Source organism: Theropithecus gelada, chromosome 6 (genome assembly GCF_003255815.1).
Source record: "Theropithecus gelada isolate Dixy chromosome 6, Tgel_1.0, whole genome shotgun sequence".
Lineage (NCBI taxonomy): Eukaryota > Metazoa > Chordata > Mammalia > Primates > Cercopithecidae > Theropithecus > Theropithecus gelada.
The window spans coordinates 33,904,233-34,048,411 of NC_037673.1; the positions used below are offsets into that span (position 1 = coordinate 33,904,233).

At 40.6% G+C, this 144,179-nt stretch overlaps 2 protein-coding genes across 4 annotated transcripts; both read right to left on the bottom strand.

Moving 5' to 3' along the window:
- Window positions 1-593: 593 nt before the first annotated feature.
- On the bottom strand, window positions 594-24,359 carry AMACR (alpha-methylacyl-CoA racemase). 2 transcript variants are annotated; one of them, XM_025387809.1, is made up of 6 exons: window positions 23,970-24,359; window positions 22,094-22,237; window positions 20,626-20,786; window positions 14,817-15,003; window positions 5,272-5,663; window positions 594-1,983 (listed from the first exon to the last, which is right to left on the bottom strand). In XM_025387809.1, exons 1-6 carry the CDS (start codon window positions 24,214-24,216, stop codon window positions 1,879-1,881), a joined length of 1,236 nt encoding a protein of 411 aa, XP_025243594.1. In that variant the 5' UTR covers window positions 24,217-24,359; the 3' UTR covers window positions 594-1,878. The 2 variants fall into 2 exon arrangements, with proteins under 2 accessions (XP_025243594.1, XP_025243595.1); XM_025387810.1 differs by lacking the exons at window positions 594-1,983; window positions 20,626-20,786 and having other exon boundaries at window positions 5,033-5,663; window positions 23,970-24,334.
- Window positions 24,360-36,637: 12,278 nt separating this feature from the next.
- C1QTNF3 (C1q and TNF related 3) lies at window positions 36,638-60,945 on the bottom strand. Of its 2 annotated transcripts, none has more exons than XM_025387806.1 (6): window positions 59,942-60,945; window positions 52,726-52,837; window positions 50,353-50,507; window positions 45,700-45,829; window positions 41,105-41,204; window positions 36,638-37,932 (listed from the first exon to the last, which is right to left on the bottom strand). In XM_025387806.1, exons 1-6 carry the CDS (start codon window positions 60,575-60,577, stop codon window positions 37,773-37,775), a joined length of 1,293 nt encoding a protein of 430 aa, XP_025243591.1. In that variant the 5' UTR covers window positions 60,578-60,945; the 3' UTR covers window positions 36,638-37,772. The 2 variants fall into 2 exon arrangements, with proteins under 2 accessions (XP_025243591.1, XP_025243592.1); XM_025387807.1 differs by having other exon boundaries at window positions 36,886-37,932; window positions 60,161-60,360.
- Window positions 60,946-144,179: the final 83,234 nt, after the last annotated feature.

Below are 144,179 nucleotides of genomic sequence, written 5' to 3' on the forward strand. Positions count from 1 at the left end.
AGCAGAGAACAGGTCTGTTTTGTTCATTATGTCATCCTCAGGAAGTATCATGATACCTGGCACCTAGTAGATCCTCAATAAATATTTTCTAAAGGAATTACTGAGTGAATAAAACATACACACTACATTTTGTGCTGCCTGTCTGCTCAGATCTATTTCCTTTGGTGCTCTTTATCTTATGGGGCTACATTTCCAGGGTTCCCTTGTTTTCTGGCTTCTAGGTAGATTTGGCTAATAGGAGGCACTGGTAGGAAGACTAGGGGAGAGAGAGCAGGAAAGAAGCCAGGATATTTCCCTAGATTTCTTTCTTCTCCCTGAGGTATTACTGGCAGTGTCTGTCTCTCCAAGGTGGGTGCAGCAACTTTGGCTTCTGGGTCCAGGTAACACCAGCTTTCCCATCACCCCTGCATTCATAGGAGTGGTCCTGGCTTCCTAGTTTTGTTCATATCAGGGTTGCCTCGCTATCTCCTAGGCTTCTCTGCTCTTTAATCACCAGTGGAATTCTTTATATTAAATTTCCTCTGTTTTAAAGACTTCAAGTGGGTTATATTTTCCTTGCTGGACCCTGAGTTCAAATGAAAAGTCTGAGTTGTAGGGAAAGCCATCTTTTTATTATTTATTTATTTATTTATTTAGAGACAGGGTCTTGTTCTGTTGCCTGGGCTAGAGTGCAGTGGCACAATCCTAATTCACTGTGGCCTCAAACTCCTGGGCTCAAGTGATCCTCCTGCCCCACCCTTAAGTAGCTAGGACTACAGGCACACAGCTCCATACCTGGATTATTTTTTTATTTTTATTTTTTAGAAATGGAGGTCCAGTTATATTCCCCAGGCTGGTCTTGAACTCTTGGCCTCAAGTGATCCTCAATGCCTGGGCTGGAAAACATAACCTTATGGGAAAGTTCCTAAAAATGGTTGACGAACAAGATTGAAGGCCAGAATATGAAAGCTTAAACTCTGATTCTGCCTCTTCCTAGTTGCATATTCCTGAGCAAATAATTTCAACTGGTATTTCTAAAACTGTGCCAAGGCACCCAGGGCATTAGAGTGACCTCACAAGAGTATCTCAGAATATTTAAAAATTTGAACACATAAACACAATGAAACTCAACATCTGTCAGACATCACACGAACTATTAATGAGGTAGTTCATGCCTTCAACATAAGATTGCACTATAATCCTTCTGATAATTTCATATTTTTGTGAGACTGGGTTTCCCAGTCAGTCTGATAGAAAAGCAAGTACTATATGGACATTAACATGGAGCAGAAAGTGAGGGCAGCAGTGTCCAATCTCATTCGGGGTGAGAAGTTGCACACTGTCCAATAGGTGCATACATCTCCTTAGTAAGTAGTTGTGATTAACAATGAAACAGAAATGAAAAATATATTTTATTTTATGTGTATTATGTTTTTAAACAGCTAATAAGTTGGTAGGACATAAATATTTAATTTGTTGGGACCTAATTATTTATAAATTGAATGGTTAGATATTTAATTTGGCCTAAGCCACCGTGAAAAAATTACTGAGGCGCTAAGAGAAACATGAACTAAGAAACCCTTCTGAGTCTCTGGTTTTTCTCATCTGTAAAATGAAGAAACCTGCCCCACCTTCCCCCTACAATTGATTGCTGACGACAGTTGACATACTGTGCATAATGGACCTTATTGATGGCCTATGCAACATCCATTCTCTACTCCCTCTACTCTGATGGCACCTGGATTAGATGGTGGAATCTTCCCCTTCATCACATGCCTTTAGGAAGTTGAATCTAGGGAAGCTCCGGGAGCAGGCTGGTTTTATGTAAAGACATAAAACTAGGTGCTCATTGTTAGCTTATCTTCTTTTTCAAAGATTGGTATAAGAAAGGCTTGCAACTTAACTCAGTCCAAGGAGACACAAGACGACTCGCTGGGGGCTCCCGAGATCTTTATTTCTGGATATTGCTGTGTGTGGGTATAAGATCCAGAACTTGCTACCAGCCTGAGGAGAAATCAAACACATGGAGAATGGAAAGCTGACAGCCCAGAGAACCGCAGGGAAACAGGCCCGAGTGACTGGACACAGGCAACACTAAAACTGACCGTCGCTCTGGACTCTAGGTAGTGAGCCAACACATTTCCTCATTATTTTGGGTATTTTTTTTTGCAGTTGAAGGCATTCTGATTCAATATAGGTGAAACTATTTTGCAAATTACATAGTGTGATGCAATTGTTGCTAAAGTTCGAATGTGCTTAGAGGGAGATGATGAACACCAAGACTAAAGGCCTGGATGCAGCCTATCACCCTGTTTCATGGGACTTTTATTTATCACCATACAGTTTGTGGCATTTCACCATTTCCTACACTGTAGAATCAAGAATGTAAATAAATGTATATCAATGTCTTCAAGAATGTATCATTCTTCTTTCACTAGAATTTGCCACCTTCAATTGCCTACTTCTCTTCCACTCTCCTTAAAACTTCCTATTTTCTCCTTACCTGTCCCCTTTACTTATTTCTAAATCTACAGCTTGTCAAAAGTTAACTGAAAAATAGAGGTGTAACATTTTTTTGCACAGGGTCTTAGACTCTCCAGAAAAAGGAAAGTATGGGTCACTAACAAAAGCTACTAACCTTGCTTTTATATATTCACCCTTTAAAAGTTCACAACGTACAAAAACCAATTTTTCATTTGAACATTTTGTGTAAAGTCAACTCATTACAGAAATCAATGCTCTAAGCTAGCCTGTTTATTTACAGATTTTTTGCCAACTTGCTTTTATCCTTTCCCTCACTGGTCGATTGAACAGCTATTTTTTTGAGCACCTATTATAAACGTAACCGAGGTAAAAAGATTTGGTTCATATCCATTAGGATAGTGCTACTCAAAGTGCAGTCGTTGAACCAGAATCATAATCACCTGGAAGCTTGGTGGAAATGCACATTCACGGTGCTTACCCTAGACCCATTGCTGTAGAATCTCTGGAAAGGGGCTCAGGAATCTCTTTTAACAGTATCTCCAAGTCATTATTTTGCCTGCTAGAGCCATTACTCTGGGAACATACGGCCTAGTGAATAATTTTGTAAAATACAGTAAAGGCAATTCCTATCCTTGCAGATGTGTATGAAGTGAGATGGAAACATAGAAAGGGCCTTAACAATACAAGCTAACACTGAGCACCTAGGATGTTTAGGCACTTCACAGGCATTGTCTTAGACATCACAGTGATACAGGGAGATTTGAACCCAAGGCCCTTCTGACTCCGCAACTCATAATCACTGTACAAAACTACCCTAGGGCTGAGTAGCACAGGAAGTTTCACAAAGAAGGCTGTGTTCCAGCCCAGTCTGAGTTTGCTAGATCAACAGACGGGAGCAAAGGGGTCTTGATAGTCCTGGAAAATAATGGTGCAGTATATAGAAAGGAATGGAAACAAGAGAGACCAGAGCATAGTTAGGAATTTCAGGTAGTCCAATGTAAGTCCTGCGGAACAGGAGGACAGGGATGGGCCTGGACAGCTAGACAGAAGTCTTTTTTTTTTTTTTTTTTTGAGACGGAGTCTCACTCTGCCGCCCAGGCTGGAGTGCAATGGCCGGATCTCGGCTCACTGCAAGCTCCGCCTCCCGGGTTCACGCCATTCTCCTGCCTCAGCCTCCCGAGTAGCTGGGACTACAGGCGCCCGCCACCGCACCCGGCTAGTTTTTTGTATTTTTTAGTAGAGACGGGGTTTCACCGTGTCAGCCAGGATGGTTTCGATCTCCTGACCTCGTGATCCGCCCGTCTCGGCCTCCCAAAGTGCTGGGATTACAGGCTTGAGCCACCGCGCCCGGCCAGACAGAAGTCTTATTGTAAGTAAAGGTTTGATATGCTACGTAAATGAGTTTATATTCTACTCTGTAGGAAAAAAGACCACCACAAGATTTTTGCAGGACTGAAAATTCAGTGTGGTATCAAAAACATACCCAGTGGAGTAACATGATAATAATAATAAGGCAATGATACTAGAGGTCAAGGCTGATAGGGCAACTGAACTGGAGTCTTGGGAGGAGATAAGAGGGGCCTGAATGAAAAGTGCAATGGGGTATAGGCAGAGGGAATGGATTCAAGTGCTGTTAAAGTAGAATTGACAGCACTTCACTCTTGAGATGTATTCATTTAATACATATTTACTAAGTTTCTGCTATGCACTTGGCACTATTCTAGGAACTAGGGATTTTACAATGAACGAAACATACAAAATCCCTCATAAAGCTCCCATTCTAGTGTGTGTTGGTGGGCTGGCGGGGGTGGGAGGGGAGACTGGGGTTAATAAGCATATATGTCAGTAGTGATATATGGTACAAAGAAAAACAGCATAGGGAGAGGGGATAGCAAGTGATTAGGTGGCTGCTATTTTAGACAGAGGCTAGGAAAGGACTCTCTGCAGGGGGGCAATTGGGCAGTGGCCTCAATGAAGTAAGGATAAGCTGAGGACCTATGAGGGCAGAGATAGGCATGGTGGGAATGGAAGCAGGAGACTGGTGAGAGAGAAAGACTTGCCTGGCAGGACGCAGATGATGGCACAATCTGAGAAAAAGAGGCATGTCAGTGAGGCTAACAGGCAGCTGCACAGAGAAGGCCGGCTCTCAGCAGAGAGGGTTAGACAGAGGGGTGGGAGTTATCTGCCAGAAACCCGGAGATCATCTGCCAACATTCCCATTCAAAGACACTGACTGAATGATTTCCTGTCAAATTAAAATGGCCAGACTTCTCTATTTAAGGACATTCATTTTGGTAAACAATAGAGCCAAAAATATTTCAAAGATTCACAAAATGCTATTTAAATGGTATTTAAAGGGTTTTCTTAGAAGCGTTACAAAATCCTATTTAAATGGTATTTAAAGGGTTTTCTTAGCGTTGTACAAACTTAAAAGGACAAGTACACTTTAGGGAAAAAGAAAGCTTTATTTCATAAATTATGATATATTAACTCATTCAAAATATAAGTCAAGAATCTTAATATCAACAGATTATATCAAGCAAATTGGAAGGCAGAATAACTACCACAGTTTAGTATAAGTACCCAAAGTATTTATAAATCAAAAGCCCTAATGATAACCATTTTTAGAATTCAATCATCACTGTAGAATCAGAGTCTGTAATTCTTTTCTTGATTAGAGTGGTAGGACACTGCAATACTGTTCCTCCATGTTTCCATGCATACAATGTTATGTGTTACTCTACACTTTAAATGCAGTATTCAAATTCACTTGAGCTGTGGGCCTGGAAGTTAGAGGCTAGCTTTTACCTTATTACTTTCAATGATTTTATCTGACTTAAGCTGATCAATCTCTTCGCGGCTGAATCCAAATTCGTCAAGTATCTCCTCAGTGTGTTCTCCTACAAAAGGATCCCTTTTGAAAGAAGGGATGGCTGGGGTGTTTGACAGCAGAGGTGCAGGGCGGGGGCTCATGCTCTGCTCCTCATTGGTGATAAACGAGCCCCGTTCCTTGCTGTGATCATGATGAACAACCTCCTCTAAAGTCAGAACCGGAGTCACACAGGCATCTGTGCCATCAAAGATCTGACACCACTCTGCCTTTGTCTTCTTTGCAAATACAGCTGCAAACTTCTTCTTCATTTCTGGCCAATCATCCATGCTCATCTGATTGGGAAGTTCATCAGACTTTAGTCCAAGTCCTGAGGAAAAATACAATTTCTTAAATTATCATGCTTTGAACAGAGCTATTATAATCAATAAAAATGAAAGCTGAGCCCACTGTACTATGCAAAATAAAATGTTTTATAAGGGCTTCTCAAATGAGTCAAGAGAAAAAAATGTAAAGTCAGTTTAAGGTTGGAGTCAAAGGCTGGAGAGGGCAGAGGTAGTCAGACTTGTCACCACCAAGATTTTATTATTCATATTTCATCAAAAGTGGTCTGTTCTCAATGGTCTGGTTTCCAGAAATTGATTTCCTACCTCTGAGTAGATTTTGAAAAAAAATTTCCCCAGGATGTTATTAGCCAGTCATACTGAGTTAAAATAACTCCCTATTCTCTATAATGTATTCAAACCTTATAAAAAATATGAACAATTTTATACATGACCATCTCAGTTTCCAAGGAAGAAGCCTGAAGACAAATTATTTAATTCAGGATTGCAATTTTATAAATACATTCATTTATCTTTATTTTGTTAAAATAAAAGAGCTAGAATGGCCAGGAGTGATGGCATGAGTATAGTGAAAGCTACTCAAGAGGCTGAGGCTGGAGGATTGCTTGAGCCCAGGAGCTCAAGGCCTGGCCTGGGAAACACAGCGAGACCCCCATCATCCATCATCCATCCACCAATCCATCCATCCATCCATCCATCCATTCATACATATATACATATATACATACATTTTTAAAATAAAAGAGCCCCAAAGGGCTTTGTACTAGGATAAAGGACTTGTAAGGTAACCAAAGACTCATGCAAATTGTTCCTATAACAAACAAAACAGAAACTTATTAGCCAGCCAGTCAACAGTGGGGCATGCAGACTCCTCTCCAGCATGAAAGGAACTTGAAGGGCCCATCAAGACCACAGTGCAGAGATCATGACAGCAGCTACCTGGGGATTTAACAGGAAAAGTGGCCTCTCTAGCTCTTGACCCCATCTGTGTTTCCTTTACTGACTATGTGGGCCTACCCCTGCAGACATGCCCAAACTCCAGTGCTGATTAAATTATACCCAAAGAGCAGGGCCACTTTACAATAGTTGGTGCAAATGTCCCTTTTCTTCTATAAGCAGGTTTTTAAAAGTGCATGGCTAAGTGTCAAATGATAACGAAAGGCCCTTTCTTTATGCATAACACTGTGTATAAGTTTAGCCAAGTTAATTGAATAATCCTCACTTATAGAATACCTTCCTTCTCTAGCATGTTGACAATCAAGGCTAATTTTAAGTTGCTCTGAAGATGGTAAAGTCCCTATAGAGGTAAGAAGACATAAATACTGAAGCCTCTTCTTAAGGTTTTGAGGACTATGAGGAAATAAGAAGAACTAACACAGTTCCAGATTTTTGTAAGCAGTCTCCTGTGGAATATATAAGTACATTTTCTTCTGTAACCACCAGTCCCATTCAAATACCAGGATGGATAGGAGGCCATAGTTTCAGGTTATCACTATAATCTACAGGATATCTTTCACTTGATGTTCTTTCTTGACTGCCCTGAACTCTATGAGTGAAAGGCACATAAAATGAGCAACGAGCAAAAAGTAGTGATCTTCACATGCTTTTAAAACAGTTGCTTTTTATGAGACTGTGATCAGAATCATAACACTGAGTAAAGCTGCAGCCAATATGTTCTCTCTTTAACTTTATAGTTGAGACTACACAGGTCATAGTTTGTATGCTAGAAAAATACTAGAAATCAAAAGTCCCCAGATACTACCCTACCTCTAACACCCCAATTCTCCCATTGTCTACCATGGCTTCGCAGCCCACCATCTCCCATCCTGCCCATGACCCTGACCAAGGCCACAGGATTGAACACCAGTGGTTTAAGGTGAGCTGTTTGCTGTGCTCCTGACACTCCAATATGGAACTTGGAATCCAGTCCCAAGTCTCAGAATCCATAATTGTATAAATACAGTTATAGATTGTGGCTAGTTGTTATGGTAAAATCACTATGAAATTTCTGGTATTTTAAGTCAAATAGATTTTCAGGAACTAGCCTGGGGATTCAGATACCATTTAAAACTTGGGAAAGTATGTTTTGATTTCAAAAAATCTACCCCCCGCCGCCGACACACGACTACAAAAAATGCTTATTCTTTTAAGTACATGCCATAAACTTTACTGCTTTATAATATTAAGTATATAGTAAGCAGTCAAACTTCATGTTGTAAGTATTCAATGATATATGTCCAGGATGGCAATTGTAAACATTATTTTATTATTATTATAATTTTTGAGACGGAGTCTCACTCTGTCACCCAGGCTGGAGTGCAGTGGCGCGATCTCGGCTTACTCGAAGCTCTGCCTCCCGCGTTCACGTCATTCTCCCACCTCAGCCTCCCTATTATTTATTTATTTAAGACGGAGTCTCCCACTATTGCCCGGGCTGGAGTGCAATGGCACGATCTCGGCTCACTGCAATCTCTGCCTCGCGGGTTCAAGCGATTCTCCTGCCTCAGCCTCCCAAGTAGCTGGGATTACAGGTGCCTGTCACCATGCCTGGCTAATTTTTTTGTATTTTTTAGTAGAGATGGGGTTTCACTATGTTGGCCGGGCTGGTCTCAAACTCCTGACCTCGTGATCCGCCAGCCTCGGCCTCCCAGAGTGTTGGGATTACAGGCGTGAGCCACTGCATCCAGCCATAAACATTATTTTTATAACGCAAAATTGGAAAAAATGTAAATGAACTTGCATAGGGAATTGGTTATATAAATTTTAGTACAGGCAGATAAAAAATATGATATGGCTGCTATATAAAATGGGTGAGGGTAAAGATCTTTTGTACTGACATGAAAGAATGTCTTTGCTATATTGTTGTATAAAAAGCTATAAATTATAAATTTATATAATTATATATATAAGAATTATAAATTGTAAAACAGAAAATAATTGCTGGGTGTTGTGGCTCATGCCTGTAATCCCAGCACTTTGGAAGGCTGAGGCAGCAAGATCACTTGAGCCCAGGAGTTCAAGACTAACCTGGGCAACACAGTAAAGACCGTATCTCTACAAAAAAATCAAAAAGTTAGCCAGGCATGGTGGCACAGGCCTGTGGTCGTAGCTACACGGAAGGCTAAAGCAGGAGGATTGCTTAAGCCAAGGAGGTCAAGACTGCAGTGAGCCATGTTTGTGCCACTGCACTCAAGCCTAGGCAACGGTGTAAGAGCCTGTCTCAAAAAATAAAATAGAATAGAATAATTGTGCATTTGTATATGTACAATAAAAATTCTTGAAGGCCACATCCCAAATTTTCCCAAAGTGGAAGAACAAAGGAAAATTTTCCCTTCTTACTTTTTAAAATCTGTATTGCTTATTTTTTTCCTAGCAAACATATAATTTTAAATTTTTATTTCATTTTTGAAAATTGTGGTAAAATATACATAGAGTTTACCATTTCAGCCATTTTTTGGTGCACAGTACTAGGGCATTAAGTACACTCATACTGCTTTACAGCTATCACCACTGTCCATCTGTACCACACAACTCCTGAACTTTTTCATCTTTTCAAACAGAAACTTTGAACCTATTAAACATTAACTCCCGCTCCTACCTCCCCACAGCCCCTGGCAACCACCATTCATTCTACTTTCTGTCTCTATGAATTTGACCACTTTAGATAGTTCACATAGTGGAATCATACAGTATTTGCCCTTTGGTGACTGACTTATTTCACTCAGCATAATGCCTTCAAGATTCATCTCTGTTGTAACGTGTTGAAATTTTCTTGTTTTTTTTCAGGCTGAAACACATTCCATTTTATGTCTGTACCACATTTTATTCACCCATTCATCTGTTGATGGACACTTGAGTTGCTTCTACCTCTTGGCTATTGTGAATAATGTCACTATGAACACAGATATACAAATATCTGTTTGAGTCACTGCCTCCAATTCTTTTGGTTATATACTTAGAAGTGGAATTGCTAGATCATACAATTCTATGTATAATTTTCTGAGGAAATGCCATGCTGTTTTTGACAGTGGCTACACCACTTTACATTCTCATTGGTAGTACACAAGTGTTTCGTTTCCTCATACCCTTGCCAACAATTGTTATTTTGTATTTTTTAGAAATAATAATTTGAAGGCCAGGAGTGGTGGCTCACACCTCTAATCCCAGCCCTATGGGAAGCTAAGGGGGAGCAGATCACTTGAGGTCAGGAGTTCAAGACCAGCCTGGTCAACATGGTGAAACTCCATCTCTACTAAAAATACAAAAATTAGCCGGGCATGGTGATGGGCACCTGTAATTCCAGCTACTCAGGAGGCTGAGGCGGGAGAATCACTTGAACCCAGGAGGCAAAGGTTGCAGTGAGCCAAGATCATGCCACTGCACTCCAGCCTGGGTGACAGAGATCACCCAGCTTTTGAAAACTATCTCCTGATAAAACAGCTTTTGAAAATTATCTATTGCTTACCTGATTGTACTATAAGAACCTTGCTATCTCAAAATGTCATAAAATTCTCAGTGTTTTCAGATTTTTTTGTCCTAGAAAATAGCAGGGATGCAGCAGAGTATGTACTTTAAAAAGACTTTGCATACTTATGTTCAGAAACTGAAGATATAAATTAAAGTATGATCTCAAAGATCTAAAACACAAAGGGAAGTAAATTAGGTATGTAATTAGTACTACCTCAAAAATTATTATTATTATTGTTGTTGTTCTGACACATAGTCTCGCTCTGTCACCCAGGCTGGAGGGCAGTGATGCGACCTCAGTGCACTGCAACCTCCGCCTCCCAGGTTCAAGTGATTCTCGTGCCTCAGCCTCCCGAGCAGCTGGGATTACAGACATGTGCCACCATACCTGGCTAATTTTTGTATTTCTAGTAAAGACGGGGTTTCACCATGTTGCCCAGGCTGATCTTGAACTCCTGACCTCAAGTGATCCACCTGCCTCAGCCTCCAAAAGTGCTGGAATTACAGGCATAGCCATCGCACCCGGCCCTCAAAAAATTATTACAGATGTGGGGGTTTGTCCAGTAGGACTTGAGAGAGAAGAAATGCATATGTGATTAGTAAAAGTAGTATTTTTGTAAATAAATCTTATAAAAGAGAGATAATGCTGAGGCATTTTGGCATGGACTAGGTAGATAAAGTGCAAGGTGATTTAACATGCTATCTCCTAGAGCACAAGCCATCTGTCAGCTAAGGATCCTACGTAAACTTTGAAGGGAGATGAGGGTTAAGGATACCATAAAAGGCTATGGATGCAAAAAGAGGGGGCTGTAAAAATATCAGGGGAGTTACAAAGTTTAAACTCAGCAGAAGAACACCCAGGAGAAGGTGATCAGGAGTTAAGGCGTTGACACGATGACCTTGCTAGAAAAATGTTGTCTTGTTTCATTTTCAGTGTTTCCAGAAAGGCTTATTCATTGAGGTGAAGTGTGGATGTGAAAAACGAGTCTGCTCCACACATACAGCAGTCCTTCTTCATCTGAGGTTTGGCTTTCTGTGGTTTCAGTTACCCACAGTCAACTGTGGTCTGAAAATATTGAATGAAAAATTCCAGAAATAAACAATTCATAAATTTAAACTGCATGCTGTTCTGAGTAGCATGGTGCATGATGAAACCTCGCAGCATCCTGCTCTATCCTGCCCTGGACATGAATCACGTCCATCCTATCCACACTGTGGGGCTACCAATCCACTAGTCACTTAGTAGCCAACTAGGTTATCAGGTTGACTGCTGCAATATTGCAGTGCTTGTGTTCAAGTAACCCTTATTTCACTTCCTAAGGGCCGCAAAGGTTGTAGGTGAAGGTGATGCTGGCAATGTGGATATGCCAAAGAGAAGCCTAAAGTGCTTCCCTTAGGTGAAAAGGTGAAAGCTCTCAGCTTAGGGGAAGAATAAAACTTGTAAGCTGAGGTTGCTAAAATTGATGGTTAAGAATGAATCTTATATTCATGAGATTATGAAGAAGGGGAGAAGGAAAAATAAATTCATGCTAGTTTTGCTGTCACAACTCAAACTGAAAAGTTATAGCTATAGTACATGGTAAGTGCTTAATACAGATGGAAAATGCATTAATTTTGTGGGTGGAAGACATAAATAGAAACATCTTCCAATTGACAGCAATCAGGTTTAGTACTATCTGCAGTTTCAGGCATCCACTGGGGGTCTTGCAATGCATCCCCTAAAGATAAGAGAGGACTACCGTATATGTTTTAAAATAACAGGATACATCAAGGAAGGGAGTTAACTTCCAGAGTGGCAGAATGAGAGCCTTCAAAAACCTGTGTTAAAGCAATGAGAACACTAACAACAACTGTCAGAATTAACTTTTTCATAATTCTGGAAATTAAAAGCTTGTAGCAATCCAAAGAGCATTTATTCAAGAAAAACAGCTGAATCTCAGTAAGACCAGTGAGCTTTGTGGTGTTAGAACTTGTGCCAATTTCATCCCTCTCCCTGTGGTAGCCTTGAAAAGCAACTTCCCCTCAACTCTGGTCAGTTCTGAAAACCAGCAGGAGAAGAGACCCGAGAGGAGGAAAACAAGTTTGGAGCTTCCCCCAAAAACACCATCCCCAGAGAACTGTCATTATTTAGCCTGTCGGGCAGGTCCCTGAAAGGCTCCATTCTCAGGGCTTGTCTTTCTGTGATCTAACTCAGAGCTCACTTTGCTCTAGCCCTAAAATGCTGATTTAAAAAAAAAAAAAAAGGCATTATTTTATCACAGCTGTCTTAGGTGGTGTTACTTATTGCAGCTAATGAGATGCTGACCAAAAAACTTAAAAGAAAAAAACTGGGGAATGGTATATCCATAGGGGGCTTTGAAAAGCTCCAACATATTCCTGAGAATTTTTTTACACCTCCTGAGAAGGCCACACACACGCCCACGTGCAAGACACTGTGAATGCCCGGGAGAGATCTGAAAAGGCCCTCCTCTCTCACCTCTGGCTGACCTTGAGGCTCTTCACAAGCAAGAAGTTAAGGCACGTAGCGCTTCAGAAAAAGATGGGAGATTTATTGGTTCAAGGCATTTAAGGGCCACAGTGGCTCGTGCCTGAAATCCCAGTACTTTGGGAGGCTGAGGCAGGAGGATCGCTTGAGATCAGGAGTTCAAGATCAGCCTGAGCAAAATAGCAAGATTCTGTTTCTACAAAAAATAAAAAATTAGCCAGGTGTGGTCATGTGTGCCTGTAGTCCCAGCTACTTGGGAGACTGAAGCAGGAGGATCGCTTGCACCCCGGAGTTCAAGGCTGCAGTTGGCTATGATCACACCACTGCATTCCAGCCTGGGCAACAAAGCGAGATCCTGTCCCCCAGATTAAAACAAACAAGCAAACAAAAAAAAGGCATTTAAGGACATTTCTGTCCAATCATTAGCTGAAGCTAACACAGTTGACTTCGGTGGCTGCACACGCCAAAGAATACAGATTTAATTTAAGAAAATCATTAAACAAACAGCAACAATAACAAGTCCAGGACTGAGGTCCTGAGGAGTCCTGGGAGGTTGTCACATTGAATTATTTAAAATGTGCAGTACTGTTTTAAAATTTTACACGTTTATTTTCATTAAAACTTATTTAAGTCACTTTGGACTCAGCATGTCCTTAGGTTTTACCCATTCATCCAACTTCTCTGCTGTGAGACAGCCAAGTTCAACGGCAGTCTCCTTTATGGTCGATCCATTTTGGGGTGTTGTCTTAGCAATCTCTGCTGCTTTGTCATACTCTATATGAGGGTTGAGAGCTGTCACCAACATTAGCGACTTCTTCATTAGCTTCTTGATACTTTCTGTATTGGTCTGGATTCCCTCTATGCAGTTTTCTGTGAAGGAAACTGAAGCATCCCCCAGCAGCCTGAGTGTAACACTAAGTTTTTAATCATCATTGGCTTGAAAACATCCAACTCAATATGGCCACTGCTACCTCCAACAGTTACAGCCACACCGTACCCCATGACTTGGGCTGCAACGATGGTCATCGCTTCACACTGAGTAGGGTTTGCCTCGCCTGGCACGATACTGCTTCCTGTTGCATTTTCAGCAAGGTCAGTTCTCCCAGACCTGGCCAAGGACCAGAACTCAGAAAATGAATATCATTTGCTGTCTTCGTCAGACTGCAGTTGGTAGTGTTCATGGCTCCACAGAGCTCCGCCAGAGCATCATGAGCAGCCAGAGCTTCCAATTTATTTGGAGCAGTGACGAAAGGCAAGCTTTTAAATTTCTGGACAGAGAGGTACCCTTTTTGATCTAGATAAACCATTCTGTTCTTCTATAGTTTTTCCAACTATATTTGAATAGGTGAAGTTAGTATGTTTAATCATAAAATGCTTTCAGTTGCTTGCAAACACAATTATTCCATCAGATGAGAACACATCAAAATTTGAAAAATTAAAAAAAATCATTCCCACTATATACAAATAACTTTTAGTATACGCATCTGAAAAGCTACCAAACATAACAATGAAACCTGAAACTTGTAGTAGAAAGGTAAATGCACTGTGATCAGCTTTCACACCACTTCAGAGTATATTCTGAAACTTCTTAGATTCTACATTATTTATAGAGCGAATTTTAAGTTCAAACATTTCTCAGGAACAAAATGACTCCCATCCAATTACTTAATTAGAGAAGAAGAGATCCCAAATTTTCTTGCTAATTTATGGCAACTTGCCAAGAAGGCAAGAATCTGCAAGACAGGTAATCTGCAAAGGCATAGTGATAATAGTAACATATTCTAACAGAATCTCTTTTGCCAAAATCTTTCCATGCTCTGGTGACTTCTGACATTGAAGTGCCATAAGGGACATCTACCAAGGAATAACAGCTGGTAGAATATTGAATGGAAAGCGACCAATGTGGGCAGATCATTTCTAGGGAAGAGTAAGATCTGGGCACACAGGGGCAAGATTATCCAACACAAGGAGTGAAATGAAAGCACCGAACATCCTACAAAAGGGGTTATTATTTTTAAAACCCTCAGCCATTTTATAGACTAGTAAGACTGCTGGTCAATTTAAAAGCCATGGAAAATGCCCCACATTATACTGACGGCTATAATTAGATTAATTTGAAAGTGGCTATATAATAAAAGACATCATAGATTCCAAAAGTCTTTAAAATAGAACCAAAGAACATCTACAGCAAAAGGGGAGCTGAGGGAGACACATGAAGTTTACTTACCTTTGATCAGCAGCTCGTAGAACTGGGGTTCTACTGCTCCAACAGCCATGAATTCCCCATCTGCTGTCCTGTAAGTCGTATAGAAAGGTGCTCCACCATCCAATATGTTCTGTCCTCGAGGTGCTTCCCACAGACTTGATTTCTGAGTTTTCCACAGAAAAGAACTTAAATATGCTGTTCCTTCCACCTTTGAGAAAACAGAATACAAAACAAATCCAGATAACTCAAGTGTCAAAGCATGAACAATTTCTCCTATTCAAGTTAAAAAAAAATATTTGCATAAAAATTCTTATCTTAGAGCATACGAAGATTCTACTTAATTATACAACTTCTCTAGTATTTCCAGAAAGTGAGTTAGAGCAGTTTGTATTAGAATAGCAATTGGCTGCACTATTCAGTTCTGAAAATACTGTAAGACTTAGAAGGAATGACTTTTGTTCTCCATTTCTAATAAGATTGGCAAAATGCTGGTAATTTTTAGCTAGGTGAGGGTACATGGAAGATCACTGTACTATTCTCTCTACTTTTTACAATGTTAAAAACTGCCAAGATAAAAAGTTAAAAATTAAAAGAGCTTTTTAAAATGCATCTCCTGATCTCCATACCTATAAACACACACAGATGTAAGAACCATAGCACATTTTAAAGGTAAATCTCATAACAGTAAAATTTGGCTTGTTCTAGCTCGATTCCAATCCCAAGAAAACTGTATTTGAGTATTTAATATATGTTATATTTCATAATCACTAGAAAGTTATAAAATAAACTAACAATACGGATGGCAGGTATGTGCATTTTCTGAGTCCAGGTAAACCGGTTTGGGAATGCCACCTTCCCACTGAGTCCTGAAGCAATTACACGGTAAAGTACAATTACCACAGGGCTCAAACTCAAAGGCTGGAGGCACTGGTCTATTTGAAGAGGACCATGTTCTGATCTTTATGTCTTTTATAAGCCTAATGTCTCCAGCATCCAAGGGAGAAGGCCCTCAAAACATCCTTGTCTCCAAAGTTACCAACAGAGGAGAGCTCATTCCAGCTGCTATCAATTTCTCAGTTACTGGCTGTGAAACAACCACAAAATGTATCTTTGGATATATCCAATTTTCCCTTTTAACTTGAAACTTCATACACAACTGAATTTATGGCTATGACACTTATTATCACCAAATAGCTGAGTTCATGTAAGTGGCCTACGGCAGTGCCTTTCTTTGAGGCTGGATTACAGAGATATTAGAGTTCCACATTTATACACATACACACACATATATATACACATATGCATATATATGTGCACTATTTTAAATATATTTTACGTTTGTTATTTAAGCACATATTCAAATGTATCCTATACCAAATTCTGACTCATCAGAGCCTCAACTCATTAACATTTGTTGCTAGACTTTAAAATACAGCTTTTCCTTCCAATTTTGCATAAATGTTACCTTGTATTTGAAACACTATTAAGGAAAACTTTTGTTCTGCATGGTTCTCCTCCCCTCTTAATTTGTGCTTACTCATACAAAACCAACAAGTTAGCACCTTCAACAAGCAAGTGCCTGCTTTCCGCTCAAGCTTTGTTTCTCTCAGAGCCTAATGCCAAATCAATAGGGCAATAACAGATGAACTGGAAGTGAGCTAGCTTGTCATACAGTGCAAGAGAGAGTTTCAGCAAAGAGTTCTGAATACTGTTTATTTGACTTTCATGTTCAGGCCAAAGAATGTGAGAAGTTTTTAGACACTGTAGCGAGTTGACCTGGAAAGAAAACGTTTTTGTTTTGCTTCATCATAAATGAAACGCAATCTGAAATTTTAAGCAAGTTTTTTAAAATGTACGTTTTTTTTTTTTTCTTTTTTTAAACGGAGTGTCGCTCTTTTGCCCAGGTTGGAGTGCAGTGGCACAATCTCAGCTCACTGCAACCTCCGCCTCCAGGGTTCAAGCGATTCTCCTGCCTCAGACTCCCGGTCAAAACGAAATATAGTAATAAACTGAATACTGAAAGTGATGAGACAATCACCCATAAACTCTAACTTCCAGTGTTCGTGTTCAGAACAGCTTCACTGGTCTGACAAAATAATATATAAATATTGAGTACGTAAACATAAAATGTTTCATGCTAATAAAATACCCCTTTAATCTCTTTTATATGTTGAATGTCCTAACGAGATTGCTGAAAAATAGACGTGTTAACAGTTACAGGTCCAGTTGGGCCCACTCAGGACAAAAACAAGCTCTGGTCCAATACTTAGCATCAGCGTCGGGTACAGGCCAAGCAATACAGCAGGAACCCTCCTCGTCTCATCCTAAGGCCTGGCAGTGGCTACCCTGGCACACGGCTTCTCTTGCCCCATTACTCATACACCATGCAGGCCACAGTCGAGAGCCCCCTGACACAGGGAAACTGCAGCCTCAATTTGCCACCAACCTTTGATACTGTTAAAAGAAAAACTTTAGACAAATTAATTTAAGACTTTGAGCGAAGAATGACTCACGAATTGGGCAGTCTGTGGAACCAGACTAGGTTCAGAGTGACTAGTGTAGTCCTGTGGCCAGAGGGGACTTATGGACAGAAAATGGAAAGCAATGTAGAGAAAACAGAAGTGAGGTACAGAAACAGCCAGCCAGACTGGTTACAACTGGGCCTTTGCCTTGTTTGAACACGGTTTGAACAGCTGGCCGCCTGTGATGGGTTGAAGTACGGCAGCTGTGATTGGCTGAGACTTGCTGCTTATTACAAAAGTAGGTTACAGTCTGTTTACACATCCAGTTAGGTCACAGCTCACTATGTAAGAGAAACCTTTAGGTGGAACTTAAAATATGTAAGGGGGCAGCTTTATGCTACAGTTAATTTAACAACAGTGTGCTCATCATGTGGGCCCAGATTGACTGTAAATACAGCAAAACACACTCCATATTCCAGAGTTATCTTAACCACAGTTTCCAAGGAAGCAGCAGTACAATCAGGCAGACTCCAGCTCTTCACAGGCAGGCCCAGGTCTGGAATTGTGCTGCTAAACAATGTGAAAACTTTCGGCCTATTAGAAGGTATCTGCCTCCCCCAATCAGCTTCTACAATTGCCTGTGCCACAACGGTTCCTAGTGATGAAGTAATGACTATGATTTACTGATTCTTTTAGCCTTAAGTAATTAGCAAACACTTGCTATCCCCTAATGGAAATATGAGCCCAGAAGAAAGATGACAACATTTTCACATACCCTAAAACCTTACTAACTTCTTTATATTATTTATTTATTTTGAGACAGGGTCTTGCTCTGTTACCCAGGCTGGAGTGCAGTGATGTGATCTCGGCTCACTGCAACCTCTGCCTCCTGGGTTCAAGCAATTCTCATGCCTCAGCCTTCCAGGTAGTGGGACTACAGATGCGTACCACCAAGCCCAGCTGATTTTTTGTATTTTAATAGAGATGGGGTTTCACCATGTTGGCCAGGCTGGTCTCAAACTCCTGACCTCAGGTGATCCGCCCACCTCGGCCTCCCAAAGTGCTGGGATTACAGGTGTGAGCCACCATGCCCAGCCAACCTTACCATCTTCTAATCATTATATAATTCTGATTAGCTACATTCTGCTGAAAGCAGCAATCACCTTTCATTTATATTTGATGATTCTCAATTGCATCTCTTCAGTAAATTATTCAAATTATTACTAGAGAAGTATCTAGCCTGAAGTTCTCCTTAATACTCCCAAGGTTCCATTTTTGCTCTTAGTTCATTCCTTTTGGACCCCAGGGACCATGCCCATGGGGCAGCAAGGGAAGTTGTTGAAAGCAGTGGCTTTAGGGTCCAACTGCCTCGGGCAGCGCTTTGGACCCTTTCCCGTCATCTGCTTTAGAGGAAGGCAGTTAACCTCTCCAAGCCTTCAAGTTTTCAATGCCAATGACAGTAGCACGTCTCCCTCAGGAAGTTGTGTGGCTCACAGAAGCCCTGTGGAAGGTACCAGTCTTGAGATTGGTGGGTACTGGTATAAAGCCGGTGCTGCTATCTCATGCAGCGACTAGGCCATGACTACGCCAAGAGCTGGCCCACAAAAGATAAACCACACTCCCCTGCCGCTGGTACATACTTCAGAGAGGGCACATCGGAAAGTGTGAGATGTGCCCTGATGACAGTGTCCCAGAGGTACACATTCAGCACAGGGTGGGTCATGATTCACCATGAAGAGAAGGAAGCGCAGGCTGAAGCTTTGGACATGAGGGGTTTCTGGTAGAAAATGGATTTTGTGAAGATCATCAAGGACCCGATCCAGTTGACACTCTCAATCTCTAAACTCTTGAGGTATCCACCAACATTTGACCCTCTAACCATTCCTTTCTTTGGTTTCCATGACAACACTCCATTCTGCTTCTCTCCTTAGCTGTCCTCAGCCCTTGCTTCTCTTCTCTGCCTATGCATTCCTTAAATGCCAGGGTTCTGTCCCCTTTCCTAGTGGATCACATAGTCTCATATGGCTCCCAAATGACTCTGAAACCTGTTTCCAGTCCCTAACCTCAAGTATCCCACCTGGATATCTCAAAGGCACTTCAAAATTGAAATGACCAAAACTGAGTTCCTTTTCTTCTAGTAAAAATAATCACAATGACAAACTTTAACAGAGGGCCCACTGTACGCCAAGCACTGTTCCCACACTGAACAATGGATGAACTCATTGAATTCTCATAGCATCTAACAATGCTATGAGGAGGATGTCATTATTATCTCCATTTTACAAAGGAAACTACAGCGCAGAGAGGTTAAATAACTTGCCCAAGATCACAGAGCTAGTAAATGGCAGAGCTCGGATGGAGGTAGTCAGCTGCCACTCTATGCTCTGACCACTGTGTCCAGCAGTCCTCCTTCAGGACACTAGCAGGTCATCCAAGCCAGAAACCTGGGAGCCAGCCTTAACTTCTCCCTCTTCGCTCCCTGTCAGTCCACTACCAATTCCCAGCAATTTTACATCTCATATGTCCCTTCAATGCAAACCAACTCTACTATTAACTGCTTTAGTACTTGCCCTGATCTCTTCAGCAATAACCCAGTAACTGGTCTCTCTACCTCCAGTCTTGTCTCCTCAAATCTATTCTCCGTCCTACCTCCAAATGTCTGTGAAAATGCAAACACGCAGTGGCGGTGCTGGAGTGGGCTCTCTTACCCACTAGCTGTGAGATCTTGAGCAAATGGCTATGCTTCCGTTCCCTCCTCTTTAAAACAACAATGTATTACAAATGCAGTTTTGAGAATAAGAAGAAATCACACGGGGAATGTGCTCAGCAGAACATGAGGCAAGCACTCAGTGGATGACAGTGAACAAACAGAAGCGCTATGATATCAGAGCATCCCCTGCAAAACGCAGCAGGAACGTTTAGACGGGGAGGTCCATTTCACCTCAGCATCCCTAAGAATTTTCTCTACCTGCTGAGGGAGACTTCTTGAACTTTGTTTGAATGATGACTGCTTAAAAATGATATACTAAGCACAAGAGATACTTGGGGAAAATTGCTGAAATATTTAGGTTGGCAAATACTTGGCAAAACCTGCAAGTACTTTTGCACTAACCTAAAACAACATAGGAATCAGATGAGTCGCAGAAAGTTTACAGAACTGACTCCAAGAATAGATGATCAAAATATGACATTCTAACAGATACATAAAGGACATGAGGCTATTTTAAAAAGAAAAGGATATCTTGGTAACTTGGATTGAAACTTCAAATGTCATTTATCTCTTGTCTTCTTTAAAAAAAAAAGATTTTAAGCAGCCATATCTTAAACTTAGGGACAAGTGGCAGGCATCTACCCCAATTAATACTTACCATATTTGCATCAATGACCTGACCCTTGCCAGAGCGTGTGCGTTCAAAGAGAGCCATCATGATGCCCAACACGCACATAAGACCACCACCAGCAAAATCAGCCAGGAGATTCAGCGGGGCATACGGATTCTCACCATTTCTGCCAATTTTTGAGAGAACACCTACATCATTAAAAACAAATTGAATGTCTCTTTTAAATTTAATCTCTTCTTAAAATAAATATGTGAGCATCTTAGAGGAATAAGCAATCTCTCCAGTAGATAATCTAAGTGAAAGCTAGTATACATCACTTTTCCAAGAGCTTAGTCAGTAAACTTATAAACAGGCTTTCTCTCAAGACGGGATCCTTGCTTTGTTGTTTTCCTTTCTAAAACCTCTTCCAACCAAAATTTTCAAATATTGCTAAGTTTTCACTCACTCACTTTTGGAAAAGAAAATGCTTATTTATTTTGTGGTTTTAAACCAGTAAATGCACTTTCATTCTTATTAGAAAGAAATGCAAGAAAATACTTGTACACAAGAAAAGGAATTTAATTTTTAAATAGATGTGAAAAGCCAATTCTATTACCCATTTCTTTCCTCAACTTTTAAATGTGTACTCACAGAAAGTCTGAAACGTCCTGTAGTCAACAACACACAGTTCTTAGAATTCTGGAATCAGGCCTATCTCACATGTTGTCATAGGCAAAAACACTAATAAAGTGATACCAGGACCTGAAAACCATGGGCTGCTTCTAGCACTCATAGAAGTCTGAAACAATGACTCAGGCAATGATTCTCAAAATGGTGGGTAGAGATTTTGGGGTGGGGCCAAGTAGCTGTCAGAATCGCACTATGTCAACACTTTCAAACTACAGAGCAACCATCCCTAGTACCCAGTAAGCCTCTTAATTCCTAGCCGGGGCTTGTCTGAGAACTGACTCAACAAATGTAGTAAATAAATGATGGTAGCGGGCATGTATTCTCCTTCAAATGTGTTAAGGGGTGGAGTGAGGGAAGGTTGAGAATGATCGTTTCAAGACCCAAACCAATCCATTTTAAACACCCATGCTCTCCTGATTCTGATACATATTTAAATCTTCACCTAGCTGGAAACCATCATTCTTAGCAAACTATCACAAGAACAGAAAACCAAACACCGCATGTTCTCACTCATAGGTGGGAACTGAACAATGAGATTACTTGGACTCAGGAAGGGGAACATCACACACCGGGGCCTATCATGGGGAGGGGGGAGGGGGGAGGGATTGCATTGGGAGTTATACTTGATGTAAATGACGCGTTGATGGGTGCAGCACACCAACATGGCACAAGTATACATATGTAACAAACCTGCACGTTATGCACATGTACCCTACAACTTAAAGTATAATAATAATAAATTAATTAAAAAAAAAATTATTGTTAATCAACATACCTGTAGATCTTGATGGAATAAAAGTATAGACTAAATTTTTTTTCAACATACCTGACAAAGCCAAATAGTTGATATCATGGCCAGCTAACCGGGAGAAGCTTCCTGACTGGCCAAATCCAGTCAGCCTGGCATAAATAAGCCTTGGATTATCCCGCTGCAGAATCTCTGGGCCGAGTTGGAGTTTCTCCATCACACCTTAAGAGAAAAGTAGCAATCTTCTTAAGAGAGTATGAATTGAGGATGGAGATAATCCCTTCTCTGAGACAAACGAAATAGCACTATTGCAAGTAATATTAATAACATTTGCTGTGGGCTAATGGCATGTTTACAGCAGTTAAGGCCCCAAAGACTGAAGCCACCATTTCTGGAATGTGTGGCTTCTTTCCAGGATGTAATTTCTCCCGGTACATCCCTGTTTCCCTCTAGGTTTATCCAAGCCTATTTATTCAATCCCCAGAGCAGGGTCTCATGCCTTTAGTAAATCCCTTTTCTCTCTTTCTGTACCACATCAGTGTTTACCACATCCCACCTCAGCTGCACTTGCTTGTACATCCATACACTTATCTTCCCTATCAGCTCATGAGCTCCTCCTGCAGAATTCACACCTGATCTGTTTCCACAGGCGCTAAAGTTCCTAGCATTAGTACCTTCACGAAAAAGTTTAGCACCCATCTGTAGAAAGAGAGGTTAGTGACAATAAGACCTGAGAGTTTTTAAGCTATCAAGTATAATATTTATAGCACAAACCCCAGGTAACCTGCACCTGAAGTTTCCTGGAATTAAAAGTAATCAAAATTACATAATAAACTCACTGTCTTTACCTTCCTAAGGCTAAAATAAATCACAGAAAATCTCTGGTCATCTACCTAGATAAACACCAGTCACAATCCCTCACCCAGAGGCTATATCCATAGTCCCAGCCAACCTTCCTCCTAATAACAAGACCTTGGACAGGCCTCCTTCATCTTGAATGGAGCATTCTTAAATTATTACATAATCTTAATTATTAAATCATTATTGTTACAAGCCTCAAATATGGCTATGAGGGTTAAATGAGTTAACGCATTTAAACAAGCCTGGTGTCCCGTATGTCAAGGCAGTTGCAGCAGGGATGGAGAGAAATAGTCCGAGTGGGCTAAAGAGCAAAATGACTGTATCGATAGTCATTGAAATCGGATGTGGTGAAAGGAAAACTGGAGTCCATGATGAAGTACAAGTTTCGGATTCAGGCATTCACTGAAATAAATAATACAGAAGGTGGAGATGCTGTTTTAGAAGGAAGAAGGAAAGGCTCAGTTTGGGATTTGTAGAAGCTGCCTGGCGGACAGCCTTGACGGCGATGCCCAGGACCTGTGTATGCCAGTGTCTGCGGTTCTGAAAGGGGAAGTCTACAAAAAGGTGAAAATGATGGGAATGGGTAACGGGGCTCCAGGGAGCAGATGCTGCGACTTAGAACGCCAGCGTTTCAGGCAGGGAGCGTAAGCCTGGGTCCGTGGAAGGCTTGAGGGTACAGCACTCCAAAACTGTAGCCGAATAACCGCCTATATGCAGTTTTCCAGGAGGGGAATCCTATGGCTTTCATTAGATTCTTCCAGGGTTCAAGACCCTCAATTAATTAAGAAAGGCAAATACAGAGCGTTTCTTAGGAAAAAAAAAAAAAAAAAGAGGAACTTGGGAAGGAGTCAGAGAGGCCAAAGGAGAAACCCGGCAACAGCAGTATCTCAGAACTCAAGTTTTGGACAATCAAGTTTGGGATGAATGATCACTAACAATACCCTAGGAGGCAAAAACATCTAGAAGGCTGGGGCCGACAAGGGTTCTTGCGGCAACAGGGCAAAGGTGTGGCGGGCGCAGCCTGGATCGAATGGCCAGGCCCCCTCCCCTCCGCGGGAACTTCCACAGAGCAGCCCGCGGGGCCCGGGCTCACCGCTGCGGAAGGGCTCCAGCAGCACGTCCGACCGCGCGCACAGACGCCGCAGCACAGCGGCTCCCCGCGGCTGCTTCAGGTCCAGCGCCAGCGAGCGCTTGCCCCGGCCCAAGCGGCTCACGTCGTAATGGGAGCCCGGCCGCTCCACGCGCACCACCCGCGCCCCGAAGTCCGCCAGGACCATAGCACAGAACGGGCCCGGGGCCAGGCCGGCCAGTTCCACGACCAAGATGCCCTGCAGTGCCATGGCGCTCCTCAGTACGCCCTGAATGAGACCGAGCAGCCCCTTGCCCCCGCCCAGCAGCCTACAGAAAGCCCTCCCCAGGCCGGGCGCCCCGCCCCCAGCCCCGGCGCCGCGCCCCAAATGCGCCACCCCTGCCCCTCTTTTGTGCGCCTGTGCGAGCCCGCGGAGTCTGCGCACTGGCGCGCTTCCCGCCCGGTCTCCCGGTACTGCCAGTGGCAAATTCGCTAGGTTACTTTTCTTTTTCTGCAACCTAAATTGCTGAGTCCTAAATTGCAGGGACTGACCTTTGGAGTTCCTGCCTGTTACCGTCCTCTCTGGACGCTTTTATTGCCACCATGGCGATCCCCAGCCGTTGTACCATTTGAGCCCCAAGTCCTGCCGTGCTCTAGGGAAATAAAATAACGTAAACACATAAGAACAAGGCAAAAGCGTTTTCTTCCCTAGGCTGCAGATTGTCTTTTTCACCGCCCCTGCTTAGCTAGCTAGCTAGCTGGCAATTTAATCCAGAAACGGCTTGCGATCCCTCGTAGATGCACTCATTTTGAGTTACAAACTCTGGATTACGTGTCTTTTTAAAAAAGTTTAGACTACACTAGGAAAATTATTTTAGTATCAGAAGAACATCAGGGGTGTGGTGCTCATCAGAGCTAAATGAGAACGCTTTAAAAATGTTAGTTTGTCTTCTGCCATTTCTACAGAAAGCTACAATTGCAGGTTTTCAACCTAATACACGTGATATTTAAGAAAAAAAAAAAAAAAAGCAATTGCAAATAGCCCCACTGCTTTCACAAATCATTTTCTCTCTACTAGATACAGCCTGTCAGGTGGCCTAATGTAATTTTTGACATCTCTAGGAATTTGAATAGAACCAGAAATAGGTGCCAGAGACATGCCTGCACTAATCTTGAGTATGGGTTTATGTATTTCTCAAGCAAGTGATTAAATCAAAAGCAAAACTTGGCATGATTGTAATCAAGATCTTTTAGGCAAGAAAGTCATGATGAGTTTCAGAATTATTTTAGGACTCTGTGGCTTTCTCTTCATAGAAATAGAAAAAAAAAAATCCTGAAATTTGTATAAAACCACAAAAGATCCTCAATAGCCAAAGCAACACTGAACAAAAAGAACAGAGCAGGAAGCAACACACTACCAGAATTCAAATTATGCTACTAAGGTGTAGTAACCAAAACAGCGTACTATTGGCATAAAACAGATGCAAAGACCAATGGAACAGAATAAAGAACTCCAACGTGTATTTACAGCCAGCTGATTATCAGTAAAAACACCAAGAACATACATTAAGGAAAGGACATTCTATTCAATAAGTAGTGCTGGAAAAACTGGAAATCCATATGCAGAAGAATGAAACTAGACCCCTATCCCGCACCACATACAAAAATCAACTCAGAATGGATTAAAAGACTTAGATGTACAACCCAAAACTATAAAACTACTATAAGAAAACAGATAAAACACTTCAGGACATTGACCTAGGCACAGATTTCATGACTAAGATTTCAAAAGCATAGGCAACAAAAACAAAAAATAGACAAATGGGACTATGTTAAACCAAAAAGTTTCTGCACAACAGAGGAAACAACAGAATAAAGAAGCAACTTATTGAATAGGAGAAAATATTTTGCAAATTGTTTGTCAAACAAGTGACTAATATGCAGAATATACAAGAAACTCAACAGCAAAAAATCAAATAATCTCATTAAAAAGTGGGCAAAGGATCTGAACAGACATTTCTCAAAAGACATACAAATGGCCAACAAGTATATGAAAAAATACTCAACATCACTTATCATCAGGGAAATGAACATCAAAACCACAATGAGATATCATCTTACTTCAGTTAGACTGGCTATCATCGAAAAGACAAAAAATAACAAATGCTGGCAAAGATACAGAGAAGAGGAGCTTACATACACTGTTGGTGGGAATGTAAATTAGTTTAGCTATTACGGAAAACACTGTGGAGGTTTGTGAGAAAACTAAAAATAGAACTACTATATGATCCAGCAATCCCACTACTGGATATATGTCCAAAAGTATCAGGGGAACCTGCCCTCAATATTTCAACATAGGTTCTTTTTATTTTCCCTAAGTGTCGGCCAGTCTGAGAAATAAAGGGAAAGAGTACAAAGAGAGGAATTTTACAACTGGGCCACCGGAGGTGACATCACATATCGGTAGGTCCGTGATGTCCACCTGAGCCACAAAACCAGCAAGTTTTTATTAAGGATTTCAAAAGGGGTGGGGGGTGTAAGAACAGGGAGTAGGTCACAAAGATCACATGCTTCAAAGGGCAAAAAAGAAGAACAAAGATCACATGTTTCTGAGGCCAATAAAGATCACAAGGCAAAGGGCAAAGCAAAGATCACAAGGCAAAAGGCAAAATCAAAAACTCGTGATAAGGGTCTATGTTCGGCTGTGCATGTATTGTCTTGATAAACATCTTAACAGAAAACAGGATTCGAAAACAGAGAACCGGTCTGATAAAAATTTACCAGGCTGGAATTTCCTAATCCTAGTAAGCCTGAGGGTACTGCAGGAGACCAGGGCCTATCAGTCCTTATCTCAACTGCATAACACGAACACTCCCAGAACGGCCATTTATAGACCTCCCCCGAGGAATGCATTCCTTTCCCAGGGTCTTAATTATTAATATTCCTTGCTAGGAAAAGAATTCAGCGATATCTTCCCTACTTGCATGTCCGTTTATAGGCTGTCTGCAAGAAGAAAAATATGGCTCTCTTCTGCTTGACCCCACGGGCAGTCAGATCTTATGGTTGTCTTCCCTTGTTCCCTGAAAATCGCTGTTATTCTGTTCTTTTTCAAGGTGCACTGATTTCATATTGTTCAAACACACGTTTTACAATCAATTTGTACAATAGTGGTCCTCAGGTGCCATACATTCTCAGCTTACGAAGATAACAGGATTAAGAGGTTAAAGTAAAGACAGCATAAGAAATTATGAGTATTATTTGGGAACTGATAAATGTCCATGAAATCTTCACAATTTACATTCAGAGATTGCAGTAAAGACAGACGTAAGAAATTATAAAAGTATTAATTTTGGGAACAAATAAATGTCCACAAAATCTTCACAATTTATGTTCCTCTGCTGCGGCTCCAGCCAGTCCCTTCATTCAGGGTCCCTGACTTCCCGCAACACAAAAGAAATGAAATCAGTATGTCAAAGGAACACCTGTACCCACATGTTTATTGCAGCAGTATTCACAATAACCAAAATATGGAATCAACTTGAGTGTCCATTACTGGATGAAGGGACAAAGAAAATGTGTACATATACACAATAAAATACTGTTTGGTCATAAAAAAAGGATGAAATCCTGTCATCTGTAGCAACATGGATGGAACTCGAGGTCATTATGTCAAGTGAAATAAACTAGACACAGAAAGAAAAGTATCACATGTTCTCACTCAGATGTGGGAGCTAAAAATTTGGTCTCATAAAGAGTAGAATGATAGGGGGCAGAAATGAAGAGAGATTGGGTATGAACATGTAGTTAGATAGAAGGAATAAATAATAGCTAAATAATAGTATTTGATAGCACAATTGGGTGACTATAGTTAACAACAGTATATTGTGTATTTCAAAATAGTGGCCAGATGCAGTGACTCACACTTGTGATCCCAGCACTTTGTGGGGTTGATGCAGCAGGATCACTTGAGGCCAGAAGTTCGAAACCATCCTGGGCAACATAGTGAGACCCCATCTCTACAAAATACTTGAAAAAATTGGTGAAACCCAGTCTCTACTGAAAATACAAAAATTGGCCAAGTATGGTGGCATGCATCTGTAATCCCAGCTACCAGGGAGGCTGAGACAGGAGAATCACTTGAACCAGGAAGGCGGAGGTTGCAGTGAGCTGAGATCGCACCACTGCACTCCAGCCTGGGAGACAGAGCAAGACCCTGTCTTGGAAAAAAAAAAAAAAAAATTTGAAGAATTATCTGGATGTGGTGTACACCTATAAATCTACATACCCATGAGGTTGAGGTCTGAGGATCACTTGGGCCCATGAATTTGAGGCTTCAGTGAGCTATAATCACACCACTGCATTCTAGCTTGGGAGACAGAGTGAGATCCTATTCCAAAACAAAAAACAAAACAAAACCAAAACCAAAAACAAACAAAAAACTAGAAGAGAAGATTTGAAATGTTTCCAACACAAAACAATCATAAATATTCTGGGTGATGAATATCCTAAAAACCCTGATTTGATCATTACACATTGTATGCATGTATCAAAATATCACATGTACTCCATAAATATGTACAAATATTATATATTAATAATAAATCAATAAAAATTTATATGTTGAAGCCCTAACTGTCAGTACCTCAGAATGTGACTGTATTTGGAGATAGGGCCAAAATGAAATCATATGGGCAAGCCCTTATCCAATATGACTAATATTCAATCCTGGTATCCGTAGAAGAGGAGATTAGGACCAAAAAAACACAGATCTAGGGGAACTATGTGAGGACACAGTGAGATCAAGTGAGGACACTTGCTGTCTTCAAGCCAAGGAGAGAGGCTTCAGAAGAAACTAAATCTGCCAGCATCTTGATCTTGCACTTTTATCCTCCAGAACTGTGATAAATTAAACTATTGTTTAAGCCAACCAGTCAGCGATATTTCGTCATGGCAGCCTTAGTAAACAAATACACCCTCTGCCCCACAATTACAGATGAAGTCTCTAACCAGGGTCTCAGGTCACCCAATAGACTTCATTTTATAACTCAGATAATTGCTTTAGCTATGGAATCATGCTTCCTAGATTATGGGTTTATTTACCATAAATAATCCTTTGGCCAGGGATATCTTGTAAGTGCATTCAGTCTTTCAATTCTCTTCTCCTAGACAATATCATGCATCTATTTACACAAAATCCAGTTAATATGGAGATTCACTTGCCTTTTTCTTTCTCCTACAGGGCATCCCTGTAGTAAGGGGGTAAATGCATCATAATGCAAGCTGCTTTTAACTCCTTCCATAGCTAAAGTCTTTAACTTCCACCTGTAGCTAGATTTCTTTGCCTTCCCACCATGGCATTCAAGAGATAAACACGGCCAGGTGCGGTGGCTCGTGCCTGTAATCTCAGTAATGTGGATGGCCGAGGTGAGTGGATCACTTAAGGTCAGGAGTTTGAGACCAGCCTGGCCAACACGGTGGAACCCCATCTCTACTAAAAATACAAAAATTAGCTGGGCATGGTGGCCCCTGTAATCTACTCCAGAGGCTGAGGCAGGAGAATTGCTTGAAACCAGGAGGTGGAGGTTGCACTGAGCTGAGATCATGCCACTGTACTCCAGGCTGGGTGACAGAGTGAGACTCAGTTTTAAAAAAAAAAAAAAAAAAAAGATAGAGACAAACACTCCCATGATTTTGATGTCCTACAGTCCATTATATCTATCTGCAGACATAACTGTACTATTTATATACTATATTTTGTTTTTTGTTTGATAAAGTATATTATATTGCATTTATTTTTCTGAACTACCTTACCACTCAATTTTATGTTAACTGGCTTCCCATTTCTACTACTTCCTCTTAGATCCATCAGGATTCTTGGCATAAATACAAAAAAAAGTTCACTGGAAGGATACCAAGTAGCTCATATAATTGCTGGGAAAGCTAGAATTCAGGCAATTGGCAGGGCACAGAATAGTCTGGGCTGCTAGAGTCAAGGTTCAAGGTTGCAGCATGAATGTCTGGTTAGGATAGATAGTCTGCACAGAGACTCCACTCACCCCTGCCCTGCTGAACTCCTGCCTGCTGTGCAGGATCGACACCAGCCTAAATCTGACCCAAAAGGACAGAGGGACTAACTTGAAGGGCCTCCCCCTGACAATTAAGATGGAGCCGTTAAGGTGGAATAATGACTGTGGTGGATTAAAACACATCAAATATTATGAACATTCATGAGTTCACAATAATGGTTTTTAAAGCCTTCATTAATCCCTATTGGAGGTTGTTAGGGCACCAAATTTTTACTGTAAAAGTTGAATATTTGTCTTGCCCTCCGTATGAATGGTATTTCAGGATAACCAAATAGCTAATGAAAGACTATCTGTCTTTAAAACTTCCACTATTTTGCAACCCCAAATGAAATAGCAGATTTAAGCTATAATCCTAAGTGGCTGCTGAAAACATTAGGCAAAAAGCTAAAGGGGGAAATGTTTTAGTCTCTTCAGCTACTGTAACAAATCCCCATAGACTGGGTAACTTAAACAGACATTGATTTCTACCAGTCCTGGAGGCTGGAAAGTCCAAAATCTAAGTGCTGGCAGAGTCAGTTCTTGGTGAGGGCACTCTTTGTGGCTTCTCATTATGTTCTCACAGGGTGGAGAGTGGAGGGAGAGAAAGAGAGAGGCAAGCTCTCTCTCATGTCCCATGAGGACACTAATCCCCTCATGAGAACCCCACCCTCCTGACCTATCACCTCCTGTATTAGTCTATTCTCACAGTGCTATGAAGAAATATCTGAGACTGGGTAATTTATAAAGGAAAGAGGTTTGACTCACAGTTCAGCATGGCTGGGGAGGCCTCAAGAAACTATCATGGCCCAAGGTGAAAGGGAATCAAGGCATCTTCTTCACAAGGCAGCAGGAAGGATAAAAGCTAGCAGATCTTGTCAGAACTCTCTCACTATCATGAGAACAGCATGGGGAAAACTGCCCCTGTGACCCAATTACTTCCCACTGGGTCACTCTCACAACACATGCAGATTACAGGAACTACGATTCAAGATGAGATTTGGGTGGGGACACAGCCAAACCACATCACCTCCCAAAGGTCCCATCACCAAATACCATCACACTAGAGATTAGGATTTCAATATGTGAATTTTGGGGGAATACAAAGATTCAGTCCATATCAGGGAACTTTATAATGTATAAATTTGGCTTTGACATCCTGAATACACTGATCAACTTTACAGGAGGTACTATGTACCTCACTGTATGATGCAATGGACGGAACCACCTATGAAGTTTTTCTGCAAAAATCTGAAGCCTAAATTTAAACAAGCATCTTATTTATCTACTTATAGGAAATGTAGAGGATAGAGGATAAACCAAAGGATATAATTGGCAAAATCCACAATGTTAGAAAGTAAATGATAAAAAAGCAAGAAATTATTGCACATTTAAAAAGACTTAGATACATCAATCGAATGTAATATACAAATATTGTTTGAAATCCTGATTTAACCAAACATACAGTAGTAAGATATTTGTAAGACAGTTGGGATATTGTTAAATACCGACTGGATACTCGATAATATTAAGATTTTTTTTTTCCTTTTGAGATTATCATTTTTCTTTTTGTGGTTATCATATCTTTTCTCTTTTTTTTTTAAATAGAGTCAGCCAGTCTCAAATTCCTAGACTCAAGCGATCCACCTACCTTAGCCTCCCAAAGTGCTGGGATGACAGGCATGAGTCACCTCGCCCTGCCCATGTTTTCTTTTTATGGTTGTTTTTTTAAACTAATCTCTCTGAGATACATGCTGAAGTGTTATAGGCCTTGAAAGCTAATGAAGGAACTTATAATTTCTGACTAACTGGGTTTAAGAATTGCTATGAATCTTTGGTCTTTGTCACTCTCATTCCCTTCTTTTGTGAATAGAAACTTTTATACCTGTTATATGTATTTTCCTGTCCTACTATTTTATTAGATGTGGGGGGCCAATAACTTTTCTTTTTGGTTTCACAGGTTAGCAGATCAAAAGGAACTGTACTCAAGGAGCTGGACTGAAGAATTACTTCCAAAAAGCCTTGTCCATATCTGGACATGATGCAGAGGATGAAATTCTAGACTTTGAGATGATGCTATGATGATGATATGAGATCTCTGAGGACCTTGCAAGAAAATGACTGTATTTTGCATGTGGGAAGTATTTGGGTCGTTAGGGGCTGGAGGTCAATCTAAGGTTGACTCTAAGATGGCCCAGTTGATCCCCTCCTCCTGGAATTCATGCCCTTGTGAAACTCCCTCCCTTTGACTTTGGGCTGGCCTGGTGACTTGCTTCCAGCCAATAGAATACCACAAGGTGAAGGGGTGTCACTTCCATGATTAAGTTCTAAGCTGTTATGGCTTTTATCTTACTAGCAGACTTTCTGCATTGTATTCTCAGTTTCCAGCTTTGATGAAGTTAGCAGTTCATTGGACAAGCCCGTATCATAATGAGCTGAGAGTGGCTTCCAGACAACAGTTAGCAAAGAACTGAGGCCCTCAGCCCAACACCCTTAACAAATGGAGTTTTGCCAGCAACCTTAGCGAGCATGGAAGCAGAGCCTTCTCTAGTTGAGCTTTCAGATGACCCAGCTCTCGTCTATGACGGTAGCCCTGTGAGAGCTTCTGAAGCAAAGAGTCTGGCTGAGCCATGGCTGGACTCTTGACCCACACAAACCATAAAATAATGAATGTGTGCTATTTTAAGCTGTTAGTTTGTGGTCAGTGTGTATCCATAAATAATTAAAATATGCAGTAACTAATTCTCTTAACAATTCTTTGAGGTACATGCTAGTAGACAACCCAATTTTACAAATGGGAAAACTCAGGCACAGACATTGAGTAACTTGCCCAAAGTAACTCATTTACACCAAGAGGGGAGAGACTTCTTTCTTATTCCACAATATTGCTGTGAAACTAAAGAGTCAAGATGAGTGACAGTGGGTGTGTTTTGCGGGGTTGCTGCAGGAGAGATAAGGGTAGAGAGTAGTTTTAAGGCATTCTGCAAAGCATGGTGTTGCTATGTCCATTCCACCGGATTAACACTTACCGTCCAAACAGGGGTTGTGCCTCCTTACCTTGCACTGTCCAATAAACATTTGGAGAAGATATGGTGTGGGGGTGGTGGGGAGAGGGTGGGATGTATGGTCAGCATTAGCTAGCCGTGAAAGTTGCAGACACCACGACGAAATCACTTTCATCAGACTCAGACAAAATAGAGCTGGTAAAGCCCAAAAAAGAGGATGCTCACGCTTATATGTCTGGCATAAGAAGAACTGTTTCCAAGAACTTTCTAAAAACCCTTTGGTTTATGACTAGACATTCTCCTGGACTGCAATAATTGAGATAATATATTCTCAAGAACACTTGCCCACTAACAGCGTCTCCATCAATAAACTGCTAACAACTCTGGCTTTCAGCTTCTAGAACCAATGAACTCTATTTCTAAGCACCTTATGTAAACCTTTTTTTGCTAACAAAAGTTCCCCTTGCCCTTCCCTCACCAAAGGTACTCGTGGTTTGCCATTCCATGCATTCAGATTATAATACTTATTTCTATTACCAAGTAAACCCAACATATTTACTTTTTTTTCTAGTGTCTTTTTTTGTAAGGTTGACATAATCAATGCTTGTCTTTGAAAGAAAAAAAGAAAATGTGAGCACCTCAAAGCCTCCCATTTTCAGTAGATTGATTTTCCTAAAACTTTGACCTGGTTACCTCAAAACATTGATCACAGTTTAACAGTGATTCTTTAGCTGCTAATTTAAGTACAGATCACACCTTGGCATTGAAAGCCTATGGCATTTCTTCTGTCTCCCTTTCTAGCTGTACCTGCTTTAATGTATTGCTGATGTACGCTGCATCAGCAATTCATTCCAGGCTGACTGCACACTACGCTGCTGCATACAAAGAGCTTGCAGTTTCCTTTCCTCCTTTTTACCAAACTATTTTTCATTGCATAGAACACTTTGTCGCCCATCCTCATGAATCACAACCTTACCTATCTGCAGCATTTCTGGCATTCTCAAATATTGCTAGTAGGAGCGCAGATTTCTTGGAGGACAATTTGACAATATTTATTGGCAATGTTGAACCTTACCTGAGCCCTGTGTTCTTGGAAAGGCACTTTAAAAATCCTCCTTCCCTTTTGTTCTGGGAAATGGCTTGCTGCAAGGAATCATGCTTGCTCTTATGACTTAAAACTTTCTTGTTTACGTAGGACATGATCAGGCACAGACCCTCTAAATTCCCACTTTTTTTTGTCTTATAAATGTTAACTGAAGTGTTTGTTGAACTGTTCAATCTGGGCAAAATGCAAAGTAACTTAACTTGACCAATGTTTAGTAAAGCTTTTCCCCTTTGCCCAGGCACCTAAACTTTGGCCCACTTTGGGCAATGGAATATGGAACCATGTTAAAGTCAACAGCCCCTCCTCCAGGGAACTGGCTGAACTCAGGAAAAAGTGTTCCCTGGTCAATGTCCCATCATATCTGTCACTCATCCCATCTCCTGCACCCAGTTCTTATTTACTTCTCTCCATAAAGGAAAGCCTATTTGTGTCTGATCTCTGAGCTACAGATCTCATAGATCTCAAAGCCTTCTCCCTATTATCGTAGTCACCTTCCCCTTATGGCAATAATCCTACTGAATAAAGTCCCTCCTTACATAAGTTTAAGCTGTTTTTTTTTTAAATTTGACATTACTAACAGCTTTTAAAAATATCTAGGCTTTTTGATCAAATAATCCCACTTCTAGAAAATTAATTAAAGGAAATAATGATAAAGCACACATAGTTTACTTTTTTAAAAAAGTGAATGCTCATGACATATTATTTGTAATAGAAAAAAATACTAGAAAAGCAAAAATATTTTCCCAAACAGGAAAGTTAAATAAATTATGTAGCCATTAAAAATATGTTTTCAAATTGTCCCTGGTAGCATTTGAGAGTGTTCTTAATGTGTTAGTCCAAACCATTAGAGCAAGATACAAAAATATATAAAAAGCTAATTTCAAATTGTCTTATTACTATGTTGAAAAATAAAGGCCATAAATACATGTAGGAAAAGACTGAAATAAACACTTTAAAATATTAATATTATTTAATATTTGATGGGGTGATTGATTTTATACTAAATATTTTGGGGAATTTTACAAATTTTCTATAGTGAGTATTTTTTTGTAGTCAAAATATTATATATATATATTTAAATATAACACTTCAAACATACCAAAGCAAGGAATTGTCTCTGGCCATCAAATATTATCTTTTCTACAAGCTTTTCTTATCAAAATATTTTATATATATATATTTATATATATATATTATATATATATATTTTATATATATATATATATTTAAATATAACACTTCAAACATCCAAAGCAAGAAATTGTCTCTGGCCATCAAATATTATCTTTTCTACAAGCTTTTCTTATCAAAATATTATATATATGTATGTGTGTATATATATATATATAAAATATATAAATATATAAATATAACACTTCAAACATACCAAAGCAAGAAATTGTCTCTGGCCATCAAATATTATCTTTTCTACAAGCTTTTCTTATGCTCTCAGCTAGTTACTGTTTCTCTCTCTCCTGTGGATTCCTAGTCCTTTGCCTTCTATGGATGTAAAAGCATTCTAGTTTATGTTATGTTATCCATGTACTTATTCCCTTTAGCCTATTGTCCTCTACTAGGTTGAAAAATTAGGGAAGGTAAGAATTGTATTTTAAATGCCATAGGAGTGCCTGAAATAGCACAGTATCTTTCATAAAGTAAATGTTTATTAATTCTAGCCACATCGTTTAGAGTTTACATTTGCATATTCCATCCTCTGAATTATTTTTTTTACATTTTCACTTCAGCTTTTATTCATGATACATTCGATAAAATTCCTTCAGTATAATCTCTTTGTTGTCCGAGGGTCAAATATAGTGTTTTCTACCCTGGAAAATTATCAAAGCTGATCATTATGTGAAACAGTTCTACACCGTATTACATCCCTGAAGCAAGCAGAAACTCATGTGCTTTGTTTGCAGAGTTGCTTTAAGATTTAGAATTTGCCACCAGGCGCGGTGGCTCACACCTGTAATCCCAGCACTTTGGAAAACCGAGGCAGGCAGATCACCTGAGGTCAAGAGTTGCAGACCAGCCTGGTCAACATGGTGAAACCCTGTCTCTATTAAAAATACAAAAAATTAGCTAGTCCTGGTGGCGGGTGCCTGTAGTCCCAGCTACTCAGGAGGCTGAGGTAGGAGAGTCACTTGAACCCAGGAGATGGAGGCTGCAGTGAGCTGAAATCATGCCACTGCACTCCAGTCTGGGCAGCAGAGTAAAACTCTGTCTCAAAAAAAAAAAAAAAAAAAGATTTAGAATTTGCAGACACCTACCTACTGTTTCCTTTTTAGCATCTCAGTTTTGAGACACTTGTGAAATTAATCTTCCAAGTATAATTCTGGTCATAGGTAAATTGTGAAGGCATTGGAAATTGTCTGCACCTTTTCCCATCTCTGTTGTAAATCAGTTTCCCACACACCTGGGACTTGTTGCCTACAACCAAACCTTGTGTGTCACTAAGGTGAAAACTTAGAATTTAAGCATGAACATTACAAAGACTTCAGGTATGTGATAAAAAACCTCTTTCCTCAGAGAAATTCAGATTTTATTAGTGAGCCCTCTAAACATCAATGTCTTAAAGCGTTGAAATTATAACAATGGAATAACTGAAAAGTGAAGTTTTCTGGAGTCATGTGACCCTGCTGTGTGCCCAAGTCATCTATTCATATGGCTGTTCACGTCACCTGCATGAAAATATTTTCACTTTGTGTTAACCATAGTGATTTACAATTGTATGACTATTAAACTTTATTAAAAACAAGTTTAGAAAGTATCTTTAACAAAGGTGTGTTTATTTCCATATATTGCTCATTACATTTTTCTTGCCATAGTTTTATCTAAAGCCAAGTCAAAATTTTTCTCTAAGGTATTTATTAGTAGTGTGTGTTCTTCAGATATAAAATCCCTCTGGTCAACATGCAACATTTGAGTATCTATTGGTACTGTATCTCTATGAAATATTTATGACATTTGTTAATAGCAAACCTCAACCTCCTGACCCCACATCCGAAGTTGGGGGCGATGTGGGGGAACATAGACAAAATTACAAAAACATTACTGGTCAAGCACATTGCAGCTAAAATCTATTGACTTTAAAATAGTATTGTATGTGAATTCAGAGTTTTAACATATTTGTGGATCAAAAGGAAAGGATCAAAGGCTAAGCTGAACACAGAGGGCACTAAATTAGCTAATAAGGCAGCTAGTGTCCCTGTTCTTGCCCCAGCCCTGTCATATCACTGCATCTTATTCTCTCAAACGTTATAAAGAATGATGAACTTAAAACTTCACGGGTTCCTGAAAATTGGTATTAAATTAAAAGCAGAGCAGCCAAAATTCTTTGCAAATGACTTCTCTGATAGAAAAAAAAATATTTCCAACCTGCTTCAGAGGAGAATCCTCTTTTAGGTGCCAAGGAAAGAGTGATAAAGATGCTGAGTGTATTAGTCAAGGTCATCTGAGAAGACTACTTTGTGGTTGATTCTTCTGAGCCCCTGAGTTGTCCAACATTATTGGTGTACCTGTAGCATGAATAGCATTGCAACCAATAACTTTTTGAATACAGCATGTAAAACCCTAACTTGAATGTTCATCAGATCATAACAATATCAGCTCAGCTACAAGTCTTCCCCAAAGTGGAGCTATTCTAGTCATATATTTACTTAGTTTCAAAGAGCAGGAATCCTGCAAAGGTGGAGAAGCGTTGGTGGTCCCCATGGAGAGCGCCATTGCCCATTCGCAGCCAAACTTCATCCCCTTTGGCTAGCTTCAGCACAGCATGGTTGCTGGATGTATCTGATTTGCCCTTCATTTCATAGCTGGAAAGAAAAAGAGGATCAAACTACTTAGTCTTTGCCATGAACAGCCAGCTCTTCACCAAAGTCTGTGCTCCCCTTTTCCCCTTTCCACAGGTATAATCCTGTGGCTAAGTTCTCAAAACAGCCTGTGGGCAGAAATGACCTAAGGCTGGCGAGTAACACTCTCACAAAACCCCTCCCTGATCCTTCTTATGACTGTCTGGAATGTTCATGACAATGACCAGAATGATCTTAGAAGCCATATGTTAAGTACTGGGTTCTTGGAGACTGTGTGGAAAACAGCTCTCTCTCTTCCCTGCTCCAACCCAGAACAACCCTGGACTGTTTCATGAGAAGGAAAGAAAGTTATAATATGTTTGAGCTATTCCACTGGGTTTTTGTTACAGCAATTTAGCTTCCCCTAACTAGCTAGAATTTGGTACAAAAGGAGACTGTTCCATAATGCAAACAAAAATAGGCTTGCACTGGCTCATGGTCAGGCAAGGAGCAATGGGGAAACAAATATCATGGTCTGGGAAAGCAGAAGATCCATGTTACACTGTGCAAAAACATTTGGGAAAACATGTTAACTTGGAAGATCTAACGCCTGTAGGCTAAGAAAGGGAAGTGACTGGAAAAAGCCAAAATACTCTGCTGCTTTTAGAAAGATGTTGCTACAGAAGATGAGCTTAGGCAAAAACTAACTTGTTTGAAGAAGAAGAAGAAAATAGTGTCTATATGGTTGGGGCCTAACAAGGTTAAAAAAGCCAGGTGTTTTTATACCTGGAAGAGCAGTGATAAAGTTGATGTTTTCTCCTTAAGACTGCTCATTTAGCAGCCATGAAAAAGAATGAGTTCATGTCCTTTGTAGGGACATGCATGAAGCTGGAAGTCATCATTCTCAGCAAACTAACACACACAGGAACAGAAAACCAAACGCTGCATATTCTCACTCATAAGTGGGAGTTGAATAATGAGAACACATGGACACAGGGAGAGGAACATCACACACCAGGGCCTGTGGCGGGGTCGGGGGAAAGGGGAGGGAGAGCAAAGGGGAGAGAGAGCATTAGGAGAAATACCTAATGCATGCAGGGTTTAAAACCTAGATGATGAGTTCATAGGTGCAGCAAATCACCATGGCACATATATACCTATGTAACAAATCTGCACATTCTGCACACGTATCCCGGAACTTAAAGTAAAATTAAAAAGAAGAAAACTGAAAGACTACTCATTCAGTCAAATAGACACAGCTGTGGCACAATCTGATGGATTAAAAATATTGCCTTTCTACCCAAATCTATTGCTTTAGAAGGCCTCAGGGTAATTCCATTAAATTGAGAGAAAGCCATGAAGACAAGGAATAGCAGGCTGAAAACTGTCAAGACAAGTATATGGAGTGTGGTTTAGTAACACATGTAACTGACTTGACTTAATCTCTTTAACAAACGAAGTAAAAGCCAGCTAAGTAAATAGAGTAAATAGAGTAAAAAATAGAGTAAAAGCCTGCTAAGTAAGTTTCTGAGGAAATGGGTTTACCAGAGACCCAAAACTGGACTCAAGAGGCTTGGGATGTTTGACTCAGCCTTCAAAGTCGCACCAGCAGGAAGTGGGCTGTGAGAGAGCCCTGAGGAGGGCTTGCTCACCTTTCAGATGCGCTACAGAGAAAAGCAGACAGAGAAGACCCTCCTAGAGGACAGAAGCAGGAGCCAAAGAGAAAAATAGCCAACAAACCAATTTGATGAAAAGGACTGCTCATTGACTAGCTCAGGGCTTTGAGCTGGATGCGTTATTTGTGCTTTACAGGCTGTCTCCCATAGGGTCAGAGCGATGGGGAGACATGTATTCTAAGTGTAGGAAGAAGAGTTCAGTAGATATTTGGAAGCCAGAGGGCAGAGAAGGCTAGCTGTTCACCAGAATCCCCTTTCCTTTCTTCCATTGGCGCTACAATTCCATGTCACCCTTGCATTTGTTGGGTGGAAAACAATGTGACTAAGTTCTCTGAACAGAATTCCTGATCCATAAACATTTCCACAAGCTTGCAACAGGAACCTTTTTTCCTTCTGGCTCTGGCAATGACAATGACCAGAGAGAATTTCAAAGTCATTTTTTTTTGTTGTTTGTTGTTTTTTGTTGTTGTAATTGTTTTTGAGATGGAGTCTCGCTCTGTTGCCCAGGCTGGAGTGCAGTGGTGCCATCTCGGCTCACTGCAAGCTCCGCCTCCTGGGTTCACGCCATTCTCCTGCCTCAGCCTCCCGAGTAGCTGGGACTACAGGCGCCCGCCACCACGCCCGGTGAATTTTTTTTTTTTTTTTTTTTTTTTAAGTAGAGACAGGGTTTCACCGTGTTAGCCAGGATGGTCTCGATCTCCTGACCTTGTGATCTGCCTGCCTTGCCCCCCCAAAGTGCTGGGATTACAGTGTGAGCCACCGCACCCGGCTCAAAAGTCAGTTTTATAGATAGCAGAGCTGCTTTCATCAGCCTGGCTTCCTCAAAAAACAGGAAGAATAAACCCATTCCCAACCTGCACCCCTCCTACAACCCCTCATTCTTTCCCAACCTGAAAGTCTTCCCTGGACTGGTCAAGAAAAATCAACTTCTAGTGGGTTAGAGCTACTGGATCTCTTAGTTGTAACAATTTCACCTACCCTGACTCATCTTTCTGTCTTTTGGCATTTCAAATACATCTTCCCACTCAGATTAGGCTCCAGAAGTAAACACAGCAATTATCACACATCATCAAAAATAACAGAGAAATGCTAACAGCCACAAAATATTTCATAGATAACTCATGGCCCATTTAATTGTAAGAAAGGTGTTGGCTCTCTGCCTCTCTGCCACATTCCAAGCTAACATCAGAGGGTGTGGGAGAATGGGAAAGCAGAAAAAGGGACAGAAAGAGAGGAGAAAAATAATGATTTATAAAAATAATCCAAATGATTGGTTATGAGGAGTGCTGCTAGTAATAAATGCAAGGCCTCTTATCAACCTGCTGATGCTCAAGTTCATCAGATTTATTTCTTCCCAAACAATAATGATGATAATGTGGCCACATTGGTGCATGAGGGCTCGTATTGAGGACAGGGCCATGTCAGGCTCTATTGACTCCTATACACTTCCCCGTCATTAGGTGTTCCTTGAACAAACAATGGCAGCATGGATGAGACCCGTGATAGAAAAGACCACTCACCTATACATGCTGAAGACTGTATTGCCATTGTGCATAAGGTACACATACACTTCCTCAACATCTTCATGCTTCATCATGCTGAAGGTGAAGAAATACACACCTGAAAAAAGCAGGTATTTATCCATGTTGATATTAACATATTATACACTGAGGACCTGGAGATACCTGGAGATTTGCCAAATGCCTTCGCATGTCTTTTATTGATATTCTTTGTAGTATGGTGTTTCTCCTTGGCCTTAATCTGCAGGAATGTCCCTTTATCTACTCCCCTTCCAAGTGCTTTCAAGTGTTTTGAGACTTTCTCAATGTGTACACTGTGTATCCCGAATAAGACTTGGAAGTCTTTAAGGGAAGAGGCCTACCTCATTTTAGCTGTATCTCACCACCTTGTGCCCTGACAAAGTGCTTAGGGCAAGGTAGGTGTTGTTCCTGGGCATAGGTTAGCTATCATCCGCATCTACCACAGAACTCGTGTTACCAAGGTACAGAGAGGTTTGTGGTTAAACAACGATGCTCCGTAGCTTAAGAAAATGAGCAACTATAACAATACAACAGACGATTATACTCACCAAAGGGGTTAGCCAAAGATAAGGAAATCCCGGAGCACAGAATAAATGTTTATGAGTTATAAAGATATGGTTCTGGTAATTTCTTATGCTATTCCTTGTATGTTGGTGAAATTATATACAATAAACAGAAAGACCCAACTTAGACTCAGTGACAGGACCTTGTCACTAAAAGTCTGTATCCTCTTCATTTGAAAAAGACCAACATATATTTTTGAAGATTTGAGTTATTTAATAAGAGCCTAGGGCTCCTAATTGAAAGCAATATAATATGACCTAATATACTCTAAATGCCAGCACACAGGATACTTTTACTGAATGATTAAGAAGAATCCAATAGCACACAGAAAAAACAAAAGGAAAATTTTTCAAACTCTAAATGATCTGGGATTTTGGTGTGCATTTTGGAAAGGTGAATGAACATAAGTCATCAAGCTCTTACTGATTTCCATGTTACATTTTAAACAAATGGCCTTTCAAGACAGTAATCCAGAAATAGCTTTAATAAAAGATAGTTCTATTTCTTTCTCAAAGGTGCAATCAAGTAAGATGAAAGTTGTAAGGGTTCCGTGTCAATTCACCTGATTCTAAGTCAGATTAAATGAAGAAGTATGATGGTGCTTTGTCTAGTGCCAAGAACGCATACTCAATGTCCTGGGAACAAAGGAAATGGCCTAAAAGTTTATCATGCCTATTCATATGCCTAGAGATTGGCCCACAGATGAAAAGTAAAGGCAGATAAAAATTAAAAGCCTCAAGGAAAATAGTTTATATGTGTTTAGTTTTTCACGTTTTACAAAATTTCATATTAGACACATACACATACATAATTTTTAATACTTCAAGAAGATAAAACTGAAATCAAAATGACAGGAAAATATATTAGTTTTTCTTACAAAATCATGACAACTGTTAAAAATAGATTGCAAAAACATGTTAGAAAGAGTAGACTAAAACACCAGATGGTGAATAAATGAAATGCCTGGAGTTGGAAATACCGAAGTTAGTATGTATTATACCCACATGTGACTTTCCTGCAAGGGAAGCTACTGAAACCAGAGGAGACACCCTTGCACTACAGTTTGGTGGTCTTTGTGTTGCTGTAATTTCAAAAACCAGCCTTCTCTGTCTCTTCACTCCCAAAGTTGGAAAGGATAAAATGGTCTTTTTGCAATCTATTGCAAAAATGGAGACTGAAACAGAAAACTGTGAGGGTCAAATGACAGTGGTATCGCTAGAAGCTGAACGTCTGGCAAGAGAGCTCTAAAAAACTAAATTCTTACTTAGGTTTCAGTTATAAAGCCACTTAATTCCATGGAAATGTGGAGTAGGTATTTCTAGTCACTAATATAATCTGTGGCACAGATAGCATTTAACGGAATAGTTATAAGAAAATTACCACGTAAACCTTCAGAGCAGAAAATCACATAAGAACATTTAAAGATGATTTTCATGACATTAAGGTGTAATGAAAGATTGCTTCTATCATTTCATATCTCAGTTCATTTCTGACTTAAGTTGAGAAGAGAAATAAATCAAGGTGCAATTAAAAGCATTTGTGAACATCTGACAGGGCCACTGCCTCCATCAGAAGTTTCTTCCTTTTAATTCTGGATACCATATAGAGAAATGAAAAGAACTGGAAAACAAAAACCAAATAAGTATCCACATTCTGCAACACTAAGAGACTGGAAGAAAATCAACGAACTTCAAAAATACCTGTAAGTGCTGCCAAATGCCCCTGAGGGTGGACAGAGTCATTTGGAGATAACACAAGTTTGGGCTGGGCTCTGAGGAGGCCAGGTGACAGCAGGTGTCACACAGTGCCAGGAGAAATGCACTCTCTTATAGTGAGGGCCATGTGGAAGTGCAATGCTGAAAACAAGCCGCTGTGAACAGGGCCGAGCGGAAGCAAAGGCTGCGTTTGGGGCGATGGTTGCTAGATACAGTGTAGGATGTGGAAAGAGGATCTGCAGTGAGTGGCCAATCTCAAAATTTGCCAGCAAAAAATAAATAAATAAATAAAATAAAATAAAATAAAGGAAAAAAAAAGAAAGAGAAAAGAAGGAAAGAAAAAAAAGGACTCCCGAAGGCAAGGGAACCAGAAAGCATAAGACTGGCTTCAGAAGCTTTCAGGGACCCAGTGCAGTCTGGAGAGGCAGTGGAAATGTGACCAAGGAAAACACACATCAGGGCCGTACTTAAAAGAATCCCTTAGTCCCCTGGCAGCAAGGGAGGGAGCCTTTGAGTTATCTAGTCTAGAAACTGCCCTGGTCCTTTCTTCACCAAGAAACTAGAGCATATAGCTGGTCTAGGAAAATCCAACTCATTCAATCATCACTTAATTTTTTAGGTAGAAAAGAAAAGCAAAAATGACCCTAATGTATTAACTATACCCTCCAAGAAAAAATGTTGTCATGTAGTGGATGAAAAATGTAGCCATGAATTTATACTAATAAAGCAAATACCTCTATGAAAGAACATTATAGAACAATAGGTGCGAACCCATGGTAGAAATGGCCAGACAATAAAAGGAATTAAAAGTTGGGGGCATCAGAAAAACCTGGTGAGATCTGAATAAAGTCCATGATTTAGTCATAGTATTGTACCTAGATTCATTTCTTTATTTTAATAATTGCACTTTGGTTATTTAAAACGTTAATAGTAGGGGAAGATGGCTAAAGAAAATATGATAACTTTGTATAATATTTTTATAACTCTCTCCTATAAGTCTAAAATTAATTCAAAGTAAAATGTTTGTAAAATGGGATTTTCTATTTATTGACTGTCCAGAAACTTGAAAGCACATTTTGTTGATAAGGCTATCAGGAAATAAGTGCTTTCATATCTTAACAATTTAAGTATATTGGTACAACCCTTACAGGGAGCAATTTGGTAAAATTGATAAAAATTATGGATATGTTTATACTGATAACATTCCTGAAACTTTAGCCTACAGATGCACCTGTAAGTGATCAATTACAAAGTGGTATATTCTTGCTGGCATGGTGGCTCACACCTGTAATTCCAGCACTTTGGGAGGCTGAGGCAGGCGGATCACTTCAGGCCAGGAATTTCAGACCAGCCTGGCCAACATGGTAAAACATGGTAGTCTCTACTAAAACTACAAAAATTAGCCAGGTATGGTGGCCTGGGTCTGTAGTTCCAGCTACTCGGGAGGCTAAGTGGGGAGGATCGCTTAAGCTTGGTAGGCAAAGGTGGCAGAGGTTGCAGTGGGCCGAGATGGCACCACTGTACTCCAGGTTGGACAACAGAGTGAGACCTTGCCTAGAAAAAAAAAAAAAATCCAGCACCACCACCAAAAAAAACCAAACTGGAAACAACCCAAATGTCCAGCAATAAGGGAATCATTAAATATACTTTGGTACATCCAGCTATAAGAAAGAAGATGAAGTAATGATGTGAAAAGATTTCTAAAATATATTGCTAGTTTTTTAAAAAAGCAAAACACAATCAGAATGTAGACTGTCCTAGCTTTTATACAGAAATGTGAGAAGATATATTTGTATTCATTTGCGTAAACAAACTCTTTTAACTTTTTAAATAAGTAAATGTATTACCTGCTCAGTTTCTTTTAATTAAAAAAATAGGATCAGGCACTCCTTGAGGTGGTGGCAAGGGGAGGAAACAGTTATGACACATTTAAACTGAGAATTATGTTTTAAGGACTTTTAAAGTCTGAGGTAACTATGTCCTCTTAAGAATTATTTAGCTCAGTCTAGATCAGAGTTAATAATATTAATGACTGTGGCCATATTTTAAAAACTATTTTTGTGTTTTCAGATTCTAATTCGTTTACTTTGAAATCCAATAGAAATCTATATGAGCTGTTTGGTTTAACTTGAATCAGAAAAAAATAACTACCTTAATGTCTTCCTTTATTTCATACTCCCTTCCTCCTTCTTTTCCTCCCTCCCTTTCTCCATCCCTCCCTCTCTTCTTTCCTTCCTTCCTTGTCTTTATTATTACATTGATTAACTCAATCTTTATCCAATGTTTCCATCTCACCTGATACTGGGGCCCCAAATCTACCAGTCATGACATCAAAGAAGTTTCCAATGTTGGTCTCAACACTGCTGAAGATAATCCCACTGTTCTGATTGCTGAAGTGTGTTGCCAGAGAAGCCATGAATGCAATCTAGGAAAGAATTATTGGTCAATAAATAGGCAATTTATCTTAAAGAGTCAAGTTTTTATGCAGATTAGTGTGTTAAACATTATACATAACAGCAAGATTGGGAATAAACATCAATCTATGGAGAAAGAAATAAATAAATTATGGTAATTCCTAACACTTGAATGCCATGCAGTCGTTAGACTGACAATGTCTGAACATAGGTTTCAAAGATTATTTGTCTTTCAAATGATTTTTGAAATATTAAAATTCTGTTATCAAATAATACCAGAAAAATTTAGATGAAATTTTCCACTTACAGCCGTGAAATGCACATTATCAAATTCAAGGATGTGAGAAACCCTATAGCCAAATATTTTAATTTTGGTAACCCTGCATTATTTTTTCCCCAAGAGATACCTATTAATTTAATGTTTTTCTTTATATAGACAAGTTCTCACTACATTGCCAAGGCTGGTCTCAAACTCCTAGGCTCAAGAGATCCACATTCCCTGGCCTCCCAAAGTGCTAGGATTATAGGTGGGAGCCATGGTGCCCAGCCTATCAATTTCCAATGAAATTAATTCTTTGAATACACTTTGAGAATTCTTGATGCTGATCTAAATGTGCATCTATATAAAATGAGAAAATATCTTCAATACACTGTTTACTCAATAAGTAGACAACACAAGATCATTATTGTCTGATACCAGACTTTATTAACTGTGTCTGTGTAGATGGAGTTATTGTGTGGGCAAATTCAGAAAAATATCTGCAAGAATATTCTTGAAATTATTAATAGCAGGTCTTTCTTGGTAGAAATTTCATGGGAAAGTTTTCCTTTCTTCATTACACTTATAATTTTCAAGTTAGCATGTATTAATTTTATATTCAGAAAAAAAGATACAAATTTTAAAAATACAGAATTTTACTTATTTACATGAACAGACATTTAGGATAGATAGATTGTCGTTCATGAAATAAAGTAATAATATGTATATATGTTCCCATCATATTTAAAAGTAACATGTATATAAGTACGCATAAATCTGAAAAGTTATGTAACTGTATGTTAATAGTAATCATTTCTGGGCATGTTTTATTATTTTTGGCCCAGAAGTTTTCTAATTTTTTTAATGATGAAAAGATATTACATGAATAACTTTGAAAAGGTAAAAAGGAGTGTTTGCGGTTATCTAAAATACAGAAAAATGGTTTACTAAAATTAACAATATTTTTGAATATTAGAACAGCAAAAATTTTTCGGCATGATTTTGGATGAAAAAATGTAATATTGGAATTGCAAAGTTTAGAGATAGGGGAATCTGAGAAGTCATTTAATGGTCAACACCCATTTCTGGGAATGGTTACAAATACTTTATGTGTAATCTTTTAAGGGACTTTGAAAGCCTCTGCTCAATCGGTAAAAGATCAGCAAAGAGAATTAACTTAAGAAACCAGCTCATATTGGCAACCAAGATGCTCTATGAGTTTGGGAATAAAGCTGTCTACTTGGGCCCAAAGATATGAGATTAAGGCCCATCTCTCTTAATTCTGTCACTTGGCAAGTCATTGAGTAATTGAGCCTCAAATTTCTATATCCCTTAAGTGGAGAATGGGGCACTACTCTTCCTCCTCCTGGCACCACTACTACTATTGTTACCACCTCTATACTACTAATGTCCAAAGACAGGGTTGAAGTTCAAAATACAAAATGTTAACAATAATTTTAAAAGCCTTGAGACAATTCCACCTGTCAAGAAAAGCTTTTGTCACTATTCACAATAGCAAAGACATGGAATCAATATAAACTCCCATTGATGATAGACTGGATAAAGTAAATGTGGTACATATACACCCATGGAATACTATGCAGCCATGAAAAAGAATGAGTGTCCCTTGCAGGAACATGGATGGAGTGGGAGGCCGTTATCCTTAGCAAACTAATGCAGGAACAGAAAATCAAACACCGCATGTTCTCATGTATATGTGGGAGATAAATGATAAGAATACGTGGACATATAGAGTGGAACAACACACACTGGGGCCTGTGGGAGGATGGAAGGTGGGAGGAGGGAGAGGATCAGGAAAAATAACCAATGGGTACTAGTCTTAATACCTGGTGATAAAATAATCTGTACAATAAATCCCCATGACACAAGTTTACCTACGTAAAAAACCTGCACATGTACCCCTGAGTTTAAAATAAAAGTTTTTTTAAAAAAAGAAAAGGTTCTGCTTAAACTCACCATTGAAGAATGACTTGTGAAAGTCAAAGTCAAAAAACAAAACAAAACAAAAAAATATACCCTAGAGATCACTTACTGTATAGAGATAATCCCCATTTTACACTGCAGTGTATCATTATGTGCAGAAAAATAAAAAAATAAAAAAAAGAAAGTCAAAGTCAATCCTTCATCCAAATGAGTCATTGAAACTGAGTGTAAGTTAGATTAATAAATTCTTTAACTTGCTGGGACCTTCAAAGAATGTGAAGTTCCCTCCTTCACAATCTGCCTACCCAAATGATTGTACTGTGATTTTAGGGTAAAATAGCTGATGGGGCAAATTTAATAATTGCCCAGAATGTTCTCTATCAAACTGGCTACTCTAGGGCCCCTTCTCCATGGTTTACCATTCATAGGTTCTGGGTTAGAGTGTCTAGCTTTGAGATGTGTATCTTCTGTCTTACTAAATACCTTAACCTGGCTGAGTGGCATCTCTAGCCTTTTTGTTTGTAAATTTATACTGGCACATGGATCCCAGGTTGCTGAAATTATTAAACAGTATTTGGCTAGGCACGGTGGCTCACACCTGTAATTCCAGCACTTTTGGAGGCTGAGGCAGGCGGATCGCTGGAGGCCAGGAGTTCAAGACCAGCCTGGCCAACATAGCGAAATGCCGTCTGTACTAAAAATACAAAAAAATTAGCCGGGCATGGTGTTGCGCACCTGTAATCCCAGCTACTCCAGAGGTTGAGGCAAGAGAATCGCTTGAACCCTGGTGGAGGCTGCAGTGAGCCAAGATCACACCACTGCCCTCCAGCCTGTGCACACACACACAAAACAAAACAAAAGTAGCATTCATTTAAAAGTTGCAAAACCCACAAAAAGCAGTGAGAGTAACACACTAACTATTCAAGTTATTTTAAACTTGAAAAACCAAAGCCCAGAAAAATGATGGAACTTATACAGGGTCAAACAACCACCATACACGCAGAAATAAAAGACAGTTTCCCCCTAATTGATCTTTCAGGCAAGAATCGTTTTATAGTGTAGTTCTTCAAAAATCTCTCATGTTGCAGGATTTTATCTCAGTTACTTTATTTTTATCCACAAGTTACTTTTTTTGGGAAGACACTAGCCAGAAAGAAACTTAATTTTTTAAAAATGCTAGTTTTCAATGCTGATAGCAGTCCCCTGGAGGGGATCTATTTCAAAATATTAGCCCTCCTCCACCTTCCAGAAATAACCCAAAATTAGTAATTTGTCTTGTGACCTAACCTCACATTTACAAGTTTAAGATGTTGTTGGCAATAAGAACTTTAACAGTCATTTAAAAAAGAGATAAAGAATAGATGGGTACTTGAGCTTGGGATAAAATGTACACTTTTAACCTCATAAATTGATTTTTTAAACTTTATGCTGAAATGAATGTAATCTGGTCTGGAACACTGAGTGGATGACTCAAAACTGAAATCGTCCATTGATAAAGAAGATTCTGACAAGAAAAACTCAAGTAAAATTTATACCGCAAGGTCAAACGTGGTGGCTCAAGCCTGTAATACCAGAACTTTTTTGGGAGGCCAAGGCAGGCAGATCACTTCAGGCCAGGAACTTGAGACCAGCCTGGCCAACATGGCAAAAACCTGTCTCTATTAGATATACAAAAATTAGCCAGGTGTGGTGATGCATGCCTGTAATTCCAGCTACTAGGGAGGCTGAGGCAGGGAATTGCTCAAACCTACGAGGCAGAGGTTGCAGCGTGCCGAGATCGTGCCACTGCACTCCAGCCTGGGCAACACAGAAAGACTCTGTTTCAATAAATAAATAAATACAAATTATACCACAAAATCTGAGTTGAGAGAAAACATATATATCAATATTTATGTATGCATTAGTATATGTAAATATAACAACATTAATAAATAAAATATTGTAACCAGACATTTCACCATTCCATTTATATATTTAAATGTTTATATATTTGATTTGGCCCTAACTCTTATTACATCTTATTACATTCTTAAAAAAATCTCATTTCAGAAAACAGGAGATTAATTTATATTCAGGGTTGCCTTGGATTTGGTCCTATGTGGGTCTTAGATTTCACTCTTCATAAATGTCTCCCTAAGAATAATATCAAAGTCCTCCTTTTGGACAGCATGGGCCTTATGCAAACATCCTGTGATGTAGAAGAACAAACTGAGACTCAGATTTACTCAGGATTGGGGAAGACTTGAGGAAGCACTCGAACATCCTGATTCCTGGCCCCTCGTGGTCAGGGAGGTTGGAAAGCCACCAGGAGATGTACCGAGGATGGTTTACCTGAAGTTCTGGTGGAATCCCTGGGTAGCCCTTCTCTCCTTTGGGGCCATGCTGCCCCCGCTCCCCTCGAGGCCCCAGGTCACCTTTGTCGCCCTTCTCACCTTTGGCTCCTTCATGGCCGGTGGCTCCATTGTTGCCATTGTTTCCATGGTTTCCTTAAACAACCAGATATCATCACATGAGAAAACCCAGTCGCTCATACTTACCATCCATTTCTAGACAAACTGTCCAAACTCACTTATGAAAGGGGCCCATTCGAAACAATCCCAACTATAACCAAGGGATATCATCATCTAAATAGGGCACCAGGCTCTGAAAGAAGCCTTAGATACCCTAAAGCTCCAAAGCCTGTTCATCCTTTGAAGCAAGGCTTAGAGGAAAAATTGTGTAGAATTCTAATTATGACATTATCATTTAAAATAGCCAAGACTGGAAACCACATATATAATCACCAATACTAGGAGGGCATGATGTGTTCTAGAAACTATGTTATATAGTCATAAAAAAGAAGGCTGAAGAAAAACATTTAATGATATAGTGATATTCATGATATTTTTAGATTTTAAAGTTATAAGTGGCCAGGTACCGTGGCTCACACCTGTAACCTCAACACTCTGGGAAGCCATGGTGGGAGGATCACTTGAGCCCTAGAGTTTGAGATAAGCTTGAGCTATATGGTGAGATCCCATCTTTACAAAAACAGAAATTAAAAAATTAGCCAGGTGTAGTGGTGTGCACCTGCAGTCCCAGGTATTTGGGAGGCTGAGGCAGGATGACCTCTTAAGCATAAGAGGCCAAGGCTACAGGGAGCCTGGATCATGCCACTTTACTCCAGCCTGGACAAAGGAGCCAGACCTTGTTTCAGGAAAAAAAAAAGTGATGAGTAAATAGAGATAACATGATACTCTCTTTGTTTGGAAAAAGATATATTTATGTATTATATCCATAGGGAAAAAAAGACAAGAATAAGTTACAGAAAAATATTCACGGAGATTCTTTTCTAAATGTGGAACATGAGTAATTTTCATGTCATTCTGTATATTTTCCTGTCTCTGAAGTTTTCTACAAAAAACACATACCACTTTTACAACTGAGGAAAAGGTAAACTCATTCATTAAACAAATTACAGCAATGATTTTGAAAGCAAGAGTTGGAAAATAATTTTAACTTTTCCCTTTGCCACCAAGAGACAATTTCTACACCTCTTCTTTGTTTTTAATGTTTGCTAAATTTCAGGCTTTTTGCTGTTTATTTTGCATGCTACTCTTGGTCGGTTATCATACCAGGCTTACAACCTTTCCAAATGCTCAATACTAAATTGAGCTAATTAACATATGCATGAACTTTGACTGTGTTTACAAATTAATGTGTTCAGTGACAAAGCCATTTCCTGGTTAGAAAACATTTAACCAAGGCCAGCCTTATGTGTAACCTCAGAAGAGTTAAGACCTGAGAAGATTTTACAAGGGTCAAAATAGTCTCTACCCTACATCATTGCACCTGCTGGCTGCTGTCCTTGATGGCCAATGACATAGATTCCAAGCCAGTAAATGTAGCTTAAAGTTTAACATAAGATTTTCTTGCTGCAAATTTGTTTTTGTGCAAGCAGCTACTCAAAAGTAGAAAAAAATTTGAACCACATTTGATCAATATTAACATCAATGAGAGTAAGTCACAGAAGAGCCAGTGGACTTTGGCCAGACCCTGAGATGAGGTCCTACCCTAGGGGTTAACCTGAGGATGAAGACAATAAAACCCAAGGTAGGCTTGAGAGCCCCAAATTGAGGGGACCTGGGCTACCCTTTCCTGGACTGACCCAGGTACCAGCAGGCCCGCAGCACTTCCCTGTGCCTGGTGGCACTGGTACAGTACAGATGGCTGAACTGTTGGCCTAGTGGGGTCTGATGTAGCTCCAGAGCCTTCCCCATGCCACTACATGGTACTGGAGCCTAAAAATGTTTCCATGAGGCCAAGAGTGGCATGAGAGTCAACTGAGAGATGACTGAACATGGAGAGACCTTGAGACTGGAGGAAGAAGCACTTAGCAGGACCTAGAGTCACACAGAAGGATGCACAGCTCAGTGACTGGCATTGAGATGGCTGTAGCCCAGACCGGTAAGCTTTCGGCTGTACTCTGCCCTTCATAAAGTGCGCTGTGGCAGATATACTGGAAAGAAGACTATGACCTGATCGTTTCAGACTCAGTGCTGGTGAGGAGACTCTCAGCCTATGAACATGGTACTCCAGGATGCCATGAGTCTAGTGGATCCTTTGGATCACACCGAAGTGATCCCAAATTATTTAGGTTTGCCCTTTCCTCCTACTTTAGCTCAGGCTGCAATTAGATTGACAGTGTGTCTTGCTCATCCTTACCTGGAATGCCAGGAGGGCCCGGTGGCCCAGGGGGGCCTTGGTAGCCTCGAAAGCTGTAGTCTCCATGACAACACTTACTGCAGTCTGGGGGTAGTCCTCCGGTTTGTGGAGACTAAAAAGACAGAAAGAGAAGCTTCAGAACAAAAGGTACTTATGAGCAATTAGGATTTCTAAATTTTCACTGACCTTGACCCTTAGGCAAGCTTAACTCCAATCAATCACAGCAAGATCAGAAGAGATGGGATGTGGCGGAGATATCAGTGGCAAAGGGTCAGGGAGTAGCCAAGGTCAGTTGATGATCAAAGGAAAAGGCAACGAGAAAGTCAATAGAGGAAGATGCTCTTTGAAAAGGTGTGTGGGTGGAAGTGGGAAGTGGGGTCCTATTTCTGGAAAGTGCCTTCCTGTTGCTACTGTAACAGCAAAGAAAGAAACTCCTTCAGAAGTGGACTTGGAAGCCTTTTTTCTTTTCCAACTGCCATAGCCCCAGATGTAGCTAAATTGAGTAGATGGTCCTCAAATTACAAGAATTATCCACTTCAAACACGATTTTTAAATGCTTACTATATCCATGATACTAAGTCAAGAACTAGACTAAGATTTCCTGGAAATTCTGAATAGTAACACTGGTTTTTCAAACAGCCATAGCACACTTAAATTGTCTTAGAAAACGAAAGAAATAAAGTATTCTTTAGTCCAATACATTTATTTATTTGTTAAACTGACAACTAGAAATTACATGTATATTTATCATGTATAACATGTTGTTGTAAACTAAGTACACAGCGTAAAATACTAAATTGAACTAATTAACATATACATTGTCTCATATACTGTTTTTGTAGAGAGAGCACTTAAAATCTACTCTCAACAATCTTCAAGAATATAATACATTGCTATTAGCCATAAGTCCAATACATTTTTATTAATTATCTACATCTTGAAACAACTTTAACTTTATAAGTAAATCAACTATTTAACATGATTTCTATTTCCCACATTCCACTTTAAAATGTGAAATAATTAGGCCAGGCATGGTGGCTCACGCCTGTAATCCCAGCACTTTTGGAGGCCGAGGCAGGTGGATCACCTGAGGTTGGGAGTTGGAGACTAGCCTGGCCAACATGGTGAAACTCCATCTCTACTAAAAATACAAAAATTAGCCAGGCATGGTGGTGCATGCCTGTAATCCCAGCTACTTGGGAGGCTGAGGCAGGAGAATCACTTGAACCCAGGAGGCAGAGGTTGCAGTGAGCTGAGACAGCACCATTGTACTCCAGCCTGGGTGACAAGAGCAAGACTCAGTCTCAAAACAAAACAAAACAAAACAAAACAAAAACTGTGAAATGATTATCCCACTCTTTGAACCAATATTTTATAAGCATTTAATGGGTACTAAATATGCTCAAGTATGATGCCGAGTGAAATGCTTATTTACACAAAGATAAATTTCTAAAATATATGCTGTCTAAGAGCTAAAGACTTAGTGGAAGTTGATTGGCAGAAAAGTTAAAGTTGCTTATGAAATTTGAACTCTCATCTAAATTGGCAACTTGCCTTTTAATTATGTCATACAAAATACTCGTGGAAATGTTCCTAGACATCAATTATAATTCAATGGTCTTTTGAAAACAGCATGTTGTTGCTAAGAGATTCATGAAAAAAACGAAGGAAAGGAGGGAAAAAGGAGGACAGGGAAGAAGAGAAAGAAAAAGGAGACACAGAGGGAGGAAAAAAGAATTTAAAATTCAAGTTGCATTTATCACTAAAAATTTAAGCAGAAAACTGGGTCAAAACTTCACACCGTTAAACATTTAGACCTTACTTTCTTTTCTTTCTAAAAATGGGCTTGGATTTTGTTCTTACTCTCTCACTGCTTTTTCCTAAAATTTTCCACAAAGCTATTCAGGGAAAACACTGAACAATATCTGTAGCACAAGCATTCTCCTGCAACAGCTCAGAACCCAAGTCTTGCTGATCAGGAGCTATAACTTAGAGCTAACTCCTAGTCTTGTCTTCAGTCTACCAGGCTGAAACCTGGACAAGAACTAACTAGAGAGTATGAAAACCTTCTGTCAAATTGGTAGGGGAAGAAAAAATCAACTAAAGCCATTGGTTTGAGGTAAGGGATTTCATCTCAGTGATTTTATCTGAGGGATTTCAGGACACTTGGAAAGTCAAAGACACCACGGCACGCCCCACTTTCTAATCCAAAATTGTAATCTGAGAAGGAAGGATTCCATATTTCCTGTTATGGTTTTGCTAATGTGAAATTCAGCCTTTTAAACCTCAGAAAATCCAGGGCTCTGCCAATGATGAATTTTAAGGATGGAAAAGGGAGGAGAAGGAAGGAAAATCCTCAAGTGGAACCATTGATGTAGGAATGGAATGGAAATACTGAAATGCTTAGGAATGTTGAAACACCCACTGGACTGAAACTAGAATTTCCATCATGGTGCTGCGTGACCTTAGAGAAGTCACTGTTCTCCAGACATCTTTTTTGTTTGTTTTGTTTTTGGCTATTAAATTGGAGGATTGGATGAGGTGGTGTTGGTGCACAGAAAATGACTCTTTAAAATACGTGCTTCAACGTGTTGAGTGCTTTGGAAATGGAAGGCTTCAGAAATAAGCCATGAAGATAAGGTGAGCACAGGGAGGATGGAAGGCTCTGTGGAGCAGGACAAAAGCTCACTTGACCTTGATTTTCAGTATGAATGCAGATCATGAGAGAGGGGCCTCATGATCCTTCTGACCTTTAGTGTTTTAATAAAGAGGTGTTGGAAGAGCTATCATAGGGAAAACTGGCTTGTGGCAAATCTCTTATTAAAAAAAAAAGAAGAGAAAAGAAAGAAAGAAGCCTCAGATCCAAGGTCTCTCTCTGACCTTTCCCTGCCTCCCAGTCTCTCTGATCCTCTTTCCAGAAGTGCCGGGAGGGACTCTGTCTGGAATTTCTTTATTTGACTAAGGAAGTGTCTTTCCAAAAGAAATGCAATTGTCTTACGACCCCCTCCTTAGGAATCTCATCAAATAGCCAGGAAAGATCAACCACTGGAGAAGCAAAGATACTGGGAGTCGTCACAAGGCTCAGACAGGCTTTTCTTCTATTTCCTGAGGGCAGCTAGAAGCCATAATCTGGGAAGCTTTAAGACAACCTCTGTTCACAGTAAATTTCTCTCCCTTCCCTTCTTGACACTGTTACAGTAGGTAGCTACTCAGACATGAGCAGGGTAGGGGAGGGCTCTACCTGACCAGGAATGTCAGGTGATCATCAGGTGATGATCAAGTGGCTTTTAACTGTCTCTAAAATAATAATTGGTTGCAGCCAGTGCCAGGGAAAGGCAGTCTTCATAAAGATAGAAAAAACCTGAAACTGGTTATCAGCAGCTTCCCAATAAGATCTCAGGAGTTGGGCAAGTGGGCTCAAGCATGTGCACTAAGAGGCAAAATGGCAGTTTAAGTGGCAAATGACCACCTAGGAGCATTTGGCTAGTAAGGGAAGAATACCTCAAGTGAGCATGCTTACAACTCCAGTAAACACACTGTGCATGCTCACCTCCCAAGTAAGTGCTGGCAGGCCACTGCACATGTGGACAACCCACCCCAAGGGAAGAATCAAGGCAGAAGTAATGCAAGACCCCATGAGTATGCCAATGTAAAAAACCCCAAGTCAAAAGGTCAAACCGTGCACTTGTCTTTCAAGTTGCCCATTTGGCCCTCTTCCAAGTATACCTGCCTTCCTGTTGTTTCTGCTCTAAAGCTTTTTAATAAACTTTCCTTCCTGCTCTAAAACTTGCCTTGGTCTCTCCTTCTGCCTTATGACCCTCAATGAGGAGCCAAGAATTGAGGTTGCCGCAGACCCACATGGATTCACTGCTGGTAACAACACCTCCCCCAGGGCTCAGAGGAACTTTGTAATTTACTTCTACATTCCCCAACTCCCCGCTACCCTACATGGAAGGGTGTGTAAGCATGCATACTGCATTGGGCTATTGGGAAATCATCCCCATGTGATTCCCGTGTGCTATGCACATTAGGTAAATCTGTATGTGTTTTTCTCCTATTGATCTGCCTTTGGACAGTTCATTTGCAGAGAATCTTCAGAGGATGAAACAGGAGATTTCCCACTTTTTCCCTACAATCGTCTTGCATTTTTTTCCAGCTCTACAATGCAAAGATACTAAAGTATTTTCCAAAGCTTCAAATAATAATTTAGAAACATTTTGTTTTTAAAGTCTAGTATCTAGGCACAAGAATTCAGCTGCAGGAGATGAGGTTGCTCAATGCTAAAGTCAACTAGGATTGGAAGTGCAAGACCAGGCTATTTGAGGGCGCTTTAATTGCACAGAGCTGCCACCAGAACAGTGAGAGACTTCTGGTTGCTACTAATCAGGCGCCTCATGAGAACCCTTCAGCAACATTGCATTACAGGTTCCTTCCTCTGGCCTTGTCTTTCAAAGTTCAGTCGAATGGAACAATGCTTGTGAGCCTTTTGCTGGAGCTCTTGGAACAAGTTGGACAGGATGTGTTAATTCAGAAGTTTTCTCCTAGGTAAGGGAAAATTACATGTAGGTAGTTGCTATTTATGATCTCCTTAAGTTTATCATCCCCTTTCCCAAAAGCGGGTCAAATTTGTATGAGAAGGCCTGTAAATCTGCAGCATGGGAAAAAGAGTTTCTCTCTAAGACACGCTCCATCAATTTTGTAGATGGAGGCCTAAGGGTAATGATGCAGAATGGAGCTCTACTACTAGTCAGTGACTTCTAGGAAGGAGAGTCATAGCTCCTTTTTTTAAACCTCCTGCCCCAAAAAAGGGAAAAGAAAGAAGAGGAAGGGAAGTGGGAAGAGGGAGAAATGGGTATCCAGGAGAAGGAGGGGAGATTGATAAAGGTGAATGACAAAGAGGCTGCAGAGAAGAAAATACCAGGAAAAGAGAGCCCAGGTCTGCCCACCCCGGATCTCTGGCCATTGTACTCCACCATGAACCCACAGCCAGAGCATCTTTCCAGACCATATATCTGATTACCTCACTGTCCTGCTATGAACAAACAAAGCCTAGCTAGCAAAGCAAAATCTAAGCTCCTAAACCAGCCAGCAGAATCCTCCTTGTCACTAACATCATGTAACACCCCGTCCCCACCAGTCCCCACCAGTCCCCACCCCTGCATCCCTAACCCAGGAGCTTCAGCCACAGCCAACCGCTCACAGGATTTCCAGTCCCTGTTGCAACACTTTTTTTTTAAATCTGCTGTGGATAGTCATTCTTTTAATCTCATCTTTTGAGATCCAACTCAAAGACTATCAGTACTTTGACAATTTTGCCCAACTGCCTTTTATGTACTGACTTTATTTAACACATGGCATTTAATTAAACTTAATTTAATTAACAAAAATTTATCTCTACTATAGCACTTCAGGATTGTTTGGACATGGGAGCTCAGGCAAATTTATCTTTATATATCCCTGGCCTCCCTTTTAAAGTTTGGTACAAAGTAGAAACACAAGAAATGCTTGGGAATTGAATGAATAAGAGGAAAAGTGAATTGTGATCAAAGAAGAGGGACAGGGGAAGTAGGGAAAGAAGGAAGAACGTAGCACAATCCTAAATTCAATCTGTGGTCTCCACAGCCATTGGTAGAGGAGTTTTATTGAAAACTTCCAGAATATCAGTAACTCTAAATATCCTCAATATCTCCTGTTGGTGGTTTGTTTGAAAATACTTCAGGAACCTAGAAGCTAGAGTGAAGGAGAAATGTGATTTGGATTTCAGTGGCCTGCTGGCTGTCGGTTGTCAGGACATAATGACCAAAGACAACCTTTAACTTCCTTCTGCTTCCTCTGGGGGAATCACACTGCCATGGTCAGGAAGGATACCATCTGTAAAATGGAAAGTCCAGATCAAGTCTTGGACGGAAGTGAAAATATCTTCACCACAAAACAAAAACAAACAAAAACCCACACACAAATCAGTGTTAATCATTACCCTTCAGCCAAAAGATTGTCAGATGCACAGACAATCTCTAAAAGTGGCTTTCAAAAGATAGGATCATATTTAGAGATTATCACTTCTTCTATGGCTCCTTAAAGAAGCAATTTTCTCTGGATACATCCCCCACAGAATGGTTTGGACAACTGCATTGTGTGGTCAAGTTAAAAGTTCTGGGTTAGTTTCAGATCTGCAACTGATTCTGTGTATGATCTTGATCTGATCATATAACCAACCAACCCACCCAAACTTCTGAATCTATGGTAGGAAGGATTTAGATTTCAATTACATGAAATTCTTCAGGTCCTATTTAATGCATTAAAGTAATCAAATCTTATAGTAAAAACCTATGTGTTCAAATATCATGTAACTCAAAGTAACTCTTCTTGCTCCCTGCATCAGTTTTCAGCACACTACACGCCTAGAGGGTAATTCAAAATATGTCTCGTCATGTACTTAATATTTTAAATTACACTGAGTTTCACCAATTTGCAATTCACTCTACTGAAATCTTAACTCACTCTTGTACTACCAAGATTTAAAGATATTTCCTTAGAGCTGAATTTATAACCTGAGAAATACATCAAGTCCTCTGTGATTATCAGGCATCAAATCATGCTATAAGGTTTGCATTTCGAACAGTTTATTTTTTATTTAACTCTTTAATTCTTTTTAAAACAGGCTGAACAGAGAAGCTTAACAATCTAGAATGCTATAAATCAAATAAACAAGACTGCCATGAAATGTGACAGCACACTCACAAATCAAAGTAAAAAAACTTTGATTGCTTTTGACAAACTCAAAGGGCAGCTTCTCCCTGCTGGAAGGGGTTAAGAAAGTCCAATTCTCTTAAGAACAACAAATGATTGTCTACAGTGACCCATCTATCTGCATGGGTCAGCACTCCTTTCCGGACCAACAGAGCAAGAAAGAAATCAAGTCCCAGCATAGCAGGAAGCTGGCTGGCCGGGTTCCCCTTTCTGATGGGGTGATGCTACGACCACTATCCCATCACATCATGGCTGCCTCTGATGATTTTCTAACAGAGACCAACAGTCTCTCTTGTACCGGAGAGCAATCCAGAAAGAGATTCACAAGCAGCTTAGCAAACTTCTCAGAAGCATTCACTGATTCTAAGAATCTTAGCCAAAAAAAAGAACAACAACAACAACAACAGCAGCAGCAACAGAACTCATTAAGCTTTCACAGATATCCTTAGAAGAGAATTCTGAGTACCTGGCCCCAGAATGGGGTGATCTGGGCTAGGTCATCTACCTCGGGGTGCGGTAGCTCATCTGGTCTCAGGGATTTTAGGTCTGTAGAAGTGTTATTATCCACAGTCCCAGTTTTAGGATGGCTCCGCTCTCTCACTTTCTCCCTCCTGGAGCCGCTACGGCCAGTCTGCTGGTGGCTTTGCACTATTCTTGCCACCACTTTATTAGTTCTTCCGCTCACCTCCATGTATTCATCTTGACACAGGCAAAAAGGGAGGAAAAACAAAGCCAGCAATTGCCAATAGACGAGCTGCCTCCAAAGCATGATTCTCAATAGAGCCTCAGAACTTCCCTGAGAAGACAGCAGGGCTCCAGGAGCGTGGTCTCCTCGGGCAGATGCCAGGACTGGAGCTGAGAGCTGCAGTGGCGGAGTGGTTTTATACTTTGGTGTGTAATAAATAAGGCTGTAGGCATGCCAGAGTGACAGCAGCCCTCCTCCCCAGGCAGAACAGCCCCCATTCATCATTTTCCCACACCACAGGCAAGAACGATTTGTGTGCACAGTTCCCAGTTGGCGAAATTCATAAATGTCACACCTTGGCACGTTTCTGTTGAAGTGTGAAGAAAACATACACAACCAGCTGGGAACAGAGAGCATGTGTCCAGCGGTTTGCTTTTGTGATTAGACATGGAAAGGCTGTGTATTTGCAGTCTAAAAAGCCTTTTGGAAAAACCTACCGTTGTGCTTGCCAGGAAATTCAGGCTTAACTGCATCAGTTTCGTCTGAAATGGCAGTGGGAACCCATTCAGGGCTTTCACGACAGCTCTTGCTTTCTAGTTGTACTGTTAGTATTTCCCCACTTTGGCCCACTTAAGATAACTCATTTCCCCTTCCAGAAGGCAGTGGCAGAAGGCAGTTAGTTGCCTACAAAACACTGAGCAAGATTCAGGTGCAGTGCCTCTGGGTTTAGCAAAGGTATTTCGCTATCCTCAGCTTTACTTCTTTTCCCCATGACTTCCCAAAAGCCAAAATTAAATCAAAGTTCACCAAGTCACTTATTGTCAGATGAAGATATAACACTCTGCTTTGTGTTAAGAGAAGGCTGTCTCTGGCTCCTCTTTCTTTTGACATATTCTGATTTAAAATAGAAACGGCACCAGGTACAATGGCTCATGCCTATAATCCCAGCACTTTGAAAGCCCAAGACAGGAAGATCCCTTGAGCCCAGAAATGTGAGGCCAGCCTGGGCAACTTAGCAAGACCCTGTCTCTACTTAAAAAATAAATAAATAATAAAATTGAAGAAGTGGAAAGCACCAAACACATTATTTCGAACACAGCATACCCAGATCAAGAGGATTCTCATGTTCTTTGCTTTAGTTGCTATACTTTTATTAATTCAGCCAAAAAGCTAATGGACATTCCTAATTGCTTTGGGATAATAAATTAAGAGAATTTAAACAGTCTTGTCATCAAAAATTGCTTCTATTTACATATGATTTTATTTATATTACTCATTCACTGGCTTAAGAAAATGTCACTGGCCTTCTCTCGTGAAAACTGGAGAGACCCAGGACCGTAAAGAGCATGGGTGGCAAGCGTCTGATGAGAAGGGGGCGATGCAGCACTGTGGGAAACTGAGGCTTGGAGAAGCTCAGCCTGCTGATGAAGAGTCAGAGCAGGTGGGAAAAGGGGAGAGAAGAGAGAGCTGCTGACAGCTGCCCCCATCGCTCAGCCAAGGGCCTGAGAACCAAGAGCCATCTCTAGAAATGGCCAGAACTGTCAAAAGCTAGCCTGGCTGCTCCTGCAGCTACCAGAACAGCCGCTTCCAGAGTCCACACTTATACATGGAAAGGGTTTGGTGCTGGAGATGGAGAGAGAGAGTTACTCTGTGAACTAAAAGCTCTCCAGGCCACAGTTCAGGGGCCTTGGAAGTCATGTTCGGTCCGAGCAGTCAGTTCCCACCTAGTAGGGAATTAAAAACTCAGCCATCTCCATGATACAAGTCTACCCTTGAGCATCTAAACCTTCCTCACTGGAGGCTTCCTTGAGTTCTATCATGTCCACCGTTAAAAGGTAGATGTCCCTGGGAAGGGAAGTGCGTCAAACTGTTATTCTTAGTAACTGAGGATTTTCTTCCCAGACCTGGAGCTGGAGCTGGGGAGAGGATGGTGCCTGTGTTTGGAGGGTGAGCAAGTGGATGGGCTTTTGCTGTGGGAAGGAAAGCCCAGAGCAGTGTCTCAGTGGGGGAATGTTCCCTCATCAGGGAGGCCCAGAGAAAATGTCACAAGGAGACCACAAAGCAAGCAGTGGCTCTGAAATCTAGGTCACCCAATTCACAGGTTTTCCAAGAGCTGTCTCTGGCTCTCATCATCACGCATCCCCCACGACATGGGCCATCTTGCTAAGTAACTACAAATCAGCCTCTGACTTTCCACTGCATTGAGACTTTCCATTCGTGTTTTCAATCCTGTCATCTATTCTAGTGGTTCTCAACCCTGGCTGCATATTAAACCAAGGAGCTTCTAAAAATATTAGTGCCTGTACTTCATCCCAGACCAATTGAGTCAGAATCTGTATTGGGACCTGGGCAGTTTTTAAAAGCTTCCCTCAGATGATTCTAAGGTGCATGCAGGGTTAGGAATCACTGACCCATCCTCTCCTTGACTCAAAAGGAATAAATAATAATATCCATAATTTGTTAAGCACTTATCATGTGTTAGCCAAGTACTACTTTGCTTTATCTCACTGACTTCTGTCAGCAAACCTATGATCCCATCTTATAGATGAGGTAACAGAAGCTTGCAGAGGTAAAGTGACTTGTCTTGTGTTATACAGCTGGAAAGAACTGGGCTCCATCTGTCTTTCCAGAGTGAGTTCTCCTGCCTTCCTGTAGAGAAGGATCTACAGAGAAGGATTCTGCAAAGAAGGATCTCTCCTTCTCTCTGCCATTGGCCCATTACTGATATCTTCCAAGAAATCACTAATGGGTCAATGACAGAGAGAAGGAGGTCAGTCTGAGAGCTGCCAGGGAGCCTGCCCTCAAGCATTGGGGTCAGAAGGTATTATGGGTTGGGTTATGTCCCCCCAAAAGAAATTGAAGTCTTAATCCCTAGTACCTGTAAGTATGACCTATTTAAAAATAGGGATTGTTAAAGTAAATGAAAACAGAGACCAGGCCTGTTAAATCTTACTTGGTTATCATTTCATATATGCTCCAGAATGTTCCTTATGTCTAGTTTTCAAAAATGTGAATAACAATTGGGCATAACTTTTTACCTGTGGGTTGAATATTAAAAACATGTAACCAATCAACTATTTTACTTGCTTTATACCTGTGTTTGTCCTGTAAAAGCCTCCCCACCCCTTGTGTTCCCTTGGTAGAGCTCCTGAACCTCTTCTGGTTTAGACTCATGCCTGAGTCATGAATTGCTGTTTGCTCAAACTCTTTAAAACTGTATTGTGCCTCAGTTTACTTTTGAATAGGTCTTTACAGGTGATCAACTTAAGATGAGGTCATTGGGGTGGGCTCTGACCCAATATGAATGTGTCCTTATTAAAAGGGAAAACTTAGACACAGAGGCAGACATGCACACAGGAGAACACCATGTGAAACTGAAAACGGGGATGAGGGTAATGCATTTACAAGCCAAGGAATACCAAAGTTGCAGCAGACCACCAGAAAGTAGGTGAGAGGCATGGAACAGATCTTTCTCTCACAACCCTTAGGAGGAACCAACACTGCTAACACCTTGATCTCAGACGTTGAGACTCCGAAACCATGACACAATAAATTTCCCCATTTAAGTCATCTCATTTGTAGCATTTTGCTATGTCAGTCTTAGCAAACAAATACAGAGAACATGTATGAAAACTTTTAAAAACAACAAAACACTGGAGTCTGGAGTCTATGCATGTATGATCTTGCACATGCAGAGATGGCAGTCTGAAAAGGTTTAGTAAATTGCTCAAGTTCATGGGTAGTAAGTAGAAAACTGGACCAGAGAGAAGAGTCCCTTGTCTTTCAATATAGGTTTCTTTTACTTCCCTCCAGTAATTTCTCATTAAATGCATTTTAAACATTGGTTTATTATTAAATCTTACTTGGTTATCATTTCACATATGCTCCAGAATGTTCCTTATGTCTAGTTTTCAAAAATGTGAATAACAGTTGGGCATAACTTTTTACCTATGGGTTGAATATTAAAAACATCTAGAATCTGCCCCAGGCAACCTCCATTTAGGTGATGAAGTCCCAGTTCTGCACAGTTGTCTCTGGTTGTGAAAGTTCACAAAGGACACCTGAGGACATCGGGCTCCTGGATACACTGGGACTGTCACGGCATCCTGCCTGCCCTGGGCTCAAGAGCCCAGTTAGGATGTTGGCACAGCCAGTAGTGTGAGCAGTAGAGGCGCAGATGCATATGAATATACGTGTAAAAGCCAGATCTGTGACTCAGCTTTGCAAGGCAGAAGCAACTTTGCAAGGCAGAAGCAAATATTTGTTTAGCTTTACAAAGGAGGCCGTTATAAGATGTGTAGGTACCCCGTGGCCTCCCCCATGGTGCTTTGCTGTGGCCTAAGCCAAAAGGAGATCAGTTATGATCTGGCCAAGGGACAGTCAAGAACTGTGTTAAACTGAACGTGTCTTTGTATCAGTGCCAACTTAAAGAGCAGCTAAAGGAGGCAACTGTTTGCATGATTTTCGAGAGCAGTGGAAATGTGACCCACCTCTCTCCTGCCTCTTCCCAATGAAAAATACTCCCTGTACTAAGCACAGTGAATTCTGAGATTCTAAAATCAAGGCTTAGTCTCTTTGATTTAAACCAGTTAGAGGTTTATTAATATACAAATAAAATTAAAATACACCTGGAGCTGAGGTAGTTTAGCTGTATTGGTTGTTTATGTCTTCATGTTAAGGGCTTTTTCAGATGCTCTCCAGAGAAATTCTACTGAAGAATAAGTTTTAAAAAGAATCAGAGTGTGTTCAGAAAGGGAACATTGCCTCTAGACATTAGGTATTTCCATTTGAAGAAAAATGGGTTCACGCTTTCCACCAGTACAGGGCAAAATCAGGAATGAAGTAACATGAGAGGAAGTTGGTCAGCTGGTCAGGATGTTACAATTTTGGTGGAATTACATGTTTAGAGTCATTATTCAAGTGGAGGAAACTCATTGCCAGTGTCCCAGGAATGGATCTGTTTCCATCACAAGAATAAGGCTTTCAGAGACTCATGTACAAAAACTAGCATCCTAATGTATTCATTTATAATGAAAAATATAACGCTCACGTTGGCTACATGTATTACAGATGTTTGCTGAAAAACAAATTCTCTTGGTCGGGAAAGCTATGTGAGAAGACAATCAGAGATGTGTGTGTTAAGCATGGTGGTTGTGTGCGTGTGTGTGTGCATGTGAGAGGGAGAGCAACAGAGAGAGAAAGAGAGAGATAATTTGTTGGATAATGTTAATGGCTGGTGTCATTGAGCATTTGTGTCCATCAGGCTACAAACAGAAAAACAGAAACCACACTAGATATTTTAACACAGAGAATTTACTATAAGAAATTACACAACACAGAGAAGTAACCATCTTGTAAGGTTGGGGGAACCAAGGGAAGAGGCTGGTGTCATCTGAATTTAGAAGCTAGAAGAAGGGACCCTGCAGGCTTCTGAATAGGGGGCACTGCCCAACTCAAACTGATGCATTTGGCAGGGTACAATGAGAAGAATTCTGGGAATATAGAAAGAAGTTTACCTGGAACCAACTATAGCTACCAGGGTTAAGGGCCATTGCTCAGATGACACAAAAACAACGAGCCAAAAAAAAAAAAGCAAGTGTCTTCTACAGCCATCCAGGACACTCTTCTGTCACCCAATATGGGTTGACAAAGAAGAAAAGTAATTTGCAGAATCTGAGTTCCAACATCCCAGGGCAGAGTTTTGAAGGGTGAGTTGGAGCTGAGAGACAACAACGTAAAACCTAATGCACCAATCTCCTAGGAATGTTCCTGCCACAAGGAATAGACACTCAAGCTCCTGGGGCAGAGCTTGAAAGACATCATCCAGGTTGGTCTGAATTCTCCTTTTGTAAATTTTATTCAGATCACCTCCATTTTTCCTAATCATTTCTTTCTTCAGACAGAGGACAATATAATTCCTTATACAAAAGCTTTCTTTTTTCTCCTGGTGTTTGCATCCAGTGTACCTGGATTGGATTTAGGGTATTCACAGACAATCTTTTGAGTCTTTCTCATTAAGATGACCTGCTAACTGTGTATTGGACACTGGTGGCTGTAGCTGGTTCCAGGTCAGCTTCTTTTTATATTCCCAGAATTAGCCTCATTGTACCCTGGCAAAGGTATCAGTTTTAGTTGGGCAGTGCCCCCTCCTCAGAAGCCTGAGTCTCAGCCCTGTAGGGTCCCTTCTTCCAGCTTCTAAATCCAGATAACACCAACCTCTTCCCTTGGTTCCCCCAGCCTTAGGACACAGTGACCTTCCCCAGGGCTAGCCTGCCCAGCCCTATTTTGCTATTTGAGAAACCAAGGTTGACTTCTGTAGATGGAGGTCAAACAAGCTTGATCCAGATCATGAAGAAGCCTGAAGCAGAGGCAGCTCTGACACTCCGGAACCCGGTTTCCCAGCGGGACCATGCTATACTGGCCTCCTAGTCATTTGACAAGGCAAACTGCGTTCACACAATGAAGGCAAGATGAGGGTTTTCTTGAAGATCTTGCTTGGCTACAGTGGGATCTTGAAAGATCCAAGCAAATTCCTCAAAATGGGACACTGATTTTCAGGAATTGCTTAATGTGATCGTGAGAGCTGGCAAGTCTGAAACTCACAGGGCAGGCCAGTAGGCTTTAAATTCTGAGTCGATGTTGCAGTCTTGAGTTTAAAGGCAGTCTGGAGGCAGAACTGTTTTCTCTTTAGGGTCCCTCAGTCTGTTCTTTTAAGGCCTTCAGCTGATTGGATGAGACCCGTCCACATTATGGCGGGTAATATAATTCATTCAAAGTCTACTGATTTAAATATTAATCACCTCTAAAGAATACCTTTACAGCAACATCTAGACTGGTGTTAGACCAAACAACGGGGAACCATAAGCTAGCCAAGTTGACACAAAAAATTCACACTATAAAAAGTAAATAAACATCCCAGGAGAGTTGAGAACATTTGATAATCATGAAAAATAATCCAATGATACTTGAGACACTGGAAGATAACTTTCTCATTCTGAAATATTCCGGAGAAGATGGGATAAGACTTTTTGAATGAACCTGCAGAGATCACCTCATTGTCCATATCCCCTAAGTTCCTCTAAGCTCAGCCTTCTTTAGGGTTCCATAAACCTCTCCAACCTAGTTAGCCAATTACTTCCATTGCTCATCAATCCTTCTCATGTGATCCTCTCTCCTAGTCATTGTCTCTTTGCCTTAAAAGTCCTCCTATTTTACTCCCTCTTCATGAAGTTTATCTAGGCTCATTCAGATAATACCACAAAGGGTTCTCGCTGTTATGGTACATATCCGAGCTACTCAGCGCTTGACATCATCTCTATGGCAGACACTGTTTGTTGTTATTTCCTTTTTTCCTTTTGTGGAGGCTAAAGCAACTCCACCTTGAATGCTAATCTTCCATGTTGACTTCTGATTAACACCTGTCCTGGGAAGGCCTCTAATATTTCCAGTATATTTATTGCTCCTTGGGTAAGATCATGTACTTACTGTAAATCCTGCCCTTCGGTTAAAACAACCTGGATGTTATCATACTTCACTTGTCCTACACACCCCATCTGAATCACACATACCCCTTCCTTATGATATATAAGTTCCTGCTCTGGGGAGTAATGGTGCAGGGATCCATCATCTCCTTTCAGCACTACTTGAGATACAGACATGGCTTCTGTTTCTAAATTCCTACTAAATGTTTCTTTCAGAGAAACTGCGTATGTCAGCTTCTGTCTTCGACCTCTCAGCTTCCTTGGACTTTGGGGTAGGCTTGCATAGACCTGCCCAGCATGGAACACCTTGTAACAGAGTCTTAATTTTGTTCTTCTGTCTTTCAGGTAAAGTGAGTTCTAGTCGCAGGAAATAAAATATGACTAGATTCATCTTTTGGCCAGTGACTATTTTAGTCATGGACTTGACATTATATGATATGAAGAGAATCTGCTGGGGAATTTTGGGAAGGACTCCTTACTCCTGGAAAGGGACATATAGAAAGGAAATGTACCTTTTCTCTCTCTTCTTCCACTGAATACAGTCATGTTTACATACAAAGTGGGACATTACAGCAAATCCTAGGATGGCAGAGCAGAAAGATGGAAATAACCTTGTCCTGGATGGCATTTGTGAGCCACCAAATTACCTAGTTACCTAGTCTTCAAACCACTCAACTGTCTTCTATGCGAGATAATAAATTTTCTGTTGTTTACACCTTTGAAGTGGTTCAAAATTATCTTTATTGTGTTATTACTTAATACTCTACGTATCTGTCTTATTTTTCCAACTAGATCAAACATCCTTGAGTGAAACAACAATACCATGATTATCTTTGTATATAGCCTGTTCTGCAACTCATACATAGTAAATACTCCATAAATGCCTGTCCTTGGTAGAATAAGGAAGTGGAAAATATAAACCAAATTAATGGATTAAGTATGTACTGTACTGGCTAGTTAAACACTGCCTGAGCTCAAATAAGGCAATTGTAAGGGAGTTGAAGGATTTAGAGAGCTGGAAATCCTCCACTTATTTGGTTGTCCCAAGATACTTCCTGAGGAGGCAGGGTACTTCCTCTACATGTCCAGTCCTTCTTCTGGGAGGTCTTTCCTGATTTCTTACAACAGAAACAATGCCACGTCCTAGACATTTTTCTAGTTAAATTGGCGCCTGCTGACTGGGTTCTGGCCAATGGGTGTGAGTGAGGCAAGCTGTTCCTCAGCTTAGCCTTTGAAAACATTCAGTGAGATCATTCTACTCTTCATCTCCTCCTTCACTTACTTTGGTGGCCATGTGTTCTACGTAGTGGAGCTATGATGGCAGAGTCTCTGTCAGCCTGGGTCCCTGAGTGACTGGGTGGAGGAGAACTCTCTGTTGACCCTTATAAAATATGTACTCATGGTGCCAGGCACCTGTAATCCCAGCTACTCAGGAGGCAGAGGCAGGAGAGTCACTTTAACCCAGGAGGTGAAGGTTGCAGTGAGCCAAGGTCGCGCCACTACACTCCAGTCTGGGTGACAGAGCAAGACTGCGTCTCAAAAAAAAAAAAAAAAAAATGTACTCCAAGTTATGAATAAACTTTATGGTGTTAAGCCACTGTGCTTTCAGAATTAATCTGTTACTACAGATAATCTATGTACTCTATGTACTGTCCCACTCAATAGACATCCTTAACTAGATATGTTCTCTCCCCTCCCGTATGATCTTAGAGCACTAAAATGTCTTCTTTGCAGTATTTTCCAAATTAAAATTTATATTTATCTATTGTATTCTTTTATTAATGCGGTTCTCTTCTCATTAGACCATCTATACCATGATGAGATCCTTGTTTTCTTACTACTGTACTTTTAATGCCTAATATAGTGCCAGCCATGTGATAGATGGCAATAAATATCTGCTAATGAATGGACAGATAGATGGATGAATAGATGGCTGCATATCGTCTTTAGCTACAGACCCACCTGAGTTTGAGTTCCATCTCCTTGACTTTCTAGCTGTTACTTTGTCCTTTCTAAGTCTCAATTTCCTCATTAGTAAAATGAGGCTCATGTTATCGATCTTACACGGTTGTTGTGAAGATTAAAAGAGACATTGATGCAGCAAAGCACTTTCTTCCTAGCACAGTGCCTGGCACCCACTCACTGTCAAATGTTGGCCATTATTATAGCTCAGGGATTGGAGAAAGGGGTAGAACTAAAGAAAATTACTAGAAAGAAAACATCAAGTCGGCATAAATTGTTTTATATTTCCTGCTAGTGATTAAACAATTAAAAACAGGATTTGAATCATTAAACCTATTAAGAGGTTATAGATCACTAAAAACAATTTCTTTTTTTTTAATAATTGACTGGGAAAAATTATGCCTCCATTGAATTCAGCTCCAGATACTACAGGGTGTTGGTGTTAAGTTTGGGAGGCTTCTGCATGCAATTTTGAAGATATTTCCTTAATTTCTTTGATTTTTCCAAAGATGAATTTGAAGAAATAAGGCCAGATTTCTATATAGAAACAGAGATAAACATCTTAAAGGAATAAACCTGTATAAATTTATGAATAATCCTTATAAAATCTTGAGTCTGCCTTGAAAATTAATCACTGGATTCAGCAAATAATGGAGCTTCTCTGTCTTGCCTGCTTTCATGGTTTGCCACAGGCTGTTCCAGGACTCTGAAAGTATTAAGAAGCAAAATGTTTCCACATGAGTAATGCTGATTTCAGAACTCCACCCGAACCACAAAGGGAGCAGATCTGGGGTTGGCATCCCAAATACATTTCTTTATTCTGAGCCTTAAACTAGGCAGTAAAGAAAAAGCATTTTTGGATTCTAAACCAGGAGTCCACCGAACCATCTCCCATTGGTTCCTGTCTGCTTGTGTGACATGGGGCTCTCATCTTTCAGAGCCATTTGCCTCTGTCTGCATGCCTTCCTACAAATCCAGTCAAATGCTCATGCTCCATAACTGCATCATTGGATGGCCCCATTTAAGACAGACTTTGGCACATAATTATCCAGTTTTTATGCACCTAACCGAATTATGATCTCTGGAAAGGACGCCTGTGTGATGAGCAATAACAGTACAACAGGATTTTAAGAAAAGCAGAGCCAGCTGCAGCCCATTTAACCCATTTCCTCACCCTGTTATATTTGATGAATAATAGCCCAGAAAAGAGAAGTAACATGCCCAAGGCAATGCAGCTAGTTAGTGGCAGCTCCAGAACCAAAGCAAAAGTCTGCTGACTGTTAGTCCAGGGATCTTCATGCTTCTTTATGGGTGATATGTTGTGTATCTAGTACAATGAGATGTTGCTCCTCAGTATTTAACGTACTGAAAAGAGATGAATTAATAATTTTTGTTTGCTGGCTAGATTATCACTCTGGTTTCTAAGCTAAACTCAAATGCCACTAATCCTATTAAGACTTCCCTGATGAGGCAGAGTGACGAGTAGAGAAACAGGCCGAGTATGGAAAGACTTGGCATTGGGTCTCAGCTGTTATAATTAGCAGTGCGACATTGAGTCCTTTGCTTCTGCACATTGCCCAGAAGCATGGCTTTCAGACTTCCCCAGAGCTGGGCCCCCAGACTGGGAGTACAAAAGGATTAAAGAGAATTGAGCTGTTTCCATCTCTTCTTCCTTGTTTGTTCCTATCCTCTGGGAAAATGGATCTTAGCCATCTGAAAAAGAGAAGACTTCTTGGATTAATCCTCCACATTGGGAAACTTTAGCTGGGAAAGAAGGGTATCTAGGAGAGGCATGAAAGATAAGAAAAACACAGTTCTGTACCTCAGTTCCCAGAGATTCAGATGCTCTATCCAGGGACCAGTAGACTTTTCTGCAAAGGGCTGTGTAATAAATATTTTAGGCTCTATGGACCATAGAATCTCTGTCTCAACTACTCAAGTCTGCCACTGTAGCTTGAAAGCTGCTATGAACAATTCAGAAATGAATGAGCAGGGCTGTGTTCCAACAAAACTTTATTTATAAAAACAAATGGCAACCCACAGGCCATAATTTGCAGACCACTGGTCTACTCTAAGCCTGATCACTCCAGGATCTTCTTGACTGAATTATGAAAGAGATTGTCGGGGGAGTCACTGTGGTTCCATAACTCAAGAAAAACTATCAACACATGGAAAATAGAATTTTTAAAAGGGCAATAAGTGGTGCTTCTAAACCAACTGTAGGAATCTGAATTTTTTTTTATCTTCCTATCTGTCTCCTTTTTGGTTTTGTCTGTATCTTCTGTATCTGTCCATATTTTTATCGGCTCCTCTATCTCCCCCTTTTCTCCCTCCTTTTCCTTTTGGATTATCATCATCACTACTCTCTGCCATATGTAGACCAAAAACATGTGTATCAACTAGGGATTTGAATGCTAGCAACAGAAATCATCACATGATGTCTTAGGCAGAAAAGTTTTGCATCAAAATGTTACAAGATGCTCACAGAATTGACTGGCAACTAGAGGACCAGGCTTGGAAAAATGCAGGAAAAACTGCATAGAGGGTCCCACATGGGAAACTAATCAGTGATTTTTCACCAGGAACAGTTTGGCTGTAATGTCACTGTTCGTGGAGTCAGACCTTGTATCCTCCTGGACATCCATAAACCACTATAACTAATTCTTAACTGACCCTTTGTTCTTTGTCTGTTATTCCAAATTCCTAGGTGGGAGTTATCCAATTATCTGATTGGCTGATTCTAAACTACATTCCCATGCTATAGCTACCATATGGTAGAAAGAAGGGGAAAACTCCAAACTTAAGTTCTACACTGGACAGCAGGACATTGAATCCCACTACTATCACACAAAAGGAGGGATTCTCACCATATGAAAAGTATATAGATATTACATAACCAACACATTGACAACAGCCAGTCAGCACAGATGAGGCATTCAAAGCCAAAGGTGACCTCTGTGTGAAACATCCAATTAACATCTGAGGACTGATATACAAGGGGTTGATTCTAAATTGACTACAGTATTATTACTGTATTCTGCCTATGGGTTCAGATATGGGAGGGAGATATAAATTGTCAACCTAATCAAATTTATATTCCCTGGCTGTAAAGGATTTTCAATTCATAACAGGAAGTGTAAGGCTACAGATTAATCACTGACATGGATTCGTACCCTGATAGGTGCTGGGTGACCCACATCTGCTTTCTAAGTCCATGGGGAATTTAACAATAAATCAAAACTCCAGGGACAGTCTCAACGTCCTGGCAGTTATGCCCATGAAAATCGAATATTTTCCAATATGCAGTGGGAAATCTGCACACATCTGTCTTCAGTTCTGAAACACAGAGCAGCTGGGAGACAGCTGCTCAGCCTCGGGGAAATAGGGTCAATTGTCCTGCGACACTCACCCCATCAAAATCTGGACCCACTCTTGAAATGGCTGCAATTCCTGGTATCAACCTACTTTAAGATGCATCACCTACCCTAGTCATTGTCACTGGAATTTCAGAAACCTCCCTTCTCCAATTTAGAAATGGCATCGATCAGTTTTATTCTGAAATGCATGATTCTACACTTGCTCCAGAAAAATCTCATTACTTTCGCAGAAAATGTCCTCTGTTTTGATTGAAAATTATGTAAGGTTTTGATGAGTTCCAAGTCATTATTTTACGGTTTCACAATAGACAACACATCAGGGAAGGGAAAGAAGAGGGAGCGAGGGAACACAGAGTCAATATGTGCAATCCTGTATGTTCATCATGGTACAGCACTTTTGTCTTTTCTCTTACTCATGCTTGTGCATATTTTAGTTCACCTTTTATTTTTGACATCATTTTGTCTCTAATGTTTTTACTTAACTTTTACCATGATATATATATATGTGTGTGTGTGTGTGTATAGAATATATATATATATATATGTCTGTGTGTGTGTGTGTGTATACATATATATATATAGAGAGAGAGAGAGAGGGAGAGAAAGAGACAGGGTGTCAGCCTGTTGCCTAGGCTAGAACGCAGTGGTATGATCATGGCTCCCTGCAGCCTTGACCTCCTGGGCTCAAGTGATCCTCCCACCTCAGCTTCCCAAGTAGCTGAGACTACAGGCACATGCTACCATGCCTGGTGAATTTTTTCTTTTGGTAAAGGTGAAGTCTTACTATGTTGCCCAGGCTACTCTCAAACTCCTGGACTCAAGTCATCCTCCCACCTTGGCCTCCAAAAGTGCTGGGATTATAGATGTGAGCCTCGCACCCAGCCATGACTTTTACATTCTAATGAACCAGTCCAGGTAGTCGAAACATCTTCTTGAATTGGAAATACAGTGCAGACAGAAAAAATAACAAGAAAAAAATGTAATTTTAAGAAGCACAAATAGTAACCTACTAATGCCATCAGCAGAACCACGTCCTTACTGGAATGTGAGCAGAGGTCAGCTGACCAATGCAAACCTTGGGTTCCCTTAAAAAGTAGAACACTTACAATAATGTTCAGGAATCTGTGAGATAATACTTAATCTTTCATTTCAAAAATTTCCAACTGTACATCCATCAACGTATTTTCCTCTGAAACGAGATTAAACCACCTGCTAACCACTTGATTGACATGTGACAAACAGTGATCCAAAGACCACACTTTGAAAAGGACTCAGCCTTCATGTCAAGTGTCAAGTGATAAGTAGAACAGATGGTGTGGGGATGTTTGGAACCCTAGAATCACTGGCTTTTTAGTTGAAAGGAACTATAAGAATAATCTAGAACAATACTGAAAATTGTGGGCTGTATGACTCAGAGTCACTTAGAATGAACGTGTGAAACTGAGTCAAGCAGAGGAGAAAGGTGACTATGAAATAGTAATAATAAGAATTTTAAATGTCACTGGCTTTGTTACTCAAGAAATAGATTGAGGACAGACAGTGCATTGGGACATTCATCATCCCACATGTCATGAAGACCAAGTGTCTGGCTATCTCTAAGACATTTCTTCCCAAAGAAATTATTTTTCCAGTTTTTTTCTCTACAATTCTCATTCCTATAACCAGTTCTCCAAAAAGGTGGACCCTTCACCAGTTCTAGAATATTTAATGTAATATCTAATTATCTTAGCAAAAACCCTTTATTAGGGGACTCTTTTTGGTGACTAGGGTAAGTTTCTCTGAATCAAGGAAATCTGGTTTTACGGCAGTGAAGAAGGCTGGAAGCCAGGAGCTTATGGTCCAAGTTGGACAACTTTATTAAGGGGTAATGAGGCATCCTGGCCTGTGAAGTAGGCCAGGAGGTGCTGAAGTTTTTAGATCCCACAGTTCCTCCAGCAGATCCAGGTAAACATATTTCTTACCATTGTAAACATGCCAGTGTTCGTGCCATGTTTACCATGCCATTAACCAGTAAAAGGGACTTTGGTTGTTTTATGGGGCAAAAGACCTGCCTCCCCGCCTTGGCTTCCCTCACTCCAGTCCTGGACCATCCTTGACAGGAAAGAAGAAGTTTGTACTGTTCTGTGAGAGGGCTCCATCTGCACAAGCACGTGTCTACCACACTTGCAGACACTCTGCTGTTACAGCATGAAGAACAGCAGCAAATGAGTCTTCTGGGATGTTTCAATAAGATTTATTTCTCCATCCTATTTATTTCCTCTCTGTGGATATCATGTGAGGCTTTTCAGATCCAATTCCCTACCCCACACCCTTACCTTTGCTCTTTTTCTTTGAAGTACTCTGAAGACCACATGCTCTTGAATTCTGGTTCTGTCACCATCACTTGAAAGTTGCTGATTTAGGGTGAAGAGCGGAGGAGCAGAGCAAAGGTGTGGGAGAGAGAGAAAGGGAAGAGGAGCAAGGAGCAAGACGGAGACTTGTTTCATCACTTTTCTGTCATATTTCCTGCCAAGGTCAATATGTTTAACCACGCTTTGCTTTCCTGGCTCATTGGGCAGCCACTCAGTATACAGACACCCAGGGGTCTCAGATAAATGTCTTTCTCCTCAAAATGTAATAGCCTTCAGCCCAGACAAAAGCCTGAGTCAGACAAATGATAGGCTGGTAAGAGATTTGGCTGGCTCTCAGAGCAGACTGGAGCAAGGAGGAGGCAGAAATGTTACCTGGCAGGCAAGCTCTGAGTTTTTTCCCTTTCTTTAGGAGTGGGTCTAGGTCACAGGCCTAGTCAATGTGTTAGGTTGTACAAAGTAGACTTTCAAATGCCACTATTGGCATCACAAATACCCTGACATGCTGTTTGTCATTCTGCATAATGCACAGCCAACTGTCCTGTCTATTTCTATGGGTAAATCTGAGAAGACACCCTTTACAGCACATGCAGGAGTCCTCTCCAACTCTCTTTGAGGTGTAAGATGGGCACAATTCACTCTCTTTCCCTGTCTGGTCACAGCCATTTGTTCTATCCATAATAGCATTATCATATTGCTTTCACTGAATATCACAGGTTTGGACTGCACAGGTCCATTTATAGGTGAATCTTTTTCAAAAATACAGCTGTCTCTCCATATCCCCAAGTTCCCCATCGACAATTAACATGGGTTGAAAATACAGTATTCAAGGGATGCTAAACCCACAAATATGCTGGATCAACTTTTTGTGTATGTGGGTTCTGCAGGGTAGACTGTGGGATTTGAGGATACATTGATTTTCGTATCCTTAGGAGTCCTATAACCAATCCCTCAAGAATATGGAGGTCCGACCATATTTACTCCTCTGAGTTCAAAAGTTCTTTTAGGTCAGAAGCTTAGGCTAGGTATTTTGTTTTCCTAGAATCTAGTGCTGTGCCCAGCACAAAACCAGCTTTCAGTGAATATACTTTTAATGACTGCAAAAAGGAATTAGTAATTCTCTTCAGCAAGACAGTCACAGAGATGCCCAATTATAGCTCCTCCAAGTCTTCACAATGGAATCAAAGAGTTAGGTGTTGAAAATACAAGTTGACCAAAACATAGTCCCTCCACTCCAGGGACTCAAGGTCAAGAGGAAGAGGTCAAGATGAGAAAAAGAGAATTACAGCCACATGAAAAGTTATGGTGAAGGTTTGAACTGCATGCAGGAGAGCAGATGCAAAGCTGAAGATGCCAAACAGGTTTCCTCCTCCTTAACAATTGTGTTCATTTACCAAGACTGCTGTAACAAAGTATGACAGACTGGGAAGCTTAGACAGTAGACATTTATTTTCTCACAGTTTTGGAGGCTGGGAGCCCAGGATCAAGGTGTACAGAGTGTGTGTCTCCTTGGATTGCAGATGACCACCATCTTGCTGAGTCTCTACATGGTTGTCCATGTGTGCACATATCTGGTGTCTCTCCGTGTCTCTAAATGTCTTCCTCTTACAAGGATACCAGTCAGATTGGATTATGGCCCACCCCAACAGCCTCATTTTAACTTAATTAACTTACCTCTTAGTTCCTTCAGGCTACTATAACAAACTGCCAAATACGAGATGGGTTAAAGAACAAGTATTTATTTCTCACAGTTTTGGAGGCTGGATAGTCCAAGATCAAGGCACCATCAGATTCAGTATCTGTTGAAGGCCTGCTTCCTGGTCTATAGACACCTATCTTCTCTGTGCCTTCACATGGCGATAGGGGCTGGGGAGTTCTCTGAGGTCTCTTTTATAGGGTCACTAATCCCATTCATGAGGGCTTTGCCCTCATGACCTAATCACCTCCTAAGGGATCTCTTGCTAACACCATCAGCTTGGGGGTTTAGAGCTCAACTTATGAATTTGGGGAAATACAAACATTCAGTCCATAACACCTTTTAAAGACTTTATCTCCAAATACAGTCATATGCTGAGGTACTGGGGGTTAGGACTTCAACATATAAATTGGGGTGGAGGGTTGGGACACAGTTCAGCCCATAACAATAACAATGACCCATAAAGATCCTGGATGCACCTCAGGCCTTAGCATCCCTGGCTCTACCATGTGCTGAGTCTGCCATAATCACCACTGCTTGGGCCCAGGAACTGCTGTCTCCCCAAGAATAGGCAGGCCTCTGAGGGGCATTGTTAAATGATGGGAAGTGGCCACCTTGCTCAGGACCTGACTGCAGATTTACTCATGCGATTAAATTACAGCCTTCTAAAGACACAATCAGTGCATAGAATGTTACTACAGTGTTATACCAGCTTTCTCAAAGAGACCTTTCATGCAAATACTTCCTAATTTAAATGACATCACTGCCTGACTCTGTAAGGCTGGCCTTGAACAAAATAATAGACCAAAAAAAGTAGTCATGTATTGCTTAATGATGGGAATGCATTCTGAGAAATGCTTCGAGAGGTGATTTTGTTGTTGTGTAAACACCTTAGAGTGTGCTCACACAAACCTAGATGGTATAGCCTACTGCACACCTAGGCTGTATACCATAGTCTATTGCTTCCAGGCTGCAAACCTGTAGCAGGTTACTGTAGTGAAGATCATAGGCAATTGTAACACAATGGTATTTATGTATCTAAATGTGTCCAAACACAGAAAAGGCAGAGTAAAAATTTGCTATTAAAAATTAAAAATGGTATGCCTGTGTATTAGTCTGTTTTCATGCTGTTAATAAAGACATACCCAAGAGTGGGGGCAATTTACAAAAGAAAGAGGTTTAATTGGACTCACAGTTCCACCTGGCTGGGGAGGCCTCACAATCATGGCAGAAGGCAAGGAGAAGAAAGTCACGTCTTACGTGGATGGTAGCAAACAGAGGGCTTAGGCAAAGAAAATTCCACTTTTAAAACTATCAGATCGCTTGAGACTCATTCACTATCACAAGAATGGCATGCGAAAAATCTGCCTCCATGATTCAATTACCTCCCACTGGGTCCCTTCCACAACATGTGGGAATCCAAGATGAGATATGGGTAGGAACACAGCCAAGCCATATCATTCCATCCCGGCCCCTCCCAAATCTTATGTCCTCACATTTCAAAACCAATCATGCCTTGCCAACTGTCCCCCAAAGTCTTAACTTACTTCAGCATTAACTCAAAAATCCACAGTCCAAAGTCTCATCCAAGACAAGGCAAGTCCCTTCTGCCTATGAGCCTGTGAAATCAAAAGCAAGTTAGTTACTTCCTAGATACAATGGAAGTACAGACATTGGGTAAATATAGCCATTCCAAATGGGAGAAATTGGCCAAAACAACAAGGCTACAGGCCCCATGTAAGTCCAAAATCTAGTGGGGCAGTCAAATCTTAAAGCTCCAAAACAATCTCTTTTGATTCCATGTCTCATATCTAGGTCATGCTGATGCAAGAGATGTGTTCCCATGGCATTGGGCAGCTCGGTCCCTGTGACTTTGCAGGGTACAGCCTCTTTCACAGCTGCTTTCATGGGCTGGCACTGAATATCTGTGGCTTTTCCAGGTGCATGGTGCAAGCTGTCAGTGGATCTACCATTCTGAGGCCTGGAGAACAGTGACCTTTGTCTTGCAGCTTTACTAAGCAGTACACCAGTAGAGAGTCTGTGTGAGTACTCTGACCCCACATTTCCTTTCCACACTGTCCAAGCATAGGTTCTCCATAAGGGCCCCACCCCTGCAGCAAACTTCTGCCTTGACATCCAGATATTTCCATGTATCTTCTGAAATCTAGGTGGAGGTTCCCAAACCCCAATTCTTGACTTTAGTGCATTCTCAGGCTCAGCACCATATGGAAGCTGCAAGGTTTGAGGCTTGCCCCCTCTGAAACCATGGCCCCAGCTCTATGTCAGCACCTTTCAGTCATGGCTGGAGCACCTGAGACACAGAGCTCTAAGTCCCCTGGCTGCACATAGCACAAGGACCCTGAGCCCAGCCCATGAAACCACTTTTTCCTCCTAGGCCTCTGGGCCTGTGATGGGAGGGGCTTCTGTGAAGACCTCTGATGTGCCCCGGAAACATTTTCCCCATGGTCTTGGGGATTAACATTTGGCTCCTCGCTACTTACGAAAATTTCTGCAGCTGGCTTGGATATCTCCTCAGAAAATGGAATCCTGTTTATCCTGTGTGTCTTTTTCCTACGAGAAGGAGAGCAAGGAGAAAAAGATGGGCTTGCTGGCTTTGTAAGTACTTTAAGGCTTGGCTGAGTGCAAACAGCTCACATGTTTGAGCAGACCAATTATTAGGCAATTCTCTTAACTCTGCTTCCACAAGAGTCTCTCTCTCTTCCCCCTCTCTCTCTTTCTCTCTCTTCTCTCTCTCACTTCTCTCTCTCTCCCTTTTCTCTCTTTCTCTCTCCTCTCTGTCTCTGTCTCTCTCCTCTCTGTCTCTTTCTCTCTCCTTGACTTACTCAATTCACTTTCATCCTGATCTATTATGTGTTGTAGACCCAGTTCTAGTTGTTAAAGTACTGGGTCATCAGTCTAACGCCCTGGCCAGGGAGCCAAGGCTTGAAGATTGTATTGTGGGGAGCCAGGGGGAAGTTGGGTAGAAACTGGAGGAGGAGAGCATCTTACACAATGGGAGAGCAAATTTTTCTAGCCATTTACAAACTTGGGGCCCTGGCAAGGGTGGTGGGGAATGGGCCCCACATAGCTGCCCATGTCGAGAGCTGTATACCTAAATTGGGAGGGATACCAGTGACAAGACCCCCAGGGTTCATAACCTAGATGCCTAAGGATGCAGCATAGAACTTCCTTAGATCCCTTTGGAGATACAACTTGCTAGAGGAAATGAAAGTCTGAACCATTAGTACCTAGGAGGCAGGGATCAGAGGAAGTAGATTCAGAGGTAAGGAGAATTTTGGGGCTACACTTTCAAGAAAGTCATGGTCAGGACCCAGGAGGTATGGGTCAGAAGGACAGGTAGGGGCACACACATGGGCGACTGTTGAGTAGAGACTTCTGACTGTGCCATGATCTCAACTGGCTAATGCTGGGAGTTCAGGATGACAGCTTTCTGCCTCTAGTCGGCCCTCAGCTTCCCCAGGAATATGGAAAGTGGAAGCTGGTTCCAGGCAGACCAACACTCCCAACCCAGAAGTGTTGGGGGTTGCTAGAAAGCCCTTCCCCAGACAGCCTCACACCTGAGTCTTAAGTCCAGCGGCCACGCTAATCGTTTTTAACCAGCCAACAGGTGTCCAGTATTTTCCTCCAATTCTAAGGAAGGATAGGACAGAATAGCAAGTGAAAGGGATCCAATATTACTCACCGCTTTGAAGAATCCCAGTATGGGCAACCAGATGTTACAGGATGGTCTTTGTTCTTAGAGCTCCCAAGATGTGGTGGGCAGCTCCCAAGATGGGGGCAGGCCACTCCCAAGATGGCAGCAAGCCTTTTGTTCTCTGTCCTGGCGTTCTTGGTCTCACAGATTCCAAGGAATGAAATATTGAGCCAAGCAGTGAGTGTTATATCTCTATTAGAAGCCATGGGTCATGGAAGAGAACTATGGAACCCAGCAACTAGTGTTCAGCTCAATTAGGACGACCCTGGACACTTAGCCATGCAGGAACAAAGGCAAGCCTTTAGCCTGACCAGGAGGGACAATGGGCACCTCACTGGATCAGGAGTGCAGCGGACACTCTGCTGGATCTGGAGGGGTGGAAGTCAATGGCGGGTCTGGGATGGTGGTGAACAGCAGTGAAAGCTCAGCTCAGACTATAACAAACACAGACCAGAAAAGTGTGCAGTTGCAAGATTTAATAGAGTAAAAACAGAGCTCCCATACAATGGGAGGGGACCCAAAGGGGGTTGCCTAGTCTTTTCTCTTAAGGCCTTCAACTGATTAGATGAGGCCCATCTACATTGTGGTATGTAAAATCATTTATTCTAAGTCTACTGATTTAAATGTTAATCACATCAAGGATTTAAATGTAAGACTCCAAATTGTGAAAAACCTAGGATATACCCTTCTTGAATTGGTCTTGGCAAAGAATTTTTGGCTAAGTCTCCAAAAGCCATTGCAACAAAAATAAAAATTGACAAGTAGGGCCTAATTAAAGAACTTCTGCACAGCAAAAGAAACTATCAACAGAGTAAACAGACAACCTATGGACTGGGAAAAAGCATTCACAAACCACACCCAATGAAGGACTAATATCTAGAATCCATAAGGAATTTAAGCAAATCAACCAGCAAAAAACAGATAACCCCATTTTAAAATGAACAAAGGACATGAACAGACACTAAAGACTTACAAGCAGCCAACAAACATGAAAAAATGCTTATTACAAATCGTAAGAAAAATGCAAAGCAAAACCACAATAACATACCATCTCACACCAGTCAGAATGACTATTAAAAAGTCAAAAAACAGGCTATGCACGGTGGCTTACACCTGTAATCCCAGCACTTTGGGAGGCCAAGGTGGGCAGATGACCTGAGGTCAAGAGTTTGAAACCAGCCTTGACCAACATGGTGAACCCCTGTCTCTACTAAAAATACAAAAATTAGCTGGGCATCATGGCATCAGCCTGTAATCCCAGCTACTAGGGAGACTGATGCAGGAGAATCACTTGAAACTGGGAGGCAGAGGTTGCAGTTACCTGAGATCATACCATTGTACCCCAACCTGGGCAACAAGAGGGAAACTCCATCTCAAAAAAAAAAAGTCAAAAAATGACAGATGCTGGTGAGGCTGCAGAAAAAAAGGAACACTTATTCACTGTTGGTGGGAATGCAAATAGTTCAAACACTGTGGAAAGCAGTTTGGAGATTTCTCAGAGAACTTAAAACAGAGCTACCATTTGACCTAGCAATCCCATTACTGAGTATGGAAAACAGATCATTACACCAAAAAGACACTTGGACTTATATGTTCATTGTTGTGCTATTCACAATGGCAAAGACATGGAATCAACCTAGGTGCCCATCAGTGATAGACTGAATAAGAAAATATGATACATATACACCATGGAATACTATTCAGCCATAATAAAGAATGAAATCATATCCTTTGCAGCAATGTGAATGGAACTGGAGGCCACAATTCTAAGCAAATTAATGCAAGAACAGAATACCAAATACTACATGTTCTCATTCAAAAGTAGGAGCTAAACATTGAGCACGCGTGGACATAAACATAGGAACAATAGACACTACAGACTAGTAGATGGGGAGGGAGGGGTCCATGGGTTGAAAAACTACCTATTGGTAGTTTTTGCTCACTACCTGGGTGCAATACACTCATATAACAAACTTGCATATATACCTCCTGTAATAAAAGATGAAGATTTTAAAAATAATCATTAAATAAATGTTAATCACATCTAAAAAATACCTTCACAGCAACATCAGACTAGTGTTTGTCTAAACATCTGGGCACCATAGCCTAGCCAAATTGACACATAAAATTAACAATCACACCTACTTAAATGCCTCCAGAAGTTTCCCCTTCTAAACACATGTTCCATGACCTGTTGATCTGCTTGCATTTCAGCCTCAGCATGAAGTACTTCCACCTCATCTTCCACTCCAGTAAGGCTGACCCACCAGCAACTTTCCTTTTTAGAGCTTTCATTTATTCAACTAATTTAATGAACAAATACTTGCTGAGCACCTCCAAGGTAAAAGGCACTCTCTGGGCACTGGAGACAACAAAGTTGACAAAGTCACACACTCCTTTTCTCAGAGCACCTACATCTCTCAGTATTGTTGCACTCACCACATCCACAGAAATGGCTACATCTATATGTTTCCCTCACCAGGCAAATCCTATGCATCTGTCTGCATCCTCCACTGTGCCAATAAGCACACATGTATACCTACAGTGTACAAATTTTTCAAGGTCACAAAGCTAATCTGCAAAATCTCAATTTCTTAATTTGTTCTAATCCTAAACTAAATTTGTATTTTGAGTTGTTGTTACCCTTGGAACTGGGAACAATAGTGCCAATAGATGACATTTTTGGCAATTGAGTAATAATTCAATCATTTCAAAAATGAAATTTTTCAATTTCAGGAGGCTACCTTTTCCCATTCTTTTTCCCAGTGTGACAACTAAGTTCTTGGGAGAAAGTTTATACCTGAAGGTTATAGCTAAGGTATGCCCTTAGAGGGGGTGTAGAAAACTAAGGTGGTCTTCTGTGCCCCTCTGGACCTAGGAGGGGCTCAGGGACTCTATTGGGCCTTAACTGCCTGCATACCTGGAAGCCACGTTTATTTTCTGCTGCAGCTTCTTCTCTTTTAATTTGCTGCTTCCTGTGCTTCACCCTAGGAGTGAAACAGAGATTTTCTCTGCTTTCAGAAGGAGTAAGGGAAACAAGGTTGAATGTGGAAGTTTGAGACTGCAGTACGGTTCTAGGGATGTTTGGCAAGGCTGATGGGGAGTCTTCTCATCAAAGTCACTCATCTCAGAAATGGGCCTGCCTGCTATCTCTTCCACACTCAGCCATAATTGAGGAGCAGCCTGTGGAGAGGCTAGTCTCTGCAGGAACCCAGTGATGAATTTCTAAGCGCAGCAGCAGGGGCTGTTGGTCACGTATGAGATAAATAACAAGATCCAAAATATTTTCAAAGCATTGCATCATCCAAATTGAGAGGTCAGGATTTTTTGGGAAAGCCATTTGTAGCTAAGGCATGGTAACAAGATGGAAATAGAGTAAATTTGGTTGCTGGAAATTCTTTATTGGTTCATTTGGTCAGTCATTCCCATTTTCCAGGTTCCAGTTGACTTTATCCCTACACTCAAGAAGTTTACACTTTAATGGGGAGACAGATATTCATTATTAGCAAATGCATAATTACAAATATATTTATGTATGTACATATATGCATATACATTTTTAAGATAATTGAGGCAGTGTATTAGTCACTACCTATACATTCTCATATTGAATTATTTAATGTAGTGGATTTCTGCCTGTGTAACTAAGAGGTTTGGAAATGATGACAACAAATGTTCCTGTAGCTGTGGAAATTATTTAAAATGCATCTAATGCAGAGCCCAGGTATTGGTTTTCTTGTGATGCCCACCTGTAAGGTGCCAGTAAATGACTGAGTCCCATGATAGCTCAATATAGCTCAATAAAGGTGAAAATCAGCACAGAATAAGGAAGGGCAAAGGGTAGGCTACATCTAAGAAAGGGAGTGTCCATCTGTACCCATATCACCTGTGAGAAGAGGGAGTTTTGCTGTGCAGAGAGGCTTTTGCAAATTGCCTTTCTTAAAGAGACTCTTTTTGACAGTTGAATGTTAGAATCACCACCCTAAAATGTAGTATTGGTGTTGGTTGAACCTTTGGTTTACATGAGGCTTGTTGAAGAAAAGAGTCAAACTCTGAAAAAATATTTGAAGAGATTTATTCTGAGGCAAATATGAGTGACCAACGGCCTGTGACACCGTCCTCAGGAAATCTTGAGAACATGAGCCCAAGGTGGTCAGGGCACAGCCTAGTTTTATACAATTTAGGGAGACATGAGACATCAATCAAATACATGTAAGGTTTATATTGGTTTGATCCGGAAGGGTGGGACAACTTGAAGTGGAATGAGGGGCTTCCAGGTCATTCCAGATAGATTTAAAAATTTTCTGACTGGCAATTGGTTAAAAGAATTATTATCAATAGAAAGGAATGTCTGGGTTACAAAAAGGGTTGTGGAGACAAAGGTTTTATCATGCAGATGAAGTCTCCAAGCAGCAAGCTTTAGAAAGAATAGATTGTAAATGTTTTATTTATCAGACTTAAGATTTGCGTTGAGGTTAAAGCTGGTCAGCTTTTCCTGAATTCCAAAAGAGAAGAAGCCATTCCAATCCCCCATTCCCATCATGGCCTGAACAAGTTTTTCAGGTTAACTTTGGAATACCTTTGGCTGAGAGAAGGACCCATTCAGATGAGGGGAGCCTTAGAATTTTTTTGGTTTACAGGCTAGAATCCTGGGGTTGGTCCAACCACACCACTGTGAAAAAAAGTGGTAGCTGATTGGTTGGCTTGAACATTTCTCTGACAGTGTTTTGGCAAAATGGGTCTGCCATGAATTGTACAAACTCAGTATCTGTTTCTACTTATTAAGGTAATGATCTTTCCCCAAGTCACTATGAACCAATGTTTTTTTTATTTTCCCTAAGCACATCCTGTGGTGAGGACTAATATTTGAATAACAGGATTTTTATTTGTCTTGTTCCTTTTCCTGGAGTGTCATGGGTAGAGGTCTGCCTTCTTCATCTCTCAGCACCTAGCTTGGTGACTCCACAGAGTATTGGCCCATTGTCCACCACCACCCAAGACGATCAGAGAAAACCAAAAACCTGAGCTTCCCACAACTTTATGTCAAAGAGATGCTCTTATCTAAACCCCCTTTGTCCCAAGCCTTGTAATCGGTGGGGCAGTCACAGAAGTTTGTGAAGGAAGGCTCTATACAAATGGGCCTTCTGGCACTCAAATTACAGTCATAAAGTCAGTTCCCAAATAGGATTCCCAGCTGCTCCCTCTGACTTGACCACAGGCCACATGGCAACTGGCTAGCCTCATAGTGCAGCCAAGCCACTCTCAGCAGCTCATCAGTGAATCTTATTCCCCTGGTATTATAGGAACATCTGCAAGATTCATTTTGTCCTGCAGAGTAAGGAAAAGAAAAATGCCACATACTGACTTGCTTGTTAGAAATAAAAGACTTTCCATTGAGCTGAGCCGTTTGCTTCTGAATAGCAATGTAAATAAAGTCATTCTGCAGCTGGAGCTCCTGCAGCCTAAGAGGCCCAGTATGGAGACAGGGCTGTCTGGGGCATGTGTCATCTTGGCAGACGGGAGAATGTAAGGGCAAGCATGCTGAGCAGTTGTTGTCTGTTCGAAACCTCTGAACATGAGAAGATGGGAGAGAGATGGATTATGAAGAAGTTCTAGACTGAAAGCATTGCACAACTCTGAAATAGGTATTGAATACCAAGTATGAAAGGAAAATAAAAACTTGGGACCCCAATTCACTCTGCCAAAAGAAAAACATTAAGCTGAAAGCTGAGTCAAGCAAGAAGCTACCTTTCCTTTTGTTCCTAAGCAGACAGTTATAGATAAAAGGTTAAATATCTCCACAGGTAGCTACTCTATATTCACCTTATCTCATGTAAATTGCCAGTTTACTGAGCTCCGGACAAATATATAATTGACTATTCCCCTACCTACTCCTTTTCTCTTGCAACACGTGGATTCAGTAATGTGACCACACCTTCCCTCTTTCCCTTCCAGCCTGCTCTTCTCCTTTAAATATTGAAGCCCTCCAAATCATATTTGGAGAAAGGTACAGACATGTCTCCCAAGTGTGCTTTCTTAACCTTGGCAAAATAAATTTCTAAATTGATTGAGACCTGTCTCAGATACTTTTTGGTTTACAAATTGGCAACCAATGGAAGGGATTCTGAGTGGAGGTGGTCCTGACCTTTGACAAACCTCCTATTGGTGCTTGATACCAGCTTGAGCTCTTTTTATTGCTCGGACCAACAGGATAATTTGCCAAGGTCCAGGGACTCCGCCTCCAGAAAAATCTCTAATTTCCCAAAATGTGGTTACTTTGCTGTATAATTCCTTTTCTGGAGTTTTACTTCCACCTGGGAAGGTCAGATTTCCTGCTTCCTTTATGATGGAGAGTAGGCAATTCCTTTCTGCAGTTTCAGTTTACTTCTGTAAATCACAAAGTATCTGAAGATGGGTCTCAACTGATTTAGAAGGTTATTTTGCCAAGGTTATGGACAACACCTGGAAGACAGATCTGTGCCTTTCTCCAAAGATGATTTTGAGGGCTTCAGTATTTAAAGGGGAAAAGGCAGATACTAGGGAAAGAAAAAGAAATTTTGAAAAGATGTGGGTAGATAAGAGGCAAGCCAGTTGCATTCTTTTGAGGCTTTGATCAGCCATTCACACTTGAGGAGGTTAGAGGAATCATCACTTATGCATTCATCTAGCTCAGTGAATCTGCATTTTTATATGAGATAAAATAAACATAGGGCAGAGGAAACAATCAGATATGCGTTTATCTCAGATTAGCAGAGGGATGACCTTGAGTCCTGTCCTTTGTCCCATACTTGGGAAGATAAGCTTTCAATTTACATTGTCAGGATGAAATTCAACAGAGCTGTTTTAGGGTAAAAATCTTGGGGGCCACAAGGAATTTCCTAGGGGGCAAATTATGGGGATTGTAGCTTTAAAAAAAAATAATCTTTGTAGCTAACTTTTTTAGAAATGAAATGGGAGACAGGTTTGCCTGATGCCATTCTCAGCTTGACTTGTCCCTTTGGCTTAGTGATTCTGGGGCCCCTAGATTTATTTTCCTTTCACACTTCCAACAGGGAAGGCAAGTTTGAGTTTTTGTTTGCTTCTAATGTGGTAGAGAACAGTCTTAAATTTAAAACTGCCTGTCTAAATACAATTGGTCTCCTTATACATATTATGAAAACTATTAAAAAAAAAGAAAACTGTAATAGTCATCATTTAGTTATTTGGTAGATTACCATATTTGGTAGAATATAGTGGATTTCTATAATTTTATGTGTGACTTGGCATCTATTTTTAATCTCTCTCTAGAACACCAGACTCTCTCTTCGTACTTTGAGAAGTAAATTTCATTATCTGATTTTCACCTCAGAGTTGTTCCTTTAGTAGGCAAATTTAGTACAATTTACTACAAATTTAGCTGACAATTGCCTAGGGTAATGAAAAAGATTATCAAGAAATTGGAGGCCTATAATAGGAGCTAAAAAAAAAAGTGGTCTTATGAATCTATAAGATCTACTCCATATCTACCTGTCTAATATGTCTATGTATTTATGTATCATGCATACAATGTTTCACTATCAAAAATATTTAAAAGAGCTCTGATTAACTGGCTTAAAGGAAAAAAGCACTTAAATGAAATACTGTACCAGTAAAATAGACAGTTCAAACCCAAAGGCTTTCTCAAGGTCACATGACTTAAGAAAATCCTTAATAAATAAGTTGGTTTAAAAATTATTGGTAAAGGCCAGGCATGGTGGCACACGCCTGTAATCCCAGCACTTTGGGAGACTGAAGTGGGTGGATCACCTAAGATTAGGAATTTGAGACCAGCCTGACCAACATGGGGAAACCCTGTCTCCACTAAAAGTACAAAATTAACTGCATGGTGGTGCATGTCTGTAATCCCAGCTACTTGGGAAGCTGATACAGGAGAATTTTTTGAACCTGGGAGGCAGAGGATGCAGTGAACTGAGATCATGTCATTGCACTCCAGCCTGGGCAACAAGAGTAAAACTCCACATCAAAAAGAATACATATATACACATATATGTAAAATAAAATTTAAAATGTTTTCGGAATTGTCAACATACATTATTGTTTAGATTTATTGGTCAAGCAGTTTGATATTTATCTCTGCTAGATACTATAGGCTGTCAAAATTTGGCATGAGAGTTATACAGCTTGCAGCCCAAAAGAGAATTATGTTTGTGTAATTTTTTAACAAATAAGGCATTTAATATTGTTGGTTTAATGAAAATAGCTAAATCCTGAGTTACTGAACAAAACACTCATTTGGTTAACCTTGTGTCTTACTTAGGTAAACACCTGAAATTCACAGGCTACAAAAATGATTGACAGAGAAATAACTTTAAATAATTACTATCACAGTTTTCATAGGTAATTTAGGTAAACTATTTTTTAAATTAATTAACTAGGTAAATATAATGAAATAAATGTTTGTAAAAGGAAAATATCTCGAGCCCCAACATCACTAAGCTAAAGGAAAATTCAAGCTGGGAACTGCTCAGGGCAAATCTGCCTCCCACCCTATTCAAAGTCATCCCTCTTCTCACTGAGACAGATGTACATTCTGATTGCCTTCTTTGGAAGCACTTACCAGAAACTCATTAGAATGTAACCATTTGTCTCTCACCTACCTGTGACCTGGAAGCCCCCCTCCCTGCCTCAAGTTGTTCCCACCTTTCTGGATGTAACCAATGTACTTCTTACACATATTAATTGATGTCTCATGTCTCCCTAAAATGTATAAAACCAAGCTGTGCCCGGACCACCTTGGGCGCATGTCATCAGGACTTCCTGAGGCTGTGTCATGGGAACGTCCTCAACCTTGGCAAAACAAACTTTCAAATTAACTGAGACATGCCTCACATTTTGGGGCTTCACATTTTGGTAATCACTAAGGGGTTCTGAGTGGAGATGCCCCTGACCTTTGACAAATCTCATATTGGTACTTGGTACCAGCATGAGCTAACTTCATGGCAAAAACCAATAGGACAATTTGCTGAGGTCTGAGAACACCCCATCCAGAGAATTCTTAATTTCCCAAAATTTAGTCAAGATCTTATTTTGCTGTACAAACTCCCTTTTTTTTTTTTTTTTTTTTTTTTTGGTTTTACTTGCTTCCAACACAAGGAAGGCAAGTTTTTCCTGCTTCCATGATGATGGAAGGCAGGTAACTCCTTTATGAAGTTTGAGTTCACTTCCAACATGGAAGATGAGGGGTTTTTTCCCTGCTTCTAGGATGGTAGAGAGCAGTCTTCAGCCTGAGACCCATCCCTAGGGAAGTAATTGAATTGGGATTTGTCTTGGCTAAAGTTAGATTAACAGCCAGCTGGTCTTAATTTCTCCTTACCATTAGAGCACTCAGTGATCTTACTGTTGGAGTTTCTTTGTTGTTTGTTCCGGTCTGAAGTTGTTGTTTAAGGATCCTAATTCTACTTTGAAGACGCATTCTAAATAGTCTTCTCCATTGCCTTTTCTCCCAAATTCAATCTTAATTTGGTTTGTCAGTGTGCATTTTCATGAGGAGCTGAACTGTTGTTTTCACACGTTAATGAGAGACTGAGCTTTCTCAGCTCCGAAGAGGAAGGGCATTTGTTCCTTCCAGCCAAAACGTGTCCCTAGGTGACTGGGGACCCCATGGGAGTGTCTGGGGCATTGATCCCCCATGCCGTGACATGTAGTGGCCCTTCTGGAAAACCCCCAACAACAATTAATTTTTAAAATGGCTCATCCAGGAAATACATATAAGGGCTGATCACCCAGTATGTTTAGTCCTCTCTGAGGTCATAGACCTCCAGAGCAAGAAACTGAGAGGATGAAACTCTAAAGAGAGAAATGTAAGAGGGTGGACATGACTCAGTGGTGACACATTGTGGAGTCCTGACCAAAAGCAGCATATATCAACCCAACACACAAAAACCTTAGGCAAGAGCTTGGTTCTTCCTTTTAAGAAAAAAAAAAAAAAAAGTGGGAAAAAAATAATCTACGAATGAGGAGAAAACAAGGAAAATGACCCCCTTTTGAGGACTCCATAGGTTTCATGATGCATCTACTTGCCAAAGTTTATGTAAAATGAAAATAATATGGTCTTTGTAAACAATTACCTTAAGGAAAAAGAGTCTTTTTTTTCTGCAGGTCAACCTGCAAGCTATAGAGTTCCTAAGTCCTCTTCTTCTCTATTTTTTCTTTTCTGCCTGCTCTAAATATGCTGTTATTTTTCTATGAAGACAAAAACCAATGTTTAGATTCAACAAGTCCTTTTTGCAAGCCAATGATTTCATGTTTATCTCATGGCTAAATCTGCTGAAGGAAAAGCTATAGGATCTTTGTGTGTGTATATATATGTGTATGTACATATTTAAAAAGTAAAAGCTATAGCATCTTTGTGTGTGTATATATATGTGTGTGTGTACATATTTAAAAGGACTTTATAATTTCTATAATTTTATGTTTAATTGGCAATTAAAACCATTTAGTTTCCCACCAGCACACCAAATTTTTCTCTCCGCACATTATAATATAAATTTAGCTCTTTGACTTTCACCTGAGTTGCTTTCTTTAATATGAAATTTAAGGCTATTTAGCTGACAACAGCTCAAGGTTGTAAAACAGGTTATCAAGAATCTGAAAGTCTAAGATAGAAAAAAAAGGTTTTTGTGAATCTATAAAATGTACTTCTATCAGCATGCCTAATGCATATATGTATTTATGTGTTGTGTACACAATATTTTACTACTAAAAATATATAAAAGATTTCTAATTAATTGGCTTAAAAGTAAAGTCAAAGTGCTTAAATTAGATATGAAAAAGGAAAAGACTAGTCAAATGCTTTTTCAAGTTTATGTAACTTAAGTAAAATCTTTAGTAGATAAACTAGCTTTAAAATTATTGGCAAAGTAATATTAAAAATGTCTTAAGAATTGCCAGCATACATTGTTTGCATTTATTAATCAAGAAATTTCACACGTATCCCTGCCAAATACAATAAGGTGTCAACATTTGGCACAGAGGTTACAAAACTATAAATCCAGCCCAAGACAGAATGATCTTTGCTTGTATAATCTTTAATGAATAAGACACTGATATTGGTTTAATGAAAATAGCTACATCTTGAATTGTTTAGTAAAAATTACCATAACTTCTAATCTTGTGTCTTTAGGCAGCCTAGTCCACAGGCAGTAAGGAGGTTTGTAATGGGAAAGGACTGTTATCATCTTTGTTTCAAAGTTAAAGTATAAGCTAAGTTCCTCCCAAAAACTAGTAATGAACAATGACAGCTTAGAGGTTAGAAGCCAGATGGAGTCAGTTAGGTTATATCTTTTTCACTGTCTCAGCTATAATTTTGCAATAGTTTCATAACTTTAAATCATGACTATTGTAGTTTTCATAAATAATCTAGGGAAATAATTAAAATAATTAGGGAAATGTAATGGAATAAATACTTGTAGACAAACTCAGCATAATTTAGACTCTGAAGTTATATTAAATTAAATAATAGATATTTCATTATTTGGGTATTTTCCAATAAATATTATTGTAGGAAAAAATCCGTTTTTGTTTTTTTTTTTTTTGTTTTTTTTTTTTTTTTGAGACAGAGTCTTGCTGTGTTGCCCAGGCTGCAGTACAGTGATGTGATCTCAGCTCACTGCAACCTCCACCTCCCAGGTTCAAGTGACTTTCCTGCCTCAGCCTCCTGAGTAGTTGGGATTACAGGTGTGCACCACCACACCCAGATAATATCTGTATCTTTAGTAGAGATGGGGTTTCACCATGTTGATCAGGCTGGTCTCAAACTCCTGACCCTGTGATCTGCTTGCCTTGGCCTCCCAAAGTGCTGGGATTACAGGCGTGAGCCACCATGCCCGGCTGGAAAGCATTCTTACTAAACAAAAAAAAAAGGGATGGTGTTCTTTTTAAAAAAAGATGAATAAGTTTTATCTCATTCAAAGCTTATTTAAAGGTTATGTATAAAACAAGGAAAATGGTACCAGGAAATAAGACAGATGTAAATAAAGTCATAAAAATAAAGATACAATACTTTTGTGGTAAGAAAGCTGAAAGAGAAATAATTGTATGTGAGAAAGAATCATGTATGGTAAATTTAGTCCTAAAATAAAATGACTGGTTGTTAAAGAAAGAGGGATATTCAGGACAAACCAGAAAGTCCAGGTGTGTCATGAACAGTTGGTTTAAGTAACAATAAGAGAATTTATTTGGAAAAAAAAAAAAACTTTCATATGATCAGGTTGTCATATTCTCATTAAGTTTTGGTTTGCTTAGGAATAAAAACTGAAATTTGAAAAAATTTTTGGATTAAGGTTATTACATCCATATTATCTTCCTCTATGTGTTTTTAAAGTCTTGTGACATTTAGGGCTTTGACTCCTGGGTCTTAAAAGGACACCAAATCTTGCTAAATCTTAAACACTGACAGCAATTAAAGCCTCACTGTTACACCCCATAGAAGATTCCAATCAAAATAAACTGCATTTCTGAGACACGGGGCCAGAAATTGAAGCTATTCAACTCCTCAAGGCCCAGGGACTAACATGCAAGATGCAGGCACATGAGATTGTAAGGGCCAGTTTTGAAAGATAAAATTAAGTTCAGTTTCTCTATAAAGTAATCATTAATGTCAGAGGTGCACTGATGCAAGATCAGCATATGGGCCCCTGTGTCAGATTAACAAGGTTTTTTGAAGCATTAACCAACTCCCTAATAAAGGTTATAAAGGTTATAAAAGGGTTATGGAAGCAATAACTTATGGTCAAGATTACAATTTTATAGATTGTTTATAAAATTTTGGAAAACAAATTTAATTGGCTTCATGTTGTTTTCATTAGGGCTATTGCTTAGAAAATTAAGTCCCCTCTCTCAAAGAATAAAGGTTTTGCCTTTTAAAAAGTAATCCTTGCTTTATCACTTTGGTTAAATGAATGACTTATTTTGCAATGACCTGTGATCCTATTTTGTGATATCAAGTGTTTTAAACCTTTGATATTTGACAAACTTTCCAAAATCAAGTTATAAATTATGTTTTCTTCTGACCTAATTAAATCTTTAAGATACTAGTTTCCCTAAAGTACAAAAATGACATAATTTGGCTTATTTGCTACAAAAAAATTATACAGGAAGTATTGTCAAATATGAAATGGTGTTTGGTTTTCTTTGGACTGTATTTATATAAATATGTTATTGGTATGTGTTCCAAAATTATGGGAAACTCCTACATTTCTGATATAACAATGTGCATTATCAGTAATAATTATAATTGTTATGTTAAATTATTGTGTGCCACAGAGGTAACAAATTTCCTTGCCAATTGTGTCTTTGACTATGACTGCCCTAAAACTTTTTGTCATCCACAGACAAGCCTTGTTTTTGTCCTCTTTAGAAGGTGGTTCTATAATCAGCTATGGAATTTTAACAGGTGTTCTTAAATGCAGGTTTCTGATAACTTTGGACATTGTGACATTATAATAGAGGGAAAAAAGTTTCAGGACTCTCATGGAGAGCTGAAATGTTCATGAACATCAGGCAGAACAAGAGTTAACTGAGTAAACTGAACTGATAGAAGACTAAAGCAATCTTTTTAACTTTTGCTTTAATCGTTGCTAATCCTTCGTGGGGTATTTTTTAGTGTTGAAACTTTTCTTTTGAGCTATTGAGAGCTTTTAACATTTTAGTATACTCCTATGAACAAAATTTGGAGCATATTTGTTTCTGTCTACCTGATTTCTCCAGAATTTGGAAACTATTGGTGAGTGTTCTTAACTATGGCAATACAGTCATTTGCATAAGTTCAATAAGAATCTGGGCCAGGCATGGTGGCTCACGCCTGTAATCCCAGCACTTTGGGAGGCCGAGGCAGGTGGATCATGAGGTCAGGAGATCAAGTCCATCCTGGCTAACATGGTGAAACCCCGTCTCTACTAAAAATACAAAAACAAAATTAGCTGGGCGTGCTGGCGGGCACCTGTAGTCCCAGCTACTCAGGAGGCTGAGGCAGGAGAATGGTGTAAACCTGGGAGGCGGAGCTTGCAGTGAACCAAGATTGCACCACCACACTCCAGCCTGGGCGACAGAGCGAGACTCTGAGACTCCATCTCAAAAAAAAAAAAAAAAAAAGTATCTGTTTTCATTTGTAACTGGAAACAATTAGAGAAACTAGTTATTTTACTAAGGCTTTGACTGGAATGGTGTGCTTTCCTTTAAGGAATCAAACTTGGCTTATGAAGCCAATAAAGCCCTTGGAAAAACTGGCCTTATGTTTTATGTACACAATCCCTGTACAGGATTTCTTAAGTAAAGTATATCATTTTCTGACAGGCCCAGAAGCCCCACGTTTATCTTGCAACTGCAAGAGGAGAGGAAACTCACCTAACTCATAGTTATTTAATGGCACAGATCCATGGCTGGGCTCAGCTTTAAGAAAGTCTTATCTGGGTCACACCTGTAATCCCAGCACTTTGGGAGGTCAAGGTAGGCAAATCACTTGAGGTCAGGAGTTAGAGACCAGCCTGGCCAACATGGTGAAACCCCATCTCTACTAAAAACACAAAAATTAGCCAGGAGTGGTGGCGGGTGCCTGTAATCCCAGCTACTTGGGAGGCTGAGGCGGGAGAATCATTTGAACCTGGGAGGCAGAGGTTGCAGTGAGCCGAGACCATGCCACTGCACTCCAGCCTGGGTGACAGAGCAAGACTTCATCTCAGAAAAAATAAAATAAAATAAAAAAAGTCTATCTGAGATTTCTCCTATGGAACAAAATTCCATCAAAGACAATTTAAAAGCCTATGTAAAAAATAATTATTCTTGCTGCACTGTATACAAATAATTAGGCCAAGTATAATAAAGCAAACTAGTCCTACCATGATTTGTCTTTAGTAAAAATGGGAAATGAGAGAGAGAAAAATTATGTTTCAAGACTATACATCTGTTGTTAGATTCTAGTCTTGCCTAATGATTGTCTTCTACAGTTTGGACCAATTCTAGTTTTTCTTGGCTGCAAGTCTTCAAAATAATGTTTTCAATTTTTTTCCTTCTTTTTTTCTTATTTTTCTGAATTTGGAGTCACTGAAAACTAAGCTATGTTTTCTTAAAGTCCTGTGAACTTCGAAGCCAGACAACTTAAACTTCAGAAGAAAATAGCAACAACCTATTCACATGCATAAGTCACTTTCATACCTGTCTACTAATGTCTGGACTTCAGAGTAATGTGACCTATATCAATTTTTCCAGGATTCTTCTTTTGTTTGTTGCTGTTTTTCTCCCTTTCTCCCCCTATTTTCTCTTCATAGGGCATGAGACTTCACAGCCTGTTAAAAATGAGATTTCAGGACCTAACCCATCTAGGAATAAACTATCCTAGCCATGAGAGATCAGATAAAACCTGAAACCAGAGACTCATTTTCTTCTAAAATGCTTTCTCCAAAATATTTTTAAAAAGAAGATAGGGAAAATGTGAAAGGAAGATATCTTGGGCTCCCAAAATCACTAAGCTAAGCTAAAGGGAGAATTCAAGCTGAGAACTTCTCAGGGAAATTCTGCCTCCCATTGTATTCAAAGTCATGCCTCTGCTCACTTAGATAGATGCACATTCTGATTACCTCCTTTGAAAAGGCTTATCAGAAACTCAGAAGAAGGCAACCATTTTTCTCTTACCTACCTGTGACCTGGAAGCCCCTCTCCCTGCTTGAAGTTGTCCCCTACTTTCTGGAGAGAACAAATGTACTTCTTACACATATTGATTAATGTCTCATGACTCCCTAAAATGTATAAAATAAAGCTGTGCCCTAACTACCTTGGGCATACGTTGTCAGGACTTTCTGAGGTTGTGTGCACATCCTCAACCTTGACAAAATAAACTTTCTAAATTAAGTGAGTCCTGTCTCAAATTTGGGGTGTTCACATGCTTGTTAATAAACATGTCACATTATTTAGAATCTGAAGTCATATTGAACTAAATAATAATATTCATTAAATGTCTGGGTCATTTTCAATTTAAAAAATAATATATTGTAGGTAAATATTTTTCTTGCAAAATGCATTCTTATTTAAAGGAAAATGATTTTTGTCTAATTCAAAGGTTATTTATAAAGCAAGGTAAAAAGAATCAGTAAATAAGAGAGATATAAAGAAAATTATAAAGAGATTTTTTTTGGTAAGAAAGGGCACATGATATTGTAAGGGCCAATTTTGAGAAATAAAATTCATTCTGAGTTTCTCTATAAATTAAACATTAATATCAAAGGGACACTGATGCAAGACCAGTATCTGGGCCCCTGTGTCAGATTAACAAGGTTTTCATGAAGCATTAACCCACTTTTTATTTTTATAAAAAGTATAAAAAGGTTTATGGAAACTATATCTTATCGTCAAGATGATTAAAATTTAATAGATTTGTTTATAAGATTGGAGAGACAGATTTAATTAGCTTCATGCTGTCTTTATTAAGGCTTGTTGTTTAGGAAAGTAAGTATCCTCACTCAAATAATAAGGATTTTCTCTCTTTAAAAAAAAATTGAGTTGTCACTTTGTCTAAATGAACGACTTCTTTTACAATGACCTGTGATCCTATTTTGTGATGTCAAGTGTTTTAAACTTTTGATATTTGACAAAGTTTCCAAAATCAAATTCTATATTCAGTCCTTTGGACTTTATTTACTTTTTTTGACATTAGGTCCCCAAAGTCCAAAAGAGACATATTCAGCTTATTTGGTATAATAAAATCATGCAGGAAGTATTGTCAAATATGAAATGGTATTTAGCCTTCTTTGGATTATATTTATCTAAATGTGTTATTAGTATTTGTTCCAAAATTGTATGAGATTCCTGTGATTCTGATATGCCTTCGCATGTATTATCAGTAGTAATTATAATTATTGTGTAAAATTGTTGTATGCCACAGAAGTAACCAAATTTCCTTGTCAAGTGTCTCTTCAACCATGGCTATTCTAAGACTTTTGTCATCCGCAATTGTTATTTTACTTTGATTCTTTCATAGAGCAGTTTATAATCAGCTATGGAGCTCTGAGGAGTACTTTTAAATATAGGTTTTCTATAAATTTAGAGATTCTGCCATGGGAATAGAGAGAAAAATTTCCAAGAGTCTCATGGAGAGTTGATGTATTCATGAGGACTGTTGATCCAATATCAAGCAGAACAGGAGTTAGTTACATGGACTGAACTAACAGAAGACTGAGATAATCTTTTACAACTTGTTCAAAACATTTGCTGACTCTTTTTGTTTTGTTTTTCAGAGTCAAGAAAAGTTTCTCTTCTTTTAAGCTATTTATAGCTTTTAACAATTAGTAAAGGATACTCTTATGAGCAAAATTTGAAATGTAATCCCTTTCTCACAACCGAACTTCTTTAAAATTTGAAAACTCTCTTGTGAGTATTCTTAATTTATGACAATATAGTTATCTGCATAAGTTCAATGAGAATCTGTTTTCTTTTCTAACAGGGCATAATTGGAGACACTGGTTATTTCACCAAGGTTTTGAGTGGAGTGGTATTTTCAGATTGCCTTTAGAAAATGAGGCTGACCTATAGAGCTGATAGAAGCCCCTTAGAAAAACTGACTTTTTACCTTGTCTTTTACAGGGTGCAAACCTGTGGCAAGTTAAGAACGTCATTTTTTTTATCAGGCCCAGAAACACCAAGTTTTCTTAGAACCTTGAAAAGAGAGGAATTCATCCAGTTCACACAGGTAGCTGCAAGCACAGATAAATCCTTGGCTGAGCTCAAGACTTTTAAAAAGGTCTAATCTTAGATTCCTTATGAAAAAGGTTCTGGCAGAGCCAATTAAAAAAAGACAGAATGCCTATATGGCAAATAATTATTTTTGCTGCACTTTATGCAAATAACCAGGCAAAGTGTAATAGGACTAGAAATTATTTTACAAATAAATTGGTACTATTATGATTTTGTCTTTCATGAAATTGAGGAATTGAAGAGAGAAAAATTATGTTTCAAAATAAAATATAGGGCGAGACACAGTGGCTATGCCTGTAATCCCAGGACTTTCGGGGTCTGAGGCAGGTAGACCACATGAGCCCAGGAGTTTGAGACCAGCTTGGGCAACACAGTGAGGCCATGTCTCCACAAAAAGAAATTAAAAATTAGCCAGGCATTGTGGGTCACTCAAGAGTCCCAGATACTTGAGGGTCTGAGGTAGAAAGATCACTTGAGCTGGGAAAGTTGAGGCTGCAATGAACTGTGACCAACCCACTGTACTTGAGCCTGAGAGACATAGCAAGACCCTGTCTCAAAAAATAAATAAATAAATAAATAAATAACTGCAATACACCTATTATTAGATTCTAGTCTTGCCTAATGTTTTTCTATTTGTATTATTTTCTAAATAATAAAATTTTTATTTGTACTGAATTCTAAAATTTTTCCTGGACACAAGCTGGAATGTTTTCATTTTTTTCCTTCTTCTTTTCCTTTTTTCTGTCCATTTTGTTCTAATTTGAAATCACTAAAAATTACCCTTTGCTTTTGTTAAAGCCCTGCAAACTGAAGCTAGGCAACTTAAACATCAGAAGAAAGTAACAGCAACCTATTTATATACATAAACTATTTTCATACCTGCCTATTGATGTATGGACTTCAGAATAATGCAGCCTATATCAGCTTTCCAGGATTGTTCTCCCTTTTTTTGTTTGTTTATTGTTTTATTTTTCTCTTCCTTCCCCTATTTTTTCTTGATGGGATAGGGGACTTTAAAATCTGTTTTAAAAAATGAGCTTTCCCAACAATGTGTGACCTATTTTTCTCAGAATAAACTGTCCTACCCATAAGAGATCAAACAAAACCCAAGACCAGAGACTCATTTTCTTCTAAAATGTTTCCTCTGAAAGCTTTAAAAAAAAAAAAAAAACAGGGAGAGAAATGTGAACGGAAAATAAAAACTTGGGACCCCAATTCATTACACCAAAAAAAAAAAAAAAGAAAAAAATTAAGCTGAAAGCTGAGTCATGCAAAAAGCTCCCTTTCCTTTTGTCCCTGAGCAAACAGCTACAGATAAAAAGATTCCACAGGTAGCTACTCTACGTTCACCTTATCTTATGTAAAGTGCCACTTTACTGAGCTCAAGACTCAAGGTGAATACATAATTGACTATTCCCCTATCTGCTCCTTTTCTCTTGCAACAAGTATGTATTTATCCATTTTCAAACTGCTATAACTACCTGAGACTGGGTAATTTATAGAGGAAAGAGGTTTAATTGACTCACAGTTCTACATGGCTGGGGAGGCCTCAGGAAATTTACAATCATGGCAGAAAGTGAAGGGTAAGCAAGGCATGTCTTACATGGCAGCAGGAGAGAGAGTGTGGGGGAACTGCCAAATACTTAGAGCATCAGATTTCATGAGAACTCACTATCATGAGAACAGCATGGGGGAAACCACTCCCATGATCCAATCATCTCCCACCAGGTCCCTCCCTTGACATATGGGGATTACAATTTGAGAAGAGATTTGGGTGGGGACACAGAGTCAAACCATATTATTCCACTCCTGGCCCATCCCAAACCTCATGTCCTCACATTTCAAAACACAATCATGCCTTCCTGACAGTTCCCCAAAGCCTTAACTCATTTCAGCATTAACTCAAAAATCCAAGTCGAAAGTCTCATCTGAGACAAGGCAAGTTCCTTCTGCCTATGAGTCTGTAAAATCAGAAAAAAGTTAGTTACTTCCAAGATACAATGGGAGTACAGGCATTGGGTAAATGCTCCCTTTCAAAAAAGGAGAAATCAACCAATACAAAGGGGCTACAGGCCCCACACCAGTCCAAAATCCAGTGGGTTAGCCATTTAAATCTTAAAGCTCCAAAAGAATCTCCTTTGACTGCCTCACACAGAGTCAGGCACTGGGTAAATGGTCCCTTTCAGAAAAGGAGAAATAAGCCAAAACAAAAGGGCTACAGGCCCCATGCCAGTCCAAAATCCAGCAGGGTAGCCATTTAATCTTAAAGCTCCAAAATAATCTCCTTTGACTCTATGTCTCACATCCATGGCATACTGATGCAAGGGGTGGCCTCCCACAGCCTTGGGCAGATCTGCTTCTGTGGCTCTGCAGGTTATAGCCCCCGTGGCTGCTTTCACAGACTGGCATTGAATGCCTATGGCTTTTCCAGGTACAAGGTGCAAGCTGTTGGTGGATCTACCATTCTGGGGTCTGGAGGATGGTGGCCCTCTTCTCACAGTTCCACTAGGCAGTGCTCCAGTGGGGACTCTGTGCGGGGGCTCCAACCCTACATTTCCACTCTGCATTTCCCTGCTAGAGGTTCTCCATGAGAACTCTACTCCAGCAGCAGACTTCTGCCTGGACATCCAGGCATTTCCATACATCTTCCGAAATTTAGGCAGAGGCTCCCAAAGCTCAATTTTTGTCTTCTGTGCACCTGCAAGCCCAATACCATGTGGAAGGTGCCAAGGCTTGAGGCTTGCACCCTCTGAAGCCATGGCCCAAGCTGTAGCTTGGCCCCTTTCAGTCATGGGTGGAGCTGGAGTGGCTGGTACGCAGTGCACCAAAACCTCAAAAGTAGGGAATCCAACAATGCAGCCTTCAGTCTGTGATCAAAGGCCCATAAGCCCCTAGCAAACCACTGGTGTAAGTCCGAGAGTCCAAAAGTTGAAGAACTTGGATTCTGATGTTCAAAGGCAGGAAGCATCCAGCACAGGAGAAAGATGAAGACTGGAAGACTCAGCAAGTCTTCTCATTCCACTTTTTTCTGCCTGCTTTTTCTAGCTGTGCTGGCAGCCAATTGGATGGTGCCCACTCAGATAAAGGCTGGGTCTGCCTCTCCCAGATTAACTGACTCAAATGTTAATCTTCTGCAGCAACACCTTTATAGATATACCCAGAAACGATACTTTGCATCCTTCAATCCAATCAAGTTGACAATATTAACTATCACAGTATAACAACCATAATAAACCAAGTTTAAAATCTCCAGAGCTGGAACTAATCCATGGAAAATTATCCCAGTAATCACATGGATAAAATTCTAAGTGGATAATTCAGTTCTCAATGATGCAAGGTCAGAAGTGAAGGCTCTATCCTGGTACATACTGAATAATGCATCATATTGAGGACTAAATTCTGACCTTTTTTTCTTCTCTTGCCCAAATTCTTATCTAAGGGGCCTGGGGAGTCACATTCTACAAACCATAAAGTCTTATCAGAGGAATTTTATTTAACCCTATATAATGTGGCTTACTTTCCAAACTGACTCTGGCATAACATCACAACAGATAAGAAAGGAAATCGTAATATTTTAACCTCAAGTATGTTTCTTGGATATATCTTGAAATAGCCCTGCAAAGTGATCTGTTTTGGGGAAAAATCTACATTCTGTTAAAAATCCCCTTTCCCTTTTCCAGGTCTTTTTCCTGATCCAGGAGAGAATCAACTAAGAGTCTGACACCTTTTTTTTTTTTTTTTTTTTGAGACGGAGTCTCGCTCTGTCACCCAGGCTGGAGTGCAGTGGCACAATCTCGGCTCACTGCAAGCTCCACCTCCTGGGTTCATGGCATTCTCCTGCCTCAGCCTCCAGAATAGCTGGGACTATAGGCGCATTTCGCCATGCCCAGCTAATTTTTTGTATTTTTAGTAGAGACGGGGTTTCACTATGTTAGCCAGCATGGACTCGATCTCCTGACCTCGTGATCCACCCACCTTGGCCTCCCAAAGTGCTGGGATTACAGGCATGAGCCACCGCACCCAGCCGAGTCTGACACCTTTTTAAGTCTGATAAGTAATATTTACAATCTATTCTATCTGTAGCCTGCTATCTGGAGGCTTTATCTCATAATAAGAACCTTGGTCTCTACAATCTCTTATCTTTTATTATTAGTATACTTTAAGTTCTAGGGTACATGTGCACAATGTGCAGGTTTGTTACATATGTATACATGTGCCATGTTGGTTTGATGCACCCATTAACTCGTCATTTACATTAGGTATATCTCCTAATGCTGTCCCTCCCCCATCCCCCACAGGCCTGGTGTGTGATGTTCCCCGTCCTGTGTCCAAGTGTTCTCATTGTTCAATTCCCAACTATGAGTGAGAACATGCGATGTGTGGTTTTCTGTCCTTGCGATAGTTTGCTCAGAATGATGTTTCCAACTTCATCCATGTCTCTACAAAAGACATGAACTCATCCGTTTTATGGCTGCATAGTATTCCATGGTGTATATGTGCCACACTTTCTTAATCCAGTCTATCACTGATGGACATTTGGGTTGGTTCCAAGTCTTTGCTATTGTGAATAGTGCCATGGTAAACATATGTGTGCATGTATTTTAAGAGCAGCATTATTTATAATCCTTTGGGTATATACGCAGTAATGGGATGGCTGGGTCAACCGCTATTTCTAGTTCTAGATCCTTGAGGAATTGCCACACTGTCTTCCACAATAGTTGAACTAGTTTACACTCCCACCAACAGTGTAAAAACGTTCCTATTTTTCCACATCCTCTCCAGCATGTGTTGTTTCCTGACTTTTTAGTAATTGCCATTCTAACTGGTGTGAGATGGTATCTCATTGTGGTTTTGATTTGCATGTTTCTGATGACCAGGGATGATGAGCATTTTTTCACGTGTCTGTTGGCTGAATAAATGTCTTCATTTGAAAAGTGTTGGTGCATATCCTTTCCACTTTTTGATGCGGTTTGATTTTTTCTTGTAAATTTGTTTAAGTTCTTTGTAGATTCTGGATATTAGCCCTTTGTCAGATGGGTAGATTGCAACAATTTTCTCCCATTCTGTAGGTTGCCTGTTCACTTTGATGGTAGTTTATTTTGCTTTAGCTTAATTAGATGCTATTTGTCTATTTTGGCTTTAGTTGTCATTGCTTTTGTTGTTTTAGTCATGAAGTCCTTGATCATGCCTACATCCTGAATGGTACTGCCTAGGTGTTCTTCTAGGGTTTTTATGGGTTTAGATCTAACATTTAAGTCTTTAATCCATCTTGAATTAATGTTTCTGAAAGGTGTAAGGAAGGGATCCAGTTTCAATTTTCTACATATGGCTAGCCAGTTTTCCCAGCACCATTTATTAAATAGGGAATCCTTTCACCATTTCTTGTTTTTGTCAGGTTTGTCAAGGATCAGATTATTGTAGATGTGTGGCATTATCTCTGAGGCCTCTGTTCTGTTCCATTGGTCTATATCTCTGTTTTAGTACCAGTACCATGCTGTTTTGATTACTGTAGCCTTGTAGTATAGTTTGAAGTCAGGTAGCCTCCAGCTTTGTTCTTTTTGCTTAGCATTGTCTTGGCAATGTGGGCTCTTTTTCAGTTCCATATGAACTTTAAAGTAGTTTTTTTCCAATTCCATGAAGAAAGTCATTGGTAGTTTCATGGGGATGGCATTGAATCTATAAATTACCTTGGACAGTATGGTCATTTTCATGATATTGATTCTTCCTATCCATCAGCATAGAATATTCCTCCATTTGTTTGTGTCCTCTTTTATTTCATTGAGAAGTGGTTTGTAGTTCTCCTTGAAGAGGTCCTTCACATCCCTTGTAAGTTGGACTCCTAGGTATTTTATTCTCTTTATAGCTATTGCAAATGGGAGTTCACTCATGATTTGCCTCTCTGTTTGTCTGTTATTGGTATATAAGAATGCTTGTGATTTTTGCACATTGATTTTGTATCCTGAGACTTTGCTGAAGTTGCTTATCAGCTTAAGGAGATTTTGGACTGAGAAGATGGGATTTTCTATATATAGAATCATGTCACCTGCAAACAGGGACAATATGACTTCCTCTTTTCCTAATTGAATCTTATTTCTTTCTTTTGCCTAATTGCTGTGGCCAGAACTTCCAATACTATGATGAATAGGAGTGGTGAGAGAGGGCATTCCTATCTTGTGCGAGTTTTCAAAGGGAATGCTTCCAGTTTTTGCCCATTCAGTATGATACTGGCTGTGGGTTTGTCATAAATAGCTCTTTTATTATTTTGAAATGCATCCCATCAATACCTAGTTTATTGAGAGTTTTTAGCATGAAGTGCTGTTGAATTTTGTTGAAGGCCTTTTCTGCATCTTTTGAGATAATCATGTGGTTTTTGTCTTTGGTTCTGTTTTTGTGATGAATTACATTTATTGATTTGCATATGTTGAACCAGCCTTGCATCCCAGTCATTAAGCCAGCTTGATCTTGGTGGATGAGCTTTTTGGTGTGCTGCTGGATTTGGTTTGCCAGTATTATATCAAGGATTTTTGCATTAATGTTCATCAGGGATATTGATCTATAATTTTCTTTTTTGTTGTGTCTCTGCCAGACTTTTGCATCAGGATGATGCTGGCCTCATAAAATGAGTTAGGGAGGATTCCCTCTTTTTCTATTGTTTGGAATAGTTTTAGAAGGAATGGTACCATCTCCTCTTTGTACCTCTGGTAGAATTCGGCTGTGAGTCTGTCTGGTCCTGGACTTTTTTTGGTTGGCAGGCTATTAATTATTGCCTCAATTTCAGCACTTGTTATTGGTCTATTCAGCAATTCAACCTCTTCCTGGTTTAATCTTTGGAGGGTGTATGTGTCTAGGAATTTATCCATTTCTTCTAGATTTTCTAGTTTATTTGCATAGAGGTGTTTATAGTGTTCTCTGATGGTAGTTTGTATTTCTGTGGGATTGGTGGTGATATCCCCTTTATCATTTTTTATTGCATCTATTTCATTCTTTTCTCTTTTCTTCTTTATTAGTCTTGCTAGTGGTCTATCAATTTTGTTGATCTGTTCAAAAAGCCAGCTCCTGGATTCATTTATTTTTTTGAAGGGTGTGTGTGTGTGTGTGTGTGTGTGTCTATGTCCTTCAGTTCTACTGTGATCTTAGTTGTTTCTTGCCTTCTGCTAGCTGTTGAATTTCTTTGCTCTTGCTTCTCTAGTTCTTTTAATTGTGATGTTAGGGTGTTGATTTTAGATCTTTCTTGCTTTCTGTTGTGGGCATTTAGTGCTATAAATTTCCCTCTACACACTGCTTTAAATGTGTCCCAGAGATTCTGGTCCATTGTGTCTTTGCTCTCATTGGTTTCAAAGAACATCTTTATTTCTGCCTTCATTTCATTATTTACCCAGTAGTCATTCGGGAGCAGGTTGTTCAGTTTCCATGTAGTTGTGCGGTTTTGAGTGAGTTTCTTAATTCTGAGTTCTAATTTGATTGCACTGTGGTCTGAGAGACAGTTTGTTGTGATTTCTCTTCTTTTACATTTGCTGAGGAGTGCTTTACTTCCAACTATGTGGTCAATTTTGGAATAAATGCAATGTAGTGCTGAGAAGAATGTATATTCTGTTGATTTGGGATGGAGAGTTCTGTAGATGTCTATTAGTTCTGCTTGGTGCAGAGGTGAATTCAAATCCTGGATATCCTCGTTAACCTTCTGTCTTGTTGATCTAATGTTGACAGTGGGGTGTTAAAGTCTCCCATTATTATTGTGTGGGAGTCTAAGTCTCTTTGTAGGTCTCTAAGAACTTGCTTTATGAATCTGGGTGCCCCTGTATTGGATGCATATATATTTAGGATAGTTAGCTTTTCTTGTTGAATTAATCCCTTTGCCATTGTGTAATGCCCTTTTTTGTCCCTTTTGATCTTTGTTGGTTTAAAGTCTATTTTATAAGATGCTAGGATTGCAACCACTGCTTTTTGTTGTTGTTTTCCATTTGCTTGGTAGATCTTCCTCCATCCCTTTATTTTGAGCCTGTGTGTGTGTCTCTGCATGTGAGATGGGTCTCCTGAATACAACACACTGATGCGTCTTGACTCTTTATCCAATTTGCCAGTCTGTACCTTTTAATCAGGGCATTTAGCCCATTTACATTTAAGGTTAACTTTGTTATGTGTGAATTTGATCCTGTGATTATGATGTTAGCTGGTTAGTTTGCTCATTAGTTGCTGCAGTTTCTTCCTAGCATTGATGATCTTTACAATTTGGCATGATTTGCAGTGACTGGTGCCGGTAGTTCCTTTCCATGTTTAGTGCTTCCTTCAGGAGCTCTTGTAAGGCAGGCCTGGTGGTGACAAAATCTCTCAGCATTTGCTTGTCTGTAAAGGATTTTATTTCTCCTTCACTTATGAACCTTAGTTTGGCTAGATATGAATTTCTGGGTGGAAAATTCTTTTATTTAACAATGTTGAATATTGGTCCTCACTCTCTTCTGGCCTGAAGAGTTTCTGCAGAGAGATCCACTGTTAGTTTGATGGGCTTCCCTTTGTGAGTAACCTGACCTTTCTCTCTGGGTGACTTTGGCACTTTTTCTTTCATTTCATCCTTGGTGAATCTGACGATTATGTGTCTTGGGGTTGCTCTTCTCGAGAAGTATCTTTGTGGTGTTCTCTGTATTTCCTGAATTTGAATGTTGGCCTGCCTTGCTAGGTTGGGGAATTTCTCCTGGATAATATCCCGAAGAGTGTTTTCCAACTTGTTTCCATTCTCTCTGTCACTTTCAGGTACACCAGTCAAATGTAGATTTGGTCCTTTCACATAGTCCCATATTTCTTGGAGGATTTGTTCATCTCTTTTTACTCTTTTTTCTCTAAACTTCTCTTCTTGCTTCATTTCATTAATTTGATCTTCCATCACTGATACTCTTTCTTCCACTTGATCAAATTGGCTACTGAAGCTTGTTCATGCATCATGTAGTTCTCATGCCGTGGTTTTCAGCTCCATCAGGTCAATTAAGGTCTTCCCTACATTGTTTATCCTAGTTAGTCATTCATCTAATCTTTTTTCAAGGTTTTTAGCTTCCTTGCAATGGGTTCAAACATCTTCCTTTAGCTTGGAGAAGTTTGTTATTACTGACCTACTTCTGTCAACTTGTCAAAGTCATTCTCTGTCCAGCTTTGTTTCACTGCTGGCAAGGAGCTGCCATCCTTTGGAGGAGAAGAGGTGCTCTGGTTTTTAGAATTTTCAGCTTTTCTGCTCTGGTTTCTCCTCATCTTTGTGGTTTTATTTACCTTTGGTCTTCGATCATGGTGACCTACAGATGGGGTTTTGCTGTGGATGTCCTTTTTGTTGATGTTGATGTTATTCCTTTCTGTTTGTTAGTTTTCCTTCTAACAGTCAATTCCCTCAGCTGCAGGTCTGTTGGAGTTTGCTGGAGTTCCACTCCAGACCCTGTTTGCCTGAGTATCACCAGCGGAGGCTGCAGAGCAGCAAATATTGCAGGACAGCAACTATTGCTGCCTGACCCTTCCTCTGGAAGCTGCATCTCAGAGGGGCAACTGGCTTTATGAGGTGTCTGTCAGCCCCTACTAGGAGGTGTCTCCCAGTTAGGCTATATGGGGCTCAGGGACCCACTTGAGGAGGCAGTCTGTCCATTCTCAGAGCTCAAACACCATGCTGGGAGAACTACTGCTCTCTTCAGAGCTATCAGACAGAGATGTTTAAGTCTGCAGAAGTTTCTGCTGCCTTTTGTTCAGCTATGCCCTGCCCCCAGTGGTGGAGCCTACAGATTCAGTGGGCCTTTTTGAGCTGCAGTGGGTTCCACCCAGTTCTAGCTTCCTGGCCGCTTTGTTTACCTACTCAAGCCTCAGCAATGGTGGACACCCCTCCCCCAGCTCAGACTGCTGCGCTAACAGTGAGCCAGGCTCTGTGGTCATGGGACCCACTGAGCCAGGCATGGGATATAATCTCCTGGTGTGCCATTTGCTAAGACAGTTAGAAAAGCACAGTATTTAGGTGCCAGTGTCCCAATTTTCCCGGTACAGTCTGTCATGGCTTCCCTTGGCTAGGAAAGGGAAATCCCAGACCCCTTGCACTCCTCAGGTGAGACGATGCCCTGCCTTGCTTCAGCTCACCCTCCATGGGCTGCACCCACTGTCCAACCAGTCCCAGTGACATGAACCAGGTACCTCAGTTGGAAATGCAGAAATTACCTATCTTCTGCATTGAGCGTGTTGGGAACTACAGACCAGAGCTGTTCCTATTCAGCCATCTTGGAATGGACCCCCTACAATCTCTTATCTTAACCCAGACATTTCCTTTCTATTGATTGCAGGTCTTTAGATAAACTCTTTCAACCAACTGCCAATCAGAAAACCTTTGAATCTGCTTATAATAACCTGGAAGCCCCACCACTTCCAGTCATCCTGCCTTTATGGACCAAACCAACATACATCTTACATGTATTAATTGATATCATATGTCCTCCTATAATGGATAAAACCTAGTTGTGGCCCAATCATGGGCGCATGTTTCCAGGGTCTCCTTAGGGCTGTGTTATGGGCTATGGTCCCTCATATACGGTTCAGAATAAATCTCTTCAAATATAAATATTTTACAGAGTTTGACTCCTTTTTTTCTTTCTTTCTTTCTTTTGAGATGGAGTCTTGCTTTGTCATCCAGGCTGGAGTGCAGTGGCACAGTCTCGACTCACTGTAACCTCTGCTTCCTGAGTTTAAGTGATTCTCCTCTCACCATGTTGGCCAGTCTGGTCTCCAACTCCTAACCTCAAGTAATCCACCTGCCTCAGCCTCCCAAAGCACTGGGATTACACGTGTGAGCCATCGCGCCCAGCCTAAAGTTTGACCCTTTTCATTGATAATATACAGGTGTAAATGCTTTTGAATTATGTTTCCCAAAAGGATAGGTTGAAGTCCTAACCTCCAGTACTCATTCATGTGACCTTATTTGGAAATTGGGTCTTTGGAGATATAATTAAGATATAAATAATGATGAGGTCATACTGGAGGAGGACAGGTCCTGATCCAGTGACTGGTAGCCTTATAAGTAGTGGGAAATTTGGCCACAAACAGACATGAAGAACCCTATGTGATGATAGAGGCCAAGATAGAAAGGATGCAGCTGCAAGCCAAAGAATACCAAGAAGGAATGGCAAGGCCAGAAGCCAGAAAGAGGTGAGGAAGGATTATACCCATACCTAGGGTGTCAGAGGGAGCATGACCCTGCCAACTCCTTGATTTTGGACTTCTAACCCCCAGATGTGTGAAAGAATAAAATTTTGTTGTTTCAAGCCCCTCAATTTGTGATGCTTCATTATAGCAGCCCTAGGAAACTGATAAAACAGCTTACTTTCCCCTCATTTTTTGATTGAAGTCACATGAAATAGAATTTATCCAAATTTCTATTTTTTAGGGCTCAAACCTATAGCAGCAAGTACCATAATGAGTAAATGTATGGAATTACATATTGTATGCATCCCAACTACACATCATAATATGCACATTTAAATCAATCATGTTGAGTAAATATCAAATTTCTATTGTTTCTATAGAAAATGAAATTACAAAATTATTGGATGAAGAGGCAAAGCACATGCAGCCAAAAATTATAAGAAAAAGTATTCAGAAATTATAAGAAAAAGTATTTCAGAAAAAATAAAAATGTTTGCTGAATGTAGTGGCTCACACCTGTAATCCCAGCACTTTGGGAGGCTGAGGCAGGTGGATTGCTTGAGCCCAGGAGTTTAAGACCAGCCTGGGCAATACGGTGAAACCCATCTCTACAAAAAACACAAAAATTAGCCAGGCATGATGACATGTGCCTGTAGTCCCAGCTACCTGGGAGGCTGACGTGCGATGATTGCTTGAGCCTGAGAGGCAGAGGTTGCAGTGAGCCAAGATCATGCCATGCACTCCTGCCTGGACGACAGAGTGAGAACCTGTCTGAAAAAAATAAATAAATAAATAAATAACTTAAAACGTTTTGTCATTTTCCTGACATTTGTGATGCTAGTAGTTTTAAAAGATAAACTTAGGCATGTTAATATTCTAAACAGTTTATTTGAGCAGGCAGTGATTCATGAATCAGGCAGCACCAAACCACAAGGGGTTCAGGACTCCACCAAGGGAACTCAAGGGGAAACTTTCAAAAACTGTTGTCAGTAGCAGGACAAGAAACATATGTTTGATTGGCTAACATGCAGAGTCCCCAGTTAGAGGTTAGTTGTCAGTTTTTGATTGATGAGTTCTCTAATTAGTGGTTAGTTGGCAGTTTCTAATTGGTTAAGTTTAAATTTCATTTTACTGTTTAAATTGAGTTGGGTTTCAGTTTGTTTACATAGGAACTCAAGGCCCTGGAGGCCATCTCAGCTGAATGGACTCTCAATTCATATTTTTTTTAACAGTGGTATTTATCAGTGTAGTGTGTTGAATGGTGACCTCCCAAAAGATGTATCCAAGTCCTAATCCTTGGAAATGGTGAATGTTATTTTATTTGGCAAAAGGGACTTTGCAGTGTAATTAAGGATCTGGAGATGAGATCATCCCAGATCATCCAGGAGGGCCCTAAATCCAATGATAACTGTCCTTATAATAGACACGCAAGGAGATACACAGACCAGGAGGAGGTAATTTGACCACCAGAGGCAGAGATTGGAGTAATGCCAAGCCAAGGCATGCTGGGGAAGCACCCAGAAGCTGGAAGAAGCAAAGAAAGGTTGTCTCCTACAGCCTTTGGAGGGAGTGCAGCCCTGCCAATGACAACTTGATCTTGGCTGGACACGGTGGCTCAAGCCTGTAATCCCAGCACTTTGGGAGGCAGAGGTGGGCAGATCACTGAGGTCAGGAGTTCAAGACCAGAGTGGCCAACATGGTGAAACCGCATCTCTACAAAATTCCAAAAATAAAAATTAGCTGGGCATGATGACAGGTGCCTGTATTCCCAGCTACTCTGGAGGCTGAGGCAGAAGAATCACTTGAACTCAAGAGGTGGAGGTCTTAGAGAGCCAAGATCGTGCCACTGCGATCCAGCCTGGATGACAAAGCAAGACTCCATATGAAAAAGAAAAAAAAAAAAAAACTTGATCTCAGACTTCTGGCCTCCAGAACTGAAAATAATAAATTTCTGGTGTTTAAGCCACCAAGTTTGTCATAGTTTGTTACAGTAGCCACAGGAAGCTAATACAGTCAGATTTTTAAAATTTTTATCATTTTATTGTGATTTCTGCTCTTATTCTGAATAAATAATCACTTCGATGCCTAATTGTGTATCCAAAGCCATATATTATTTTTCTTAAAGAAGGCCCTCCAAGTTTTGCAAGCTTCAGACTCCATAAAAGCTGTAATTGTGTGTTCTCAATATTTCAGGTATGAATTTAGTCTTAGAATGCTAAAGCGAAAGTCAGTATCATGTTTCCTTATTTGTTTAAAGGTAGTGGAAAAAGTAACCACAGTCATATTTTAGGAATCCTTTCCCCTTCCTAGGACCATATAAGAATCCAAAGAGCTTGCAGTTAGAAAACAGAAACCCTGGACACATTTCCTTCCTGGTCACTACTGGGGTGCTCCTGCTTATGGTCTCCATTTAAAATCAGAAAAGTCAGGTGACTTCATTTTCACTTCATTTTCAGCCAAACAAATAAGTAGGAATGTTTTGCCTCAGTCTCCAGGGCCACTGCTCTTAGCTTTCTTCTGCTGCTTCCACACTTGACTCCTTCAGAAATCTCATCACTTGTCTTAGCAAGCTGTGTGGCAGCAGGGCACAGGCCTCCACCATTTTTAGAAAGGCATCTGCAGTGGCTCATGCCTGTAATCCCAGCACTTTGGGGCACAGTGGTTCACGCCTGTAATCCCAGCACTTTGGGAGGCTGAGGCGGGTGGATCACAAGGTCAGGAGATCGAGATCATCCTGGCTAACACAGTGAAACCCTGTCTCTACTAAAAATACAAAAAAAAAAAAAAAAAAAAATTAGCTGGGCATGGTCGTGGGCACCTGCAGTCCCAGCTACTCAGGAGGCTGAGGCAGGAGGATGGCGTGAACCTGGGAGGCGGAGCTTGCAGTGAGCCAAGATCGCACCACTGCACTCCAGCCTGGGTGACAGTGCAAGATTCTGTCTCAAACAAAACAAAGCAAAAAAAGAAAAAAAGAAAGACTGAGGCAGGTGGATCACCTGAAGTCAGGAGTTCAAGACCAGCCTGGCCAACATGGTGAAACTCTGTCTCTACCAAAAAAAAAAATAGCTGGACGTGATGGCTGGTACCTGTAATCCCAGCTACTCGAGAGGCTGAGGCAGGAGAATCACTTGAATCCAGGAGGCAGAGGTTGCAGTCAGCCAAGATCATGCCATTGCACTGCAGCCTGTGTGACAAGAGCAAAACTCCATCTGAAAGAAAGAAAGAAAGAAAGAAAGAAAGAAAGAAAGAAAGAAAGAAAGAAAGAAAGAAAGAAAGAAAGAAAGAAAGAAAGAAAGAAAGAAAAGGCAAGAAAGGCCTCAAAAGCCAAGTGCCCTCAGAAGTGCGGGGGAGACCTGTCTCTTCTCCCCTGGGCCCAGCCACCTGCTTCTCCCTCTACCTCTAGCACCAGCCCCCTCCCACTCAGTGGGCCACTCGCCTCCAACAGAAGTCTTTCTGGGAGCTGTTCTTATGCCCCAAAATCTCCATCTTCAGTTATGAAACACAAGGAACTCTGGGAGTCTTCAACCCCAAAGAGAAAGGCTGGCTACTGTCTTAGGATGGGGTGAGAAAAAACACCTCTTAGTCTTTCTCATCTCTTACAATGCAAGCAAAAACCCAAAGCAAAACATGCACACAAAAATCAAAATCTCAATCACTTTGCTTGCCACATTATTATTACTCTTTTAGTTGATAACGCTGAGCTTCTTGGGGTTAAATAGCTGCTATCCGATAAGAACTAAGCTGCTTAAGCCTTTCCCTGAGTGAGTAGAGCTCTGTATCTGAGAGCAGGGGCTTGGGCCAGTCCCTTGGGAACCTTAATGAGGGCCCCAGCCCTGTTGCCATCTAACCTTTAACGTTTAAGAGGAGAAGCCTACACCCCCTTCCTTTTCTAGACAAATCTTCCCCTCCTGAATGACGGAAAACATTGCAGCTGCTACCTCTCCCAGACTCTTCCTACCATCCAGGGCTTAGTCTGAAAGGACACAGGGAAGGAAATGACATTTGCCAGCCACATCGACTGTCTTGGGACACGTCGTCTTCCACTGGCTCTTGCCTGGGTGTTTTGAGGAAAAACGTTCATCAGAGGAAAAATACACGCACATGCATGACTGGAGGAGTAGTGAATGGCAAGCTGTCTGCCTCGCTACAATAGCCTTCCTTTCCCGAGGAGACAGAAGCAGTACCTGAGCAAAGCCACTGTTTCCAAGAAGCTTGTGGAAGTCACAGGTTAATTCCTTTCGCTCATTTTTAAAAATAGTCTCTTGCTAATTCTACTGGCATTTCTGTTATTTCACATAGGTGAAAAAAAAAAAGCCGGCTGAGTGTGGTGGCTCACGCCTGTAATCCCAGCACTCTGGGAGGTGGAGGCAGGAGGATCCCTTGAGCCCAGGAGATCAAGGCTGCAGTAAGCCATGATAGCACCATGGCACTCCAGCCTAGGTGATAAAGCAAAACCCTGTCTCAAAAATAAAAATAAAAAATAAAAATTCTTTTCAAAATCTCTGTTAATCCCTTGCACCTCTTCAGAGCCATTTCTGCAGCTTTACTTTAGACCTCTAGGGCCTCAGTCCACGTGTCCACTACTATTTCTAAATACATTCCACATCTCCTCTCTCCCTGCTGCAATCCACATTCCAGGTGATCCCAGAAGGCTTTATTCCTACACCTCCACTTTCAGAAAGGCTGTCACTGCTCAGTTGGAGGACAAAGGGCTTATGGTTAGGCCTCTAACAGGTTAAACAGAAATTTAATCATGAGGGCATTAGGCTGAGATAGCTCTCCCACCTTGGCTTCCTACTGAAGCAGACTAAATCCCAATGCAAATGGAAAAATAAAACTTAAGCTTAACCCATCAGAAACCACCCACTAACCTCTAACTAGGGACTGGGCACTTTAGCTCATCAAATACATTTGCTTTGTGTTGCTCTTTTGAACACCTTATCAAAGTAGTCCTCTTGCCTCCCCCTCCAGGGGGAGCACTGATACCTGTGGTTTGGAGCTGGCGGATCTGTGAATCCCTGTCTGCTTAAATAAACTCCTCAGAAGTTTAATGTGCCTAAGTTTATCTTTTAATGACATGCTGGCCAAATGAGGTTGTGTGTTGCTTGACGAAACACACTGAATTCAAGTAAGAAGACTACATCTTTAACTTATCCTGGACTTACTATGCCTACACCTACTCTGCACTGAGTTAATAATGATTTAGGAATGATTTAGTTATGAAATTAACAGCACAACTTTGTTGCATTGCACTTTTCCTATTACAAGCATTTCATTCGTAAAAAGTAAATATTTAAACTGCAGCATTGCATTAATAACCCCATTTTTGCATTTCTCTCTATTTCTAATGTACTCATATATATATATATATATTTATTTATTATTGTAAGTTCTGGGATACATGTGCAGAACATGCAGTTTTCTTACATAGGTATACACGTGCCATGGTGGTTTGCTGTACCCATCAATTGGTCACCTACATTAGATATTTCTTCTAATGTTATCCTTCTCCTAGCCCCCCAGCCCCCAACAGGCCCCGGTGTGTGATGTTCCCTTCCCTATGTCCATGTGTTTTCATTGTTCAACTCCCACTTACGAGTGAGAACATGCGGTTTTTGGTTTTCTGTTCTTGTGATAGTTTGCTGAGAATGATGCTTTCCAGCTTCATCCATGTTCCTGCAAAAGACATGAACTCAACAATTTTAATGGCTGCATAGCATTCCATGGTGTATATGTGCCACATTTTCTTTATCCAGTCTATCATTGATGGGCATTTGGGTTGGTTCCAAGTCTTTCCTATTGTGAACAGTGCTGGAATAAACATACGAGTGCATGTGTCTTTATAGTAGTATATACCCAGTAATGGGATGGCTGGGTCAAATGTTATTTCTGGTTCTACATCCTTGAGGAATCACCACACTGTCTTCCACAATGGTTGAACTAATTTCCACTCCCACCAAAAGTGTAAAGTGTTCCTATTTCTCCACATCTTCTCTAGTATCTGTTCTTTCCTGACTTTTTAATGATCGCCATTCTAACCGGTGTGAGATGGTATCTCACTGTGGTTTGATTTGCATTTCTTTAATGACCAGTGATGATGAGCATTTGTTCATGTGTCTGTTGGCTGCATAAATGTCTTCTTTTGAGAAGTGTCTGTTCATATCCTTGGCCCACTTTTTCATGGGGTTGTTTTTTTCTTGTAAATTTATTTAAGTTCTTTGTAGATTCTGGATATTAGCCCTTTGTCAGATGGATAGATTGCAAAAATTTTCTCCCATTCTGTAGGTTGCCTGTTCACTCTGATGACAGTTTCTTTTGCTGTGCAGAAGCTCTTTAGTTTAATTAGATCCCATTTGTCAACTTTGGCTTTTGTTGCCATTGTTTTTGGTGTTTTAGACATGAAGTCTTCACTCATACCTATGTCTTGAATGGTATGGCCCAGGTTTTCTTCTAGGACTTTTATGGTCCTAGGTCTTATGTTTAAGTCTTCAATCTATCTTGAGTTGATTTTTGTATAAGGTGTAAGGAAGGGATCCAGTTTCAGTTTTCCGCATATGGTTAGCCAGTTTTCCCAACAAAATTTATTAAATAAGGAATATTTTCCCCATGGCTTGTTTGTGTCAGGTTTGTCAAAGATCAGATGGTTGTAGATGTGTGGTGTTATTTCTGAGGCCTCTGTTCTGTTCCATTGGTCTATATATCTGTTTTGGTACCAGTACCAGTAGCTGTTTTGGTTACTATAGCCTTGTAGTATAGTTTGAAGTCAGGTAGTGTGATGCCTCCAGCTTTGTTCTTCTTGCCCAGGATTGTCTTGGCTATATGGGCTGTTTTTTGGTTCCATATTAAGTTTAAAGTAGCTTTTTCCAATTTTGTGAGGGAAGTCAGTGGTAGCTTGATGGGGATAGCTTTGAATGTATAAATTACTTTGGGCAGTATGACCATTTTCATGATATTGATTCTTCCTATCCATGAGCATGCAATGTTTTTCCATTTGTTCATGTCCTCTCTTATTTCCTTGAGCAGTGGTTTGTAGTTCTCCTTGAAGAAGTCCTTCACATCTCTTGTAACTTGTATTCCTAGGTATTTTTTTCTCTTAGTAGCGATTGTGAATGGGAGTTCACTCATGATTTGGCTATTTGTCTGTTATTGGTGTATAGGAATGCTTGTGATTTTTGCACATTGATTTTGTATCCTGAGACTTTGCTGAAGTTGCTTATCAGCTTAAGGAGATTTTGGGCTGAGACGATGGGGTTTCTTAAATATACAATCATGTCATCTGTAAACAGAGACAATTTGACTTCCTATCTTCCTGTATGAATACTCTTTATTTCTTTCTCTTGCCTGATTGCCCTGGCCAGAACTTCCAATACTATGTTGACTAGGAGTGGTGAGAGAGGGCATCCTTGTCTTGTGCTGGTTTTCAAAGGGAATACTTCCAGTTTTTGCCTATTCAGTATGATATTGGCTGTGGGTTTGTCATGAATGGCTCTTATTATTTTGAGATACGTTCCATTGATACCCAGTTTATTGAGAGTTTTTAGCACGAAGGGGTGTTGAATTCTGTTGAAGGCCTTTTCTGTATCTATTGAGATAATCATGTGGTTTTTGTCATTGGTTCTGTTTATGTGATGGATTATGTTTATTGATTTGTGGATGTTGAACCAGCCTTGCATCCCAGAGATGAAGCCAACTTGATTGTGGTGGATAACCTTTTGATGTGCTGCTGGATTTGGTTTGCCAGTATTTTATTGAGGATTTTTGCATTGATGTTCATCAGGGATATTGGCCTGAAATTTTCTTTTTTTGTTGTGTCTCTGCCCGGTTTTGGTATCAGGGTGATACTGACCTCATAAAATGAGTTAGGGAGGATTCCCTCTTTTTCTATTGTTTGGAATAGTTTCAGAAGGAATGGTACCAGCTCCTCTTTGTACCTCTGGTAGAATTAGGCTGTAAGTCTGTCTGGTCCTCGACTTTTTTTGGTTGGTAGGCTATTAATTACTGCCTCAATTTCAGCACTTGTTATTGGTTTATCCAGGGATTCAACTTCTTCCTGGGTTAGACTTGGGAGGGTGTATGTGTCCAGGAATTTATCCATTTCTTCTAGATTTTCTAGTTTATTGGCATAGAGGTGTTTATAGTATTTTCTGATGGTAGTTTGTATTTCTGTAGGATCAGTGGTGATATCCCCTATATCATTTTTTAATTGTGTCTATTTGATTCTTCTCTCTTTTCTTCTTTATTAGTCTTGCTAGTGGTCTATCAATTTTGCTGATCTTTTCAAAAAAACAGCTCTTGGATTCATTGATTTTTTGAAGGGTTTTCCGTGTCTCTGTCTTCTTCAGTTCTGCTCTGATCTTTGTTATTTCCTGTCTTCTGCTAGATTTTGAATTTGTTTGCTGTTGCTTCTCTAGTTCTTCCAGTTTTGATGTTAGAGTGTCAATTTTAGATCTTTCCTGCTTTATCTTATGGGTATTTAGTGCTATAAATTTTCCTCTACACACAGCTTTAAAGATGTCCCAGAGATTCTGGTCCATTGTGTCTTTGTTCTCATTGGTTTCAAAGAACATCTTTATTTCTGCCTTCATTTCATTATTTACCCAGTAGTCATTCAGGAGCAGGTTTTTCAGTTTCCATGTAGTTGTGTGGTTTTAACTAAGTTTCTTAATCCTGAGTTCTAGCTTGATTGCACTGTGGTCTGAGAGACTGTTTGTTATGATTTTCATTCTTTTGAATTTGCTAAGCAGTGTTTTACTTCCAATTATGTGGTCAATATTAGAATAAGTGTGATGAGGTGCTGAGAAGAATGTACATTCTGTTGATTTGGGGTAGAAACTTCTGTAGATGTCTATGCGGTCTGCTTGGTCCAGAGCTGAGTTCAAGTTCCGAATATCCTTGTTAATTTTCTGTCTCATTGATCTGTCTAATATTGACAGTGGGGTGTTAAAGTCTCCCACTCTTATTGTGTGGGAGTCTAAGTCTCTTTGTAGGTCTCTAAGAACTTGCTTTATGAATCTGGGTGCTCTTGTATTGGGTGCATATATATTTAGGACAGTTAGCTCTTCTTGCTGCATTGATCCCTTTACCGTTATGTAATGCCCTTCTTTGTCTCTTTTGATCTTTGTTGGTTTAAGGTCTGTTTTATCAGAGATTACGATAGTAACTCCTGCTTTTTTTGTTTGTTTGTTTGTTTGTTTTTGCTTTCCATTTGCTTAGTAAATATTCCTCCATCCTTTTATTTTGAGCCTATGTGTGTCTTTGCACATGAGATGGGTCTCCTGAATACAGTACACTGATTGGTCTTGACTTTGTATTCAATTTGCCAGTCTGTGTCTTTTAATTGGGGCATTTAGTCCATTTACATTTAAGGTTAATATGGTTATGTGTGAATGTGATCCTGTCATTATGAGGTTAGCTGGTTGTTTTGCCCATTACTTGATGCAGTTTCTTCATAGTGTTGATGGTCCTTATAATTTGGCATGTTTTGCAGTGACTGGTGCCGGCAGTTCCTTTCCATGTTTAGTGCTTCCTTCAGGAGCTCTTGTAAAGCAGGCCTGGTGGTGACAACATCTCTCAGCATTTAGTTATCTGTAAAGGATTTAATTTCTCCTTCACTTACGAAGCTTAGTTTGGTTGGATATGAAATTCTGGGTTGAAAATTCTTTTCTTTAAGAATATTGAATACTGGCCCCCACTCTCTTCTGCCTTCTAGGGTTTCTGCAGAAAGATCTGCTGTTAGTCTGATGGGCTTCCCTTTGTGGGTAACCTGATGTTTCTCTCTAGCTCCCCTTAATATTTTTTCCTTCATTTCAACCTTGGTGAATCTGATGATTATGTGTCTTGAGGTTGCCTTCTCGAGAAGTATCTTTGTGGTGTTCTCTGTATTTCCTGAATTTGAATGTTGGCCTGCCTTGCTAGGTTGGGGAAGTTCTCCTGGATAGTATCCTGAAGACTGTTTTCCAGCTTGGTTCCGTTCTCCTCGTCACTTTCAGGTACACTAACCAAACGTAGATTTGGTTTTTTCACACAGTCCCATATTTCTTGGAGGATTTTTTGGTTCCTTTTTATTCTTTTTTCTCTAATCTTGTCTTCATGCTTTATTTCATTAAGTTGATTTTCAGTCACTGATATCCTTTCTTCCACTTGATCAGTTCAGCTGTTGATACTTGTGTATCCTTCATGAAGTTCTTGTGCTATGTTTTTCAGCTCCGTCAGGTCATTTATGTTCTCCTCTAAACTGGTTATTGTAGTTAGAAATTCTTCTAATCTTTTCTTCAAGGTTCTTAGCTTCCTTGCATTGGGTTAGGACATGTTCCTTTAGCTCAGAGGAGTTTGGTTTTACCCACCTTGTGAACCCTACTTCTGTCAATTCATCAAACTCATTCTCTGTCCTGTTTTGTTCCCTTGCTGGCAAGGAGTTGTGATCCTTCGGAGGAGAAGAGGCGTTCTGGTTTTTGGAATTTTCAGCCTTTTTGCACTGGTTTCTCCCCATCTTTGTGGATTTATCTGCCTTTGATCTTTGATGTTGGTGACTTCAGGTGGAGTCTTTGAGTGGATGTGCTATTCCTTTCTGTTTGTTAGTATTCCTTCTGACAGGCCCCTCTGCTGCTGGTCTGCTGGAGTTTGCTGGAGGTCCACTCTCAACCCTGTTTGCCCGGATATCACCAGCAGAGCCTGCAGAACAGCAAAGATTTCTGCCTGATCATTCCTCTGGAAGCTTTGTCCCAGAGGGGTACCTGCCAGATGCCAGCCAGAGCTCTCCTGTATAAGGTTTCTATTGGCCTCTACTGGGAGGTGTCTCTCAGTCAAGATACACAGGGGTCAGGGACCCATTTGAGGAGGCAGTCTGTCCCTTAGCAGAGCTCGAATGCTGTGCTGGGAGGTCCACTGCTCTCTTCAGAGCCATCAGGTAGGGACGTTTAGGTCTTCTGAAGCTGTGCCCACAGCCGCCCCTTTCCCCAGGTGCTCTGTCCCAGGGAGATGGGGGTTTTATCTATAAGTCCCTGACTGGAGGTGCTGCCTTTTCTTCAGAGATGCCCTACGCAGAGAATGGAAATCTGGCAGTCTGGCCACAGCAGCCTTGCTGAGCTGCAGTAGGCTCCACCCAGTTCAAACTTCCCAGCGGCTCTGTTTACACTGTGAGCACACTGTGAGGATAAAACCCCCTAATCAAGCTTCAGCAATGGCGGACGCCCCTCTCCCCACCAAGCTCCAGCATCCCAGGTCGATGTCAGACTGCTGCTGTGCTGGCAGCGAGAATTTCAAGCCAGTGGATCTTAGTTTGCTGAGCTCCGTAGGGGTGGGACCCGCTGAGCCAGAACACTTGGCTCCCTGGCTTCAGCACCCCTTTCCAGGGGAGTGAACAGTTCTGTCTCCTTGGTGTTCCAGGCACCATCGGGGTATGGAAAAAAAGAACTCTTGCAGCTAGTTCGATGTCTGCCCAAATGGCCGCCCAGTTTTGTGCTTGAAACCCAGGGCCCTGGTCAGGTAGGCACCGAAGGGAATCTCCTGGTTTGTGGGTTGCGAAAACCTTGGGACAAGTGCAATATCTGTGCCGGAGTTCCTCAGGCTCAGTTCTTCATGGCTTCCCTTGGGTAGGGGAGAAAATTCCCCCACCACTTGCACTTCCCAGGTGAGGTGATACTTCACCCTGCCTCGGCTCGCCCTCCATGGGCTGCACCCACTGTCCAAGCTGTCCCAGGGAGATGAACTGGGTACCTCAGCTGGAAATGCAGAAATCACCTGCCTTCTGCGTCGATCTCACTGGGAGCTGCAGACTGGAGCTCTTCCTATTTGGCCATCTTGCCCTCTCTCTCTAATATACCCATTTTTTAAATTAATTAATTTATTATTATTATTATTATTGAGACAGGGTCTCGCTCTGTCACCTAGGCTGGAGTGCAGTGGCTTAATCTCAGCTCACTGCAACCTTTACCTCCCAGGTTCAAGCAATTTTCATGCCTCAGCCTCCAAAGTAGCTGGGATTATAGGTGCCTGCCACAAGGTCCAGCTAATTTTTGTATTTTTAGTAGAGAGGAGGTTTCACCATGTTGTCCAGGCTGGTCTCAAACTCCTGGCCTCAAGAGATCTGCCTGCCCTGGCCTCCCAAAGTGCTGGATTACAGGCATGAGCCAACACACCTGGCCAGAATGTATCATTTTGTAATTGATCATTTACAGGTGTATCGGTAGGTTAAAGTATTAGAAATAGTATCAGAGTAAACATATCCATACTTTTGATCAGTTTTGCCTAATTGCCCAGCTGTATGCAAGCTTCTCATAACTCCTAAGATACCCTGCCCAAAGTGCTCAGAAGTGCACAGATTTAAAGGCCTGATTTGTAATGGCACTCAATGCTATTTTGTCAAACTAGAGAGGCTGAGAAATCTCCACTTGCCTCCTCCTCCTCCCCGTGTCAGTGGGAAGCTATGCTGGCCACAGCCCTCTGGTCAGGGGCCTTGGTTCAGGAAGTTTCTGGCTGGATCTGAGGCAGTCCTGCCTCTGTGGGCAGCTGGCATTCATCTTGCTTGTTTTCTCCACTTTTGGTCCTTCTTCACTTTCACTTTGGTATCACCCTTGGCAGTCTGCAAAGTGCTTGCAGAGCTCTTCCCCCTTTTTTTTATTCTAGAAACAGCCCTGAAAAGGCTGAAACTGACACTCAGGGAAGTTAACTGACTTACTCGGGTTCCCATAGGTGGTAAGCCGCAAAGCAGGTTGAAATCCAGCATCGTAGCTCCAAGCTCAGTGCTCAGTTACTAATAGCAATGGCAATTATTTGTTGAGTACAGTCATGTATCTCCTAACAATGGGGATACCACCTGAGAAATGTGCTGTTTGCCACAGAGCACTTACACAAACCCAGATGCTACAGCGACTACACACCCAGGCTATGTGATATAGCCTATTGCTCCCAGGCTGCAAACCTGTACAGCATGTGATGTGGTAGAACACTGAACTGAACACTGTAGGCAATTGTAACAAAATGGTTTGTATTTGTGTATCTAAACATTCTAAACATAGAAAGGTATAGTAAGAATATGGTATTATAATCTTATGGGACTATCACTGTATATGTGGTTTGTCGACCAGAATGTAGTTATATAGCACAGGACTGTACTTATGATGTGCCAAGCACAGCTCTCAGCACTAACTCCTTTAATCTTCATATCAACCCTAGAAGGTAAGTTCTCAGGTTATCGTGGGTTCCCCAGGAGAGGACCTCGAGACAAGGGTCCAAGTGCAAGTTGTTTCTTAGGAACACAATCTTAGAAAGCAGCCTAGAGAGTGGGGAAGTGAGAGAGGGAAGGGGGAGCTGACAGGTGGTGCCAGTTATCCCCCATGGTCATCAGAGAACTTATCTCTGCGGAGGAAACTCTAGAACCAGTGTAGAAAACACACCTCAGATTTACTCACCAGAGGCACTGGACAGCCAGGGCTCTTACACATCAGCCCCATCCAGCATTGTTTGCGGGGAGGCACTGTGCTGTTAGGGGGCTGTAGTGAGGGCAATTGGACAGCCGGCTTTCACACCAGGAGAGCTTTGAACCCAGAAGTTGGGCAGGAGTGTGCAGAAGGGATTAAGGCACCAAATGCAGGTGGTTGCTGATTATGTCTACCACAGCGTTACTCTAAGACCTGTTATATTTTTAGAAATGAAGAAACAGAGACTAGACTGGTTATGCCTCTTGCCCATGGTCATGCAGGTAATAAGTGGCAGAGCTGACTTAAGCAGTCTCATAGAGAGCCTGTGCTCCTGGCCACCATGCTGCACCACCCCGGCCTTCACTACCTGACATTGCCTCTTCTTACACCCCAGGCATCCTATGTGATTTTTGTTTCCCACCCTGAAGCTCCTCCCTGAGCCAACTCCTCTGGACTTGGGTCCACCAAGCTCCACGTGGTCTTCAATATATTGGCACCCCCTCTTCCCACTACACAATTCCACTAAATCAGTGGCTCCGTTTTGCATGCATCAGAATCCTCTGGGTGTCTGCTAAATCAGACTGCTGGGACCCTGCCGAAGTGTCTGTCTCACAAAACAAGACACACTGGTTACCAGCCCCAAGGGAGAACTCCAAACACTTTTGCCTATTGACCTTGGCATCAGAGTCACCAAGGAAAACAGTGCTGTCAAGCACTGAAAGGGATGATGCTTTGCTTAGGTAGAGAAGACACAGAATAAGACCAGCTCCAATAGTGTGGTCAGCATAGACAGGGTAATTTACCTATGCACACTCCTCTTGCCCTCTAGAGAAATAATCCAATATTTCTCTCTCGAGTCTGAAATACTGAAAGCTGGGGGTTGTCTAGGGCCCTTGAGACACATCCATTGAGTCTGGACGCTCTCCCCACGCAATGCATGAGGTGATAGGCATGGAACAGGCTGTGTGGCTCTTTCTCTCTCTGTAAGGAAGTACCCAAGGCCCCTTCTCATGCAGCCCCACGTGGATGGAAAGACCATGCTGCTGAGATTTCCTTTTCCCCTTTCCCGACAGTTTATCTTTCCTTTCTCTCTCTCCCTTCCTTCCTTCCTTCCTTCCCTCCTTCCTTCCTTCTTTTCTTCCTTTCTTTTTTTTCTTTCTTTTTTCCATGCTTTTTAGAGGTTGAGTCACACTATGTTTTCTAGGCTGGTCTTGAATTCCTGGGCTCAAGCAATCTTCCTGCCTCAGCCTCCTGAGTAGCAGCGATTAAAGGGGTGTAATCCCTAAGCAGGTTAACAGTTTCTTATTCCATGTGTCTATGGAAAGGCAGAGAATCTGCATTTCTACAGGGCCCCAGGCGATGCTGTGCAGGTGCATGCTAAGGAGCATGACCTGACATTTGATTCACACCAGGGTGGGAATCTCAGAAGCAGAGAGCCCTGGGGATGGAAGGGACAGAGTCCTGGATTCAGATCTCATTTTCCAGGGAAGACCCCGATGCAGAAAGTCACGTCTGAAATTGTGAGCTTACTCTACTGCCTGCTGGGACCTGCTCTGGATGGGAGAAGGAAGGAAAAGGACTAATCAGAGGAGCCGATGAAGTCACTCCGTGAGGTGAGCACAACCCAGCCCTGCACACATTCCCACCCCCAGCCTCGGGGAGATGCTGGCTATAATCTCAGCCAGGGCAAGGCTCACATTCACTGGCCTTCAAGGGTACCCATAAGGAAGAGAGAAGAATGAGAAGAATGAGAGGCTTTCAGGAAAGCTGAGGTGAAACAGGCAATGTTTGGTCATTACATTTAGTAATGTTTTTCCTATATTTACATGATCTTCAAACAAAGAGTCAATTCATTTAGCTGAGTTTTTTTTAAAGGCAGTTAAAACAGCTAAACATTACTCAGTGCTGCATAAGCTAAACAGCCAGTTGATTAAATTTTCGCCCTTTTTCATAAATCTTGATATTGAACATATCAGTTACAATTCAAAGATATTCACGGGCACCTACTCTGTGGCAGGCACAGATGTCAGGTGCTGAAGAAGCAGTGAACAGTGAACCAAAGTCCCTGCCCATTCTGACCAATCTAAAATCCCAGTGTGTGTGAGTGTGTGTGTGCATGGGTGTGCATGTGTATATGTGTGTGTGTATGTGCATGCACACACTCTCTTTGTTATCCTACAATGCACAACCTTCACCCTTCTATTTCCCCACTATCCAAATTCCCTTTACATCCTTGAACCTGTGTGTATATTTGAACTCCTGAACACAAGAACCAAGTGCATTTTGTGTGCAACATAACAATGCTGTCCAAACCGTCATCTTAAGGTGTTTCTTTGGGCTCAAGTGGGGCTTGAATTACCCTATCCATACAGCATGTGCTCAGCAGAGACTCTGTTGTAAACATCTCCACCACTGCTGATCAGGAGGTTAAAAATCAGTCTGGGATTCCTCAAAAAGCTGAATTTTCATAGACTGGGTTGGGAAGGGGGAGAATTACCCAGTGAGAAACTGGTTTAGCAAGATTTTTCATGTAGTTTTCATTGGACGACAGCGCCCTCTCTTGGTTCCTTTAAGGAAAACAGGCAGCATTTTCACTGAGAACAAAGTTCCAGTGGGAAAATACCAATAGTTTCTGAAAAGAAATTGAAGTTCTTTCTGAAAGAAAAGAAACTTGACATTTGTCAAGGAGTTTCCAGGGTGCCTTCTTATTTATCCCAACACCTGCGACAGCCACCTCATCACTCAGAGCCTGCCTGCCTTCCTTCCCAAGCCTGTGACTATCAGGCTGCTCAGAATTCCCATCAGTCCAGGGCGTTCCCTCCTCACCTTCCCATCCAGGGCTGCCTCCTTATGCTTCTACCCTCCATCCATGTGATACCTTGCTTCCTACTGAAACCCACCTGTCCCTCGCCTTCTCAAAACTTTGGTCCAACGCCTTGGGCTTCTGTGAGATCACTGGAGAAACTAATCTGTGCAGGACGAATGGAAATAAATAAGACTAAACAGCCTTTCCCCAAATCCCATAATCCTTCAAAGACATTGTGGCAGGCCAGGCTTCCATTTGCAACCAGAACAGTTCATGTTTACTGACCTTTTGCCATAATTCTGATGAATGTATAAGTTAAGCGTTAAAGAACTGGAGAAACTGGTGCCTGAGTGCAAGGGCTGGAATGCCCAAACAAACTCATTAAGACCCCGCCCAGGTTTTCTCAGACGTTAAAGTCTGGTCAAATAAGAAAAGCATTCTTACACATACACCTCGTACCAGGGCCCACTTAAGATCAACTTTCCAAGACTCTAGAGAAAACTTTCCAGACCCCAGACCTTAAACACTAGAGAGAGATTGAATTAAACACCCCTGCTTGTAGGTGCACTCCCACATGCACCATGGAGCTTAAAATGTATATTAGCACTAGAAAAAAACTTGAAACTTTGAGTTGGTCTGGTGACTCCAACCTTCTGCCTGTAACTGGTTGCAGAAATGAACTCCCTTATTTCCCAGGCTGTCTGCATCTTGTTATTGGACCGTGAGACCAAGCAGCCAGACCTCCTTCTCTCTGGGAACAACATTACTGCACATCTTTTAAAGACAACCATCCAGCCTTTGCTTTCTGGCCAGAGACTCTGAATAAGTAAGGGATTGGGGGCCACAATGAAGGGAAGAAGGTATCACACATCTTAGGCCAAAGGAAGAAACACTTGTGAAAGCTTTTCTCAAGTTAAAACCGGGAGGTAGCTATGACTTTAGAATGATGGGGCCTGAACATTTTCAGGAAAACATCATTACGGGTCAGAGACTTGCCTTTCATAAAATTTTTGTGGTGCCACTCTTGAAGAGTTCACAGTGCTCTTAGATGCATCATGATGACATTATAGTGTGTCTTCAGGAATTACATAAAGCAAGATTTACCAAATTCCTTCTCTAATTCATAGCTCAGCTAAACTCCAGATGAAATGACTGAGTGTCTCACCTGAATTAGAAGATGAAGCTTTGGGCTGGGCACAGTGGCTCATGCCTGTAATCCCAGCACTTTGGAAGGCCGAAGTGGTTGGATCACCTGAGGTCAGGAGTTCGAGATCAGCCTGGCCAACATGGCAAAACCCCCTTCCTCTCTACTAAAAATACAAAAATTAGCCACGTGTGGTGGTGCATGCCTGTAATCCCTGCTACTTGGGAGGCTGAGGCAGAAGAATTGCTTGAATCTGGGAGGTGGAAGTTGCAGTGAGCTGAGATCATGCCACTGCACTCCAGTTTAGATAACAGAGCGAGACTCCATCTCAAAAAAAAAAAAGAAATGACTTTTTTAAAGATTAAAGGCTTGTTCATAACAATTTCCTTTTAACCTCAAGGTTCCTGAGCCCTGCCCAGCTAGAGATTAATGTCTGACTATCAACAGAAGACACGGTGCAGATGGCTCCTTGCTGGGGCACATGAAGACCAAAGCCAGGACACAGCCCTACCCTGCTAAACACAGCAGAGACTCTGCCCCAGGCCACCTCCTGTAAGAATCTGCTTCACTCCACAGCTGACCCCAGCATCTTCATGTGAGGTCCATGAATAGATATTTGTTTGTTTGGTTTTTTCTTTGACCCAGGAAACCCGAACTCTCATCAAAAATGAATAAATAAAAGGAGGGATGGGTAAGAAAATGCTAAAATTCTCTTTTTTGAGTCATTAACATTCACTTGAAATTTGTCTCCACTATTTCCTACTTACCTAGCAAATTCTAACCTGAGTAGCATGGGTGATGGCACTAAGCCCTAGAACAGAAAAAGCGTACTTAAGCTCTGTATTAGTCCGTTCTCTCACTGCTAATAAAGATATACCTGATACTGGCTAATTTATAAAGGAAAGAAGTTTAATTGACTCACAGTTCAGAATGGCTGGGGAGGCCTCAGGAAACTTACAATCGCGGTGGAAGGGGAAGGGGAAGCAAGGTAACTTCTTCACGAGGCGGCAGGAAGAAGTGCTGAGCAAAGAGTTGATAAAGCCCCTTATAAAACCATCAGATCTTGTGAGAATTCATTCACTATCATGATGACAGCATGGAGATAACCACCTCCATGATTCAATTACCTCCCACCGGTCTCTCCCATGACACATGAGGATTATGAAAACTACAATTCAAGATGAGATTTGTATGGGGACACAGCCAAACTACATCAAGCTCCATTCTGATTTATGGTGACTGTTGAGCCTGCTTAATAATATCCCATGTTTGTACAACTTTTCTCATTCCCCAAAAGGCTCTCACGAATGTTTTCTCATTGGATATTAGCAAGTTCCCCAGACAGGAAGCGGATTTAATATTACTATTCCCCATTCACAGTTGATGGGAGGGAGGTTAACAGAGATTAAAGGCTCTACTCAAAATTGGTAGACCTATGTGATAATAGAGGCATTTCTTTCTCTTCCCATTAAACAGTGCTGTCATTCTTAGTTTACAGATTAAGACCAATCAGGACAAAGCAATTTGTTTGAGAGTACTGAGTCAGAGTTCCATCTTTGCTCCAGGGATTTTAGATGCCACCTTTATTATTCACTGCATTTTCATATGCATTTGATTCTATTTCTGGACTTTCTATTCTATTTCATTGGTCTGTCTATCTATGCACTATATCTCATTGTTTTTATTATAGAAGCTCAATTAGATAGCTTAATGTCTGGTAGAACCCTCTACCACCACTGTCGTTATTACTTTTTCTTTTAGTATTCTCTGGCTATTCTTGCACATTTATTTTTCCACATAAACTTCAGTATCAACTTGCCAAGCTCTAAAACAAAATTCTGGCCAGGAACAGTGGCTCATGCCTGTAATCTCAGCACTTTGGGAGGCCAAGGCTGGCGGATCACCTGAGGTGAGGAGTTTGAGACCAGCCTGACATGGAGAAACCCTGTCTCTACTAGAAATATAAAATTAGCTGGGCATGGTGGTGCATGCCTGTAATCCTGGCTACTTCGGAGGCTGAGGCAGGAGAATCGCTTGAACCCAGGAGGCAGAGGTTGCAGTGAGCCAAGATTGTGCCATTGCACTCCAGCCTGGGAAATAAGAGTGAAACTCCATCTCAAAAACAAACAAACAAACCAAAACCTCCTGGTATTTTTATTGGGATTGAGATAACTTCATAATTTTACTTATAGAGAATTGTGAGAACCCTGAATATTTGAGACATGTGTCAGTTAATTTAGAAAGTTTATTTTGCCAAGTTTGAGGATGCACATCTGTGACACAGTCTCAGGAAGTCCTGATGATATGTGCCCAAGGTGGATGGAGCACAGCTTGGTTTTATACATCTTAGGGAGTCATGAGACATCAATCGATATATGTAAGATATACATTGGTTCCACCCAGAAAGGTAGGACAACTTGAGTAGGAAGGGGGCTTCCAGGTTACAGGTAGGGGAGAGACAAATGGTTGCATTCTTTTGAGTTTCTGATTAGCCTTTCCAAAGGAGGCAATCAGATATGCCTTTATCTCAGTGAGCAGAGGGACAACTTTGAATAGAACGGGAGGCAGGTTTGCCTTGAACAGTTCCCAGCTTGATTTTTCCCTTTAGCTTAGGTATTTGAGGGTCCCAAAATTTATCTTCTTATCATATTTCCCCCCTTGTCTTTTTAAAAATCTTTTGAACAACATATGCTTTCACTTATAAGTGGGAGCTGAACAATGAGAACATGTGGGCACAGGGAGGGGAAAAACACACACTGGGGCCTGTCGTGGGAGAGTGGTGGTGGGGACAGTATTAGAGAAAAGAGCTAATGCATGCTGGGCTTAATACCTAGGTGATGGGTTCATAGGTGCAGCAAACCACCCTGGCACATGTTTACCTATGTGTCAAACCTGCACATCATGCACATGTACCCTGCAACATTAAAAAAAAATTAATTAAAAATAAATAAATAAATATAATCTTTTGGAGAAAGCATTTTAGAAGAAAATGAGTCTCTGGTCTCAGGTTTCATCTGATCTCTCACAGCTAAGATGGTTTATTCCTAGACAGGTAGGTCATGAGTTATTAGGAAAGCTCATTTTTAGTAGGTTGAGAAGTCTCATGTCCTATGAAGAAAAAACAGGGGGAGGCTGGCTGGGTTTGGTGGCTCATACCTGTAATCCCAGCACTTTGGGAGGCTGAGGCAGGTGGATCACCTGAGGTCAGGAGTTCAAGACCAGCCTGGCCAACATGGTGAAATCCCACCTCTACTAAAAATACAAAAATTAGCCAGGAGTGGTGCAGGGCATCTGTAATCCCAGCTACCTGGGAATCAAGCAATTCTCCTTGAACCCAGGAGGTGGTGGTTGCAGTGAGCCAAGATCGTGCCACCGCATTCCAGCCTAGGCAACAAGATTGAAAACTCTGTCGAGAGAGAGAGAGAGAGGATAGAGAGAAAGAGAGAGAAAGAGAGAGAGAGAGAGAGAATAGTGGGAGGGAGGGAGAAAAAGAACAACAAACAAAAGAACAATCCTGGAAAACTGCTATAGGCCACATTACTCTGAAGTCCACACATCAGTAGGTAGGTTGAAAATGGCTAACATATGTAAATAGGTTACTATTATTTTCTTCTGAAGTTTAAGTTGTGTAGATTCAGTTCACAAGGCTTTAGGAAAGCACAACTTAGCTTTCAGTGATTTCAAATTAGGAAAAATTGAAAAAAAGAAGAAAGAAAAAAATTGAAAAATTATTTTGGAAACATTTTAGCCAGGAAATATTAAAATTCAGTCCAAATTGTAGAAAATAGTAAAAATTGAAAAATATTAGGTGAGACTGGACTCTAACAACTGCTGTACTATATAGCTTTTTGAAACATAATTTTTCTCTCTCCAGTTTCCAATTTTTACTAAAGACAAATTATGGTAGGACCAATTTGCTTTATTATACTTGGTCAGATTATTTGTATAAAGTGCAGCAAGAGTAATTATTTTTCATATAGGATTTTAAAATTGGCTTTGATGGAACATTGTTCTACAGAAGGAATCTCAGATAAGACTTTCTTAAGCCAAGTCCAGCCATGAATTTGTACAATCAAATACCTATAAGTTGGATGAATTCTTCTACTCTTGAGGTCCCAAGATAACTTGGGGCTCTGGACCTGTCAGGAAGTTACATTCTGTACATTCTGTGACATTTTGACCCTGTACAGAGACTTTATAGACAAAGTATGAGGCCAGTTTTCCCAAGGGGCTTTTATTGGCTAAGTCAATTTCAATTCCTTGAAGGAAAGCATACCATTCTAGCCAAAGCCTTGGTAAAATAACCAGTTTCTCCAATTGTATCCTGTTACAACTCAAAACAGATTCTTATTGCACTTATGCAAATAACTATATTGCCATAGTTAAGAATACTTACAAATAGTTTTCAAATTCCAGAGAAATCAGGTAGAGAGAAACAAATATGCTCCAAATTTTGTCTATAGGAGTATATTAAATTGTTAAAAGCTGTCAATAGCTCAAAAGAAAAGTTTCCCTGACTCCAAAAAACAAAGGATCAGCAACATTTTAAGCAAAAAGTCAAAAAGATTACTTCAGTCTTCTATTAGTTCAGTCCATGAAGATAATTGCTGTTCTGCTTGATATTAGCGAATATTTCAGTTCTCCATGAGCCCTGAAAGTTTTTCCTTTATTCTGAAGTCAAAAACTCCAAAGTTACCAGAATCTTGCATTCAAGAGCACCTGTTAGAGTTTTATAGCTGATTATAAAACCACCTTCTAAAGAGGACCAAAACAAGGCAATAATTGCCCATGGATGACAAAAAGTTTTAGGGCAGCCATAGTCAAAGACACAGTTGACAAGGAAATTTGTTACCTATGTAGTACACAATAATTTAATGTAACAATTATAATCATCACTGATAATGTACACTAAGTCATATCAGAATTATAGGAGTTTTCCATAATTTCAGAACACATACCAATAACATATGTATACAAATACAGCCCAAAGAAAACCAAATACCATTTCATATTTGACAATGTTTCCTGTATAATTTTTATACCAAATAAAACAAATGTATCATTTTTGGACTTTAAGAACCTAATATCTTAAAGGATTAATTAGGTTAGAAAAATACGTAATTTATAATTTGATTTTGGAAAGGTTGTCAAATATCAAAGGTTTAAAACACTTGATATCGGCCGGGCGCAGTGGCTCACGCCTGTAATCCCAGCACTTTGGGAGGCCGAGGCGGGAGGATCACGAGGTCAGAAGATCGAAACCACCCTGGCTAACACGGTGAAACCCCGTCTCTACTAAAAATACAAAAAATTAGCCGGGTGTGCTGGCGGGCGCCAGTAGTCCCAGCTGCTCGGGAGGCTGTGGCAGGAGAATGGCGTGAACCCAGGAGGCGGAGCTTGCAGTGAGCCGAGATTGCGCCTCTGCACTCCAGTCTGGGTGACAGAGCGAGACTCCGTCCCCCCTCCCAAAAAAAAAAAAAAAAAAAAAAAACACTTGATATCACAAAATAGGATCATAGGTCATTATAAAATAAGTCATTTATTTAACTGAAGTGATAATTCAATGATTTCAAAAAAGGTGAAACCTTTATTCTTTGAGAGAGGAGACTTAATTTTCCTAACAATAAGCCCTAATAAAAACAGCAAAAAGCCAATTAAATTTGTTTTCTAAAATTTTATAAACAATCTATAAAATTTTAATCGTGACTATAATATATAACTTCCATAAACCTTTTAACCTTTATTGAGGAGTCCATTAATGCTTCAAGAAAACTTTGTTAATCTGACACAGAGGCCCATATGCTGCTCTTGCATTGCTGTGTCTTTGACATTAATGGTTAATTTACAGAAAAACTGAACTTATTTTATTTCTCGAAATCGGTTTTTAAAATCTCACATGCCCACCTCTTCCATGATAGTCTCTGGGCCTTGAGGAGTTTAAAAGCTTTAATTTCTGGCCCTGTGTCTCAGAAATGCATTTTATTTTATTGGCATCTTCTACCAGGCCTGATGATAAGGCTTTAATTGCTGTCAGTGTTTAAGATTTAACAGGACTTCATGTTGTTTTTAGACCCAGAGTCAAAGCCCTGTAACTCAATGTCACAAGGACTTTAAAAGCACATAAGATACACAGATGTAATAACCTCAATTTAAAAAACATTTAAACTCTTTTTTCTAAGCAAACCAAAACTTAATATTAATGATGTAAGAATTATTTCAATAAAATGTAAAATCTTTTGGGCCAGTTAGCAAAAAGCAAAAGAAAAAACCTTCTTCAGTGCACAGAAAATATTATGTTGGAAGAAAACATTTCCTTTAGCCTTTAAGAAAACATTGTTAGCATCAGGCCACAACGAACAGAGCTTTAGAGGGGAGAAAAGCTTATATAAGCTGAAAATAAGTTGAAGGAAAGTGTTACTATTTTGTGCCTTTTAAAGAGGGGAGAGTAAAACTGAAAACAGCGAGATGCAATAAAAATTGAACTTTGAGTTAAAAAAAATTAAAATCTATTATAATTTATTAAGAGTAAATCAATCCCTTAAGAAGATTTCATTGTTCTAACCAATTATTTAGTGTATAAGCAGTTTTTTACATCAAACCCAGTCTCCAGAAGGACCGTTATAATTTCTCTTTAATAATTGACATCTTGATCATATAAAAGTCTGTTTTAATAAATCCTCTTATTGTGACTTACACAGACCATTCATGACATGCTTGAACTTTCTGGTTTGTCCTGAACATTTCTCTTTCTTAAAGAACCAGGTATTTTATTCTAGGACTAAATTTACCACACAAGAGTCTTCCTCATATAAAATTATTTCTCTTTAAGCTTTCTTACTTTAAAATGTCTCTTTATTTCTATAACGTTCCTTACATCTCTCTTATTTCCTGGTTCCTTTTACCTTGTTTTACATATAACCTTTAAATAAGCTTTGAATTAGACAAAATTGTTTGCTTTTTTAAAAAGGACACTTTTTTAGAAAGGTTTTCTTATAATATATTTTTGTTGAAAAATATCCAAATAATGAAATATTTATGATTTAATTTACTATAACTTTAGATTCTAAATTATGACAAACTCATATACAAGTATATTTTCCATTACATTTACCTAATTATTTTATTTTAATCACTTACCTAGATTATGAAATCTGTGATAGTCATCATTTAAAGTTATGAAACTCACTATTGCAAAGTTATAACTCAGACCATGAGAAAGATATGACCTAAATGTCTCCATCTTGCTTCTAACTTCCAAGCTGTCCTTGCTCATTCCTGGGCATAAGCCAAACTAACTTTAGGAGGAATTTAGTTTATAGTTTAGCTTTGAAACAAAAATGATAACACTCCCTTCCCAAAACAAACCTCCTTACTTCTGGTGGACTAGGCTGCCTAAAGCCACAAGACTAGAAGTTACAGTAATTTTACTAAATAATTCAAGATGTAGCAATTTTTATTAAACCAATCAATGTCTTGCTCATTAAAGATTATGCAAGTAAATATCATTCAGTTTTGGGCTTTGTTTATAGTTTTGTAATTCCTATGCCTATTGCGGGATCTGGCCAGCAGCCTGCAATGCAACAGGGCTCTTTCTTTGTTCCCAGGTGGATCAGCAGGTCAAGAAATAATAGACACACACAAGATAGTGAAATCTGGGTCCGGGGGGTCACCGTCTTCTGGTCCTATGATGCCACCAATGCACAGGATATACCTCATTTATTATTAAGTTTAGGGAGGGTAGGGGTAGGTAGTGAGGGATTTAGGGTCATTTGATTATGAGGTGAGATGGTCACATGGGGATGAAGTAATTCTTTAACATAGTATAGGTATGCAGAAGTATAGTATACAGAGATAAGAATTTACAATATAGTGTGTGCATCACCAATTTCTAACAGCGCCTTAAAATAGAAACACAGTCTATCCATAACCTATATTTAGTAAGATACTTTCAGTAGTAATAATTGCAGCAAAAGCTGTTTGCAAACAATCAATAGAAGCAGGACAGGAAACTAGACAACTGGTTAGACCACAAATTCTCAGAAGGGAGTATGTCTTAACCCTAAAGAGACCTAGGAGAGCCGTGGCAAGATAAGGGCATTTATAGCCCTGTCTTATCCACATGAACAGGCGCCCCTCATGTGTCCGTTTATAGGCTCTCCACAAGGGTCGCATTCCATTCCCAGAGCTATGAATATCTACTTTTCTGGGATAGGAATCTTGGTGATGTGAAACCTCCCTGACTGCATGTCCGTTTATAGGCTCTCTGCAGAGGGAAGCATATCACGTACTGTTGGTTCATTCTGGCAGCCCAACCTGGCATTGTCTTTACACAATCCTGCATGCAATTTTGTATTTACAATAATCAGGAGCATTTCATCTTTTATTCTGTAGCAATAGTTTCAGGGGTTCTCCCTACATATGCCAAATTTCAACACCTTATAATATTAGGAAGGGATAAGTATGAAATTAAAGATGGATGCCAAATCAAACATAAAATTACAGAAAACAATCTTAGGATTGTATGAAGAGACCAATTTTATTTAGATAGGAGCTACTTATCTTTTACTGGATCTCTGAGCTCTTGGCAGAGCTCACACTGAATCCTGGGTCTCCAAAGGGAGAACTATTATGAGATTAGACCATGTGATGCTTTTACAGGGCACTTAAAAAAAAATGGGGCAGGGGGATCCAGCAAGATGGTCAAATAGGAACAGCTCTGGTCTGCAGCTCCCAGTGAGACCAACACAGAAGGCAGGTGATTTCTGCATTTCCAACTGAGGTACCCTGTTCATCTCACTGGGACTGGTTAGGCAGTGGGTACAGTCCACAGATGGTGAGCACAAGTAGAGTGGGGCATCACCTCACCCTACAAGTGCAAGGAGTGGGGGGTCTCCCTTTCCCAGAGAAAAGGAGCCATGAGGGACTGTGCTGTCTGTCCCAGAGACTATGCTTTTCCCATGATTTTTGTGATCCACAGACCAGGAGATCCCCTCGTGTGCCTACATCACCAGGACCCTGGGTTTCAAGCACAAAATTGGGCAGCTGTTCAGGCAGACACCAAGCTAACTGCAGGATTTTTTTTTGTACCCCAGTGGTGCCTGGAACCCCAGTGAGACAGAGTCATTCACTCCCCAGGAATTGGGGCTGAAGCCAGGGATTAAGTGGTCTCACTCAGCAGGTCCCACTCCCATGGAGCCCAGCAAGCTAAGAAACACTGGCATGAAATTCTCACTGCCAGCACAGCAGTCTGAAGTCAACTTGGGATGACTGAGCTTGATGGGGGAGGGCGTCCACCATTACTGAGGCTTGAGTAGGCAGTTTTCCCCTGACAGTGCTAAGGACTGAGCAGAACTCAACACAGCATGGCAAAGCAACTGTGGCCAGACTGCCTCTCTAGATTCCTCCTCACTAGGCAGAGGATCCCTGAAAGAAAGGCAGCAGCCCAGTCAGGGGCTTATAGATAAAACTCCCATCTCCCTGGGACAGGTAGCACCTGGGAGAAGGAGGGGTTGTGGGCACAGCTATAGTGGACTTAAACGTTCCTGCCTTCTGGCTCTGAAGAGAGCAGTGGATCCTGACAAGGAGGGTTCTCACAGCACAGCACTCTAGCTCTGCTAAAGGACAGACTGCCTCCTCAAGTGGGTCCCTGACCTCCATGCCTCCTGACTGGGAGAGACCTCCCAACAGGGATTGATAGACACTTCACACAGGAGAGCTCTGGCTGGCATCAGGCCAGTGCTCCTCTGGGAAGAAACTTCCAGAGGAAGGAGCAGGCAGCAATCTTTGCTGTTTTGCAGCCTCTGCTGGTAATATCCAGGCAAATAGGGTTTGGAGTGGACCTCCAGTATACTGCAGCAGACCTGAAGAAGAGGGGCCTGACTGTTAGAAGAAAAACTAACAAGTGGAAAGCAATAACATCAACATCAACAAACAGGGCTGACACACAGAAATCCCATCCATAGGTCATCAGCCTCAATGATCAAAGGTAGATCAGTCCACAAAGATGAAGAAAAACCAGTGCAAAAATGCTGAAAATTCCAAAAGCCAGAATGCCTCTTCTCCAAATGATTGCAACTCCTCTCTAGCAAGGGCATGAAACTGGGCAGAAAATGAGTTTGATGAATTGACAGAAGTAGGCTTCAGAAGGCGGGTAATAACAAACTCCTCTGAGCTAAAGGAGCATGTTCTAACCCAATGCATGGAAGCTAAGAACCTTGAAAAAAGGTTACAGACTAGAATAACCAGTTTAGAGAAGAACATAAATGACCTGATGGAGCTGAAAAACAGAGCACAAGAACTTCGCAAAGCATACACAAGTATCAATAGCCGAATCAATCAAGCAGAAGAAAGGATATCAGAGATTGAAAATCAACTTACTGAAATAATACATGAAGACAAGATTGGAGAAAAAAGAATCAAAAGGAATGAATAAAAACTCCAAGAAATATAGGACTATGTGAAAATACCAAACCTATGATTGATTGGGGTCCCTAAAAGTGACAGGGAGAATGGAACCAAGTTGGAAACACACTTCAGGATATTATCCAGGAGAGCTTCCCCAACCTAGCAAGGCAGACCAACATTCAAATTCAGGAAATACAGAGAACACCACAAAGATACTCCTCGAGAAAAGCAACCCTAAGACACAATATCACATTCTCCAAGGTTGAAATGAAGGAAAAAATGTTAAGGGTAGCCAGAGAGAAAGGTCAGGTTGCCGAAAAGGAAGCCCATCAGACTAACAGCAGATCTCTCTGCAGAAACCCTACAAGCCAGAAGAGAGTGGGGGCCAATATTTGACATTCTTAAAGAAAAGAATTTTCAACCTAGAATTTCATATTTAGCCAAATTAAGTTTCATAAGTGAAGGGAAATAAAATCCTTTACAGACAAGCAGATGCCAAGGGATTTTGTCACCACCAGGCCTGCCTTACAAGAACTCCTGAAGGAAGCACTAAATATGGAAAGGAAAAACCAGTACCAGCCACTGCAAAAACACACCAAAACATAAAGACCAAGTGACACTATGAAGAAACTGCATCAACTAATGTGCAAAATAACCAGCTAGTATCATGATGACAGGATCAAATTCACACATAACAATATTAATCTTGAATGTAAATGGGCTAATTGCCCCAATTAAGACACAAACTGGCAAATTGGATAAAGAGTTAAGACCCATTGGTGTGCTGTATTCAGGAGACCAATCTCTTGTGCAAAGACATATATAGGCTCAAAATAAAGGGATAGAGGAGTATTTACCAAGCAAATGGAAAGCGGAAAAAAAAAAAAAAAAAGCAGAGATTGCAATCCTAGTCTCTGGTAAACAGACTTTAAACCAACAAAGATCAGAAAAGACAAAGAAGGGCATTACATTATGTTAAGGGATCAATCCAACAAGAAGAGCTAACTATCCTTAATATACAGGCACCCAATATAGGAGCAACCAGAGTGATAAAACAAGTTCTTAGAGACCTACAAAGAGAAGTAGACTCCACACAATAATAGTGGGAGACTTTAACACCTCACTGTCAATATTAGACAGATCAAGGAGACAGAAAATTAACAAGAATATTGAGGACTTGAACTCAGCTCTGGACCAAGTGGACCTAATAGATATCTACAGATATATACCTCAAATCAACAGAATATACATTCTTCTCAGCATCACATCAACTTATTCTAAAATTGAGCACATAATTGGAAGTAAAACACTCCTCAGCAAGTGCAAAAGCATGGAAATCATAACAGCCTCTCAGACCACAGTGCAATCAAATTAGAACTCAGAGGCTAAAGCAGTGCTTAAAGCTAAATTTATAGCAATAAATGCCCACATCAGAAAGTGGGGAAGATCTAAAATCGACACCCTAATATCACAATTAAAAGAACTAGAGAAGCAAGAGTAAACAAATTCAAAAGCTAGCAGAAGACAAGAAATAACTAAGATCAGAGTAGAACTTAAGGAGATAGAGACAAAAAAAAACTTCAAAAAATCAATGAATCCAGGACCTGTTTCTTTGAAAAGATTAACAGAATAGATGGACCACTAGGCAGAATAATAAAGAAGAAGAAAGAGAAGAATCAAATAGATACCATAAAAAATGATAAAGGGAATATCACCACAGATCCCAGAGAAATACAAACTACCATCAGAGAATACTATAAACACCTCTACACACACACACACACACACACACACACACAAACTAGAAAACCTAGAAGAAATGGACAAATTCCTGGACATATACACCCTCCCAAGACTAAACCAGGAAGAAGTCTAATCCCTGAATAGACCAATACCAAATTGAGGTAGTAATTAATAGCCTACCAACCAAAAAAAGTCCAGGACTAGATGGATTCACAGCCTAATTCTACCAGAGGTACAAAGAGGAGCTGGTAGCTTTCCTTCTGAAACTATTCCAAACAATAGAAAAAGAGGGAATCCTGCCTAACTCACTTTATGAGGCCAGCATCATCTTGATACCAAAACCGAGCAGAGACACAACAAATAAAGAAAATTTCAGGCCATTATCCCTGATGAACATCAATGCAAAAATCCTCAATAAAATACTGGCAAACCAAATCCAGCAGCACATCAAAAAGCTTATTCACCACAATCAAGTTGCTTCATCCCTGGCATGCAAGGCTGGTTCAACATCCACAAATCAATAAACATAATCCATCACATAAACAGAACTGATGACAAAAACCACATGATTATCTCAATAGATGCAGAAAAGGCCTTTGACAAAATTTAACACCCCTTCATGCTAAAAACTCTCAATAAATTAGGTATTGATGGAACGTATCCCAAAATAATAGCTATTTATGACAAACCCACAGCCTATATCATACTGAATGGGCAAAAGCTGGAAGCATTCTCTTTGAAAACCAGCACAAGACAAGGATGTCATCTCTCACTACCCCTATTCAATGTAGTGTTGGAAGTTCTGGCCAGAGCAATCAGTCAAGAGAAAGAAATAAAGGGTATCAAATAGGAAGGGAGGAAGTCAAATTGTCTCCATTTGCAGATGACATGATTGTATATTTAGAAAACCCCCTCGTCTCAGCCCCAAAACTCCTTAAGCTGATAAGCAACTTCAGCAAAGTCTGAGGATACAAAATCAATGTGCAAAAATCACAAGCATTCCTATATACCAATAATGGATAAGTGAACTCCCATTCACAATTGCTACGAAGAAAATAAAATACCTAGGAATACAACTTACAAGGGACGTGAAGGACCTCTTCAAAGAGAACTACAAACCATTGCTCAAGGAAATAAGAGAGGACACAAACAAATGGAAAAAGAATTCCATGTTCATGGATAGGAAGACTCAGTATCACGAAAATGGCCATACTGCCCAAAGTAATTTATAGATTCAATGTTATTCCCATCAAGCTACCATTTACTTTCTTCACAGAACTAGATAAAACTACTTTAAATTTCGTATGGAACCAAAAAAGAGCCTGTATAGCCAAGACAATCCTAAGCAAAAAGAACAAAGCTGGAGGCATCATGCTATCTGACTTCAAACTATACTACAACACTACAGTAACCAAAATGGCAACTGGTACTGGTACCAAAACAGATATATAGACCAATGGAACAAAACAGAGGCCTCAGAAATAACGCCACACATCTACAATTGAGAGACATTCTGGCTATTACTCCTTAAAACTGGCTAAATTACTCCTCAAAACTGCCGTCGTGAAAAACTCTCACAGACTGGAGGAGACTGAGGAAACATGAGGACGGAATGAGATGTGCTGTCCTGAGTGGGATCCTGGAACAGAAAAAGGACATTAGTTGAAACACTAGTGATATTCAAATACAGTCTGGATTTTGACAATAATGTGGAAATTAGTCTCTTAGTTTTGATGAACGTATCATGGTAATGTGAGATTTTAACCTAGAGGAACCTGGGTGAGGTGTGTATGGAAACTCTGTGTCACTTTACAACTTTATTTGTTATTCATTTATTAATTATTATTTTTCTGAGACAGAGTCTCACTCTGTTGCCCGGGCTGGAGTGGAGTGGCACGATCTCGGCTCACTGCCAACTTCTGTCTCCCAGGTTCCAGCGATTCTCATGCCTCAGCTTCCCAAGTAGCTGGGATTATAGGCCTAGGTTACCACGCCCGGTTAATTTTTTGTATTTTTAATACAGACGAGGTTTCGCCACAGGCTGGAACTCCTGACCTCAGGTGATCCGCCTGCCTCGGCCTCCCAAAGTGCTGGGATTACAGGCGTGAGCCACCGCGCCTTGCCACTTTACAACTTTTATGTAAGTCTAAAATTATTCTGAAATTTAATAAAATTACAATGCTACCCTGTTGCTTCACCTCCCAAATTCTAGCCCGTTTTAGAACTGTTTGTAGGCTGTAGAATCTCTCATATCTGCATTACATTATGTACTATATTTCTGCTATATTGAAATTCTCCAGAGAAGAGCAAAATACAGAACACCGAACCTCTCAAGAGCTGTGTGCAAGTGCTGTTACACAGTGTGACCACTAGATGGAGATCGTATCCCGGTGGCTAAAACAGGCAACCTTGACCAAGCGGTGTCTTAGAGCAAAGTTCACGACGAAATCTCTTTTCTGAAATAATGCAATAGGCATGAATCTCAGTCTCCAGACTCTAGGATGTAAGAAATACTAAAGGCTTATGTACTACTTCAGGAGCCAAAGAAAATGAAACTTCAGTCCTTCTTGGGGCAATTCTCTCTTCCATTCAACCCCAGGGAAACGAAAGGTGCCAATGTTCAGGGTTTTACCAATGAACTAGGAGCCCCTGCTGGCCCTAGTTACCTGTCCTCACTGAGGACCACTGAGATGTTGAGACAGGAGATAGAAAGAAATTATTTAGGCAGATAGTGAGGGTAAGAGTCCTAAGCAAGGCTTCCCTTTTAACAAAAAGCAGCCCAAGAAACTATTTTTTCTAACAAAGAGCAGCCTGAAAATCGAGCTGCGAACATAGATAAGCAAGAGGGAAGCTTGCACGGGTGAATGCCGGCAGCTGTGCCAATAGAAAAGGGCTACCTGGAAGGCACGTATGTTCAACATGGAGGCTCCACTTCCCTTTTCTTTGTCATCACCTGTGCAGTAAAGAAATAGGCAACATGGCGCTGGCCAGGTAGAGAACTCATCTGCATAATAAAAGATTAGGGTGGGGTCAGCAAGCTTTTTGCGCCCTATGCAAATGGCATATCTAGCCCTAACCAGTTTTTCGCACCTTATGCAAATAGCACACCTGGCCCCACCAATCATTCGTGCCCTATGTAAATCACACACTGTCTCCTCAAGCTCATCCATAAAACCCCCTGCATTTCACCACGGAACCGAAAAACCCGTTCAGGAACCCCTATCTTCGCAACAGAGAGAGCTAGTCTCTTCCTTTCGCCTACTAAATTTCCGCTCTTAAGCTCACTCTTTTTTTACGCATCCTAGTTTTCTGCGGCTGGGAGACGACAAATCTCAGGTATTTACCCCAGACAATGATGCTGATTCGATGTTCTTTGTTCCTGCTCACATGACCTCACCTGGCCTACGGCTGTCTTGCTTTAGTGTCAGGTTTGGAACCTGGGCACCTTGGCAAGGTTGGGGACCAAGGAACCTAGGACAGGTCTCTCTGCTGTCCTTCTAGGTCCTTTCACATCCTCAGAGCACTCTCTGGACCCGGGGCACAGATACCTTCTCCTCCCAGCACCCTAGGACTACTCTTTTGTCTATGCTGGCCTTGCATCCCTTTCTGCCTCTTCAGGCTGCCCTCAAAGGCCTTCTCTTTCACTCACCTCTGTCCATCTGAAGGAAAAAATGGAGGCAGAATTAATATAAGTAGAGAGTATTTGGGCCAAGTTTGAGCACTGCAACCAAGGGGCAGAGACTCAGGTTGCCCTGAATCTATGCTCCCATTAATAGCCGTTACAAGTGGGTTTTTAAAGGAAAAGAAGCAGTTCCTAAGCTGCTTACCAAGAACTTACATTAAAATAACGTAAGCTATTGATGGGCTATAGAATGTTCTCTGTGTCACAAATTTCAGGAACATAAAGATAATGGGTGAGGCAGCTCTTTGCTAGTTTTCTTTCCTGACATCAAACTCTATTCTCCTCAATGGATTTAAGCATCCATAAACAAATGTTAAGAGGAAATGGTTTGAAAGCAATACCTGCTTTCAACCTGCTGTAACCTTCCCTAAAGCAAGGAAGTACCAGCTGCTACTGTCCACAAAAGAAATAAAATATAAACTCAAAATTCTTCAGTAAGTACCCCGTCACACCACGGAGGCACACCTCTATGACCAGCTCATAATGGATGCCTCTATACCACTGTTTCCTATGCAATGTCAAAATAATAAAAGCTGCTACTTACTAGAAAATGCCTTCCTTTGTTACCTTCTCTCTGGATACCAACTCTGCGATAGACCTCAACAAGGATGAGGAGTGTCAACTCCCGCAGAACAGAGTTGTTGGGAAGTAACTGATCCCTGGATTGCTGCCTACGGTGGCCCTGCTTATGCAGACAGGTGGCAAAGTGAACCTTCCACAACCCTTGCTTCAGTTCATCTTAGTGAATAACCATTGAGCTTTTCCATAGGTAGAACAAACAAACGACCACTGTGATCACTGTCTAAGATTTACCCACTGACCATAAGGAGCTTATGCTTTCAGGGGAAGACGCATCCCTAATTGTGAGAGGGATCATGGTGTGGGTTCTCCAGTTCCACAATGACAGCTTATGTCATATGAAGGGAAAGGTGATGGGTCTTGTTGTCTTAAGTGTTTCTACCTTTCTCCAAAGGAAACAACAAAGCAGCAAGTGCCAAGTGCCCTTCCATCTGCATCTAGATCAAGGCTGAGAACATGTAAGCAGGACTATCCCAGAAGGTAACACCAAACTGGTTTTGCCAGCTGCTGTAATTGAATTGTACCCCCTACCCCAAATTCAGACTTGGAAGCAGTAACTCTCAATGTGACTGTATTTTAAGATGGGATCTTTAAAAGGTAATTAAGGTTAAATCAGGTCATAAGGCTAGACTCCGATCTGATAGGATTAGCATCTTTACCAGAAAAGACATCAAAAGCCAGAGAGCTCATGCATGTGGCTCCCCAGCCCCTCGGAAGAAAGGCTATCCGAGGATAAGGCAGGAAACAGCTGTCACTGGGATCAAGGCTGACACCTCAAGCCCGGACTTA

What these genes read in the sequence shown, in the direction of transcription:
- AMACR (XM_025387809.1), bottom strand. Translation starts at nt 24,216, where the DNA reads ATGGCACTGCAGGGCATCTTGGTCGTGGAACTGGCCGGCCTGGCCCCG. An exon ending in GCTGGAGCCCTTCCGCAGCG is followed by an intron (nt 22,238 to 23,969) that starts GTGAGCCCGGGC and finishes TTTTCTCTTAAG; the next exon opens with GTGTGATGGAGAAACTCCAA. An exon ending in CTACGAGCTGCTGATCAAAG is followed by an intron (nt 5,664 to 14,816) that starts GTAAGTAAACTT and finishes ATTTTTCCTCAG; the next exon opens with GACTTGGACTAAAGTCTGAT.
- C1QTNF3 (XM_025387806.1), bottom strand. Translation starts at nt 60,577, where the DNA reads ATGCTCTCTGTTCCCAGCTGGTTGTGTATGTTTTCTTCACACTTCAAC. An exon ending in TCACCCCATTCTGGGGCCAG is followed by an intron (nt 52,838 to 59,941) that starts GTACTCAGAATT and finishes CTGTCTTTTTAG; the next exon opens with TCTCCACAAACCGGAGGACT. An exon ending in ACAGTCTTCAGCATGTATAG is followed by an intron (nt 37,933 to 41,104) that starts GTGAGTGGTCTT and finishes TTTTCTTTCCAG; the next exon opens with CTATGAAATGAAGGGCAAAT.